Source organism: Erythrolamprus reginae, chromosome 3 (genome assembly GCF_031021105.1).
Source record: "Erythrolamprus reginae isolate rEryReg1 chromosome 3, rEryReg1.hap1, whole genome shotgun sequence".
NCBI lineage: Eukaryota > Metazoa > Chordata > Lepidosauria > Squamata > Dipsadidae > Erythrolamprus > Erythrolamprus reginae.
In genome coordinates, this window is record NC_091952.1 from 220,684,252 (window position 1) to 220,806,147 (window position 121,896).

General features: G+C 39.6%; 1 protein-coding gene across 2 annotated transcripts; it reads right to left on the minus strand.

Annotated features, from left to right (window-relative positions):
* Positions 1–46,315: 46,315 nt before the first annotated feature.
* Positions 46,316–120,095, minus strand: TPD52 (tumor protein D52). Of its 2 annotated transcripts, XM_070747969.1 has the most exons (7): positions 119,660–119,954; positions 105,439–105,548; positions 103,304–103,452; positions 102,383–102,484; positions 98,325–98,373; positions 89,019–89,197; positions 46,316–46,602 (listed from the first exon to the last, which is right to left on the minus strand). In XM_070747969.1, exons 1-7 carry the CDS (start codon positions 119,691–119,693, stop codon positions 46,452–46,454), a joined length of 774 nt encoding a protein of 257 aa, XP_070604070.1. In that variant the 5' UTR covers positions 119,694–119,954; the 3' UTR covers positions 46,316–46,451. The 2 variants fall into 2 exon arrangements, with proteins under 2 accessions (XP_070604070.1, XP_070604069.1); XM_070747968.1 differs by lacking the exons at positions 46,316–46,602; positions 89,019–89,197 and adding an exon at positions 96,066–97,463 and having other exon boundaries at positions 119,660–120,095.
* Positions 120,096–121,896: the final 1,801 nt, after the last annotated feature.

Genomic DNA, 121,896 nt, shown 5'->3' on the forward strand with positions numbered 1-121,896 from the left:
GGTGGCCAAGTATTGTTCAGCATTTAAGAAGATGAGATAAATAAGCACTGTCCAGTCAAGGAAGCATTCAAAAACTATAAATAATAGCTCCATTGACGTGGGATCCAGTGAGAAGAATATATGTGTGATGGACTCTGATCTTTTCTGTTGCTGTATATATGGGCACAAAGCCTCATCTCTGACTGGTTGTCTGTCACTGCTTGGATCTTAGCCACCAATTCCATCAACAGCTTTTATACCATAATGTCTTGACTAGGAATACTTGAGCTGATCCTGAGATATAACTTGCATAATAAACATCTACTACTTCAATAAAACAATTTTTGTTTATGAAAAGAATTGGTGTCAGCTATGTGATCAGCGCTGAATAAAGTGATGCTATTCTTACAACCCTTCGGAGAGGGGCAGCATACAAATCTAATAAATAATAATAATAATAATTATTATTATTATTATTATTATTATTATTATTATTATTAATCAGATTAAATGTTTGAAATGCACAGTATACCAAGGCTCTCCTAACCCATTTATGCTTACTGAAGCAAAGTAAAATAATTTATTTATTTATTTATTTTATTTATTCAATTTTTATGCCACCTTTCTTTTAAGACTCAGGGCGGCTTACAACATGTTAGCAATAGCACTTTTTAACAGAGCCAGCATATTGCCCCCACAATCCAGGTCCTCATTTTACCCGCTTCGGAAGGATGGAAGGATGAGTCAACCTTGAGCCCGTGATGAGATTTGAACCGCTGACCTACAGATCTACAGTCAGCTTCAGTGGCTTGCAGTACAGCTCTCTACCTGCTGCGCCACCTCGGCTCTATTATATATAATATATATTATATTTAATGATGATGAGATATGCACTCCAGTAGTGGGTTTCACTTACCTTTGCTACTGGTTTGGGAGCAGGAGTGGGCGGGTACTTTGTGCATGGGCAGAGCATTTTTGATAACCACTACTACTGGTTTGCCCGATTTGGGGCGAACCGGTAGCAACCCACCGCTGATGCACTCCCATTTTACATATAGAAGCCATACTAGTAATTTTTACTTAAATTTATTCTGTCTTATGATACACCTTTGCATCCCATATATCTTCCATTAAACATATAATTCGGCATTTTGACTAGGAAACTAAAATTTATCCTAGAAAGGGGACATTGAATTGCTGTGCAGATGGTATCTGTAAGGATTTTGCTATATTACTTCAATGTCTCTAGCTCTGCAGTCATAGTTGATGAAATTCTCAACTTAATTTAGTGTCTTAAATTTGATTAGAATTGGGACCTTGTAGGTCATTTAGTCCAACCCCTGTTCAAGCGGGAGTCCCTACACAATTTTGGACAAATGGCAGTCCAATCGCCCTTTGAAAGTCTGAAGTGTTGGAGCTCTCACAACCTCTGTAGCCAAGCTGTTCCGCTGGTTGATCGCTCCCACCGCCAGAAAGTTCCTCCTTATTTCCAGATTGAATCTCTCCTTGGTCAGCTTCCATCCATTATTCCTTGACTGGCCTCCTGGTGCTTTGGAAAACAGCCTGACCCCCCCTCCTCTCTGTGGTGGCCCCTCAGCTACTGGAGCACTGCAATCATGTCATCTCTGGTCCTTCTCTTCACCAAACTGGCCATGTCCAGTTCCTACAACCGCTCTTCGTATGTTTTAGTTTCCAGTCCCCTTATCATCCTGGTTGCTCTTTTCTGCACTTTCTCTAGAGTTTCAATGTCTCTTTTGTAATGTGGTGGCCAAAACTGGATGCAGTACTCTAGTTGTGGTCTAATTAGGGCTTTATAGAGTGGTATTAGTATCTCCTTAGTCCTAGATTGTATCCCTCTGTTAATGCAATTTAGGATTGCATTGGCTTTTTTGGCTGCCGCCACTGTTAGAAAAATTCAAACAAGGCCTGCTTGTTTGAAACAAAAGTTCACAAGTTTAGAAAGTGTTTTTATGTAGGCCCTATACTTTTCTAACAGCCACACATTGCCTGACTCATATTTAGTCTTAACACATGGGAAGATTCCTAAGGTCTTTCTGACAGTGATGTCTTTTGTATGATTTAGAATTATCAGATTATCTTATTCTTGAATAAAGTAAAAGCTGTTCATTCTGCCGCACGAATCCCAGCACCCGATAAGGTCCCACAGAGTTGGCCTTCTCCGGATCCCGTCGACCAAATAATGTTGTCTGGCAGGCCCCAGAGGAAGAGCCTTCTCTGTGGCGGTCCCGGGCCTCTGGAACCAACTCCCCCCAGAGATCAGAATTGCCCCCACCCTCCTTGCCTTTCGTAAATTGCTCAAGACACACCTATATCACCAGGCATGGGGAAATCGAGACATCTCCCCCGGGCTTATATAGTTTATGTATGGTATGTTTGTGTTGTATGATTTTTAAATGATGGGGGGTTTTTACATTGTATACTGTTATTATTATTGTTGTGAGCCGCCCCAAGTCTTCGGAGAGGGGCGGCATACAAATCTAATAAATTATTGTTGTTGTTGTTGTTGTTATTGTTATTATTATTATTATTATTATTATTATTCCGAGTTTGTCAATGCACACCCAGGCAAATTCATGTATAATGCAAAATTGATAATTTCTGATTGCAAACTAGTCAGGTAGCATCAAGCAGGAAACTTCAGCAGCACAGCAATTATGTGACTCAACCCACATGAAAATACAAAAATGTATGTACATAACATATTTGGGCTGTTATATTAAGCACACTTAAGTTAGCCCTAATGACCACAGCAAAACCTGATTTCTGTGCAAACATGGATAGAACTTCCTAGCTTATCCAGTTTAACAGATATTCACTTTTTCCTGTGAAACTTATAAAGAAGACCAAAAAAATTCTTAATACAGTTACCAACCCGTATAACATAGCATTCTTTAGAGAAGCTGTAGCATTTAAATGAGAATAAATATTTATAGGAATATAGCATACATGCAAGCTTTCATTCCTTCCCCTTCCTAACTCACAAGATTATAGGAAATTCCATTGTACAACTGATGAAAAATGTATTAGAGAAGACAAGATGGATAAAATGTCCCCCCTCTATTGGTCAAGTAGAGTTACTTTTCCCCCATCCTAACACTCACCCACATAATGCTTCTTTGCTTTACTCCAGGGGTCCCTAAACTTGGGAACTTTAAGACTTGTGGACTTCAACTCCCAGAATTCTCCAGCCAGCATGGAGAATTCTGGGAGTTGAAGTCCACAAGTCTTAAAGTTGCCAAGTTTGAAGACCTCTGCTTTACTCCCTCTAGTTTTTCACCAGATGGTTATTCACAGTGGGTTATTTTAAAAAACTCCTTCCATCACTCTCTTTGCAACACCTGGTCTAAGTTTTGTTCAGAAGATACATGATCTGGATTCAGCCAAGCAGTTGAAGGACACTCCTGGTTTCCCAAGGTCATAAACCTCCAGCTTTGATGGACAAGTGTGCACAAACTGACTAAGGAGCTCCATTTCAGGAGTATCTTTTTTTCTGCTTGTTGAAGAAACAAATAACTGACTTTGCTACATTTATAATATGGAGAAGTTAATCTCTCACTCCCATGCTGATTTCAAGCTCTTCAGTTGTCCCTCACATCAAAGACTTGAATTCACTACTTGATTTACACATTGCTATGTTCTAAATCAGTTGAGCTCTGGGCCACCTTATCCCTCTGACCTACAAGTCGTATGTAGATTAAAATGTCCTTCCATTATTTATTATGTGTGGGAATAAATTATATGTTCCTCTAAAGTGAATTTTGGTTCATTGAGGCACAAATATCTTTAAAAAGTTTAAGGTGGAGTTTAGATAAATATATGTTGCCTCATTCACATCTCTTTTTTTTCCTTGGATTTTAAAGTATATACATAGTACTCCTATTCCTTCCACATTTTTTTTAAATCTCACAACAGTTCTGGAAAATAATAAATACACAGCAATTTAATTGAGCAGGATTTGAACTTAAATTTCCAATAATCTGTGTCAAAAACTTTAAGCACACTAGTTTTGCTGACATTACTCAAATTTTAAAAAGTAATTTCTTTTTCAAGAATTTATTTCTCAAACAGTGGAAAGTAAATGGCACAATAATATATTTTGTATTGGTCCAGAATGAACAGTTAACAAAAGAGACTTTGTTATTTACATGCAAGAATAAATAAAACCGCTTAGTTGTTTCCCATAGTTTCTATTTCTTAAAATTCAAGATAAATAGTTCCAAACTATTATTTGTTTTAAAAAACCAGCAAATATCAAGCCCATTTTTATCATGGTAGACTGCTTGTCAAATGAAACAGATACAATTTAAATCAAACCAATCACTTCTAAAATATTTAACTCTATATAAAGTTCATTCGTGCATTTTAAATCTTAAATTTATAAATATGCTTCATTTTTTCATTAGTTTTTCAAACACTGTGTAACCCAGGGCTGTCAAACTCCCAGCCTATAGGCCAGATGTGTCATGTGCTGGCCATGCCCATGCTCGGTTTAGCAAAGAGGAGAAGTACCGATATGTCACGTGATGATGCTATGATGCTGTGAATTTGAGATCAGTGGTCTACCAGTTTAAATCTTATATCTAGCTTTATTATATCAGCCTTATGAGGTAGACCAGACAAAAAATATGGCCAGATGAACTAATTTTACTGTATTCTTAAGGTTATAATTACACAATCTTGCAACTCTGAAAATATATTTCTGTCCCCAACCCAATGATGGGCTCCCACGGGTACAGTCAGGTACGCAGAACCAGTAGAAAAATTTTGGACAAGCACGCAGAACTGGGAGAAAAAATTATTTCTCCCCCCTTGAGGTTGAATGTGCATTAGAAGAGCTCTCTCTCTCTCTGTGTGTGTACATACACATACAGTTTATATTATAGATCATGTATATTTTTGTGTGCCTGTCTGTAATATGTATGTACACATATGGCATATATACCGAGAATTAAATAGTATATTTTGGATGTTCAGTAATAGTAAATAGATAGGGAAATTGTGAGGCGAGGCGAGGCCAGGCATCCTAACCCTAATCAAAACCTTTGATGTGAGTGACATCAAATCGGCCACCTTTAAGCCAGTCACATGACCTTTAAGCCACCCTGGTCACATGATCGTCAAGTCACTCCCACCTGGTCACAAAGCCAGCAAGCCACACCCACAAAATAAGCCATGCCCAGTGTGGTAGTAAAAATTTTTGCAGCCCTTCACTGCCCCAGCCCCTATCCCCTTACACTCCAAAAACTAGGAAAGGGTCCCTTCTGAGCATCTTGCCTTGCCCACATTCCTGCTGTGGGCTAATCTGCCTTTTATCTGACTGTTCCCTTGACCTCATCTCATTGCCTTGTCTCCCAAAGTCATTCCCACAAGCTATTTTATGTGTGAATAATTTGGCCCGGAGATGTGTTGGTGGTGTTTACTACTGAAGTGAGCAGCAACACTACAAGGTTCTGGGATTACATCAGAGTCATGGGGAAGACGGTACCATGCAACCTGCAAAAAACTTTGAGCTTTCTTAGATGTACTCCTCCCTAGTTCCCATTCTTCACAAAAGCAGCATAAATGGCTACCCTTGTACTCTATAGTTCTATCCCTTCTCAAGCTGCATTTCCTGAATGTAAGCCTGACAGGGTGAAACTTACAAGAGATACGCTGTGAATCATCCTGGTAATATTTGTAAGTTGGGACAACGTGAGACAGGATGTTCTGGGATCAGCTGAATCGAAGAACAACCTTGCAAAATGTAAAGGAATAAAGGCAACAGTGTGAATAATATAACTGTGGAGTTTCCATTATTAATCAAGAATGAAAGCATCTGCATTTTTTAAAAAAAGGAGAGCACATAAGCTTGGGCCTGTTTCTATTGTTTTGAGCGAGAAACAAACAAAACCTTGAGCAAAGTTTAAGTTTCTTAAAACAGTGCAGCTAACTTCAACTTGAAATCACATTTGATAACAGTGGCTTATTTTCAAATAAAAGGGAAGGAAAGTGGGGTGGGGAAAAGAGGTTTTGCCAAGGCAATTGGAAGTCAAATAAAGAAGGATTGTCCTGAAAGTGGGTTGCATAATAAAAACAAACCCAATATTCTATTAACAAGGGTTTAGAGGTCAGGTTCTCATCCCTGCCCACAAAGACATGTGCAAACCCAGGAGATTAAGAGGACGGGAAAATGAACAGGAGGGAGACTGTTTCCTCCCCAGCCGCCCTGCCAAGCTCTTGCAGAATGACGCTGGGAGAGAAAAGGGGTCGCTTTTAAGGCGCCCGAGGTGCGATTGCACGAGAGAATGCCATGCATTTTATACTTCATCCTAAGCCAGCGTTTTTCTGTGCCAGACAAGGAAACAAATGTTGCCCTGCTGTCTCCTGGAAGTCCCGCTCTCATCCCTGCTGGGTGAACTCATTTCAGCGCCAAGTGACTTTTTGCCCTCCCCTAATCGAGCTTAAAAAGTTCCAGCTTTCTTCTGTCCTCTCCTCCAGCCTCCCCTCACCCCCTCACTGAGATCCCAGCCCTGAGACGCTGGCGCTTTGTTCCCCTTCGCGGTGTGTCGCCACAAAACACGAGGCGGAAAGAGAAAGACTAGGAAGGTGGGTTGAGTTGGGGGAGAGAAGCGGAAGCCTGGGTGGGCATGAAGGTTTTGGCTTTTTCCCTGCGGAAATCTAAAATATCAGATCTTCAAAGGTACGAAATCCCCTTTGGAGTCTGACCTTTACAGCTGCCTGGCCAAACAGCCTGAGCTTTTCCCTGCTGTTCCTAATGTTTTCACTCCTGCCAAGACGGGTTTTTTTCCCCCCTCTCTCTCCCTCTTTCCTTTCCCCCAGCTTGGAAACAAAGGTTTTATATGAAGCGTGCCCTGCCCTGTCTTCAGCCTGCCACCACAGAGCCTTTCAGTTGCAGAGAGCAAAGTCTCCCAAGACGGGCAACTATGATGCAACCAGGTCTGTAGTAATTAAGTTAGTTTTTGGCTTCCGCGAGCTGCTCTCAGTCCTTCACCCCAGCTGCCCGCCTCTGTCTCTCCCCCTCCACCCACCGCCTCCCTCCCTCCCCGGAGACTGTGTGTGTTTAGGAGGTGATGTTTCCCACAGCTCTGATCTAATTCAACTGTAATTCAATCTCCGTGTGACCAACACTCAGCCAGCGTTCTCCCACCCGTCGGCAGACTCCTCTCTCACAGGCTGTGTGTATTAGACATTGGCACTGTCAATCTGACAGACTCCCCTCAAACAACCTCTTTCTCTCTCTATAGATTTACACCATCAATCAGGCCAGGTAGGGCCCTGTCTGTAGCAATAACTTTCCACAGGGGCATCCTTCTTCCCCAAATCTTGTGCTGGCCCCTTATGACATATAGAAACATAGAAGACTGACGGCAGAAAAAGACCTCATGGTCCATCTAGTCTGCCCTTATGCTATTTCCTGTATTTTATCTTACAATGGATATATGTTTATCCCAGGCATGTTTAAATTCAGTTACTGTGGATTTACCAACCACGTCTGCTGGAAGTTGGTTCCAAGGATCTACTACTCTTTCAGTGAAATAATATTTTCTCACGTTGCTTTTGATCTTTCTCCCAACTAACTTCAGATTGTGTCCCCTTGTTCTTGTGTTCACTTTCCTATTAAAAACACTTCCCTCCTGAACCTTATTTAACCCTTTAACATATTTAAATGTTTTGATCATGTCCCCCCTTTTCCTTCTGTCCTCCAGACTATACAGATTGAGTTCATGAAGTCTTTCCTGATACGTTTTATGCTTAAGACCTTCCACCATTCTTGTAGCCCGTCTTTGGACCCGTTCAATTTTGTCAATATCTTTTTGCAGGTGAGGTCTCCAGAACTGAACACAGTATTCCAAATGTGGTCTCACCAGCGCTCTATATAAGGGGATCACAATCTCCCTCTTCCTGCTTGTTATACCTCTAGCTATGCAGCCAAGCATCCCACTTGCTTTCCCTACCACCTGACTGCACTGCTCACCCATTTTGAGACTGTCAGAAATCACTACCCCTAAATCGTTCTCTTCTGAAGTTTTTGCTAACACAGAACTGCCAATGCAATACTCAGACTGAGGATTCCTTTTCCCCAAGTGCATTATTTTACATTTGGAAACATTATCATGACAATATCATAGACTTCTCCAATCTGATCCTTTCCAGACAGGTCAACTTTCAACTCCCAGAATCCCCACAGTGTATCGAGGGATTCTGGGCATTGAAGGCCGACATGTGTTTTCAGGTTTATTTTTGTTTTTCTGTAGTGTTCCTGTTGGGATCGGATCTCTCTTGCACGATCAACTTTGGGCTGAAGCAGCACACTTGAAAAATATTACTGGGAGCCATACCCACAAAAATAGGTCAGGGGACAGAACTACTTGCGTGACAAATTTCATAGGTCATCCGCATGCAAAAACATGCAAAACAGAACAGTTTGTACTGGAATATTCTTTCTTTCCAGGAATGGGCAGGTCTGCACATTCTGAATATGATTCATAAGATGTTCCTGGAGATTTAGGAATTATTTTTGAAGTCTTGGAATAATTCATTCCAGGAAAAGAAATTCAAGAATGATCAGCTCTAATTCACCCTTGCCTAAGAAATATAAATCAACTTCCAGATTACTATCGATCTGAAAATCTAGCAATATAGATTCAAGCACTTCCACATGGTGCCACTTTCCTTTCTTATTCCATGTGGCCAAACGGTTTGAAGCCAGTTGTGAGTTTATTACCATCCCTGATAACTTCTCAGTACTAAAAGAAAGATTGCCATAAAAAAATTGGTCCTCTTCCAGGGTCAGGATATGATTAAAAACAGCTAAAATGACAGCCACGTTGGTGTGATTGGGGGGAAAGGAGAGGGGAAAATTAGGTTTTTAAAAAATAATGTGCTTCAATTCATACATTTGTGCCATAATCTTAACCTTTTTTCTCTGTACCCTGCAGACCTATCATGGCTTGGGTGATTCCCTCCAGTCCCCTAAATTGGATTAAGCTCCAGAGTTGGTTTGAAACAATAACAATAGCAATAGCACTTAGACTGTATACCACTTCATAGTACTTTACAGTCCTCTTTTAGTGTGTACAGAGTCAGCTTTCAGCATTATCATCATCGTGACAGATGAAAATGTCTTTCTGTATGATTTTTTAACATCATCATTGAGCATTCTATAATAATAAATTCCAGTCTTCCACATTAACATTTCTACCTACAAACTAGAAAAGAAATGTCAGGCCCAGGTATTTTCAACTCTCAAATATTATATTTCCACTAGAACCATCATTTTTTAAATAATGCTGTATTCATTAAGTACTATTTTTCAGCATGGAAGATTTGCCCTTTTGCTCCAAAATCTGGTAAGGGCAGCATGGCAGGGCAGCATTGATGAAATGTCTCCAAACCCTACATTGCTGCTTAAGAAATCTTAAGTCTTTCAAGGGCCATAGAGGAATGAAGTTCTTGGGGATTATTTGAATGGCTTTTATTTCCGTCCATAATGGCCAAGGAAATGCAACAGATGCCTCTGAACTGATCAAATGATTCAGAAAATGCTGCTCAAGTGCCATTTATTTAGTCATAAGCAATGATTAAACAATGATAATGTCAAGGGTTGCACTAGACTGAAAGACGTTCTACACATGAATCTCATTTGAAGTGACTCTTAATATTACCTGAAAGAATCAGGGTTGTATTTAGCCAAGAATAATCTTGGTAAGCAGCTAAAATTAATTTTGGGATAGTTTTATTGTTATTACTATGTTGAATTTGAGACATAATGTTAAAAGCTAGATCTTAACTGTCTTTTTACCATGAGAAGATAGACTAAGATGGTAATTAAAGGAAAATTATATTCTTTACAGTTTCTATGTTAAGAGAGTAAAGCATGTTTTTAATGTACCATTTTGTAGTGTAAATGAAAAAAACCGCCCCGAATGTAGTTTATATTAAACCTCTATATCAGAGATTGAATTTTAAGGGCTCAGCATTAACTGTTGGCCTTCTTCTCATAAAAGACTGTTAAATTCTGGAATTAGCTGATAGAATAGGCAGCACTTAGGGAACCTTGATACATTCATAGAGTACAAGTTTCTCCAAAAGATACTAAGCACAATGCCCATAATGACTAACAACTGTCCTGTAATCTGCCCTGATATTTCACAATCTGTAACCTGTTCTGATATTTGTTTGACCATTCAGATACATAATCTAGGTCATTTTGTAGGGTAGTAGAATTGTCTGTGGTGTTAAATAGTTTTACATTGTCGGCAAAGAGGACGCAGCTGCTTACAATAGGATCACAAAGATTGTTTATCTTCGGAGTCTTCGGAGAGGGGCGGCATACAAATCTAATAAATTATTATTATTATTATTATTATTATTATTATTATTATTATTTAGCAGAAAGAGTGTTGAATCTAGAAAAATGCCTTGGGGAACACCACTATTAGCTGATGTTGTGTTTGATATAACACTTCCAATTTTAATTATTTGTTGCCTGTTTGATAGGAATGCAGCTATCCATTTGTGCAAGGTATATGTGGTCTTCCTGGAGGCATCTAACTGGACATAGGATGCTGAATCAGAAGAACTCTTCTTACAGTCTTATGATAATTACCTTCCATTTGAAACATCATAATGAGTGTACAGTACTTACCAGTTTTAGAGCCTAAAGCCTGCACTAATCTTTAATAGCTTACCTTGGTTTATGAACTATGGGAGAATTCAGAATTCCAGGTAATTTTTATTTTTGTTCTTCAATGCTCAAGCTATAATGTATAAGAGGACCGGAACAGGAGTTTTCCAAATGATTCCCCTCTTCCAGCAAAGCTGAATAAAATAAGTGTGAGATAACACAACTCTTAATAATAAGATCCCTTGTCTTAATTACAGAATCTAGAGTTGAACTTATGTTGTACAGCACAGAATAAGAAACATATGGTGACTGTGAACTTTTCATGATGAGATTACTTCTACAAGCTATTGCGTTGCGTGTGGACAGCAGCTGACCTGAGACTGTTCCTCCCTCATACGCACAGATGGACAAAGCCATGGCTTTATCACTCTTGAATGCACACATAAGAGAGTAAATTAATAAAAATGCCAAGTTTTAGGACAGATTTGATGGACCTGGTACCTTCTTGTGTGTGTTTTAATTCCCACACCAAAATTCCATGCTAGATCTAGACTGTAACGCTCTCTACATGGGGCTACCTTTGAAAAGTGTTCGGAAACTTCAGATTGTGCAGAATGCAGCTGCGAGAGCAATCATGGGCTTCCCTAAGTATGCCCATGTTACACCAACACTCCGGAGTCTGCATTGGTTGCTGATCAATTTCCGGTCACAATTCAAAGTGTTGATTATGATCTATAAAGCCCTTCATGGCATCGGACCAGAATATCTCCGGGACCGCCTTCTGCCGCACGAATCCCAGTGACTGGTTAGGTCCCACAGAGTTGGCCTTCTCCGGGTCCCGTTGACTAAACAATGTCATTTGGCAGGACCCAAGAGAAGAGCCTTCTCTGTGGCGGCCCCGACCCTCTGGAATCAGCTCCCCCCGGAGATTAGAACTGCCCCCACCCTCCTTGCCTTTCGTAAAGTTCTTAAGACCCATCTCTGCCGTCAGGCATGGGGGAACTGAGATATCTCCCCCGGGCCTATATAGTTTATACATGGTATGTTTGTGTGTATGTTTGCTTTTAATAATGGGGTTTTTAGTGTTTTTTAAATTATTAGATTTGTTTTTACATTGTCTTTGTTGTTGTGAGCTGCCCCGAAGCTGCAGAGAGGGGCGGCATACAAATCTAATAAATAAATTAAAAAAATCCAAAGCATTGAAAGCTTCAGAGTGAGGAAAGCGATTCTAGTAATAGCATCCTTTCTCGCTCTGTCCCATTTAACTTTTGAGGCACACACACACACACACACGGGCCTATACAATTTATGTATGGTATGTTTGTGTGTATGTCTGTTTTAATAATGGGGTTTTTAAAAGTTTTTTAAATTTATTAGGTTTGTTATGAATTGTTTCATTGTATGCTGTGAGCCACCCTGAGTCTATGGAGAGGGGCGGCATACAAATCTAATAAATAAAATAAATAAATAAACTTCATTCTTCCTGTTACTTTTTTTTTCAAAACCAAAGGTCACAAGGAACTGTTCTGTCAAGTTCCTTTTAAATATATAAAACAGATTGTCTGCTTTATAATCACACTTGATTTCTGGCACAATGCATTTTCTTCCAAAATATACCTATCGTAGGATGGGACAACTTTCATCTCTACGTTTCTCTTCTTTACTACCTATACAGGTCACCTTATTTTTATTCTTTACTGTTTTCCCCCTAAAAAAAGCACAAATTGTTTTAATTGATATATATGAGGAAAATGATGCCCTTTGCACCTGAACCAGCCGGTTGCTCTTGCCCTTCTCTCTTCAGCTGCCACTGCTACCACTGTTCTGGGATGGGGAGGCAGAGAGCCTGCTACCGGCCAGGGAATGGTGGCTCCCACAGTGAGGAGCCCCAGCAAAGCCGTACATTAGGAGCTTCTACAGCCAGCGCTTCTGTGAAAATGGTGGCTCCCAGTGGGGAAGAGTCCAGGCCACAGGTATCTGTGCAGGTATCAAACCCCAAGCTGTGGGCAAAGTGAGCTTGCAACACTTCATTCTAACCACTGTGCCCCCAGGGCAAATGGGGTGGGATTGGAAGGAATGGGGTGGATGGGATAGATTAGTCGCTCATGCCATCATCACCTCGAGGTTCGATTACTGCAACGCTCTCTACACGGGGCTACCTTTGAAAAGTGTTCGGAAACTTCAGATCGTGCAGAATGCAGCCGCGAGAGCTATCGTGGGGCTTCCCAGATTCGCCCACGTTTCTACAACACTCCGTAGCCTGCACTGGCTGCCGATCAGTTTCCGGTCACAATTCAAAGTGTTGGTAATGACTTTTAAAGCCCTACATGGCATTGGACCAGAATACCTCCGGAACTGCCTTCTACCGCACAAATCCCAGCAGCCGATAAGGTCCCACAGAGTTAGCCTTCTCCGGGTCCCGTCGACCAAACAATGTCGTTTGGCAGGCACAGGGGAAGAGCCTTCTCTGTGGCAGCCCCGGCCCTCTGGAATCAACTCCCCCCGGAGATTAGAACGGCCCCCACCCTCCTTGTCTTTCACAAATTACTCAAGACCCATCTATATCGCCAGACATGGGGAACTGAGACACCTCCCCCAGGCTTTTATATTTTATGTTTCGTTTGTATGTGTTGTATGGTTTTAATTGCTGGGGTTTTATATACCTTTTTCTTTTAATATTAGATTTGTTTCACTGTTATATTGTCTTTTATTATTGTCATGAGCCACGCCAAGTCTTCGGAGAGGGGCGGCATACAAATCTAATAAATAATAATAATAATAATAATAATTATTATTATTATTATTATTATTATTATTATTATTATTATTATTATTATTATTATTATTATTATAGGATAACGGCAAACTACTTCCGTATTCCTGACAAGAAAACTACTTTTAAAATGTCTGTATAGATCCCAGGAATCAAGCTTGACTTAAATCAGGGGTAGGCAAAGTTGGCTCTTCTATGATATGTGGACTTCAACTCCCAGAATTCCTGAGCTAGCATGATTGGCTGAGGAATTCTGGGAGTTGAAGTCTACAAGTCATAGAAGAGCCAACTTTGCCTACCCCTGACTTAAATAGATAGTTCTATTATGAATTCATTTGTAAAAAGCAAAGGTAAAGGAAAATAAAATAAAATGGGGTATTTAGAAACGTTAAACTGGGTTTTATTGAACCTTTAAAAAAAAGTCTTCTCAAACCATATGAGTCAGCACACATACTCTCAACATCTCATTAAATCAGATGTGTCCTCAGGACATGATTGTAAAAGTCAAGATGGGGTCCACCATGATGAGATTGAAACTCCATCCATTTTAATGCATAACAATAATAACAATAATAATAATAATAATAATAATTATTATTATTATTATTATTATTTATTAGATTTGTATGCCGCCCCTCTCCGAAGACTCAGGGCGGCTCACAACAACGATAAAAACAGTATTATACAGGCACAAATCTAATATTTAAAAAACTAAAAACCCTATCATAATTAAAACCAAACAGCACATACATACCAAAACATAAATTATAATAAGCCTGGAGGAAAGATGTCTCAAATCCCCATGCCTGGCGGTATAGATGGGTCTTAAGTAGTTTACGGAAGACAAGGAGGATGGGAGCAGTTCTAATCTCCAGGGGGAGTTGATTCCAGAGGGCCGTGGCCGCCACAGAGAAGGCTCTTCCCCTGGGGCCCGCCAGACGACATTGTTTAGTCGACGGGACCCGGAGAAGGCCAACTCTGTGGGACCTTATCGGCCACTGGGATTCGTGCGGTAGCAGGCGGTTCCGGAGGTATTCTGGTCCAATGCCATGTAGGGCTTTAAAAGTCATAACCAACACTTTGAATTGTGACCGGAAACTGATCGGCAGCCAATACAAGCCACGGAGTGTTGTAGATACGTGGGCGAATCTGGGAAGCCCCACGATGGCTCTCGTGGCTGCGTTCTGCACGATCTGGAGTTTCCGAACACTTTTCAAAGGTAGCCCCATGTGTTGCAGTAATCAAACCTCGAGGTGATAAGGGCATGTGTGACTGTGAGCAATGACTCCCTGTCCAAATAGGGCCGCAACTGGTGCATCACTTTCACAAGTGTTGTGAAACTGAAACTAACTTCTTAATAAAAAAATATTTTAATAGATGGGTGAGGTTCCTGGCAGATATTCCCCATGGCTTACATCCACCATTTGGAGGAACTCAACCCGGACCTACGAGCAGCAGTTGTTTGTGTCCTATACACGAGCCCTACCATTGTGTCAATTAAACACAGCTGTGCTAGCAACAATGGAGGTACGCTCTTTCTGAAAAGAATTCTCAATTCCATAGGGTAGGTGGCACCATTTCAGAAGAGCACCTTTCAGCAAGCTGAGATCAGGAAGTTCACATTTAAGTCCTACTGTTTCTCATTCTCAGAATTGTTTCCCTCTGCCAGCAAGCTCTCCATTGTTTCCTAAGCATTATCTGGAATAATTCATGTCCTTCAGAAGCCATGTCCTGTTAAACAACTCATTGTTGCTGTTGTCTCGTCCCACCCGTCCCTGCGTTAGACTTGCAAGATTCACAGAAGCCAAGCAAGATTTGGTTGTGTGTTGCTTAAATGTTTCTTGATCGAGAAAGATGATGATTTTTACACAATGTCCCAAAGGTGCTTTTTCAAGAGGCAATTGGACTTTCTGGTTTTTTTAAATTTGAAAATGTTTCATTTCTCATCCAATAATCTTCTTCATCTCTCATTGGATGGTGAGGAATGGAAGGATGAAGAATGAAACTATCCAGACAGAGCTGAAGAAGCTTCTTTGATGAGAAGGAAAAAGTCTTCAAAGAAAGAAAAAACACCACAAAGTTCAGTTGCCTCTTGGAAAAAAGCACCTTTGGAACAACCATGACATGGATGACTGAGAATCTCCATAGACATTTTTTACACAATGTTCAGAAATACCGGTATGAAGCTATTCAGCTTTTACAGGAGTTGCTATTTTACATCTTCTCTTTTGCTTTTCTCTTACAGGTGGAAATCAGAAAGAGCTATCTTTTCATTTTATTAACTGCATGCCTCTAAATTTGCATTTTATTGTTCCTCAGAAATTATTTTGCGAGCAAAGGTTGAAACCTTCTACTTATTAAAATGTGAGTTAGAGAAAACACTTCCATGTAGTCTCTCCTATTGCCAACCTGCCTTCCATTGAGCACAAGTCAAAAAGAGGGCTGTGGAAATATTTACTGACCCCTCACATCCTGGACATAAATTGTTTCAACTCCTATTCTCAAAATGCTATAAAGCACTGCACACCAGAACAACTATACACAAAACAGTTCCTCCCCCCCCCCCCCCCAAATGCCATCACTCTGCTAAACAAATAATTTCCTCAACACTGTGAAACTATTCACTAAGGCTTCATTACTATTACTATTAGTCTTCTCATCCTTCCTATCACCCAACTCCTCCCACTTATGACTGCTTGAATGTAATTTGTTGCTTGTATCCTTATGATTTACATTAATATTGATTGTTTCCTGATTGCTTATTTGTACTCTATGACAATCATTGAGTGTAATACCTCATGATTGACAAATGTACTTTTTCTTTTATGTACACTGAGAACATAAGCACCAATGACAAACTCCTTGTGCCAATAAAGAATTCTATTTGTTCTGTTCTGTTCTGTTCTGTTCTGTTCTGTTCTATTCTATTCTATTCTATTCTATTCTATTCTATTCTACTCTACTCTACTCTATTCTATTCTATTCTATTCTATTCTAGTGAATTAATTATTGTAACTTCCTATTGGTGCAGATTGTTGGGCAATGAAAAGTCTTAAAAGTACATATGGTCCTTAACTTACAACAGTTCATTAAGTGACTGTTCAAAGTTACAACGGCATTGGAAAAAGGACTTATGACCATTTTTCGCACTATGGCCATTGCAGCATCCCCATGGTCATGTGATCAACATTGAGATGCTTGGCAACTGGCTCATATTTATAACGGTTGCAATGTCCCAGTGTGATGCAATCACCTTTTGAAACCTCCTGACAAACAAAGATAATAGGGAAGCCAGAATCACTTAACAATCGTATTACTAACTTATTAACTGCAGTGATTCATTTAACAATTGGGCAAGAAAGGTCACAAAATGGGACAAAATTCAATTAAAAACTGTCTTACTGAACAGAAATTTTGGGTTCAATTGTGGTCGTAACCTGACGACTACCTCTACATTACTCTGATATTCGGGTTGTGTTTTTTTTAAAAAAATCAGATATTAGAAATACACTTGTTTTTCCATTTCAATCAGGTTTTCCGGATAAAATGAACAATATAGTAGTTGCAAAAGTAGTACCATTCCAAGGGTATATGTTTTGTTTTGTTTGATATGCTTATTATGTGCATTGACCTCTAGATATGATGCACCAAAATGCCAGCATTCTTAGCTTGGAAGACCAGTTGGGTGAACTTCTGTCCAACCATATCTAGATGTCAACACTTTTGAGGAAACCTAACTTAGTGCATGCCACTAGATGTACATTACAGTTATGGCTAGAACATTTTAAGCCATAATTCTCAACTCATCCATACATAGGAACATTGAAGAAAACGTTGTGGGCAGCTAGACCAGGAAAAACTCAGGTTCAACTCCCCACTTACTTATAAAAGGTCAGTGGTTGACTTGGGGTGATTATTGATACTCATTCCATCCAATTCAGACAATTTAGTGCTGTTCACTAAATGGCAGCAAAGAGTTAAATTTTTTGGGTATCTTTTTGCTGCTATTTGGTGGTAATCTGGATTTTTGCAGACAAAATCTGATACAGTAGCTCTAAATAAAAGGAGGAAGATTCTCATGTATGTCCCTTAAATTCTTCAGAAGCAAGATAGATTGGAAATGAAAAAAAAATCATGACTGCATGACTACATTACTTAAATGTAATATATCAAACATCAGTCAAATCAAACTTGTCACATAAACTATTCTCCAAAAACTCTGCAAAGGAGCCCACATGTGTACCTTATTAAAGCCAAAATGCAAGAACTAAATTGGGATTTGTCTACTGACAAACTCAAACTCAACCCAGACAAGACGGAGTGGCTGTGGGTCTTGCCTCCCAAGGACAATTCCATCTGTTCGTCCATTACCCTGGGGGGAGAATCATTGACCCCCTCAGAGAGGGTTCGCAACTTGGGCGTCCTCTCGATCCACAGCTCACATTAGAGAAACATCTTTCAGCTGTGGAGAGGGGGGCGTTTGCCCAGGTTCGCCTGGTGTACCAGTTGCGACCCTATTTGGACCGGGAGTCACTGCTCACAGTCACTCATGCCCTCATCACCTCGAGGCTCGACTACTGTAATGCTCTCTACATGGGGCTACCTTTGAAAAGTGTTCGGAAACTTCAGATCGTGCAGAATGCACCTGCAAGAGCAATCATGGGCTTTCCCAAATATGCCCATGTTACACCAACACTCCACAGTCTGCATTGGTTGCCAATCAGTTTCCGGTCACAATTCAAAGTGTTGGTTATGACCTATAAAGCCCTTCATGGCACCGGACCATATTATCTCAGGTACCGCCTTCTGCTGCACGAATCCCAGTGACCAGTTAGGTCCCACAGAGTGGATCTTCTCTGGGTCCCGTCAACTAAACAATGCTGCTTGGCGGGACCCAGGGAAGAGCCTTCTCTGTGGCGGCCCCAGCCCTCTGGAACCAACTCCCCCCAAAGATTAGAATTGCCCCCACCCTCCTTGCCTTTCGTAAGCTGCTTAAAACCCACCTCTGCTGCCAGGCATGGGGGAATTGAGATACCCTTTCCCCCTAGGCCTTTATAATTTTATGCATGGTATGTCTGTATGTATGTTTGTTTTTTTATTATAATGGGTTTTAATTGTTTTTAGTATTTGGATTATTGTTATACGCTGTCTTATTATTGCTGTTAGCTGCCCTGAGTCTCCAGAGATGGGGCGGCATACAAATCCAATAAATAAATAAAATAATAAAATAAAGTCAGTGCAAAAGTCTTCAAATCGTTCTGGTACAGAGAGAGAGAGAGAGAGAAAAAAAGGCAGAGGCAGCAAACTTCTGCTTTTTCTTTTTCTTCTTCTTTTTTTTTTTGCCAAGTACCCTTTTCATAATTTATAGTCTGTCATTGTTTTTGTCACAGAAAACTGTCCCTCTTTTTCTCATTCTGCCGGCTCCTTTCCCACTGGACAGTCCATGCCAGCTGTCTAGGCAGCAGGGATGTCCTTCTTTTTCCCAAGCCCCGACCTGTGGGAAAATCTTCATTGGCCAGTAATTGATTCCACCCTGCCAGCTCCATTACTTTAGTCTACAGTCAAACTGCCAGCAATCTGGAGACAGGCAGCCTTGGCCCTCCCTTGCTCCTGCTATTGAAGTCTGCTTCTATGGGCACTGTAAGCTACTGGCTCTCAGAGTTGATGTGTCAGCCCTCCCTGCAATTAGCACTAATCTGAAAATTGGCCTCTGCTTGCAAAGCCAAGCACCTGACAGCTAATTGTTTATGTCAGATTGATGGGCATTTAATATGGAAAGGTTATTTATCAAGGGGTATTCGACCCCACCCTTTTTTCTTCCCCCCTGTTTTCATTGCTGGGCTTACTTTAGAGCAGGAAGGAGTCCGAGAGAGTTGACAAACCAACAGACCTCTATGTCACTTATGGTTAAGGACAGTGAAATAAAGGTCCACCCTTAAGCTTGAGCTAAGAGTGCATGCCTAAACCTTTTATGCGGGTCATCAAAAAATAAGTGGCCGCTTTTCAAAATTCAGAACAGTATCATGGAGAAAGACAGATAAATAAACTTTTATTGAAAGGTGGATTTAAATGGATGAACTTTCCAACACTTTTGCAGCATTATAAGGAGAATCTCAGTTTATGTGATCCAACCAATTAGAGTGGACATTGATCAGGTTCCCTGTTCTGTAACTCAATCAAAGTTGGGTTATCGCTTATCTCGTTGCCGGTTTACTTCCTCGTGTGCCACGCAGGCGCGTTGTATAGGCGCAGGGCAGTGAAAGACCACACTTACCTTTCTCTACTGGATCTGGCATCCCCACATCAGATTTTGCATAGGTGCATGCGTGGAAGCAAAGAAATGAGCAAAAATCGCCTAAATCTCATGGGAGGATACTCACATGTGCGAGATTTTGGCAGTTTTGGCCGATTTCTTTGCTTCCTCGCATGCACAGAAGCAAAGAAAGCCCAAAAATCGCCATAATCTCATGCGTACATATGTCCTTGCATGAGATTTTGGAAATTTTTGCTGACTTCTTTACTTCTGCGCATGCGCATATACAAAATCTCAAGTGGGGATGCGCAGGGCATGCGTGTGCATGGTGGGGAAGCGCAAAGGGGCACGCATTGCCATTTCCAATACCGGAACAGTGATCCCAAGTGTACCAGGGCAGTCCGCCCCTGGCGCAGGGGGAGCTTTGCACCCCCACATGTATATTCACAGTTCTAAAAACCCAGCTTCTGCACATGTGCAGAAGCAAAAAACACCTGCGCATTCGCAGAAGCAAAAACAAACAAACAAGAGAACCGGTTCCAGTGACCCAGGCCACCAAGTTACTACCGGTTCCATAAAACTGGTCCAAACCAGGAGGAACCTACCTCTGAACCCAATGTAAGATTTGGATGAGTGTATTATTATTGTTGTTGTTGTTGTTGTTGTTTGTTGTTATTTTTGTTATTGTTGTTGTTGTTGTTGTTGTTATTATTATTATTATTAATTAAATTTGTATGCTGTCCCTCTCTGAAAACATGGAGTGGCTCACAACAGGAATACAAAATACAAATCCAATGATTAAAAAAAGCAAAACAGTTAAAAACCCTTGATTTAAAAACACTCATACAACCCAAACAAACCATACATAAAATGGAGCGGCCGAGGGGAATCAATTTCCTCATGCCTGGTGGCAAAGGTGGGTTTTCAGGAGTTTGCGAAAGGCAAGGAGGGTGGGGGCAGTTCTAAACTCTGGGGGAGTTGAATCCAGGGGGTCGGGGCCGCCACAGAGAAGGCTCTTTCCCTGGGTCCCGCCAGACGGCATTGTTTTGTCGACGGGACCCAGAGAAGGCCAACTCTGTGGGACCCATGCATTTCATTACAAATGAAACCATTGCTCATCTAGTTTTGCAGTAATTCCAGTGAGGTATAACATCACCAGCTGACATATATCCTTTGATCCTATAGGTTTAATTGTCATTATCATCCGCTTGGATTCTTCTTTAAGAATTCTTCGTTAAGATTCTTATTTATTTATTTATTTATTTATTTATTTATTTATTTATTTATTTATTTATTTATTTATTACTTAGATTTGTATGCCGCCCCTCTCCGAAGACTCGGGGCGGCTCACAAACACGTGGAAACAAATCATAAATAATCTGACAATTTAAAATATTTAAAGATTTAAGAAAGACCCCATATACTAACAGACATACACACAAGCATACCATATATAAATTAAACATGCCCTTCTTTAAGACAATTCCAAGTCTAAGTTTCTTTCTTGCTCTTTAAGATCATTTTCTAATGGAGAGTTTAAGTGGAGAGATAAAAGGGGGGAAGCAACTCACCATCATCAGATGTCTCTTTGGTAGCACATGAGAACCAAAGCATATAAGGAATAAGTTATGCTTAAACCTGACTGAAACCAAAAGGATTTATATTATCCACAACTAAGACTGGCAAAAATGCACACATACCACTGAGGTTTGATTTGTTTAACAATAGTTCATTGGATAGCAGCTAGGTTTACCCAGCAAATAATCTTAGCAGTTGCAGCCCCAAGCTGACCTTGCCTGCAATCAGGTGAGAAGCAATCAGCTCTAGTTGACATCTGGACAGAAGGCTACCAAAGAACTCTAGTTGTTATTGTTATTTTCCAAACTATAGATTAATTTGGAAAATAACAAGAAACAGTTTCCCAAGATCCACAACAAAAAATTTATGAACTGCTGCCAACAAAACAATTGCAGGAATATCTCCATTACATTTGTCCCATTAACCTTTTGCTGCAATTTTATCTAACCTGATAATGAAGCTTCTGCAAGAAAATATCCAAACTCACAGAGCACCAAAAACACAATAATTCAGTCCTAAGATACATTTATTTTTTTCTAATGGATTATCTGCATTTAGTCACCACGGGTCAAACATGCCTTACATAATTTATATACATGGTTGTGCTCATAAGTTTATATACCTTGGCAGAATTTATGATTTCCTGGCCATTTTTCTGAGAATATGAATATTAACATGAAAACCTTTCCGTCACTCATTGATTCCATGAGTATTCTTTGACAAAGTGAGGGTCGACTGCAAGGTCTTGTTTATTCAGCTTGTATTTGGGGTTTGGATTCTTTTTGCCAATGTGTAGGACAGAACATTTGTTGGTTGAGATTTGGAGTTGCCCGTTGCTTGGCCATTCTGACACAAAGTCAAGGTCTTTTGGGAAGGTAGATGTGTTGTTGGTTTTGAAGAGTTTTACATCATCAGTGAAGAGAATGCAGTCACTTGTAATGTGATTGCAAAGTTCAATTATAGAGTATGGAGTGTTGGTCCTAGTACAGTGGTACCTCTAGATACGAGCTGCTCCACATGCGAGTATTCCAAGTTACGAGCCGCGACGCAAGCGAAAATTCTGTTTGACACCCGAGGCTCAAATTCGGGATACGAGCCGAGCTTCTGCTAGGTGGTGCAAGAATCTCCTTGCTTCCGGTTATCTCGGCGCGAAAAACAAAGTCTAAAGGCATTCGTTCGAGATGCGAGTTGATCGACTTACGAGCTTGGGTCTGGAACGAATTAAACTCGTATGTCAATGTACCACTGTACGCTGCCTTGGGGTACACCGCTGTTAACAGGAACGGGAGTAGATAGGGCGCTCCCTATTTTGACCACTTGTTGTCTCCTTATGACAAAGGAGTGCTTTTCTTTTTTTAAAAAGTCCATGGAGCAGACAGGATGGAGTAGAAAGTAATTCAGTCACATTCAGTTTCACCGTTTGCACTAGTTTCCATTCATTCTTAGAAGGTGATCCTAGGGCCTTGTTTTTACCAATTAAAAATAACATTGTCCATTGTGCTCAAATAGTTGAGTGGCCAAAAAGAATGTCAAAATCTCAAATACTGGAGTCCTGAAATGGAAGAATGGTATGACCATAATTTCTTGTGTTACTCTAAGCCAGGAGTGTCAAACTTTTGGCGTCACGGTGGTATCATGTGACATATCAAGACTTCCCTCCCTTCACTAAACCAGGGAGGGGAGGCAGCACCATCAATGACACAAATGGCCCATGGGCCATGTGTTTGACAACGCTGCTCTAAGCAAATCATTTAGATGGTCCCCCAAGAATTCTGGAGGTTCCCTCTAGGCCTAGAAACATAGTCCACTTGGATATGAGATCCTCCTATTCAAAGCCTTGGGAAATGCTGTACCTTTGCCACCACTATAGGGGTAATACCAGAAAAGTATTTATCATTTTAAATGAGTGGTTTATAAAAAACAACAACAGCCAGTTGTTCACCAGAGGGCCTGAGTAGCAGCGGTGAAACTGCTGTACCTATCCTTCTTTTCCCCACCTCTCAGCTATCTCTTCTATTTTCTGTCTTTCAAGCATGAAAGTTCATTCATTCATTCATTCATTCATTTAGTCCAATACACAATGAAGGTTAAAGAGAATAAACATATATCAAAGAAAGGATAGAAGAAAAGATATAAGAATAAAATACATCAATGAAGAATAGAGGAAAAGATAAATGAATGGAAGAAAAGATATAGGAGATATAAAATTGGAAAGGGGACGGAAGGCACACTAGTGCACTTATGTACACCCACTCAATCTGGTTTTTTACGGATTTTTTAAAACTTAATTTTTAAAAATTTTAAATTTCTTTATTTTTTATTTTTTTTACTACCGTAGTATACAAGTCTTCGGAGAGGGGTGGCATACAAATCTAATAAATAATAATAATAATAAGTGGTCTAGTTTGGGGTACAGTTGTTCTCCATCCAAAGTTTAGTGGCCCTCTGGTGTTCCTTGTGGATCGCTTTGATGGCAGCAGTGGTGGATTGCTGCCAGTTCGGAATGGTTCTTTGGAACTGGTAGCTCTGACTCCAAGATGAGAGCGAACGGTTCTCTTTGTCCATGAAAGTGGGTCCACCTGCCTGACCCTGGGTTATACTGACCTTTATCTCTGCTCCTGAAGCCCAGGTGATCAGGGGCAGGAGATTGAATTGCCGCTCTGCAGCTGTTTTCTATGCCCATTGCCTTATAACTTGGAAGGGGTTTTTTATTTAGTACTGAGCATGTATTTTGGGCCGAGACCCCCATAAAATATGCACTTCTGTCGCGATGTGAACCAGTGAGAAGATAAGTAGAACCCATCCCTGGCTGCCAGGAATATTGATGAGAAAATATATTTTAGTATTTTTGCAGATCAATATAAATTTAATGGTCTTGCTTTTGAAAGTATGTTCTTTAACCTTTTAAAATGCTGTTAGCCATTATGCAATGACAAACCTGAGTATAAAAGGAATAAATGAATGAATGAATATAGATATAGGTACGGAACTTTTCTTATTTCAAGATATTGCTTTTCTTCACAAGGACAAAATATTGCACTACTGGCACTTAGTGGGAACTTGAATAAATGCACACACACACACACACACACACTAAAATTATTTCTTAAAAAAAAATTAAAATGGCCACTTCTATTCCTAATTTATTTGTCAATGAAGCTGACAGATTTTCATAGCATTACCCTTTTCATTAGGAAAATACAAGGTAAATATGTGCTCATAATCATGCCTTTTAAACTATATTTAAAAAAAAACCAATTCATCAAATGCTGCACAGTTGGTTCTAAATTAATTTTTTTAATTTCCAAGTTTGCTTCTTTCTCCTACCTTCAGGCAGAAATGTGTCTACATAGATCCCCCATGAACATGTGCACACACACAACGCACAATTATAAAAGAACAAATTGTATATAACAACCTACCACTTTGGATATGTACTTCTGCAGCCCACAAAAATATTAAATGTTTCAGCATGATCCACTCCCTATTCAGTTCTATTTGAATGATAATAAGCATTTTCCAGTTAGAAAGCTTAATGAATATATATTATTCATGCAAAATATATAGAAATACACAATAAGTTCATTAATCTGCCATTGGCTTTAAAATATTGCAATGAACTTCTGTTTGAATTTCTAGAAAGTTTCAAGCTAGCAGATGGAAGTAAGAATGTTTCAGAAAAAGAGAGATAAATTTTGCTAAAATTAGGCAATAAAGTCCTAATAGCTAAGGAAAAACTCAATACAAATGTTTAGTTCCTATGTGAAACTATAGAAAAATCAATTATGTTGCCTAGCCCAGTTAATTTACAACTTCTTATTTCTTGAACATCAAAGAAAGGCAGCATGAACACACAAATCTTCAACAAACATCTTTTGTTCTAGTTGATGATCTGCCACATTAATTTTTAGATCATAAATCTGATTCAATTTGTGAGATTGCCAAACTTTCTCATAGATTTATAGTTCTGATTGGATCATTTGAAATTTTCAGGTTTAGTTCTTTGTATTCATTGTAAACATTTTTTTTTACCAGAGGGGGGGGAAAAGTAACATCTTTGAAGGAAAAGTGGTAGAATGGACACAATTTCTTAATTATTTGCTCTTGGTAGAATTGCTGGTTCTACTCCTGTCAGCACAAACTAGTAATTATCGTAAATACTATCAACTGGCAGTTGGATTCTGGTTCAGATGTCAAAGTCAAGTTTTACCATTTGCATGCAATAAATTATTCAGGATTGTGTCAGCTGTTCAGATGAGAATCGGTGTGTCTGTGGTTAAAGACTCGCCACATGGCTAATTTAAGATGTGCCCACTGGACCTTCTATAAGTGGTACAGACAACTCCCCATCTGCTTATATAATTTCAGTGGAAAATTATGGCTTTGTGGACAGGTGTTCAAATCAGTGTCCAGCTCTGTCTTCTCACCTAAGGGGACATTGAGAGGAAGAAAATACATAATCATGTGCCACAAACATACAGATTATAGAAAAGATTAGGGCATGTCACTGTTCTGTCGAGCTCTCTGGTAGAATCCTCCCGAAAATGCACAGATACAATTTCAGACACACACACACGTTTGAAAATTCAAAACAATGTTCTTTATACCGAAAATGCAAATAAACGAAGCCCTCTTTTTGTATAGCAAAGAGCACTTGTCTCCAAACAAACTGGTAATTTGTACAAGTCCCTTATTAGTTCTGTGATACTTAGCTTGCAGCTGTGAGGCAATTCACAGTCCTTCTTCTTTCACAAAGTGAAACACACTTTGCTCTGGGTTAGTTTCAAAGCAAAGAAAAATCAGCACACAAAAGGTCAAAGTCAGTAAAGCAGTCATGAAACACAACGATCAGATAATCCTCCACAATGGCCAAACCCACAGGCTGCTATTTATAGCAGCCTCACTAATTACCACAGCCCCACCCAACTACAGGTGGCCTCATTTTCTTTGATAATAATATCTCAGTTGTTGTTGCCTATGCATCGCTCTCCGCATGTGTGGCTGTATCATTACCTCTTGTTCTGAATCCAAGGAGGAGCTAGATAATTGATCTCCTTCTGAGCTGTCTGCCACACTCTCCTCCTCCCTGTCACTCATGTCTTCTTGGTCAGAGGAGCCTTCATCAGCAGATTCCACCGGGAGCAAAACAGGCTGCAGCATGTGGATGTCTTCCTCACATCCACAGTCCTTGAGGCAGGAGCTGGGCCAGAGCTAACCACAACATGTCACTATGCAAATTTCCTTATTATTCCTTGTGTTTAGAACAGAACAGAATAGAATTCTTTATTGGTCAAGTGTGATGGACACACAAGGAATTTGTCTTTGGTGCATATGCGCTGTGTACATAAAAAGACAAGATACATTCATCAAAAATCATAAGGTATAATACTTAATGATTGTCATATGGAACAAATAAGCAATCAGGAAACAATCCATATTAATATAAATTGTAAGGAGTCAAGCAGTACGTTACAGTCCTGCAGTTATAAGTGGGAGGAGATGGGTGAATAGTACCGTTTTCCCGAAAATCAGTCACCCCTGAAAGTAAGACGTAGGAGAGGTTCCGTTTCTCAGCATTCCCAAACAGAACATATAGAATAGAATAGAATAGAATAGAATAGAATAGAATAGAATTTTATTGGCCAAGTGTGATTGAATACACAAGGAATTTGTCTTGGTGCATATGCTCTCAGCATACATAAAAGAAAAGATACATTTGTCAAGAATAACACTGCTGTCAATAAATTGCATCCCAAAACGCTGCATCAATGAGATTTAAAACACATCCAACACATATCCAACATGCGGCTGCATGTTTGGATGCATTTTTTCTGCAGCGGGATACAGGATACAATTCATTGAAAAAAAACAAGACATCCCCTGAAAATAAGATATAGCACATCTTTGGGAGCAAAAATTAATATAAGACGCTGTCTTATTTTCGGGGAAACACGGTAATAGTAATGCATCCTTAGTGAATAGTTGGACAGTTTATGTGAGGAAGTGTACCAATTACTTTTTATTTTTACAGTTGTTTTTTAAAAAAATATTAAACAAAGATGTCTAGAAACATAGGGCTCAAGTCCACTGTGGTAGAACATCTACCATCGTTGTGGGAAAACTGAAGGAAGCTGTTTCCCATGTTTCTTTCAGCTCTAAAGAAGGTATATGCGAACTAAATCATTTTTGTGTTAATTGCCTGGAGCATGAGTCCAAGGCAGGAGGTGAGATGGTGAGAATCAATGAGCCTTATCTAGGAAATAAAGTGGAGATGTAAGACATCCCCAAAGAGGGTGAATGTGGCTTGCTAGTCAATGCATCAGTCTTACGTGATGCTCTTCTTTATCTGTGGGTTTGAGAATGGCAGAATATTGACTTCCTAGTGTGAAGATTGTCCTTGAACAAGAACCCAAGTGCACAAATGAGCAGTGCTTCAGAAATGAGAGATAGGTGCAGAATGAGTTAAAGCTTTGCCATTCCAGATCAAGCCACCAACAAAGTTCTTGCAGGTCAACAGAGCTACTTCCCAGACCTCTGTGTAAATATGCTACTATCTGACAGCATCCTATGATAGGTATGTTCATCTATGTACACAGAATGTGTATGGTAGATCTGCACTTAATGATGATGAGTAATGAGGTAGAGGAAGCTATTCATCTTAACTTGGCTGTATTGCATCACCATCAAATTATTGCTGTCCTGCAACTCATCAATTTAGCTAGAACAAATAATATTCAGGCCAATAGGTTACTGACGGGATTGCTCTAGGCATGTTTCTTCCGTGACAATGAACACATTGCAGAAAAAAATATCTGTTCAAGTTTCCTTTCTTGGACTTGTGCAATATAATTATTTATATTTATTCTACAGATGAATTAGGGCTATGACCATCATACTTTCCAGCATCACTGCAGATGGATGGAAGTGGTTAGCATTTTAGTTACCAAAATAATGCTTAGTATGAGAAGCTTTAATTCTGCCCCCACCACCACCACTTTTTCACTCTCCAACAAATGTTACTGACTTTTGCATTGAAGATAGCCCCAATTAATTCTTGTGCCTAGTGGTTAGTCTGGCATCACTTTAAGACTGAGCTTTAACTTTAACAAAGTATGATGTGTCAAGATAAGGGGGTGTTTATGCATATGTTTTGGGAATGCCCAGTAGTGCAGAACTTTTGGAAAGAAGTGCAAGAGGACACTAATAGGATGCTAAACCTGGGATCGACAAACCCAGGCGCCTGGTCGCCAGTGGCGCCTAGAAAATGTTGTCTGGCGCCTAGAAAATGTTGCCTGCTGTACTGTATGTATACAGCAGTGTTTTTCAACCGGTGCCGCGAGGTGGCTCCTGCAAGTGGGAGCTCCAGGGCTGAGGCTTCAGCCCTGGAGCTCCCACTTGCAGAAGCCGCCCACCGGCTATTGCCCGCCGCCGCCGCCGCTACTCGCGCACCCCAAAATACCCCCCCTGCGTGCCCTTTTCCATGGGCGCGCAGTCCCCATTCCCCTGCCTGCCTGGGGGGGGGGGGGCGGGGAAGCGCCGGCAGTAGAAGGCGCTGCCCCCGCCCGCCCGATCCGCTCCCTCTCCTCCTCTTCCGCTGAAAGAAACGCGCGGAAGCTGCCTGCTTGAGCCTCGCGTTGCTCCACCCCGTTTCGTCCTGCTTGTCATCCTCCGTTGCCAGGAAAGCCGGGTTTGTTTTCCGTGAAAGCAGCGCGCCTTTTAACACGCTGCTTTCCTGCACCAGCGACGTTTGGCTGCCGGGGGGGGGGGCGGGGAGGAGAAAATCCTCCCCCCCCCAGGAGCAGCAAAAGCCTAAGCGGCGGGGTGCGCCGTTTGCCTTCCGGCTCCGTCGCAGAGGCTTTTGCTGCTTGTGGAGGGGGGGGGTTGGCGGTGCCGATGCCAAATGCTTTCCCTCCGCGGTGGGGGGTGCAGGGCAGGCGCAGTCAGCCCCAGGAGACAAAGATGGAATGAGAGAAAGGAAAGAGAGAGAAAGGGAGGGAGAGAAAGAAAAAGTGAGAGATAGAAAGGAGAGAGAGAAAGGGAATGAGAGAAAGGAAAGAGAGAGAAAGAGAGGGGGAGAAGGAAAGAGTGAGAGATAGAAAGGATAGAGAGAAAGAGGGAATGGAAAGAGAGAGAAAGGGAGGGAGAGAAGGAAAGAGTGAGAGATAGAAAGGATAGAGAGAAAGAGGGAATGAGAGAAAGGAAAGAGAGAGAGAGAAAATAAGAGAGAGAGAGCAACAGAGAGAGAAAGAACAAGAGAGAGAAAGCATGAGAGAGAGAAAGAACAAGAGAGAGAGAGAGAAAATAAGAGAACAAGAGAGAGAAAAAGATAGCAAGAGAGAGAGAAAGCAAGACAGATAGGGAGAGGAAAGGAGAGTGAGAGAAATGAGAACAAAAAGGGGAGAAAAAAGGAGAAATGAGAAAATGATTGAGGCAGAGAATGAGAGGAGAGTGAAACAAAAGAGAGAGAGAGGTGATTCTTGAAGCATATGGTAAAAAGCATCCAAATAATAAGAAACCCCCCCCCCAGCCCACACCTGTTTTTGAAAAGGATAAAAGAGAAAAAAAAACCAGCCCTCAACTGGTTTTGGAAATGGTTGAAGTGTGTATACATACACACACATAAGGGGGGGAGAGAGACAGGGATGGAAAAAGAGGAGAAGTGAGAGGGAGAAGGAATGAGGGAAAAAGGGAGGCAGAGAGAGAAATGAGAAACATGAGAGAGAAAAGGGGGAAAGACAGGAGAAGTACCCAGAAATGAGACAGTGGTATAAATTTCAGGAGGGATGATTGATGATTGACTGTATTTATAAGGGGATGTTACATGGGATTGTATATATGAGGGGGTTATGTATGTATGTATGTATGTATGTATGTATGTATGTATGTATGTATGTATGTATGTATGTATTTATTTATTTATTATTTATTTATTTATTAGATTTGTGTCATTTTGGTTGGTGGTGTGCCCCAGGATTTTGTAAATGTAAAAAATGTGCCGCGGCTCAAAAAAGGTTGAAAATCACTGGTATACAGTATATTTTTCCCGCCTTGTGTTTACGCCCAGAAATGGTACATCTTGGCTTCCGTAGCTCCGCCCATCAACCTCGGAGCGAGCTGCTTTCCCAGCGTCCCCTGCGCTTGCGTGCGTCTCTCCCTCCCCCCCTTGCCTCCATTCCGCCTCCTACTCGAACCCCTTCACTCCCCCCCACCGCACACAGACGCTCCGATCTTGGCCGCTCACCCGCCTTCGGAGAGAAGCGGAAGCCCCTCCCCTCCCGGCGTGAGGTTTTGTTCATTCCTCCTCCGGCCGCGTGCGCGGTGACTTCCGACCAGTAACCCCTCCTCCCCCCTCCCCCCCTCACCCGCGTCCCCGGCCCGGTCTCCCTTTCCTTCTTCTCTGTTTCGGTTTCTGACTAACGGTCTCCCCTCGGATCCCGACGGGAGTACAGCAGAGCCGGCTCGGCGGAGCCAGGCCTGCGCCGGGGGGGAGGGGGTGAAAGCGATGTCAGGTGGAGACTCGGCAGCTGCCGCGGCCTCCCCTCAGCCGTTGCCCTTCTCGCTGCCCAAGCCTCCCCCCCTGATGCAACTGAACCCCGGCAAAGGCGTGCGTCCTGTGGGACCTCCCGGGCCGGAACAGTCGCCGAAAAGCGCTCGCATGGGTGGCCGGCCGGACTGGCCTGCCGGGAAACCCGTCAGTCTTCTGGCGCCTCTCCTTCCGCCGCGCGGGGAACCCGAACCGCTCCTTCCCTTCGGGCCAGTAATCTCAACCACACCGGACTACGGTGTGGTTGAGATTACTGCATTGGCTCATCATTTTCGTAAACAGCTATCTCCACCTGAAAGTGATGACCAATGCATTCACTCACTCCTCAATGAGTGGTATGAGTTTAAGGTCCTTGGAAAAGGAAAGAAACTGTGTGAGCTTCTGGATTTGGCACTCTCCAACACCGAGAGATTTCCAGTTCTGGGAAACCTGTTGTCGATTGTAGCGGTGCTCCCTGTCTCAACCTCATGTTGTGAAAGAGGATTTAGTTTGATGAACATGGTCAAAAATAAATTCAGATCAAGGATGCAAGAAGAAAGTTTAAGTGACTTGTTTATGATCACCATGAATGGGCCATCTGTGAAGGCGTTTGATCCTGCCAAGGCTGTGGACCACTGGTACTTCAGCTCTAAAATCACAAGGCATGTTCATGGCCACAAAACGCAAAGTGAAAAACACTAGAATGTTGCCTAAAATCTAAAATATCAAAATATAATATTTATTATCTTTAAAAGTAAAATGTTGTTTATAACGTTTGTAATGTTTTTTTTGTTAAATTAAAAACCAAGTTTGCTTAAAAAAAATTCTGGCTCCTAAATTTTTTGGCTGGCTCCTAGATTCTGAACAACTTTGTCGACCCCTGTAAACATACAATGGACAATTACAAAGGAAATGGCGGTATTAGTCAAAAGGAACGAGATGGGAGAATTTAGAGAAATAAAAGCAGTGATAGAAAGCGCTCGACGGTAATAGTACTAGGCTGGAAGGAAGAGACAAAATGGACAATACAAAATTGGTATCGGTACACAGTGGATCATATTCAATTTGAGATTATGGATAAAAGGATGAACTCGGCCAATGAAATGGATAGCCTAGAGAAAAGGAGGGCCAGAGCGGACATGATAGCAGTCTACAAGTATACGACGGGATGTCACAGAGAGGAGGGGATCACTTTATTCTTCAGGGCACTAGAGGGCTGGACGAGGAACAACGGATGGAAGCTGACCAAGGAGAGATTCAACATGGAGATAAGAGGAACTTCCTGACGGTCAGAGCGATCAACCAATGGAACAACCTACCAGCGGACGTTGTGAACTCCAACACTCTGGACATTTTTAAGAGAAGATTGAACTGCCACTTGACTGGTGTACTATAGGGTTCCTGCTTGGGCAGGGAGGTTGAACTCGATGGCCTTCATGGTCCCTTTCAACTCTAACAATAAATAAATAAATAAATGAATGAATGAATGAATGAATGAATGAATGAATGAATGAATGAATGAATAAACTGATCTGTGGGAACTGATCGGACGATGGGACATGGTAAGAGGATATGTGGTCAATAGAATTTGAGACCAAGCTATAAAGAATAAATTGGAATCACTTTATAATACAATGCTCAAAAAAGTAAAGGGAACACTCAAAGAACACATCCTAGATCTGAATAAATGAAATATTCTCACTGAATACTTTGTTCTGTACAAAGTTGAATGTGCTGACAACATGTAAAATTGATTGTCACTCGGTGTTGCTTCCTAAGTGGACAGTTTGATTTCACAGACGTTTGATTTACTTGGAGTTATATTGTGTTGTTTCAGTGTTCCCTTTATTTTTCTGAGCAGTATATATAAAAATAGATACTGTATATTGCTCTTGAGTTAAAACGGTACATACAAAATACGCCCCCGTTTTGGTGGAGGGGTGTGAATGTTGTTGGGTGTCGTGCATTTAGAACACTGGGCACGTTGTCATATGTTGTATGTATGTTTTATTGGTAAAAAAATCAATACAAATATATTTAAAAAAAAATAAACAAAGTATGATGTGCTCCCATTTGGTGAGATCCATCTAAGTCCTTAATATGGGCAGGTATTTGTTCTTTGAACAGGAACAAATACTGTAAGTGGAATTCTTGGTGTTCCGAGTTTGGTTATTTGCTTACCAGCATTTCGGTAGCATTATCAGTGCACGGATAATGCCATCTAGTTGAATGGATTCCACAATTCAACCCTGAACTCCATATATTCTCCTCTATGGTAACTATGAGAAATGTTGTAATTATTATTTGATGCCTTCAAGTAGGCGTTGACTCCTGGTGACTGGCTAGACAAGTCCCTGCAGTTTTCAAGGCAAGTGGTTTTCCACTGTCTGCTTCCTAGGGTTGAGAAAGAATGACTAGCCCAAGGTCACCCAACTGGCTTTGTGTCTAAGGCAACTCTAGAAATCAGTTTCTCAGTTTTAAGCCTGATGTTTTAACTATTACTGCAGTACCAAATGGACTCTCATAAATAGGATATCAAACGGATCTGAAACAATAAGTTTCTCTCCTGGAAGTATTGGGAATATACTATGTACAAAGCTATGTTGGGAAGGCTAGCTGAAATACATTCTATCAGAACTCCAAGGACTTTAAATTGTAGTTATGGTTTGTATGTGTTCTGGATTAATAGCTCAAAAGCAGAAGCCATACTGCCAGGGAAGGATAGATATCCAGGAAGGGATAGCTGGGCTTCTGGATCAACCAGTTTATTCACCCCTTCACTGGACACACATAGCTAGCAGTATACAAAACATATGTGTGAAGGGAAAAAAGAAGCAAGTCCATTTTAAATCAGGTTTATTCAAAATTAATATAGAATTTACACTTAGCGAATGTAAGGCCTTCTCTAAATTTATTGCTTTATATATTGGCTTATATATATATAATCTTAAATATATATTTAATTACCTTTAGCATGTAAAACATGCAGAGGGTTTCTCACATATTGCAATATTAATGTACATATATATTTCATTAGACTAAAAAACCCTCCCTTTTTATGACCCTGTGGTTTCTATTTGCGGTAGAGTTGGGGTGACTGCATGGAACTGAGTATTTACGGGACAGAAGCCCCTCCTGATGCATACCTGGAGTTCACAGATATTTTTTCTTTGCACCTCAAGAGAGAAATGTCTGCCATTACCTACGATGGAACCCTCAATCTTTCAAGTAGGAGGCAAGCATTTTCACCACTAGGCCACCATACCGATTGATTGTTTATTTATATATATGGTACCTCGGTATACTTAAGTTGGTTCTAGGAGGCGCAATGAGTACTACAGGATTATCAAACGAACTACATGACTGTTAGTGACTTTCTGTCCATTCTCTGCAACCATTCCTTTCTTCCTATTGCTGTGAGCTGAGTACCGAACAAATGAGTACCAGGATATTTTCGTGTCAAAATGCATCAAGTACCAAATTCAATAGGTTTCGAACCAGTCGACTACCAAGGTACACTGTATGTGTATGTGTGTAAGTACACCCCTGTCCCACACACAGTGGGATAGTTCTGAATAGAAGCGGGATTGTTGTTGTTGTTGTTGTGGTTATTATTATTATTACTACTATTATTATTATTATTAATTAGATTTGTATGCTGCCCTTCTCCGAAAACTGGCGGCGGCTCACAGAATAAATATAGAAACAAAACATACAAAACAAATCTAATACATTAAATAGGCGTTGATTGCTTACCTGAACGCCTCTTCTCGTACGGTGAGTGGGTACAGCAGTCACGTGGGTTGCTCCTGTCCAATCCGATGGGATTGAGCCTAGTATTAAAAAAGCCTGCTGGATCCGCCCCTTCCCCAGAATTCGCGAATCCGTAGACTAGGCTCAGTAGTGAAGCTCCATAATGTTCAACTCTCATGTGTTAGAAGAAAGGTAGGAATAGAAGTCATAGAAGACCACACAAAAGGGAGGGAAGTGACTGCTGTACCCACTCACCGTACTAGAAGAGGCATTCAGGTAAGCAATCAACGCCTATTCTCCGTACTGAAGGAGTGGGTCCAGCAGTCACGTGGGACATACCCAATAGATAGGTCCCTAGGGTGGGATTAGATTGCTATCGTGAGAGATAACGGATTGGAGTACCCTTCTGCCGAAGGCAGCGTCCGCTGAGGCGTAAGAATCGATTTTGTAGTGCCTTATGAAGGAATTTGGCGAGGCCCAAGTGGCTGCTTTACAGACTTCCTCCAACGGGGCTTGAGTCGCCCAAGCAGCAGATGTGGCAGCACTTCTGGTGGAGTGCGCTGTAATATTCTTTGGAATGGAGAGGGAAGCTGTCTCATAGGCCTTAGAGATGGTCCCTCTGATCCAACGGCCTATTACTGTTGAAGACACTTTGGATCCCATGGATCTGGGATGATAGGCCACGAAGAGTGCTTCAGACCTCCGAATGGGTCCTGTGCGTTGAATATAAATTTTTAGCGCTCTAGTAAGATCCAGAGTGTGCCATCTAATTGCCAGGGGGTGCTCCCGTTGGAGACAGAAGGAAGGTAAGACAATATCCTGGGATCTGTGGAACATGGAACTGACCTTGGGTAGAAAGGTGGGGTCCAGTCGCAGAACCACCTTGTCCTGATGGAACTGACAGAGGTCCTGTCTGATAGAGAGGGCTGCCAACTCAGATATGCGTCGGGCGGATGTAATCGCCACCAGGAATGCTACCTTAAAGGATAGGTACCTGAGGGACGCAGATTTCAGGGGTTCGTAGGGTGCCTGAGTAAGGGAATGGAGAACCCGTGGCAAGTCCCAGGAAGGATATCTGTGGATCTTAGCAGGCCTGAGGTTGGCCACTCCTCTGAGAAATTCTTGGATTTCCGGAAAGGAGCGGAGAGGCTGCCTGCGAGGCCCCGCCAAGACAGAAGAGATGGCTGCCAGGTGGCGACGGATGGTGCTGGTAGAGAGGCCTTGGTGGAAACCTTTCATGAGGAAGGAGATTATCCTGTGAATGGGAAGACACAGGGGAGATAGGCCCTCCTGCGAGCACCACTGATGGAATTTGGACCAGGTATGGTCGTATATCCGGTTGGTAGACCCTCTTCTAGACTTCAGGATGATTTCCACTGTGTCTGGGTCGTACCCTCTCAGCTCTAGGTCTCTCCGGATAATAGCCAGGCGGTGAGGTGGAACCACTCCGGATCCGGATGGAAGGAGGCCCCCTGCCGCAACATATCCTCCGAAACGGGGAGTCGCCAGGGGTCCTGGACGGACAGCTGTTGGAGGTCCGCGAACCAGGGCCTGCGAGGCCAGTGAGGGGCGATCAGAATTACTCGAGCCCTATCCAGGATGATCTTGTGAACCACGTCTGGCAGAATTGGAATTGGAGGGAAGGCATACAGAAGACCTGGAGGCCAAGGGATCCTGAGAGCATTGATTGCCTCTGCTCCCGGGGATGGAAACCTGGAGATGAAACGAGGGAGCTGGGCGTTGGCTTCGGTCGCAAACAGATCCAGCACTGGATGGCCGAACCTGAGGCAGATTTTGTGGAACAGTGCTTGATGGAGATTCCACTCTCCTGGATCTATGGTTGCTCGCGATAGCCAGTCCGCTTGGACGTTGAGGCTCCCCGAGATGTGATCGGCTAGGAACGACTGGAGATGTTTCTCCGCCCAAAGGCCTAACTTTAGGGCCTCCCTCATGAGGGCCTTGGATCTTGTGCCTCCCTGTCTGCAAATGTGGCTTTTGGTGGCTATGTTGTCGGTAAGAATCAGAACATTCTGGTTGGAGATGTGAGGCCTGAATTGCTTTAGAGCTAGAGACACGGCTCTTAATTCTAGCCAATTGATGGGCCTGGAAGCCTCCTCCGGTGACCACGTGCCCTGGGCTAGTAGACCCTAGGCATGGGCTCCCCAGCCCGAGAGGCTGGCATCTGTGGTGACAACAAACTGGTCTGGGCACCGGAAGGGAGATCCCTTGTCTAGGGCTGGAGAAGTCCACCACTTGAGGGATCTGCGAACTGTCGGTGGAATGGCGATGCGACGAGTCAAGTTGCTGTGGCCCGATCTCTGGAATGGTAACAGAAGCCACTGTAGTTCCCTGGCGTGAAGGCGGGCCCAGGGGACAATGCCAATACAAGACACCATCTTTCCCAGTAGGGAGGATAGGGTGACGATGGAGGCAGATTGTTGGGATAGGATGCGAGCGATGAGATCCAACATGCTGCGTTTTCTCTCAAGAGAGAGGAAAACCTGGGATATCTCAGAATTAATGACAGTTCCCAGATGTAGAATGGAAGTGGATGGCTTAAGGTGGCTCTTTTTGAAATTTATAGAGAAACCATGGTTCTGTAGAACCGACATGGTGGAGGAGAGATCTGCAGCCACTTCATTTTTTGAATTCCCTTGAATTAAAATGTCATCTAAATAACATAAAATATGAACGGGCGTGGCCCGGATATGAGCCGCCAGGGATCCCAAGAGCTTAGTGAAGACTCTGGGAGCTGAGGAGAGCCCAAATGGCATAGCCCTATACTGAAAATGCCTGCCTTGAAAGGCAAAACGCAGAAATTTTCTATGGCCTTTGGCAATGGGGATATGGAGGTAGGCTTCCGTAAGGTCCAGGGAGACCATAAAATCTCCCGGATGCAGGGCGGCCAGGATGGAGGATAAGGAATGCATTTTGAATTTCCTATATTTTATGAATTGGTTCAATTTTTTTAGATCTAAAATGGCTCTCCAACCTCCAGAGGTCTTAGGGACCATGAAGAGGATGGAGTAAAAGCCCAAGCCTCTCTGGAGAGAGGGGACCGGCTGGGTAGCTTTAATAGCTAACAAATGAGAAATAGCCTCCTCCATTCGGATACGAGATGTAGAGGAGCTGGGGGAAGGACAACAAATAAAACGGTTAGGGGGAAGAGAAATGAACTCTAAACGGAGACCCCTTTCCACACTATCAATGACCCAGGGGTCCTTACAAGAACGGTGCCAGGCGGAGGAGAAACAGGCCAGGCGACCGCCTATGGGAAAAGAGGGAGACTCGCCATCTGGATTTTTTGGAGGCTCTGGTAGAGGAGGATCCCCTCTGGTAGCGGGAACCTCTGCCCCCGGAGTTTCTAGATTGGGATCGAAATCGAGGGGAATACTGACCTGGATTCCTTTGAAAGGCGAACCCTTGATCCTGTTGACGCCCTGTGCGCCGAAAGGACTGCGGTTTAGAGGCCTTCTTGGTGGTAGGTCCTAAGACCTTTTTCTTGTCCGTGGTCTCTGTGAGGAGAGGGTCCAGAAGGTCTCCGAAGAGGAGATTGCGTTTCAGAGGACCCATGGCTAACTGCCACTTCTGCCTTACTCCCGCCTGCCAAGGGCGGAGCCATAGAAGTCTTCTGGCCGTTGTGGAGGCCGCTACTGACCTGGCTGCAAATCTGGAAGATTGGAGAGTAGCATCCGCTACATATTGGGCAGCTGCGAAGATTTTGTTGAAATCTTGTTGGCCTCGTAGATCATCTGGAGGTAGATGTTGTTGGAGCTGACAAAGCCACAAGAGCATGGCTCTGGAAAAGAAGGATGCTGCTGCAGCACTTTTAATGGCCCATGAGTCAGCGAAGAAACCTCTTTTGAGCATTTGCTCAAGACGCTTGTCTTCTGGACGGAGGACCTCCTCTGCTTCGCCAGGCATGGCAGCAGCCGAGTGAAGAGTCTTCACCGGATCATCTGGCCTGGGACAGGCTAGGAGTTCGTCATAGGAGGGAGAGGCATCCTTAAACAATTTGGGCATAGGAATTACCTCATTGTCTTCCTGTTCTTCCATGAAATAAGGAAGATTTTCCTCCGGAGGGTCTGTGGAAGGAGTAGCCTGCTTCTCTTGCGCGGCTAGCCCCGTGGATACTCTTGCCTTAAGAAGGAGAGATTTGAAGAGTTGAGGTGGAAAGATGGCAGCTGGGGCTGGAATCTTAATTTGAGAGTCCTCATCTTCCGACAGACGCTGAAAGGGGTCATCATCCTCTTCTGCATCCACGTCCTCATTCTCTTCCTGAGAGGAATCAGAGTCCTCCATGACTGGGGCTCTGTAGGAAGGAGAAGAACTCACGGGACGGGAGGAACGTGGAGGGGGATGAGACAAGGAAGGAACATTGATGGCCGAGAGTTTAGCATCAATTGTTTTAGTCAAAACAGACAAGATAGACTGAAACTCCGGAGGCAAGGAAGAAATATCAGCCAGAAAAATAGGAGGATCCCTGAAGGCCTGAGAAGGTTCTGGCTGGGAGGAATCCTCAGTAATATCTGGCTCCTCTGGACCTAAGCCCCATAGGTTAGGTTGGGGTGGATTTAGGTTTGGCTCATCCAGGGATAGCACAGGAACCCCAGAGAGAGGCAGGTTAGAGGCCTCTGGGGGGGTTGGATTCATATGCACTTGGGCCTGCACCTTTAAACGTTTGGCTGATTTATCATGTATTTTTTGTAGGGCTAGGTCCCTTCTCTTCTCAGCCCTGGTGGACTTAGCCAAGGAATGGGCCCCTGAAGAAGAGGAGGAAGAGGCCTGGGGGATATTAGTAGATGCATCACCAGTAGGCCTAACCTCTCTGGGACCTTTAGTAGTGCCTCTCTTGGGAAAGGAAGCCATAGTCTGAACAAATTACAGAAGACGAGGCTTGAGCCAAGAAATTTAGGGGGGAGAAGAATTTAATGAGCTTCCCAAGAGGAGAGGTGACCCTGCTCCTAGGCCCAGGAGCGGCTGCGACTTAGGGGCAATCCGGACAGTACCAAGAGTTCGTGTCCCTAAATGCAGCGTGGCAGGCCTCACAAAACTTAACTTAAGTAAACCAAGGCACACTGGTTGGAGGCCACTTCCATGGAGAATAGACCTGAGGGACTCACAGCTACTCCAGGGTCAAGCGGCGGATTGGAAGCACTGATGGCTGACCAAGAAGGGCAAAACCGAAAGTGCGAAGTTACTGGGCGCGAGGGCCTTCGCACCAAAAAAACCGCTCCATTTAATTTGCAACCAGAGGGAACTAAGTCCGGGAGACAATCAAGTCCCACACCGCAGGAGGTAAATAGCCCTTAAATCCTTATGTAAACAGTGGCTTGCCCCGGCAGGACCTCCAGGCCGAGAGGAATAAAGTTAAATTCCAGGCCTGCCGCAGTGACAGCACGGAGGGAAAATAAACCGCGAATGGCTGTGCTGTTCACTTCTCCCCCAAACTCGAAGCCCGATACAGCTGAGTAGATTTCACTGCCGGCAAGCTTTAATAATAGAATAATGTTACTGTTTTTAGAAGAGAAAGATCGAAGGGAAGGTGTTTTGAGAGGAACGAGCGTTCACACGACCGCAGGATAGCGGGACTGAGCGAATTCTGGGGAAGGGGCGGATCCAGCAGGCTTTTTTAATACTAGGCTCAGTCCCATCGGATTGGACAGGAGCAACCCACGTGACTGCTGGACCCACTCCTTCAGTACGGAGAAAAACTTCAGCTAAAAAACCTATATATTACTCAATCAGACAATCCAATCATACCATGCATCACATTTATTGGTCAGGGGGCAAGATCTAATTGGCGACATAGGTAAGTCTTAAGACTCTTGCGGAAGGCGAGGCAGGGCAATGTGAATCTCTGGGGGAAGCTGATTCCAGAGGGCTGGGGCCCCCACAGGTAAGGCTCTTCACCTAGGCCCCGTCAAATGACATTGTCTGATTGATGGGATCTGGAGAAGGCCCACTCTGTGGGACCTAACCGTCCGCTTGTTCCATAACAGTGAAACGGATTACAGAATGCATTAGGGTGTACTTCTCAAAAATATATGTATTATGCTATAAAAGCTCTGAATTTACAAAAATGATTTGAGACAACTTCTTTATTAATCAAACCACTAATACATAACTGGTTTACTATTGACAGCATTGGTTAGGCACTGATGAAACCTAACTCCAGGATGATTGTTAATTACTGCATTCTAGAACTGTGGAGCAATCTGGATTCAAAAGGGGGAAAATGATTTGGATCACATCTGGTTTGCATGCTACCCCCCCCCCCAAACCCCAAGAAGCCCTTCACGCATTTGATGAAAGGAAGCACTGACAAGCCTGAATGGTTTCCCTTTCAAACCTGGATCACTGCGTATCTTTATTACCTAATAAAGATACATAAAAGAACTTGAACTTGAATTTAAGGGAATTTTCTCCCAAAAGGAATAGTAGAAAAAAGAACCCCATCAACTCCCATTAGCACACATTCTGCAAATCTTAAAACAAATCTTAAAGGTAAATTTGGATGGATGAGTGGATGGGGAACTAACTTCCCTTCCAGGGAAATTCAATATGTAACTCACACCACAATTACATAGCCATGGGATTTACAGCACTGCCAGGGTTATCCACTTTGGTCTAATCAGTATTTCCACAGCTGTTCTATAATTATGGCTATTGTTCACTGATAAGTAATAAATTCAAAGTAATAAATTGGAACTGGCCCTAGACAGATCCTATATCTGGAGGTACCCTGAGCACCCTTCAGCTTTGTATTTTACATTAAATTACTGAGAAGTGCAACTTTCTGGGATTAGGTACCGTTTAGGCATCTACCCCACCCACCCACCCACCCATCTGTGCTATTTGTAAAATTTAGAATAACTTCCATGTGAGCTGTTAGGTTCACACGAGAGAAGGATCCCAAGATGGTGGCACAGGAGTTCTTTTCATGAAGGTTTAAAGTTCCATGACCCTCTCTAACAGGGCAACGAAGCAGCATAGAGGACAGCTCAGCATGCCGGCAACAGCTGTAGACTCTTGATCTAGAAAAGTCCTAAGAATAATGAGCTGGGAAACAGGTGCAGGCTAAGCCAGAGGCCTTTTCCTGGAAGCTTTTGCCCTTGGAAATGATTGGGATAGTGTCTTTAATCTCTCACCCTCATCCTTTCCATGTACACTCAATATAGAATGGAGGGAAATTAAAAAGTCAAGCTCCAGTGCTGTGCATTTTTACATTTGAATAATTTCTTGAATTATTACCAAATCCTGAAAAAAAGAATACAGTGTTCCCTTGATTTTCGCGGGTTCGAACTTCGCGGAACGTCTATACCACGGTTTTTCAAAAATAATTTAAAAATACTTTACGTTTCCCCCCCCATACCACGGTTTTTCCCGCCCGATGATGTCATATGTCATTGCCAAACTTTCATCTGCCTTTAAAAAACATTTTTTAATAAACGTTAATAAATAAACATGGTGAGTAATAATCTAAATGGTTGCTAAGGGAATGGGAAATTGTAAATTTAGGAGTTTAAAGTGTTAAGGGAAGGCTTGGGATACTGTTCATAGCCAAAAATAGTATATTTACTTCCGCATCTCTACTTCGCGGAAATTCAACTTTCGCGGGCGGTCTCGGAACGCATCTCCAGCGAAAATCGAGGGAACACTGTACTTTATTTTCTAAAGGTAGTTTGCAAAACAGTTACAAGAAAAACCCTATTTTAGATCTACTATTTTATACAATGTTTATAATTTTATAGATATTTTTGTAATAATTAGTTGTTAAATAAATTTTAAATCATCATTAAATGAAACATAAGCTGGGGGGTGGGGGTATAAATCAATTATTGAAAATGAATTAAACCTTGAAACTGAAAACAGAGCAAGAATAAATCAGTGGGCAATGCACCCAGCTTTCTATGTTTGTTGTTGCATTCTTCTGCATCCTACTGTAAATATACTGCTAAAACAAAAATAAACGGAACACTCAAATAACACATCCTAGATCTGAATGAATGAAATATTCTCACTGAATACTTTGTTCTGTACAATGTGCACAACAGCATGTGAAATTGATTGTCAATCAGTGTTGCTTCCTACGTTGACAGTTTGATTTACTTGAAGTTATATTCTGTTTTTTAAGTGTTCCCTTTATTTTTTTGAGCAGTGTTTATTCCCAACAAATACAGTAATGCCCCCTCCCTGCTTCCAAATAAAAGCCCCCAGAGAAATTGGTCCTTAAATTTTCAAGGCTCTTAATGAAAAGCACAACTAAATTTTCCAATTAAGCTGTTTGATAGGCAAGATGACATGTGCAAAAGAGGAGGGCAAACTGGAAGCTGCATTTTTTATCCAAATTTCTCATGACTACGGCGGCCTCTCTTCCCGCTAACAGCTGAAGAGTACACTTTCCCATGCCGTCAGGGGTGAGAAGGTTACAACTTAAGTATTGTGGCAGTTGTTTTTCACACAAGAATGCAGCTCCCTTGAAAGAATCCAGTGCTCTTGAAAGAGATGCACGCACACCCCCACCCAACCATGCTCATGTACGCACACCCACCCACCAGCTCTTTCCTCTCTTTTCATTGCACGCTACGCCCCCGCCACTTGAGTGGGCAGCTCAGTTTAACCCACCATTGATCTGGGCAACTTGCAACACTAATTGGGAACGGGGTTTTCTTTCTTTTTTCTTTTTCCAAAAGTTGCTCAGTCGGTAAATGAAACTTCAGCTCCCCTGTGATCCAACGTGTGCAGGGAAGCTGCAGACCAAAGGCCAAAGGGCACAGCAGAAAGCGATTCCAGGCAGCCGTTGCTCTTTCACAGCTCCTGTTTCCTTTGCCCCAAAGCAGGCAGCTTGCTTTGTCTGGTACAAGATGGAGAGACACAAACTTCCCACTTAAAAATAGATAGGGCTGCTCAGGTTTGTTTCTCCCCCCCCCCCCCTGCTAGGTTTTCTTACCATGGAAACAAGGCAGAGAAGAGAGATATACAAAATCAACAATAAACACATATTAATTTATTTACATTTATATTCCAATGTGTATACTAGCATCTCCATGAACCATACATTTCCACCCTAAAAGTTTGAATGAACTTGCAGATGTCTTCTGAAGAGGAATACAGAGCTGGATGAGCAGCTATACTCAACATGTGCATGTCAATGTTTCTGAGTGTCCCAAAAGTGCTTTTTAAAAGAGGCAACTGTATTTTTTTTTTTAGTGGCATGCTGCACAACTCCATATATTTTTCAACAGAGAGATATTATCAAGGGAGGCTAAAAAGTAAAAATGTGGGCATAATAATTGGATCATAGCCTTTGCCCCTGTGGGGCTTTTATCATACAGAGATGGTAATTATTAAATGTGTGATTGACACAAAAATAATAGGGAAAGCAAACAGGGCAATATCAAGGTTCAGGAGGGTATTGACAAGTTAGGAAAATTAAAAATAAGAATACAAGAGACTCAAATGCATATGTATGCAACTGAGAAGAATATAGCTAGGTGCCCTAGATTATAAACTAAACTAAAAAAAAGCAAATGCAGCCCTAAAGTGCATCAACCAAAGTACAGTATGAAATTCAAGATCATTCTTGTTCCTCTCTGTTCTGTATAGAGCAGAAAGTACCTCGAATATTAAGTCCAGTTCCAAGCACTGCATTTTAGAAAAGACATTGACTGAGGACAGCAATTTATTTTGGTGGTGTCAAGGCCGGATTGGAAGAAAATGGACAAGAAAAAAAGGAATGAAAGATAGACAATCCGAAGTGAACTAAAGGAAGATGACAAACAAGTCTCATGAAAATATATTCTGAAGATACGTAATCTCCCAACAGAATGAATAGAAAGTGGATATAAGAAAAGGATGTGCAAACTGCTTGGACTAGAACAACAAGATCATTAGAGTACCATAGGAACCTATTGCTCGCTCTATCTATCTATCTATCTATCTATCTATCTATCTATCTATCTATCTATCTATCTATCTATCAATCATAAGGTTTTCAAACTCATGGCTCATAAGCCAGTTGTATCATGCGCTGGCCACGTCCACTTCTGTTTTAGCAAAGGGGGGGAAAGTCATGATATGTCACATGATGACAATATGACATTGTAAATTTGACACGATTAAGAGAGAGAGAGAGAAAGGGAGAGGGAGGGAGGAAAACAGTTGTGAAAAATGTTTTCAAATAGAACAAGGCATGAAAAATGCAGAATGATGTTGACCAAAATAAAACATTGACTTGGAAGTGAATAAAAGAGGCTAAGCAAGCAAAATAAATGGATTATGCTAGCATCCTTGAAGAAGCTTAAAAGAATTATATAAAAGTAAGCAAGCTCATCCTTCCATTAAAAACAAGTTTCAAATTTTACTATTTTTTAATATAAAGCTGTTAACATACTATTTGTTAATATAAAGCTGTTAACTGTTTACTAATGTTTTGTTTGATATTTAAATGTACATTTTTAAAGTGATCCATTTCTGCCTAACCTTAACCACAATGAAATCACTAGTCATAAATATGGGGGGGCGTATTGGGCAAATTAATTTTATTATAAGTCAAAAAAGCAAATTTAGGAAACTTAACCAATAGGATTGAAGGGAGGATTATATGGTCTACATGCAATATTTTAGAGTTGAAACCAGGGAATCCAGGTTCTGATAGATTCTGGAGAGTCAGTAGTGGAAATTTTGAGTAGTTCGGGGAACTGGCAAATACCACCTCTGGCTGGCGTCCGAGTAGGGTGAGAATGGAGATTTTTCAGTATCCTTCCCCCAGAATTTGGGAGGGAATGGAGATTTTTCAGTATCCTTCCCCCAGAATTTGGAAGGGAATGGAGATTTTTCAGTATCCTTCCCCCAGAATTTGGGAGGGAATGGAGATTTTTCAGTATCCTTCCCCCAGAAGTTGGGGAGGGAATGGAGATTTTTCAGTATCCTTCCCCCAGAAGTTGGGGAGGGAATGGAGATTTTTCAGTATCCTTCCCCCAGAATTTGGGAGGGAATGGAGATTTTTCAGTATCCTTCCCCCAGAATTTGGGAGGGAATGGAGATTTTTCAGTATCCTTCCCCCAGAAGTTGGGGAGGGAATGGAGATTTTTCAGTATCCTTCCCCCAGAATTTGGGAGGGAATGAAGATTTTTCAGTATCCTTCCCCCAGAAGTTGGGGAGGGAATGGAGATTTTTCAGTATCCTTCCCCCAGAAGTTGGGGAGGGAATGGAGATTTTTCAGTATCCTTCCCCCAGAATTTGGGAGGGAATGGAGATTTTTCAGTATCCTTCCCCCAGAAGTTGGGGAGGGAATGGAGATTTTTCAGTATCCTTCCCCCAGAATTTGGGAGGGAATGGAGATTTTTCAGTATCCTTCCCCTGCCATACCCACCAAGCCACGCCCACAGAACTGGTAGTCAAAAAAATTGAATTTCACCACTGGTTGAAACTATAAAACATATTTTATTGAGGCTTACTGTTTGCACTTGAGGCTTAATTAGGTTTATTTCTGATTTTCGTATTCCAATCTGCTAACCAACAGAGAGAGAGAAAAAGAAGAGCAACTAAAAAACGAATGATTATGAAATAGGCTCAATCAACAACAAAAAAAGTCAGCATGATTTTGCTCATCTCTAAGATTTACTCTCACTTGAGTTAGAAAATCATAATTTCAATAAATGATGACCATAGTCATGTGGTATATTTTTCCTGCCAAAATTTGATGTAAATTGTAAGATAATGAAATCTGGAAAAATCTACCAAATTTCTCATTTTTAGTATGAATGTAATATTGCCAATAATAAATAATATACTGTACAAATGTTTATCTTTACATTTAAATTTATTTTAACCACAAAGAAATGATTGAGTTATTTCAATATTTTAATTCAAATGGAATATTCTGTACAAATAAGTATTTAGCGACAAGATAATTTTTTTAAAAAAGAACAAACATTTACTATTTAGTTTTACTTTCTTTTCCTTCCATTAGTCCCAAAAGCACAGCATCAGCTTCCAATAACATTGTATCATTTGTTGACCCCAAGAATTTGGAGGAGAGTTCTAGGTCAATAAGTTTCAGGCGGACTTTGGATCCAGTTTCATATTTCCTGGTGAAAAAAAGAAAAAAAAAGTGTAATGACATATTTTGAGGTGGCATTTTAAACTTGACTGTTGTGAGTCTACGTTGCAAAATTCCATTCATCACATATATCCTTTGTAATCTTCAACAAGATACAATACTTTAAACAATAAGCCATTTTTTCCTCTCACAATGTAAAGATAATTTTGTTTAGTCTAAAGTGGTTTGGCAAAACTAGCCTTATTTCAAGAGCTGTCAGAACCAATGAGTTACACCAGGGCTGTAGCAACGAGGAAAAAAGTTATGATACCTCACATGACGTCGTGAGTTTGATACCCCTCAATTATACTAACTCTGAAAAGTAAAAAGGAGGATGCTTGGCTGCATAGCTAGAGGTATAACAAGCAGGAAGAGGGAGATTATGATCCCGCTATATAGAATGCTGGTGAGACCACATTTGGAATACTGTGTTCAGTTCTGGAAACCTCACCTACAAAAAGATATTGACAAAATTGAACGGGTCCAAAGACGGGCTACAAGAATGGTGGAAGGTCTTAAGCATAAAACGTATCAAGAAAGACTTAATGAACTCAATCTGTATAGTCTGGAGGACAGAAGGAAAAGGGGGGACATGATCGAAACATTTAAATATGTTAAATGGTTAAATAAGGTCCAGGAGGGAAGTGTTTTTAATAGGAAAGTGAACACAAGAACAAGGGGACACAATCTGAAGTTAGTTGGGGGAAAGATCAAAAGCAACATGAGAAAATATTATTTTACTGAAAGAGTAGTAGATCCTTGGAACAAACTTCCAGCAGACGTGGTAGATAAATCCACAGTAACTGAATTTAAACAGGCCTGGGATAAACATATATCCATCCTAAGATAAAATACAGAAAATAGTATAAGGGCAGACTAGATGGACCATAAGGTCTTTTTCTGCCGTCAGACTTCTATGTTTCTATGTTTCTAAAACCATGGTTGACTGAACATGCCACAACAGCCTGATTTGCACATGAAGTGTTGTTGTTAGCTCTGGCCCAGCTCCTGCCCCAAGGACTGTGGATGTGGGGGAGACATCCACATGCTGCAGCCTGTTTTGCTTCCGGTGGAATCTGCTGATGAAGGCTCCTCTGACCAAGAAGACATGAGTGACAGGGAGGAGGAGAGTGTGGCAGACAACTCAGAAGGAGATAAATTATCTCTCTCCTCCATGGATTCAGAACAAGAGTTAATGATACAGCCACGCATGCGGAGAGCGATGCATAGGCAGCAACAACCAAGAGAGTATTATCAAAGAAAATGAGGCCACCTGTGGTTGGGTGGGGCTGTGGTAATTAGTGAGGCTGCTATAAAGAGCAGCATGTGGGTTTGGCCATTGTGGAGGATTATCTGATCATTGTGTTTCGTGCCTGCCTTGCTGACTTCGCCCTTGGTGTGTTGCTTTTTCCCCGCTTTGAAACTAAACCAGAGCAAAGGGTGTTTCCCTTTGTGAAAGAAGAAGGACTGTGAATTGCCTCACAGCTGCAAGCTAAGTATCTCAGAACTGATAAGGGACGTGTACCAATTACCAGTTTGTTTGGAGACGAGTGCTCTTTGCTATACAAAAAGAGGGCTTGGTTTAAGTGAATTTTCATTATAAAGAACATTATTTTGAATTTTCAAATGTTTGTGTGTCTGAAATTTGTAACTGTGAATTTTCAGGAGGAGTCTACCAGAGAGCACGACAGAACATGAAGTAGGTAGGTTCAGGCTATGCTAAAAACAAACGAATCATTTTTTATTAATGGAAAGGGAAAGAGACGATGACACAAATGATCAAATTTTAAAAAAAATCTAATTTTAACCAAAGCTGAGGCAATTTTCAGTAGAAATTATTCTGGTATTAAAATGCTTGGTTTGGTCACTGTCACCATTTGGAACCCAGAAATCCCCAAACAGTTACCAAAGAATGTGATATTTCATCTTTAAACCTGATTGGGAAGATATCACCCGTGCCCATGGCAGAATGTTAAAAGTTCAGTCCCTACCTCCCCATCCCAGATGCAGTTTTTTGTTCTTTCATACTTATTTCTATTTTTTTCCCCTGATTACTAGAGCTAAACAAATCCCAGCTCTTACCATTATGACTCTTTTTTTACTAGGTACCAAAAGGAGTCTGCTTGTCTGAACAGGACAGGAAGAGAGCAATTAAATTTGATTTTGCATTTCTGCATGAAGAGGTAATTTAAAAGCTTTTCCTTTGGACAGGTTTCTTGACATTTCCCCCTGCCCCAAGACATTCCTCAGCATGTGCCAATTCACTCCAGTAACTGCTCTCATCCCAAGAAAGAAGAATTCATGTCTTTGACACAATAAATACAAAGCACACTGAAATGAAGATATCCTTGTGGGGTATCACACTGAACAACACAAACCTTCCAAATAATCAGGGTCCCTGAAACATATGTTCACACAGAAACACTCCTTCTCTCCTAACATGTGAAGTGATTTAAAATTAATGTGCCATGCCATTAATGTGTCACAAAATTTATTTGTTTGTTTGTTTATCTATTTATTTATTTATCTATCTATCTATTTATCTATCTATCTATTTATTTATCTATTTATCTATCTATCTATTTATTTATCTATTTATTTATCTATTTATCTATCTATCTATCTATCTATCTATCTATTTATTTATCTATTTATCTATCTATCTATCTATCTATCTATCTATCTATCTATCTATCTATCTATCTATCTATTTATTGGATTTGTATGCCGCCCCTCTCCGCAGACTCGGGACGGCTAACAACAATGATAAAAAACAACATGTAACAATCCAATTTAATAAAACAACTAAAAGCCCTTATTATAAAAACCAAACATACACACAAACATACCATACATAACTTGTAATGGCCTACGGGAAGGAATATCCTAACTCCCCCATGCCTGGCGACAAAGGTGGGTCTTGAGTAATTTGCGAAAGACAAGGAGGGTGGGGGCCGTTCTAATCTCTGGGGGGAGTTGATTCCAGAGGGCCTAAACAAATTAGATTTGCTGTTATTGTCAATCACAAAGTCCAACCATCATTATGGAATCCCAATTCAAATTGGTATCTGTATCCATTCTCAATTCCTGAAATAAGTTTTTACTTAAATTCTTAAATGACATTTTCTACCTTGCTAAACATGTTTATTTGGAGCAATATTTTTTTCAATATATGTATCGTAAGTATTCTACCATGCTTATTGACCTCTTCTATAATTTTGTCTTCTAAGATTCTAATATTCTCAAATACTGTAGAGGTTGGAGAATCTAAGGTTCTTATTTAAGGTTCTCAAATAGAGGTCGCAACTCTCTCCACTCTGAGGAAGTTACAGATGGTCACTTTGATGGGGTTGCAAAAGGGGGGAGGGGACAGGTGTCCGGTAGAAGGCTAGAGTGCTAACCAAGTGGCTTGCCTTCACGTGACCAAGGAAGCTGGTCCAAGGAAAGGCGGCAGTAAAGTTCAGAGCAAGTTTTAACAGCAGCATTTCTTCCATGTTTTAGAAAGGGAGCAGATCAGTGCTTTGGCAAGTGAGCTAATGTTGAGGGAGGCAGCACAATGCCAACTTGGAGCACAGGTGGCCTATCTCTTGTCATAAGGCAAAAATAATGGTGATGCTGTGAACACTCTGGGGTGAACCTGAAGACGGGGGGGGGGGGGGGGGGGCACTGGAGAATAGAACTGCAGCAGCTCTGCCAGCTGTCCTATTCCTGACCCTTCATTCGTACATCACCACCTTGTTTAAGCTAGAGTGACGGAGGGTTGCTTTCAAAACTGCTAGGGCATCCTTGCTCAATGCCACCACCAACTGGAAATTCTCTGCACAAAACTTGTAGGGGTAGGAACAGAATCATTGGTTCACTGCAGTGCCAAACATGTGGCCAAATAGAAACTGAACATTTTAGTGTTTAGTTTAGTGTTTAGTTTTTCAGTGTTAGGCTTCTGGGCTTTATTTTCTTTCTTTCTTTCTTTCTTTCTCTCTCTCTCTCTCTTCTTTCTTTCTCTCTCCTCTTTCTTTCTTTCTTTCTTTCTTTCTGTTCTGCCGGGCTCTCTGGTAGGAGAGCCGAAAATTCAAGGGTACGAATTTCAGACACATACACACACACACACACACACACGTTTGAAAATTCAAAACAATGTTCTTTATCACAAAATTCAAAATAAACGAAGCACTCTTTTTGTATTGCAAAGAACACTCGTCCCAAAACAACCGGGCAGTCTGTACAATTTCCCTTAAGCAGTCATTAAGTACTTAGCTAGCAGCTGTGAAGAAACTTCACACCCCTTCTTCTTCCAACAAAGTGACACACACATACACACACACACACGCACACACACACGTTGCTTTGCTTTGGTTTCAAAGGCGTGAAAAATCAACAAACAAAGTCCAGAAAACAGCAACACAGGATTCCTGAAGAACTGCGATAAGATATTCTTTCACAATGGCCAAACCCACATGCTGCTATTTATAGCAGCAGCCCTAATTATTGGAGCCCCACCCAACCACAGGTGGCCTCATTTTCTCTTGTAATAATCCTTCAGTTGTTGTCTCCTATGCATCACTCTACACAAGCGTGGATGTGTCATTAATTCTTGTTCAGAATGCAATACAGATGATTGATCTCCTGGACTGTCTGCCAAACTCCCCTCTTCCCTGTTACTCATGTTCCTTGGTCAGAGGAGGCTTTGTCGGCAGATTCCATCGGGAGCAAAACAGGCCTGCGGCATGTGGATGTTTTTCCCACACTCACCTGCACATTCCTTGGGGCAGGAGCTGGCCACAATACTTACTTCTTTTCTTTCTTTCTTGAGCTTAAAAATTTACATTCACATGCAGACCTGAAACAAGCCATGTGACTATCTACCACTTGAAGTACATCTCCTATGTGTTTGAAGGTTCTGTTATTAGCCAGGCATGGGTGAAACAATTCACTGCCTGGTATTTCTCACTTCACTTACTGTTCGGAGCTTAACTATCTTCTGCCAAAGCAGAAACCGAAATCCAGCAACTCAGGAACAGTCTCTCTAGGCACCATCTTCAAGATGAACATTGCTTACCAGTCCTCTTCTCTCATCAGCCTGTTCTATATATAGAGAGATAGGGCGTGGTTAAATGTCCCATAGATCTAATCAACATCTAGAACCTCTGCTAGAGAGATATTCATTCCTGGCTCTTATTCTTCTGACCCTCGCATCTAAGAGAGGGTCCTCAAAGTCCCATCATCTTCTGACTCAGACAATACCCTAACTGGGGGTTCTACAGTCTCTGGTGCTCAATTCACCTTCCCCAGTTTTCAATTCAGATGGTAAGAACATTGGCCTGTGATGCCAGTATTCCTCAGTCTCCTGGTCCTTGAAATCGGTGACCAGCTGAGCTGGATGTGGACCACTCACAACAGCTTTTATATAGTTAGATTTGAGTTCCGTCAATTGCACTCGGGTCAGGCATGATGAAAATCCCATACCATACAAAAGCATTAAATAGCATCTATTTAATTCAAAAGCTGCTGAAAATAATCAATTTACTTATGATATTTCATATGTAATAACGCATTAACCTAAGTCGTTAGGATGCCCTTCCAAGACCAATTTGATAATTCAATTCAATTCATTAGATTTGTATGCCACCCCTCTCCGAAGACTCGGGGCGGCTCACAACAATAATAAAAACAATATAACAGTAAACAAATCTAATATTAGATATATAAGAAAAGATATATAAAACCCCAACAATTAAAACCATACAACACATACATACCAAACATAAAATATAAAAGCCTGGGGGAGGTGTCTCAGTTCCCCCATGCCTGGTGATATAGGTGGGTCTTGAGTAATTTGCGAAAGACAAGGAGGTTGGGAGCTGTTCTAATCTCCGGGGGGAGTTGATTCCAGAGGGCCGGGGCTGCCACAGAGAAGGCTCTTCCCCTGGGCCCCGCCAAATGACATTGTTTAGTCGATGGGACCCAGAGAAGGCCAACTCTGTGGCACCTTATTGGTCGCTGGGATTCGTGCGGTAGCAGGCGGTTCCGGAGGTACTCTGGTCCATTGCCATGTAGGGCTTTTTCTTTTTTATTAACTAATACTTCAATTAACCTATTTGGTAACTTGCATGTTAGATGTCCCATTCAGAAAAAGTGGCCAACAACCACACACCCCAAATACCTACTAACGTGGTTCTCACTGGGTGGGGGTGGGTGGGGGAGGATAATATGTTGTTATATACAGAACTGACAAAAGAAGTCAATACTTTCAGTGCACTTTAAGGCTTCTTGTAAAGCTGAAATTTCAGTTAATGAATAGATTTGTTCGTGAGCTTCCTTTGCACTTGAAATTCAACAGAATCAGGTCTCACACAAGGGAACATAATGACGACAAGCAGTTCTATGAAAGATACAGCTCAATTTCCTTTAGTTATTCAGGGTTAGAGCCATATTCATGCTCTTAAAGCAGGGGTAGGGAACGTTGGCTCTTCTATGACTTATGGACTTCAACTCCCAGAATTCCTGAGCCAATCATGCTAGCTCAGGACTTCTGGGAGTTGAAGTCCTCATGTCATAGAAGAGCCAACGTTCCCTACCCCTGTCTTAAAGGCTCAGTTTGCAAGATAAGTCAGGAATACTTTCCAGATACTGGAAGTACATAACGGCATTTCAGCATTTTTATTTTTTGTTGTCTCCTAGGTTTGAATCAAGAATCTGTTTTTGACTCACATTGCCTCTACTTTGCTGAGACTCAAACACAGTAGGTGACATTCAATGAAGGACATTTATTCCTGACTATCCCAAAAGTAAGAAATAGGAAAACATCCACAAGGAAGCCAAAGTGTCACATGAAGCATTCAGTGATTAACCATTTTTCAGAGATTTTACAATGAATTCAGCAGGGTGGTTTTTTCCAAAATTTCATAAATGGGGTGTGTGTGTTTATAAATAGTTTTTAAAGTATATTGTGACTCCTAAATGACTTTTGGGAATTGAGGCTACTTTTGTTTGGTTTTTAAAAGCAGGACTGAGGCTTGCAAGTACATAGATGGAAGATCACCACAGAATATAATGGATAGAGGTTTAACTAAGAATTTGAAATACACCACAGAAAGAAGCAATGGCAAACCACATCCATACAATTCCCAATAAATCTACACAGATGTATAAGATATTCAACTCAAAAATTGTACATGGAGAAACCTATCAAACACGTGAAATCATTTGTTTTGTAGTCAGCCAACTTTAATGAACCATTAACCATTTTAAACATTTCATATTTATGGCATCCTTTTCATCCATATCTTTGAGGGGCTACTATTTATAGGATTCATTTGAATTCCACTCTTCAGATTATCACACATATTTTCACAACAATCTTTAAATACTCCCTCCATCATTCTTTTCCTTCCCAAATGACTTCATCGTGTCCATTATAAATCCACTCTGCAGGAAGCTCCTTGTTTAATACTTTTCATCCTCCTACAACCATTATTATTTCCACCAAAATCATGCATTTATTGTCACTTTTAATCCTAACCATTTACATGTTCTGAGTAATTTCTTTGCAACTATCTTTTTCTCTTTAAAGAGATTACACAATCAACTAAAAGGAAATAGTGTTCCCTCGATTTTCGCGGGTTCGAACTTCGCGAAAAGTCTATACCACGGTATTTCAAATATATTAATTAAAAAATACTTTGCGGGGTTTTTCCCTATACCACGGTTTTCCCGCCTGATGATGTCATATGTCATTGTAAAACTTTCATCTGACTTTAATAAATATTTTTTTAAATAAACTTTAATAAATAAACATGGCGAATAATAATCTAAATGGTTGCTAAGGGAATGGGAAATTGCAATTTAGGGGCTTAAAGTGTTAAGGGAAGGCTTGTGACACTGTTCATAGCCAAATATAGTGTATTTACTTCCACATCTCTACTTCGCGGAAATTCGACTTTTGCGGGCGGTCTCAGAACACATCTGTGAAAATCGAGGGAACACTGTACTCCCTTTGAAAAAAATAAGATTACCCCTCCAGATTTATCTGCATGGAAACTGCAATTATAGTCTGACACTAAGATTATGTTCCAAGATGCTGCCCCCCCAAGATTTCGCAAGTGGCTATAAGAGAAAGGTTCCTTTAGGATGTCTTTCTCAGAAAAGATCACCTAGAACAGGTGTATCCTCTGGGTGCTTAGAGGCGGCCTGCAGGGCGCCGTGGAAACAGCAAAGGACCAACCTGTAATCCTCTGCTAGCTAAAATTGAGCTTGGGAGGGCCATGTGTGCCCCCCCCAAGCTCTGCTTTCAGGGGTCTGTCATAGCCGAAACAGAGCTTAGGAGCTAATTTTCACTGACAGAGAACTCAGGCCACCACAAGGCGCTCCCTACATGAGTGATGCTGCGCTGTCCCTGCCCACACTGACCCTGAGGTCAAAAACAACCGTAATGCAGTCCTCAATGAAATATAGTTTGACATTCCTGACCTAGAGCATACATTATGGTCATTGCTGTGAGGTGGTGTAGTATGTCGACTACCAGCAGTTTGATCCTGACTGGCTTGAAGTTGACTCAGCCTTCCATCCTTCCAAGGTTGGTAAAACAAGGCTGTATGCTGACTCTGTAAACCCGAGAGTTTTGAAAAGCATTGTGAAACAGTATTTCAATCTAAATGCCATTGTTATTGCAATTTAATACTGCCTTTAACTTTTTCTGATGTGTGCTATTATATTGTTGTTGGGTTAATCTTTAAATTTGTATTATTGGTAGGCTGTTTCTCTTGGGGGAGAAATATTTTCCTAAATATATGTTACAGTATTTTTCAAGAACATACTTAATTTCATTTTCCAAGTTGTTAAGTCTTGAGCTTAAAAATCTACATTCACATGCAGACCTGAAACAAGCCATGTGATTATCTACCATGTGAAGTACCTCTCCTATGTGTTTGAAGGTTAGGTTATTAGCCAGGCTTGGGTGAAACAATTCACTGCCCACAAAGCAAATCTACTGTCTACAAGGAATGGAGTGGGGGAAGGAGAAGGGACATAAAACTAAAACAATACATTATACTACATTCCCATCAGTGTAATAGTTCCCACCACAGGCAACACTTTGTCTTTAACAAAGCAGCTCACATTCTTTGCCTGTAAAATCCCTATACAGACTAGTACTGTGTGAATGCCAAAAGGAACATCTGTGTGTTCAGAACCATGGCAGTCCAACTTTTTAAAGTCCTCTTATGAACAATAGTCCATCAAAAAGCACGATGAGAAAGAATTCCTTCATTCCTTTCCTATTCACTGACATGTATTTTAAAATTTTAACGCATAGCATTCAACCACATGTACAATGATACCTTGTCTTACAAACTTAATTGGTTCCAGGACGAGGTTCTTGAGGTGAAGACGAAACAATGTTTCCCATAGGAATCAATGGAAAAGCGATTAATGCGTGCAAGCCCAAAATTCACCCCTTTTTCCAGCCGAAGCGCCCGTTTTTGCGCTGTTGGGATTCCCCTGAGGCTCCCCTCCATGGGAAACCCCACCTCTGGACTTCTGTTGCCAACGAAGCACCCGTTTTTGCACTGCTGGGATTCCCCTTCTGGGATTCCCCTGCAGCATCAAAAAAACATGAAAGTCCGGAGGTGGGGTACTGCATCATAATGCTTTATAGCCCCTTTTAAGCGTTTTACAGACTCTCAACATATTACTCCCACGAATCTTGGTCCTCATTTTACTGACTTCGGAAGGACGGAAGGCTGAATCAACCTTGAGCAGGTTAAGGTCGAATTACTGGCTGTGGGCAGAATTAGCCTGCAATACTGCATTCTAACACTGCGCTGCCAGGGTTCCTAATATATTTCTTCATATTATTCATTCATTTATTTAATAATTTGTGTTAAATTTAACTTCTACTGCTTTTGTTAATCTGAAATTATTTTTATATTGAATTATTCTAGATTAATTTTTTTGTTAAACAATTGCAAGAGAAATTAAGAAAACTCATTTCTAAATAGTAGAAGTATCAAAATGGAAACAAGTGTACAGTCTAATTCTAATGATAAGATATATTTTGAAAACAGAGGGCAAATCCAACAATTCAACGCTATTTAATGGGAAAAGCCAAATAAAATATACATTCAGATGATTATTAATTTATAGGACTTGAGTACTGATTTAATAAATGCATGCTAAATACAGTACAACACTGTTTTATTATGTACAGTGGTACCTCTACTTAAGAACGCCTCTACTTAAGAACTTTTCTAGATAAGAACCGGGTGTTCAAGATTTTTTTTGCCTCTTCTTAAGAACCATTTTCTACTTAGGAGCCCGAGCCCGAAAATATTTCCCAGGAAATTTGAGAGTGGCACGAAGACCTGGCCAGTTTCCTGCCATTCCCCCTTTAAGCTCGGCCATCTCGGGCTTTTCTGGGCTGCCAGAGGAGCCTTCCGGTGGTGCTTAAGGAGGCTATGGCAATCCAGAGCAAACGAAGCATTATCCTTTCTCTGGGTGCTTGGAGAGGGAATAAACCTCTACCAGTGCCCAGAGAAAAGAAATGCTCCCTTCGCTCTGGGCATCCGAGGAGTCACTGCAGCGAAGGAAAGGTGCCTGCTACAAAGTGAGCGAGTGAGAGGAGAGGGGAGCCCTTCAGCATGGGAAGGAAGAGGCAGCAGGTAACAGCGGCAGCAGCCAGTGTATGGGAGGCAGCCTCGCACCGGGTGTATTGGAGATGTATGCTCCTCTTCGCTGCCACAGAGTCCCTCTTTTTTTTTTAAGCCATAAAATTTTGGATTTTTTTGATTCCCCTCACCTCAATTTCTTCCTTTGGCAGCAACTCTCTTCTTCCTCTTCTTCCTTCTCCTAATCCCACCCAAATTCTGAGCTTTTTTTGCTTTTACATTGATTCCTATGAGAAAAATTGCTTCTTCTTAAGAATGTTTCTACTTAAGAACCTGGTCATGGAATGAATTAAATTCTTAAGTAGAGGTACCACTATATTTTATGGATGCTAATACTTTTTTTGCTATTTGGGTGCTTATTAGCCTTTAGCAAAAGTATTATTTTATAAAGGCAAACCAAACCAAACAAAACACACATACAGTATTTTTCAGATGTACTTCAATATTGTTATCTTCAGGAACTCTTAGTAGAATGTAAATACCCTACCCAATACACCTAGAAGGAGCCTACATGACTGCTATAACTCAGGAGAAAAATGGGTAGGTAGATTTGTTGAGTTATATCCCTGTCACTTAGGTCAGACTCCATTTCTCTATTTTAAAAAATAGTGAAAAGAATGGGTTTTTGAAGCACTACCAGAGGGGGGTTCCTCCTGGTTTGGACCGGTAGTGGTAGTGACCCACTGGTGACATCATGATGACATCACAGAACTGGTTTAGTCAGTGCCAGTCTGTGGACACCATGTTTTTTTAAAAAAACTGTAACATGTTTTTTCTTCTGAGCATGCACATAAGTCGAGTTTCCTGCACTCTGCACTCGGTCGCCATCTTATTTTTGGCTTTTTTTGGGGGGGGGGGGTGTTAGCAATTGAAAACTTGCGTCCATGAAATGCAGCCATGCACCTTGGGAGGAAGCAAACTAGCAGCAAGATAAGTTAAAAACCACCCGAGCACTACTGCTGTATAAATATTTTATGTTCTGGTGGCAGTGTAGAGTTTGTAAGCGGCGTAGAATTTAGTAGGAAAGAAAGAAAGAAAGAAAGAAAGAAAGAAAGAAAGAAAGAAAGACAGACGAGGGAGGGAGGAGAGAGAGAGAGAGAGAAAGAAAGGGAGAGAGAAGGAAAGGTATGTATGTATTGTATTGTATTAAAACAAGGGAAGTTTTTAGTCCAATTCTGAGAAAGATTCTGAAAGATGTATCCCAAATTTGAGGATCCATAGTCTAGTTGGAAAGAGCTAAAATATCAAGAAAAAGGCATTTATCATTTATACCCTGCATTTTAACAGACTGCATTTCTGTTTAATTTGTTGGTGTTTGTTATTTGCTAGCTAAAGGATGTAATGAAATTAAGATGAAATATATATTAGAACTTCCAAAGTTAGCTAGCTCATTCAGAAATTTCACTATTGGGCTCTTGGCAATTGTTCAAGTAAATAATAAACTCCTGAGGTTGAGGATGCAAAAGGAATCGCCAGCCTTAAATTGCAGATCACGGGCAATTGGTTAAGGCTGTTAAATTATCATTATCAGTTCATTACAAATTGCCTTTGCTTGCAAAAAGATCAGTCTTCTAGCAAAAAGAGAACAATAAATTCTGAACTGATAAATGGCATCAAATAAGCTTTCTCAGAATAAGCTCCTTAGAGTAAAAAAGAAAGATGAAGACAAACTGGTTCTGGAAAGAAAAGAATATACAGTTATTCAAAGAAAGTTTATTGATTTTAGCTATTTAGGCTTAGGAATTTTCTGGCCTAGGGCTTTGCTATGAGATATTGTTCTTTGCCACATTTTTCAGTCTCAAGAAATATGCAATACTTGTGTTATATATTATATATGTGTTATATATTAATTTCAAATGTATTAAATATATATGATTAATTTCCCTTCAGCTCAAAACAACTTATTCCACACTATTAGGATTTCAGCAAACACATCCATTTCTAGAAAAGTAACCAAAGTGACTGAATGGAAGAAAAAATATTTAAATATTTAAATATAAAAAGAGTGAACAAAAGGGATGTGCTGTTTAGATGCAAAGATGTATTATAAACAGCTGAGAGAAAACCCTGATGCTGTTTTCAATACAACTAGCTCTTGAGTTATAACTAGTGAAGGGCTACCAAAAATTTTATTACCACTGTGGGCGTGGCTTATGCAGGACGTCCTGCATTTTTTTTCAACATCTTTCAGTGCAAATTGGGTGCTCTGGGATGGAGCTCCATTTTGCTACCCCACCACGTTCCTCCACCTCCCACCCCCGTCCGGGCAGCAGCCCACCCCCGGTTATAACTATAGTGTAGTCATCCCCATCATGGTTGTAACTCATGCCATTTGTAAAGTGGGCCAGTCAGATGACCAATTTTACAAATTTTAAAACTTTTTGTGGCAGTCAACCTTTTAAGTGACTTGTCAAAGGTTGAGGATTGCCTGCACAAGATTAACCTTACATTACTTTAATCTTATTTCAAAAAAGAATTTGTTAATTCAGTTTAATATTTGAACTGTTTTGTTAAATGCCATGTTTGGCTAGGCAACTCAAAGTAAATCAAAACTGATTGTTGTGTATTCCCGGTAAAAACATTGATCATTTGAAATATATATATGTCAAATATTATATGTGTTCCACTAATTGTATATAGAACTATCAGCATATAAAGTAGTTGTCTATTATCACGAATTGTATAGGTCTTCCTTTAATTTCAACTCTGTCTTTTCACTGCACTAGATGGATTTGAAGATTAATTAGCTCCCATTATAAAGTCCTTCAATTACATATGACTGTCACTGAGAAATATTTGTTATATTTTAGATCTTAGTTACAAATTACACTACTGCATGCTAGGCTAGACTGACACTCCTCAATCATGTAATATAGTATTCTAGAAAATATGGGACCAGCACTAAATAGAGCAGGGCATAACATTATTTTTATTGGGTAATCATAGTCGTACAATTAATTTGGCATGTATTTGTAAAATCAGTTAATCTCCTGATTTAAATAAAGTAAGTAGCACTGTATCCATAAATTCTTTGTGTGTTATTGTGTGCATTCCATTTATTACAGCACCACCTATAGGCTCCAATTGGTTAAATTAGGATTTTTGCTCGACTATACAGTATACTGTTCAATATAGATGTTTGAAATCTAAACTGAAAATGACAATTAATATAAACTATTCATAATTATACTAAGTAAACTGATTATGGTTTTGCAAGCTCCTTAAAAATATCAAAACTTATGCATCAAGCAAAATTGAAATTTTGTGCTTGGAAAATTATTTGAAAGGTACACTGCTGGTTTGGTTTATTGTGCAGTTGACACATTCTACCAATATTATTATGTTTCAATATTTGATACAATTAAGAACTGGTTATTTTGCTAGTAGACAACTTGGTAGTGAGGTTTGGAATGCAATAAAGCTTTGGAATTCCCCAACCCTCCAGAATCTTTTCCTATTTTTTAAAAAAGCAGATTATAACTATGTTAAAAAAAACAATTCACAGAAAACTATCAAATTTCAATTTTCAGTGTCTTCCTGGAACACACAGTAAACTATCAATAAAAGGAAGGTCAGTCTATGAAAAATCACTTAATGAATTTAAAAGGTTATGTCATTTCAAATGTTTGATATAACTATTTTCTTATCATGTTTAGAGACCATCATTGCAGGAAGGGAGAAAAGGTGTATGGTTAGGCTTATCAGCATATACAACAAACCACACAATAATAGCTAAATCTAAGTGTGAGCAAGATTAATTGCATCTCAGTAGCTCTTTTATTTCACATCTTAGAACTGCTTTCAGCTTTCCCACAATATCAAATTGCGTCTGTGTACACACCAAACACCTAAGAGATAATTCATTTCACTTTCAACTACTTTTTCAAACAAACTTTTCGAAACAAAGGCATTTATCTACATTTAAGTGGCAGGTGAAATTCTAGCACACTCCTCAATAAAAAGAAAAAGAGGCTTTACTCCTTCACAAAAGATTTGAGGCATGTATTAGTGGTACTAGCAATCTAGAAATACCCTTGGGCCACAGAATTATTTTCTCACACTCTAACAAAAGAGGGGGAAAGTAGTCACATAAACTGATTTTATCCACTCATAGATTGGAGTCATCCAATCTCTTACTCTATGCACCTACAATTACTGTGTTTCCCCGAAAGTAAGACAGTGTCTTACTTTCTTTTTATCCCCAAAAGACCCACTATGTCTTACTTTCGGGGTATGTCTTATATTGGAAAAAAAATTGTCAAATTTTTTGTTTTAACCATAAAATTAACATTTATTAACAACCTGAACAGTATTGTATTCACCACAAAACAGCAGATGATAACCCAGTATGCCAGTGTGTATGTTTTACTGATGTATGATTAATACTGTGTGCATTACCGTATTATAAGCAGGAGGCGGCAGTGACAAGTGCAGAGGACGGCGCGGTGACGTATGGAGAGGGGGACGGCGCGGTGACGTATGGAGAGGGGGGCGGCGCGGAAGTTGGCAGGAGGCGGCGCTCATTAAGATCAGAGGGAGGTGGCAGACGCGGCGACGTATGGAGAGGGGGACGGTGCGGACGTGGGCAGGAGGCGGCGCGCAGCTAGATGAGAGGGAGGCGGCAATACCCCCGTGTTTCCCCAAAAGTAAGACATATGTCTTACTTTCGGGGTACGGCTTATATTAGCCGACCCCCTTGAAAGCCCCGATACGTCTTACAATCGGGGGTGTCTTACTATCGGGGAAACAGGGTATTTATATATATCACATGTTTTTGCTGAATTTTTAATATTAAGGTAGACTAGGATAGCGCTATTTTGGCCTTGTTCTGGCCTCATCAGCTAGCCATACCCTTACTGGGATTTGATCTGGCAGCTTCTGCCTTGTAAGGCAGAGAATTAACCTCTAGGCTACAGTATCCAATCCCTTCAGCTCTGCATCAGGGAAGGGTTACATATTTTTGTGTCGAATCACCCTGGTGTATTGAAGGAACATCACAGCTCCTTATTTGCCTCTCGGCCCAACCCAGGGCCATTTCCAAGGCAGTTAATTTTATTGATAGCCGACAATTCTATCTGTATGTGTCACATGTTTTTTTTGCTGAATTTGAAAATTAAGGGAGACTAGGATAGATCTATTTCGGCCTTATTTTGGCCTCATCAGCTAGCCATACCCACTGGGACTTGAACCTGCAACCTTTGCCTTGTAAGGCGGAGAATTATCCTCTAGGCTACAGTATCCAATCCCTTCAGCTTCATATATATATATATACACTTACACACACACACACACACACACACACACACCAGAAGTCCCCATTTCATGCCTCCAAATCAACACTGGACATCAAGATTTTTCACTGAAGCATTCAATGCACAACTTTCCCCATAAAGACCCAAATTTATCATTTGTAGCTTTTCTCATATCCTGTTAAGACTTTTATTTCTTACTTTCCTGTATATTGCAAAACATTTAAGCAATTGATAATAAATTATGATTATTAATATTTTCAACTGGCTCCTAAGCTCCTGTCTGAGAACCTCATTTAATAGCACCATAAATAATTAAAGTGAGCACATTTTTTCTCTTGTATCAAAATTTCAGTACGGTTTTACAGCTTTAAGGAAGAGTTCTTTCTGACTCATATCCACTTGTATTTTAAATAATTTAAGTTCATTTAGAACTTGGATGATAATTTATCAAAATTGTTTGAGGCAACCTTATCAGATGCTTTTTAGAATTGTAAAAAAATAGCATTATGATGATTTACTCCAATACATTAAATCAGTGCAAGGTTATAAAATAGACTTTCAATATCATGTTACTGAGCCACAGATATAAAGTTCTGTTAAGAGTTTAATTTTTGAAAATCAAACAAACACCTGGAATTATTGACATAATTAGAATAAAATAAGCAGAGTAATTTATAATCCAATATTTTAGCTTAATCCTAGCCCTCGTTTTGTGGCTTTATTATAATATTAAACACCCATAATTTGAGTCAAGGGGTACATTTACCTTGTTTTTTCTTTTACATACTTTATATATATTTAGTACAGTATTCATTTCCAGGTTCAATGCAGTTTAATACAGCTAGTCCTCAAGTTACTCCTGATTTTTGGGGGGCCAGAAGTTCCATTGCTAAGCAAGACAGTAGTTAAGTGAGACACACCTGATTTTCTGACCTTTTTTTGCCAGTGATTTAAGCGAATCACTGCAATTGTTAAGTGAATTTCTGACAGTCTCAAAATGGGTGAACAGCATGGTCAGGCGATAGGGAAAGCAAGTAGAATGCTTGGCTGCGTAGCTAGAGGTATAACAAGCAGGAAGAGGGAGATTGTGATCCCGCTGTATAAAGCGCTGGTAAGACCACATTTGGAATACGGTGTTCAGTTCTGGAGACCTCGTCTACAAAAAGATACTGATAAAATTGAACGAGTCCAAAGACGGAGGAAATGGTGGAAGGTCTTAAACATAAAACTTATCAGGAAAGACTTAATGAACTCAATCTGTATAGCCTGTAGGACAGAGGAGAAAGGGGGGACATGATCGAAACATTTAAATATGTCAAAGGGTTAAATAAGGTTCAGGAGGGAAGTGTTTTTAATAGGAAAGTGAACACAAGAACAAGGGGGCACAATCTGAGGTTAGTTGGGGGAAAGATCAGAAGCAATGTGAGAAAATATTATTTTACTGAAAGAGTAGTAGATGCTTGGAACAAACTTCCAGCAGACATACTGTAAATCCACAGTAACTGAATTTAAACATGCCTGGGATAAATATATATCCATCCTAAGATAAAATACAGGAAATAACTGTAGTATAAGGGCAGACTAGATGGTCTTTTTCTGTTGTCAATCTTCTATGTTTCTATACAACCATTAAGCGAATCTGGCTTCTCCTATTGATTTTGCTTGTGGGAAGGTCACAAATGTCAATCACATGATGCTGGGATATGTAAACTGTATATGCCAGTTGACAAGTGGCCAATGTTGATCGATTGTGGGGATTGTGCAACAGCTGTAAGTATTGTGACCAGTCATAAGTTACTTTTTTAAGTGTCTTTGCCATTTTAAATGGTCACTAAATGAATGATTGTTAAGTCAAGGATTAGTTATATACGGATTACATCCTCTCACCCATATTCATTGCTTCATATTCCACTATTTGTACAAAGCTCATTTTAAATTAAGCATATTTAGATTTTAAAATGATTTGCTAAACAGATAATTCCACTGCAGTCAATTTAAACTGTAGGTAACAGCTTCTTTCATCTTTGCCATCGATATGGAAGACCTCAGCAGTCACTATATTGTAATGTATTCTTATGTAAAGCATGAAATGACAAGGAATATATTTTACTTAAAGCACGCTTATGCTAGGAACTGATCTATAATTTTTAATCTTTGGAACAAATATTCAACATTATTTTTTTCTACTAAAGAGAAATATGAATTTATAAAGATAACAGGGTTATTTATACTGTAATCAAAGTAAAAACATTTAAATTGATAAAGTGAAAAATCAAATATCCTTAGATATTTATTCCAAAACCTTAATTGCAACATTCACCTTTTTAAAGGACCTTTTGAAGATCCTAGAGAAAATTACGAAGTAAAGATTTCCTCTTTTATAACAAAAGGCATTTTTCATGATACTTTTTCATGCTTTACTACTTACTTTTGAAAATATTCTTTACCCCAAAAGTTATTAAAATCTATAAGAAGCTCAAAAGTATAATGCATTCTGTCACTGAAGCCTCATCTGAACAATGAGAAGTATTATCATATAGGGAAAAAATGAATATAATAGTATATTAAATATCCTGTTGTGTTCTTGACCTCTCTCTAGATTCTCTGTTTTGAAGACAAATTCTGGAGTTCTTTGCAGTACAGTATTTCTCAAAAAAAGCTGAATGAAGTAACAAAGTCTAAAGAGGCTTAGTGATAAGCTTTGACCAATTACCACTGACAGAGTGGCTTTATGTTACACATCGTATTTTAAAGTTTTTCGTTAATCCCTCTTCTTTTTCTTTCCAAACCTTATGTTACTTGAGAATTTGACAGGAAGTTTCAAAAAGCCAAGGCTGTGCACATATTGGGAGCTGATGATCAGTTCAAATATTGAAAGAAGATTTAATTTAACTAAGAGTAAGCAAAGGAATGGTCAAACAAATGGAGAAGTACCAATACTCATTATACAAAACAGTTAACTCTTATTTATTTATTTACTTACGTACTTACGTACTTACTTACTTACTTACTTACTTACTTACTTACTTACTTACTTACTTACTTACTTACTTATTTACTTACTTTATTGGATTTGTATGCCGCCCCTCTCCGTAGACTCGGGGCGAATAACAACAATGATAAAAGCAGCATGTAACAATCCAATCCAATACAAAAATAACTAAAAAAAACCTTATTATAAAAACCAAACATACATACAGACATACCATGCGTAAATTGTAAAGGCCTAGGGGGGAAGAATATCTCAGTTCCCCCATGCCTGACGGCAGAGGTGGGTTTTAAGAAGTTTACGAAAGGCGAAGAGGGTGGGGGCAATTCTAATCTCTGGGAGGAGTTGGTTCCAAAGGGCCAGGGCTGCCACAGAGAAGGCTCTTTCCCTGGGTCCCGCCAAACAACATTGTTTAGTTGACGGGACCCGGAGAAGGTCCACTCTGTGGGACTTAACTGGTCGCTGGGATTCGTGCAGCAGAAGGCGGTCCCTGAGATAATCTTACAAGTATGCAGAACTGTCAAAACCTGTTTAGCATTCTATTAACTATTGGAAGCATTTATTATCTATGAATGAATTCTCAGATTCCAACAGTCAACGTAAGTAAATAAATACATGGCTTGAACTGATATTATAAAATCAAATATGGATATAGAGGAAAATTTGGTAGATACAGGAATAGTATTACTTTGAAAGAACTTCATACCGTCTTGTTTGCAACTTCTTAAAATAACCATATCAATAACATCAAAATAACATCTCTTTTTACTTTTAATTAACTGTACGTTCTAATTATAAACTGTTGGTGAGTTCACAAAACAAGTACAGTAAAACCACCTCCCCTTATTGACCATCTCCCTAAGTTGAACTAATTTTCATAGACCATACATATCCTATATGTACACAACAGAAAAAAACTCTCTATATTGCCCACCCCTCTAAGTTGTATCTTGATTGTGGGGATTGTGATGAGCCGAGGAGGTGCAGTGGTTACATTTGCTGATTGCCTGCAATTTGGCAGATTGAATATCACCAGGCTCAAGAGTGACTCAGTCTTCCATCCTTCCAAATCAGTAAAATGGGGACCCAGATTGTTGGAGGGCAATATATTGACACTGTAAACAGAGAGGGCTGAAAAAGCACTGTGAAGCGGTACATAAGTCTAATTGCTATTAGTATTGCTATCTTGACCACCTGGACCTTGATTCATGGTATAAATTTACTCTCTATAACATGACCAATTGAATCCAGTCTGCACCAAGGGCAAGGACTGGTAGCAATAGATTTCTTTCAAGAAGAATATCAAATGCAATAATTTCGACAGTAAGAGGTGATATTTTGAAATTACATAGATCTCAAACACTTGGAACAGCCTTAATTGGAGTCATGCTATTTCTAGAACATATGAAAATGCCCATTTTAAAATTGGCATGCTAAACCGAATTTTTATTATTGTTATATGTTTAAATAGGATTTACCTGTAAATTGTCTTTCAGTTGATCTGAAAGGAGAACATTACCACTTTATACAGAAGGCAACAGATCTAAACTTTGAAATCTTCTTTCAAAGCCTTATACTTAAAATGAAATTGAATGCTAAATAGTGGAAAGAGATTAAGCTAAACCTATTTCTCCATCAATTTTTATTCACAGATTTTAAAATTATTAAGTCTCAATTATAAAACATCAGAGTCATTGACATATACTTGTATGATAACAAAGTAATTTGACCAATGGGTGGATAGGAAACAATATTTGATTTGATTTGACTAGTAGTAGTGTCACCCTACTTTCAAATACAATCTCCTTAAGAGTTTTCAATAATTTTTATTTATAATTATACAAAATACAAATGCTCCAGTTTTTTTAACACCCCAACATCATTTATGATTCTTCAGAAGAATCAAATATTTCCTAATTTAACATTACTCCATTTTGCCCATATGTAAGCAATTGATCACTGTACACTTTAGAGGCAACAGAATACTTTGAGTTTCTCTACAATGTTTGCCTTCTTTCCTGAATATTCAAGACAGAATGAGACAATAAACTGTTCAAATCTAAAACCACTATCCACATCCAAGCAACTAAATGTATATCTTGCTCTAGTTCATGTTAATCTACAATAAACTTCCTACCAGTAATTAACTTTCATGGACAAACAGTATTGTGTATACCAGGCAGAGGTTGAGATTTGTATAGCTTTGAAAAAAGCACATAGCATAAATAATAATTTGCCACTGAGAACTGACATCATACTGCACTGAGAAGAGTCAAGGCAGGAAGCCCTAATCCTCGATCCCCAGAACAACTGGCACCGATTACAATTTTCAGAACCAAGTTATTCAATACACCAACATATTCCCAAACAGATTCCTCTATACCAGGCCTTTTTCCCAAACAGTACTTCAGAGTTTTCACCCATCTAGGGTAACAATATTACTATGGATCAAAATCTGGATCAATGATAAAATTCCTGATTCAGGAATTCAATTCTGCTTCTCACTAGCAAAGACCTGACTACTGTATACCCATTTTTGTGTTTACTAATCTTGGAATGATTCATAAGACTACAGGGAAGATATCACCATATAATTGGTGCTCACATTGCTTTTTCGAAATTACACTAGATCCTCTATCTTTTAAATTTCAACAGGTCTAATTCAATTTCATTAGAAACCATAAACTTGGTATCAAACTGCAGTGACTGAATCATGCAGCTGCCAGCATAGACAACCTAGTTATAGCCCTAAGGTTTCTCTGACCTCACAGTAGAGCCTGAGAATCTGTCAGAAAGGTGCTCTCACAGTGCAAGATATCAAGGAACAGCTGCATAGGTTAAGCATATTACGTTCGTTTTTCCTTTGTTTTCAATATTGCTCTGTCTGCATGTCATGCTTAATAGCACACTGGCATACACAAGTGCACATTGAGGAGCAGATGTCATCAAGTATCTCATAATTCTATTAGTTTTTCTTTTGGTTCAGAAATAAATCAAGAGAAATTGCATTCATCCGTTTCTAATGAAGTTCTCCATTTTGTGAATGGTTCTCTCCTCACAGCAAACATTTATTTTCTTTCTTTTTAATCAAGGAGTTTGATGAAGTGAACTAATGTCCATGAGATTTGATTAATTAAGATTCTACCTGTATCACCATGGCTTTTCGTGTACATTACTAAGTAATAATTTGTTCATTAAGTAACATGCAGTTTTTGTGTAGACCAGGGGGAGGCAAAGCTGGCTTTTGTATGACATGGGGACCTCAACTCCCAGAATTCCTGAACTAGCATGATTAGGCTCAGGAATTCTGGGAGATGAAGTCCATAAGCCATAGAAGAGCCAACTTTGCCTACCCTGGTGTATACGATCTTGAGTTTAATAAAATATGGAAAGCCTTATGAATCAATGCCTTTCTACTTCTGCACTTTGTGTCCAGCACTGACCAATTATAAGCATTGGGTCATCAAGTAATATGTGATTTTAATGAAACTATGTTAAACTATCACAGCAAAACCAACCCCCAAAAGCTTGAATCAAGAGACTCAGTCAGGTGGGAAGGTACTTATAGATAAATATTAGCAGAGATGCTACAACAGAAAGGACTTACTGACAACAAATATTACAAATTTCTTCTATTGCTTTAAGAACCATCCATTTTACAATTGATGGCTTACTGCCAAAATCTGTTGGTATTCTTTAGACTACAAAAGCATGAAAGTTATTTATTCCAAAGGGCATTACAAACACTTCAAGGAAGTTTAAAGCAACATGTTATTCTTTAGATATGGCATCCAGAGCAAAATGATTTAGTTTCATGTAGCGTCGTGCCAAGGTAAATCTGCTGTTTGAGTTATAGGAACAGGGGGGAAAGCAGACTATGCTAATGAAATTACAGCAGGCCTAGATATTTTATAGGTAGTCCTCGACTTACAAATATTTGCTTAGTTCAAAGTTACCATGTCATTGAAAAAAAGGACTTATGACCATTGTTTCATATGTATGACCGTTATAGTAACCCCATGAATAATGACTAAAACTCAGATGCTTGGAACATTCACAACTTCTGAAGGCAAACCATTCCACTGATTGTGTTAACTGCCAGGAATTTTCTCCTTAGTTCTAAGTTACTTCTCAATTTGATTAGTTTCCACCCATTGATTCTTGTCCTACCCTCAGGTGCTTTGGAGAATAGCCTGACTTCCTCTTCTTTATGGCAACCTCTGAGATTGGAACACTGCTATCATGTCTCCCCTAGTCCTTTTTGTTAAACTAGACATATCCAGTTCCTGCAACTATTCTTTATACGTTTTAGCCTTCAGTTCCCTAATCATCTTTGTTGCTCTTCTCTGCACTCTTTCTAGAGACTCAACATCCTTTTTACATCGTGGCGACCAAAACTGAATGCAGTATCCCAAGTGTGGCTTTACCAAGGTGTTACAAATATAGTGGTATTAACACTTCACGTGATCTTGATTCTATCCCTCTGTTAATGCAGCCCAGAACTGTGTTGCCTTTTTTGGCAGCTGCTGTACACTGCTGGCTCATATTTAAATGGCTGTCCACTAGGACTCCAAGATACCTCTCACAGTTACTAATGTTGAGCAAGGTACCACATATACTGTACCTGTGTATTTTGTTTTTGTTGCCTAAATGTAGAACTTACTTTTTTCACCATTGAATTTCATTTTGTTTGATTGTGCCCAATGTTTGTTAAGATCCTTGTGTATCTTGAGTCTATCTTCTGGAGAGTTGGCAATTTCTGACAGTTTGGTGTCATCTGCAAATTTGATGAGTTTCCCATCTATCCCTTTGTCCAAGTTATTGATGAAGATATTGAAGAGTGCTGGGCCTAAAATAGAGCCTTGGGGTACTCCACTGCATACTTCCCTCCATGTAGATGCAGTTCTACTAAGCACTAAGCGTTGAGTTAGCCAGTTTTGAATCCATCTGGTGGTGTTGCTGCCTAATCCACATTTTTAAACTTTATCTAATAATAGGTTAAGTTCTACTTTATCAAATGCCTTACTGAAGGCCAAGTAAATTAAATTGACAGCATTTCTCCGGTCTACTCATTTTGTCACTTTGTCAAAGAATGCTATAAGATTAGTCTGGCATGATCTGTTTTTGACAAACCCAGGTTTGGCTCTTGGTTATTACTTTGTTTGCTTCTAAGCGTTCATTGATTCATACTTGATTATCTTTTCTAGAATCTTCCCTGGTATTGAAGTCAGCCGGATAGGTCTATAGTCTTGAAAGCACCCAAAAAATTTTATGAGAAGACTCATCATCTACCTCTACGATTCAATCTATCTGATGTATTGAATATTGTATTTGTGATATCTTTTTATTATAAAATCCATCAGGTTGCTATAAAAAGAAAGCTGACCAACAATCATATGGAATTTCTGTCTGTAATTATTTAAACCAGGGGTCTGCAACCCTAAAAACTCAGAGCCATTTGGATCAGTTTCCCACAGAAAGCACTGGGAGCCACAAAACCTGGGCGGGCGCATCCAACGACATAACTCACTTCTACCAGTCACATGATCTTCTATCTATGCCTACCCAGCTGGTCATTAGGGCAGAATACTAATTGTTAAAAAATGCCAGGAACCACAAAACCCTTTTAACCTCCCCCTCCCTCCTTCCTCCCCTCTCCCATTGTATATTTGGAGTCTTCAGAGAGGGGCGGCATACAAATCTAATAAATTATTATTATTAAATTATTATTATTATTATTATTATTATTATTATTATTATTATTATTATTATTATTATTATTATTACCGTGTTTCCCCGAAAGTAAGACAGTGTCTTACTTTCTTTTTACCCCCAAAAGCCCCACTACGTCTTACTTTCGGGGTATGTCTTACATTGGAAAAAAATTGAAAGGGTCGCGTTCCCGAAGGCATCTCCCCAGAGTCCAGAAGGGCAGCCGTGGGACAGGAGCCTCGTGAGCCCTTTTCCAAGTTCAACCTCAGGGCTCCAAGCGGCGTGCACGCGTGGAGCCACAGACGCGTGTCGGGGAAGAGTGTGTCTGGAGGGGAGGAGCCGCTCTGCGCAGTTGGGCAGCCCCACCTGCCTGCCGGAAAGGAGGCGGGCGAAGGAGGGCGCAGCTCCGGCCGCTCGCCTCGGAGCCGGTCGGCCTCGCTGGCCGCTTGCAGCCGAGCCTCGGCAGGGGAAGAGGCGGTGGCGCCGCGGCGAGGCGAAGGGTGCGCGGGGAGCTTGGAAGCGACGTCATCGGGCTCCCCCCCGGCAATACCCCCGTGTTTCCCCGAAAGTAAGACATATGTCTTACTTTCGGGGTACGGCTTATATTAGCCGACCCCCCTGAAACCCCCGATACATCTTACAATCGGGGGTGTCTTACTATCGGGGAAACAGGGTATTATTATCTCTCTATGTCTCTCTCTCTGTGTATCTCTATGTCTCTACCTTGGCTGTTTCTCCATCCTGTCACCCTTACCTTCTCAGGCCAGGTGAGGAGTGACTGGGAGGGGAGGACGAGGCCAGCCATTGGTGGGATCACCTGACAGGGAGCCATAGCAGTGGGCCCGAAGAGCCACATGTGGCTCCGAAGCCACAGGTTGCTGATCTCCGATTTAGACCATTATTAAACGTGCTTGTAAGCCTAAATATCTGCAGCCTTATTTTCCAAATGCAAGTCTCTTTCATGCTGAAATTCTTTATACTGTACAATTAGGTCCTAATGAAAAACTGCTGCTTTTTAAAATAGTTGTCTTTGTTTCCTAAGAATAGGCAGGAAATACTACTTGGTATCAGAGAAGGATTTTCAATTGGTGCAACGGGTGTCAACCTTACATTACCCTGAAAGGCAAGCAATCATATAATTTATTGCCAAAAATGTCATTACTACCCAGCATACTTGCTTCTTAAAGAACTGAAGCCTACACATAATACAGTGATCCCCCGATTATCGCGAGGGTTCCGTTCCAAGACCCCTCGCGATAATCGATTTTTCGGGATGTAGTGGTGCGGAAGTAAAAGCACCATCTGCGCATGCGCGCCCCTTTTTCCATGGTCGCGCATGCGCAGATGGTGTTTTTACTTCCGCACCTGGGAAGACCCAGCAGCTGAGGAGCCGCCTGCCTGCCCGCTTGTCCGCCGCTTTTCCGCTTGTCCCCCGCTTGTCCGCTTGTCCGGCCGCCGCTTGTCCGCCTGCCGCTTGTCCGCCCGCCGCTTTTCTTGTCCGGCCGCCGCTTGTCCGCCGCTTGTCCGCCCGCTGCTTGTCCGCCGCTCTGGGAGTTGAAGACCCAGGAAAGGTTTCTTCAGCCGCCCACCAGCTGATCTGCTCGGCAGCGCAGTAGCAGCGAGGAGCCGAAGATGGGGTTTCCCCGTTGCCCACGCAAAGGGGAAACCCCATCTTCGGCTCCTCGCTGCTACTGCGCTGCCGAGCAGATCAGCTGGTGGGCGGCTGAAGGAACCTTCCCTGGGTGCCGCCCGCCGCTCGAGAGCAAGAGGGGGAGAGATAGAGAGAGAGAAGGAAAGAAAGAGATGAGAGAGGGAGGGAGGAAGAGAGTGTGAGAGAGGAAGAAGCAAAATAGAGAGAGAGAGAAAGAAAGATGAGAAAGGAAGGGAGTGACGTCATCGGGTGGAAAAATCGCGATATAGCGTTTCACAAAGATCGAGATCGCAAAACTCGGGGGATCACTGTATTGCTTTAAGTATTTAGCTTCTAGGAACTTAATATAGAGGGAAGGTATTTACACATATGTGGGCCACATCAATAGCCGCCCCAAGTCCACAGAGAGGGGCGGCATACAAATCCAACCTATCTATCAATCAATCAATCAATCAATCAATAATGTTAGTTATGTGAATAGAAATATGAAAACAGGTGGGAAAATAGATTATAAGTTTTGCTTCCCCAATTCAACTCCTAATAGTTAATAATTTAACTTTTATTAAAGAAAAATCACTAAAAAGCAAGAGTAAGGTAACATGAATGAACACAAAAGTATCTACCTTGTTGACCTGTCCTATCATATTAATTCATTGTCTCTTTATATTTCATATCATTAAAGTCAAACTTTAAGAGCCTAGACATGGCAGAGAAAACCACATATTTTCCCCCCTTTGGGAGGTAACCAGATGTCAATAGCTGCAGCTGTGACTACATAATTACCTGTTTGCATTAACATAGACCACAGTTTAGATTTAATAGGTCAGATGACAATGCAGCAAAATGCATTTACCCTATGATTACCCCTTTTCAAACATTCTCTCACTCGCAACTTCGACCCTGGGAACATTGCAGGCACAGACTTGGGTCAATAAGAAACATTGGCCGGCACAATAGGCCTTGCCTCAAACAGCGCTGTTGACAGACACCAGCACAAAGGAAGTGAATAGAGTCCCCCTCAGTTCTCACACAGAGCGAAGAATGACTCAGTGTACTGCTGCTTTGGTGCACTGTTTGTACAGTGTATACAGCTTTTGTCCTCAGCCACTGTTCCTGGCTCAATGCAGGCTAAAGAGCCTAGGAAATGAAGGAGGAAGAATAGCTCTGCACTCTTTCCTGCAGCCAACAGAATATCCATATGCACATGACAAGGTCAATGAAAAGCCTAAAGTTACCAGTTGACTCTCTCCCACTTTAATTGCTCCCACAGTACCCCTGGACTTATATTGAAGCTCTAGCTGTACTACTGAGAACAATTTTGCCTATTAAAATATTAGCTTGAGGTTCCTTTTCTCTTGAAAATGTTACTCCTGTTAGTTCTGGTATATCACTCATTGGGACATCTGAGAATTGAAAATAAGAGAAGGGTACCAGAATTCTGAACACATATTTAAAGAACTGTCAGTAGAAAATGGGGGGAAATGAATTAGATATAGTCAGTTAGTACAAAAACAACTGGCAAGCATAATACTTAAAAAAACAACACTCAAAATGTATCTGAGAGATATTAGTTGCTGCAGTTAAGAAAGCCATTCTCAAGTAGAGTTTCTTGAATTAGTAAAAATTAAAGCAAAGAGATCATTTCACATGCTAGTAAAGTTATGCTTAAAATCCTATAAGCTAGGCTCCAGCAGAATGTGGACTGAGAACTACCAGAAGTACAGTATAGGCATGATTTTGAAAAGGCAGAGGAACTAGAAATCAAATTGCCAAAATATGCTGGATCATGGAGAAAGTTAGGGAGTTCCAGAAAAATATCTACTTCTGCTTCATTGAGTATACTAAAGTCTTTGATTGTGTGGATCACAACAAATTGTGGCAAGTTCTTAAAGGGAGTACCAGAACATCATATTTGTCTGTTGAGAAATCTATATATGGGTCAAGAAGCAACACTGAGAACTGGACATGGAACCACAGGTTGTTCAAAACTGGGGAAGGACTCCAGCAAGGCTGTATAATGTCACCCTACCTATTTAACTTATATACACAGCACATTATGAGAAAGGCAGGCCTAGATGAATCAAAAGGTGGAATTAAGATTGCAGGGAGAAATATCAACAACCTCAGATATGCAGATGATACCACTCTAATGGCAGAAAGTGAAGAGAAACTAAAGTGAAGGAGGAGGGTGCAAAAGTTGGCTTGAAACTCAACATTAAGAAAACAAAGATCATGGCACCCAGCCCTCTCAACTCCTAGCAAATAGATGAGGAAATTGAGATAGTGACAGTGCGTCGTCCCCCCTCCCAAGGCTACAAAATCACCGCAGATGGGGACTGCAGGCAAGAAATTAAAAGATACTTGCTCCTGGAGAAGAAAGCTATCAGAAATCTAGACAGTGTAATAAAAAGCAGAGACATCGCCCTGCCAAAAAAGATGCATATAGTTAAGGCTATGGTTTTCCCAGTTACAATGTATGGCTGTGAACGTTGGACCATAAGAAAGGCTAAACATCAAAGAATTGAGGCCTTTGAACTATGATGCCGGAGAAAACTCCTGAGAGTCCCTTGGACTGCAAGGCGATCAAACTGGTCAGTCCTAAAGATCAATCCTGACTGCTCTTTAGAGGGTCAGATCCTGAAGGTGAAACTCAAATACTTTGGCCACCAAATAAGAAGGACTCACTGCAGAAGAGCCTAATGCTGGGAAAGATTGTGGGCAAAAGAAGATGTGGACGACAGAAAATGAGGTGGCTGGATGGAGTCACTGAAGCAGCAGGCGTGAGTTTAAATGGACTCCAGAGGATGGCAGAGAACAGGAAGACCTGGAGGAATGTTGTCCATGGGGTCACAATGAGCTGGACATAACTTTCCAACTAACAACAACAAAGAGTAAAGCGGACTAGATGGCTGCCTCCACTCTCTTTGTGAGTGTCCTATGGACACTCAGATGGTCTTTGTGCTGGATAAACTATATAGAATAGAATAGAATAGAATAGAATAGAATAGAATTTTATTGGCCAAGTGTGATTGGACACACAAGGAATTTGTCTTGGTGCATATGCTCTCAACGTACATAAAATAAAATATACATTTGTCAAGAATCATGTGGTATGACACTTAATGATTGTCACAGGGGTCAAATAAGCAATGAAGAAGCAATATTAATAAAAATCTTAGGATATAAGCAAAAAAGTTACAGTCATATAGTCAACATGGGAGGAAATGGGTGATAGGAATGATGAGAAAAACTAGTAGAATAGAAGTGCAGATTTAGTAGAAAGTCTGACAGTATTGAGGGAATTATTTGTTTAATAGAGTGATGGCATTCGGGAAAAAACTATTCTTGTGTCTAGTTGTCTTGGTGTGCAGTGCTCTGTAGCGACAGGTCCTCAATGGAAGGCAGATTGGCAGCAATTGCTTTTTCTACAGTTCTGATTGTCCTCTGAAGTCTGTGTCGGTCCTGTTGGGTTGCAGCACCAAACCAGACAGTTATAGAGGTGCAGATGACAGACTCAATGATATTTTAATTCTACCAAGAATAATAGAATACACCTTTAACTATTTCAAGAAAACAACATGCTTGCATTGAAATGTTGCCCACATCCACAACAAAATATTGAAATGGTTTTAAATGGGCTGTACTGTGTGTTCACCAAAGGTTTTAGACCCGATGTTGCTTAAAACCCCCACAAATTTTCAGTAAGTATAATCAGTGGAAAAACTGCTCTACAATCATTTTTGTTGAGCACAAGAACAAAATGAATGTGTGCAAGTTATAATACATAATAGGCAGGGGGTGGGCTGCTGCCCAGATGGGGGGGGGGGGAAACGCAGTGGGGTAGCGAAAATGGAGCTCCACCCCAGAGCACCCAATTTGCACTGAAATATGTTGAAAGAAAATGCATAAGCCACGCTGACAGTGTGGTAGTAAAAATTTTGGTAACCCTTCACTTATAATACGTATGTAATTAATAAAGAAAACAAGTAGTCATATCTAAAAATACCGTTATTCTAAATAAATTGGTCTCTCCTGTTCCACAATTTTATTCTTTAGTAGCTATGTCACCTGCTTATTATATCAATTACAGGTGCAGACCTGACATTGCTGAGTATTCCCCATTTATAACAGTAGTATTCTTGTTCAAAACATCAGGCAACTCTAAGAGTAGCCTTCCTCAGAGCTCCCAGATTACATAGCTGCCTGAATAAAGAAGGAGGGAAAGAGTTTATTTCTGATATCAACACAGACCAGAATCCAAAAGGCTGCTTATATCAAATCTGAGTATATTTTTGCATTTCACTGATAGACTGGATACTGTTTTGAAGGGAAAGAGAGGAAAGAGAGAGAAAGTTAGGAAGAGAAGCACAAAGAACACTCTTCCTGTATTTGCTTTAAGGTTTAACACACAAATATAAAATGAGTTGTGGGGGAGATAAGAATAATTCTACACAAGGGAAAAATTGGATGATTTTCTAAACTCTCAATATTTATTATATGAAGTATCTCCACTTTGTCCAGGATTCTTAAAACAAGGCTACCGAATTTATTTATTTATTTATTTATTACTTAGATTTGTATGCCGCCCCTCTCCGAAGACTCGGGGCGGCTCACAACACGTGGAAACAAATCATAAATAATCTGACAATTTAATTTTCAGCCCAAGCAGTTCAATCTCCCAGGATAACCTGCATATTCCATCTATAGTTGGATCATTCATAATTCTCTATTGACATACATACTGTACATACTTCCAAAATCTCATTCTTATCCTCTCTGGACAGAAATCACCCTTTAAAAAAAAGACTTTTAGTGTAAAATGCTTTTGATGTCAACTTACCATTACTAAAAATTTTACAAATATGAATCTGCATTCTACATTTGTTATGACCTTAAAATGTATATACAGTGGTACCTCTACCTAAGAACGCCTCTACTTAAGAACATTTTTGGATAAGAATCTGATGTTCAAGATTCTTTTGTCTCTTTTTAAGAACCATTTTCTACTTAAGAACCCGAGCCCGGAAAAATTTCCCAGGAAACTTGAGAGAGGCACAAAGGCCTGACCAGTTTCCTGTCATTCCCCCTAGGTTTCTCTCTCTGCTGCAGTGTATGGGAGGCAGCCTCGCTCCAAGTGTATTGGAGACGCGTGCTCCTCTTCGCAGCCTCAGAGTCCCTCTTTTTTTAAGCCTTAAAGTTTTGGATTTTTTTGATTCTCCTCACCTCACTTTCTTCCTTCGGCAGCAGCTGTCCTCCTCCTCTTCTTCCTCCTCCTCCCCTCATCCAAATTCTGAGCTTTTATTTCTTTCCTAATGGGTTTGCACGCATTATTTGCTTTTACATTGATTCCTATGGGAAAAATTGCTTCTACTTACAAGCTTTTCTACTTAAGAATCTGGTCATGGAACAAATTAAGTTCTTAAGTAGAGGTGCCAAGGTATGTGATTTGCAACACAATTGGGTATAATAAACTACCTATACTGAACTTGCTAACCAACCATGCCTCATTCCCCCATGTTGCTCCATTTCACCTCACTGAATTGTCACTTTTATTCCTAATCCAAAATAATATTGCAATGAAATAATGCAGAGGCAGGCTCAAGACTTAGTCTCTCTGCATATCAGCCAGGTAACTGTTCCTTGAAACCTCTCTAACAAGAAGCAAATTTGGTGAAAAGTGGGGTGGAGGGCAGGACAGAAGACTGCAAAAGAAAGATTCAAACAAAGGTTGTAGAGTAAACCATCCTAGAAAAAACAATATGCCAATGAAACCTTATGAGATACATGATTGGGCTGTGGCTTGAAGCCCTACCAGCATTTCAATTCTAAGCCCTCTTCATATGATCCAGAACAAAAATTATTGTAATGAATTCGAGAAGGCAACTTCTGCATGCTTTTCCTAATCTAGAAAAAGTGTTTTTTTTAACTGACACTATTCTATGAATATAAAGCTTTTGGATAGTTTTAATATTCTTAAACTGGCTCAAATTTCCTAAGCCCAATCACATTTTTGTTTTTTTTTTAAATATTCCAACTGACTATATATCTTGATAAAACATATTACTTTTTAAATCTCAAGAGTGATTAACTTTGCAGCATTGAATTAGAATTTACTTTTTATGTAAATGTACCATTTGTAACTATTGGTTAAAAGTTTAGTAGAATTTCATAATTGTGCAATTTCTTGCAAGAAGCACACTCATAAATAAAAGATACATCTGCATCATAGTTTGTTTAGGTGTTTAAATCTACATCTAGTGCAATAAAACAGTACTAAAGTCTTTAGCCTTTTTTATGTATTTGCTACCCCTGTATGCTACCCTATCACATGCAATTGTACTTTTTAAGGAAAATTGAATTATTTCTTAATTATAATGTTTATTCTAGGAAGGTAATTTATAGTGACTTGCATTTTGTCTCGAGGTGAGACTTCTGCTAGCTGTCTACACTATTAGAAAAGAAAAAGTCCAAAAATATTTACAGATTTATGATTTCACCCATTCCAACATCATCATCATCTTTGTGAAATACTGAACCGCAAAAAGCAGCACCTCAGTTTGAGGCTGAAAATAACTACTGCAGAATAACATAGTGGGTGGCAAACAAAAAGTGCACTGTAAGGCATTTAAACAAATAAGATGAAGTCCACAAGAGATAAAAAGTTATAATTTCCTAAGTGTACATTACTATAAATAATCCTGGGAGCTATTTGCTGAAAAATGCATAGATTCAGTCTGCAATCACATAGCTAGTCTGTAAAAAAATGCACTCTAGTGTTTGACAGTAGACACAGAGGCACCACATGCATTGTTTGGGCAAAGAGTTACTGTGAATAACCCTGTAAAAGCAGCTTTTTAAAAGCCACCTTCTTGAATCTAACCTTCTCTAAACATAAATAGTTGCTATTTCTTCCTACCATTTCTGTAATCCGTGAAAATAGCACAAGGAGAACAATCTTACCAAAGATCTGAGACTTTTAGTGGACTTATGACTAAGAACAAATAAAACAAACCATTTTTATCAGACAACAAAAATTACTAAAAGTCACTGTGTCAGACCTACCACCACTTAAACCTCTAAGTAGAAATTATCCTTGTCTCCATTTCTTGAGAAATGTTTATATTAGAAAATGTACTGCACTACATAATACACTCGACTTCTAATAAAACTATGCCCTTCTCAACCAAATGGAACCAAGGATCGTTTCTACTTAGAGGTTTAAGTGGTGGCAGCTCCAACACAACTGAAAATCACAAGTAATAAAAGCCAAAGTGCTCCAACACTGGAAGTATTAAAGAAGATGTTGGACAACCATTTGGTGTAGGGTTTCCTGTCCAAGCAGCGGGTTAGACTAGAAGACCTCTAAGGCTTAGGCAGGTTCCACTTATCTTTACCACTGGTTCGCATCATGTTTCATGTGTGTCTCCATGAGCAATTTCACTTCCACGTGTGCTCAGACCGTGGATTCAGCCCAAAACACAGCTGAGGAGCTGATCAGCTGTGCTTTGGGTGAAGAAATAAAGGTCAGTATTAACCCGGGAGTGGGTGGGAGGGTTTATTTCAAAACACAGATCAAGCAGAAGCCATCAAAACACAGGAAAGTCAGCCAAACATTCAGAAAAAAAGAGCACGGATCTGCACAGACAGAACCAAACCCATGACACCAAAATTACGTCACTAGCAGGACGCTAACAATTTGGGTGACCTGATCTGAACCGGGATGATCCCACACCTGCTCCAATGTCCCTTCTAATACTACTATTCTATTCTATTCTATTCTATCTAAAGCAATGCTGTTTCTCTTTTTTAAAAAAGGGGGAGAGGTAAGTTAAAGGAAAATTTAGAAAAGAACTAGATGGTGGCAAAGTGAACTCCAAATAGATGCATAAGAGATGAAGAATATAGTGGAGAATATAAGAAAAATTAAGAATATAAGAGAAATGAAGAGAAAAAGTTTACATAAGTGGTATCATACACCTGTACAACTTGTGCATATTTATCGGAATGTTAAGGGTGCCTGTTGGCATGGATGTCAGGAGAGATGGGTGTTCATGCATATGTTTTGGGAGTGTTTGGGAATGCAGAAATTCTTGAAAGAGGTGCAAGACAAAATTAATAGGATGTTAAATATAAAAAGGAGATGGCAGTATTAGTAATAAGGAGTGATATGGATGAATTCAGAGAAATTAAGGAGCAGCTATAGAAAGTGCCCAAGCGGTAAAACTTTAGTTAGAAGGATGCAACAAAATGGATAATACAAAATTGGTACCATTACATGGTGGAACACATTCAGTTTGAAATTATGGATACCAAAATGAATACGATTAATGAAAATAAAATGAAAAAACTGATGGGAAGATGGGACAGGGTTAGAGGTTTTATGGCTAATAGAATTCGAGATCGAGTTATAAAGAATAAACTGGAATCACTCTATAATTTGTAAACATCTTAGTAACGTTCTTGGTTTAAAATAATATAAATCAGTACACCCTCATTTCAGTGGAGGGGTTTGAACGAATGATGTTGGGTGGTGGGAGTCTTTTGTGTAGTGTGTATCTGTTCTTATTATCATTAAAAACTAATATATATTTTTTTAAAGGAAAATTTAGAAAAGCATTCTTGTCAGGAAATGTAACAATTTTTAAGTTGAAAGAGTCAGGAGCAAACAGGCAGAACCACAAGCAAACAAGCAGAGCAAACAAGTGAATATTTCAATTACCTGATTCATTGCTCTAGAATAGAATAGAATAGAATAGAATAGCTTTATTGGCCAAGTGTGATTGGATACACAAGGAATTTGTCTTGGTGTATATGCTCTCAGTGTACATAGAAGAAAAAGATACATTTGTCAAGAATCATGTGGTACAAACACTTAATGATTGTCATGGGTTCAAATAAGCAATGAAGAAACAATCAATATTAATAAAAATCTTAAGGATACAAGCAACAAGTTATAGTCATACAGTCCTAAGTGGGAGGAAAAGGATGATAGGAATGAGAAAAAAACTAGTAGAAATAGAAGTTGAGGGAATTATTTGTTTAGCAGAGTGATGATGTTCGGTGAAAAACTGTTCTTATGTCAAGTTGTTGTGGTGTGCTGTGCTCTGTAGCGACGTTTTTAGGGTAGGAGTTGAAACGGTTTGTGTCCAGGATGCGAGGGGTCAGTAAATATTTTCACCGCCCTCTTTTTGACTCGTGCAGTATACAGGTCTAGTTGAGCTTATACATAGGAATATTTTCAGCATGACACTTTGGACTTAAGTGTGATTAGATAAAGTTCAAGAGGGGTTTGACTTCGCTCTCTGGTGCCCACGTAGGGATTCCAGATTAATTTTCCATTTTACCCCTTGGCTTGGCCAGTCTTTCCCCCCACAAAAAGGGCAGTATCACCTATGTGAAATATCTATTTCAGAGAAAATTACATTTTTCGCATTCATATTTGATACTGACCCCATTTGATGTTCAAATGCTGCTGTAAGAAAACATGAACTACATCTACTTACATGGCCCCTTTGCTCTTGTTGCAGTGAAACAAATAAAGAAGCCATAAATACCCATCATTTCTTGATATATAGGAAATTAGGACACATAACAAATTTAGTACATAGCTTCATCTTGACACATTTGTCTTGTTCTTTTGGAGTTTATATTACACTAATTGTTGTGTAATATAATGCCTTTAATATTTATTTAATCTTGTATTATTATTATTATTATTATTATTATTATTATTATTATTACTATTACTATTATTATTTAGATTTGTATGCCGCCCCTCTCCATAGACTTGCCTTTGCATCTTATTTATTTTTCCCATTCTCATTTTGTGGCTGTAGTTAGCTTATGCCAATTTTTATATTGTATTTGTTTCATTTATTTTGTACCGTGTTATTATAAGACAGTTAATATAACAACATCTATAACATATAAATCTAGATTTCTTCACTCACCTGAATTTACATCCTGATCACCCACTGGCTTATGTAGCATTTTAAACATATGAGACAGTCTTTGGAGATTTGTCCAGAATGCGATAGTCAGAAAAGTACCAGTTTTGAGATTACTGCAATTCTGAGGTCCAATTCAAAGTACCAGCTACTTCTTTTAAAAATCCTTTATGTCACAATACTGGGCTATATGAAGCATTGCCTTGCCAAAGTTGACTTGTAATTATCATCAGAGAATCCCTCCTGTGAAGTTCAAGGACTAGAAGCAGCCGCAAACTTCTCTCTAGTGATCCCTGTAAAATGTTTGTGGGTGTGCATTTTTACATATATTTTTCTAGACAGAATTTATTTCCTTTGTTGATTTTACTGTTTTTAAATGATTGTACATCAGTCAGAGACACATGATTGTTGTGATAAATAAATAAAACACATAGTGCACACACACATACAACTTACAGAGCTAGAACATGACCATTTAAAGATGGCTACTATTGATAATTATAACTCCTTTTAAATGAATATACAATATGAAAAAATAACAGAAGATTCAGGAATCATGAAAACTTTATACTACAAATTTGGATACAGTGCAGTGGGTCTTCAGCAATTTTACTGTTGTTTCTTTTAAGCCAAGCTATGATTTCAGGGAAAAGCTATCAGGAGAACATTTCTCTTGGAATGTTCTCTGATAGCTTTCCTCTGAAATCATAGCTTGGCTTATTTAAAAAGCTATTACGTCCAGATCAAATTGCTGAGGCCATTTAGGTTAGTCCTCATAGGTGCAGGTCTAATGCCCTTCAAATACTTTAATCAAGTATATCTCACTAAAGTGGAATTTATTTTCCACCTTCTCTCTTTCTTTTAATTAGTTTTATTCTTTATATCTGAATGGAATACAGGAAATAAATTGAGTAAGGGGGTTCAAACCTCTGTCCGTCCTATTCAACAGCAGACTGCTCTCAGAAAATGCTCTGAACAAAACAGGACTAAATTAGGTAAAGCTAGAGCAACCAGCAAAAGAAAGATCAAGTTTGAAAATGGTTGAAATCTAGATGATCCCCCAGGGCCGTCCTATGGAGCGGCGTTTGGGCAGTTGTTCAAAAGGCTGTTAATACAAGGATCCCCCAGAAAGTAATGCACCACATTTTTTTCTCAGCCTACAGTAATGGTATGAATGAGAAACTTTAGATATACATTATTTGAATTGTCAGGAGTGCATGTGTAAATTTTATTATTATTATTATTATTATTTATTATTTATTGGATTTGTATGCCGCCCCTCTCTGGAGACTCGGAGCGGCTAACAGCAATAATAAGACAGTATACAATAATAATCCAATACTAAAAACAATTAAAAACCCATTATTATAAAAACCAAACATACATACAGACATACCATGCATAAAATTGTAACGGCTAGGGGGAAAGAGTATCTCAGTCCCCCCATGCCTGGCGGCAGAGGTGGGTTTTAAGTAGCTTACGAAAGGCAAGGAGGGTGGGAACAATTCTAATCTCTGGGGGGAGTTGGTTCCAGAGGGCCGGGGCCGCCACAGAGAAGGCTCTTCCCCTGGGTCCCGCCAAGCGGCATTGTTTAGTTGACGGGACCCAGAGAAGACCCACTCTGTGGGACCTAATTGGTCGCTGGGATTCATGCAGCAGAATTTTGCGTTTCTTGAGACAGCGTAGCTACAGCAATGTTTCGAAATGGCTTCTGTAAGTGATGTACTTTACAAGTAGCGTGTCATCATTGAATTTCTCACTGTGGAGAAAGAAACTGTTGGGAACATTCAAAACACAAGCTCCCTTGTGTAGGGAGTGTATAAGAAACATCATTCTTTCTTGTATGTAAGTTTCATTGTATTAAATAAATAATTGTTGAAGGAAAAAAAATAGATGCATTACTTTCGGGGTGACCCTCGTAGCTCCATTCTATACCCTCCTGGTCTCATGGCCCAGAGTATACATGCTTCCTAGTGCATGCATCCAACAAACCACAAAAAGCAACACAAACCATGAGACAAAGAAACACAAATATAGATCTGCTACTACAGTATACAGTGGTACCTCGAGATACGAGTTTAATTCGTTCCGGACCTGGGCTCTTAAGTCGAGCAGCTCTTATCTCGAACGACTTTTCCCCATAGGAATTAATGTAAATAATTTTAATTGGTTCCAGCCCTCAAAAAACTCACAAAGTTAGTCTAAATTATGCAGAAAGACATGTTTTTAATGAAGAAATGTACATGTACATATAAATGAATAATGAAGTTTCTTTCACTTAACTTGTAAACTTTCTTAAACTTTTAAATTTACATATGTTCAACTTCTCTGCCACCCAATCCTGTAGGACAGAGGTCCCCAACCCTTTTTGCACCAGGGACCGGCTTTAAGCGATCAAGAGAGGAATGGGTGAATGAATGGACAGAGGGTGGGAAGGAAGGAAGGAAAGAGGGAAGGGACAGGAACAGAGGAAGGAAGCAAGGAAACTTATGAAAGGGGAGAGTAAGAGAGGAATGAGTGAAGGGAGGGAGGGAGGGAAGAAGGTGGGAAGGAGAAAGAAAAGAAGAAATAGAGGAAGGGAAGGTAAAAGAGAGAAAGAAAAAGAGCAAGAAAGAAAGAAAGAAAGAAAGAAAGAAAGAAAGAAAGAAAGGGGGAAGGGACAGGAACAGAGGAAGGAAGCAAGGAAACTTATGAAAGGGGAGAGTAAGAGAGGAATGAGTGAAGGGAGGGAGGGAGGGAAGAAGGTGGGAAGGAGAAAGAAAAGAAGAAATAGAGGAAGGGAAGGTAAAAGAGAGAAAGAAAAAGAGCAAGAAAGAAAGCTGCAAGCACCCCCCCGAGCCTCCCAGGCCGGCTGCAACCTTTTAAAACACGCACGCCGCTTCGCAGCTGTCTCCTGAAGCCGAACGCGGAAGTTAGCGTTTGGCTTCAGGAGACAGCTCCTTGGCGCTTGTATCTCGAATTTGGGCTTGTAAGTAGAACAAAAATATCTCTCCCCTCCCAGCTCTTATCTCGAGTTGCTCTTAAGTAGAGCAGCTCTTATGTCGGGGTTCCACTGTATGTCTATATTACTACATGTTACACAAAAGAAAATGTAGATACTTCTTAAAGCCACTGTGTGAACAGATGTTGAAAAGAATTTAAGAACTCATAACCTAAATGTTTTCCCCAATTTATTTTTTCTTTGAATTTCTGTTGTCTGCATAATAGCTACGAAGCTGTAAAAGTTTATACCCACACTGGGTGTTGTGGAAAAGAGCCCACTTATTCCAATTCAACTAGAAGAAAAGTGCCCCAAAATGTATTAGTAACATGAGCAGCTCTTATTTTTGCATCTTCTCCGCAAAGTTTCCAGTACAGCTAAGTGTGAAGGCTATGATGATAACTGCAATTCACAGTAGGAGTAAGAGCATAATTATTTGGGAGGGAGCAATTGTGGAGAGCCAAAGAAATGACCTTGGGGAAACTATGCAGCAACAGTTACAAAATATATAAGCCTGGGAAAGGCATTTAAGCATTACAGCATTTAAAACATTGGGGGGAGGGACTTCAAACTGACTCTGCCTCAACACTCTGGAGCAGTGTTTGTCAAACTTGGCAACTTGAAGAAGTGTACACGTTAAACCCAGGATGTTGGAATTGAAGTTCATACATCTTCAAGTTGCTAAGATTAAGAACACAGCTCCATACATAAGGAGGGGAAAGAAAATCCTGAGGCTTGGGCTTACCTAGGTATGCCCATGGGCTTACCTAGGTATGCCCATGTTTCACCATCACTCCGCAGTCTGCATTGGCTGCCGATCAGTTTCCGGTCACAATTCAAAGTGTTGGTTATGACCTTTAAAGCCCTTCATGGCATTGGACCAGAATATCTCCGAGACCGCCTCCTGCCGCACGAATCCCAGCGACCGATTAGGTCCCACAGAGTGGGCCTTCTCCGGGTCCCGTCAACTAAACAATGTCGGTTGGCGGGCCCCAGGGGAAGAGCCTTCTCTGTGGCGGCACCGGCCCTCTGGAACCAACTGCCCCCGGAGATTAGAACTGCCCCTACTCTTCCTGCCTTCCGTAAACTCCTTAAAACTCACCTTTGCCGTCAGGCATGGGGGAACTGAAACATCTTCCCCTGGGCATGTCTAATTTATGTATGGTATGCTTGTGTGTATGTCTGTTAGTATATGGGGTCTTTTTTAAATCTTTAATATTTTTAAATTGTCAGATTATTTATGATTTGTTTCCACGTGTTGTGAGCCACCCCGAGTCTTCGGAGAGGGGCGGCATACAAATCTAAGTAATAAAGAAATAATACTATAGGCTAGCTCAATAAAGGTCGGACTTAAGGGTCAACCTGGTCTATCTCAAAGAAGAAGAGTAATATCATCAAATTTTGGCAGTCTTTTCACTTAGGAGGCAAACCATAAATTGATAGGCTCCAACTTGAACAAGGAACTAATAAATGGCTCTTATTTATGGACTCTTCCTCCTCTGTTTCCGTTCTTTACTTCTGCTTCCTTAAAGATAGCTCTGGAATCCTTTTCTCCCTTCCCCTGCAAAATATTTTTTCTTCTTCTCTCACGCTTGATCTTCTCAGCCATCATTTTCTGTTTCCTGAGGCTCTTTCTGGAGAACTGCCTCATACCTTTCTCTCCCTTTAAAATGCAAAATTTGGCCAGGGTTAGGCAAAACGCTAAAAGATGCTTGCTCCTGGGAAGAAAGCTAAGGCAAATCTAGACAGCGCACTAAAAAGCAGAGGCATTGCCCAGCCAACAAAGGTGTGTACAGTGGTCCCTTGACTTTTATACATGGTAGGCTTGTTTGTATGATTGGTCTCTTAAATTGGGGTTTTTAAATTACTTTTTAATATTAGATTTGTTACATTGTTTTCTTTATTGTTGTTAGCCGCCCCAAGTCTTCGGAGAGGGGCGGCATACAAATCTAAATAAACTAAACTAAACTTTTGCGGGGGATACGTTCCAAGACCGACCACAAAAGTCAAATTTCTGCGAAGTAGAGATGCTCCCTTCCTTCCTCCCCCTGCCTCCTCTATTCCTGGTTTTACTTACCTCCAGAACCCGCAGGGGCAATGGGGTGGCAAGCTGGGGGCTTTGCTGTGCTTGCTGCGGCAGCAGCAGGAGGGAGTAAGGCTTGGCTTCAAGTGGAGCATACCAGCGCTCTAAGAATTAAAGGGGAGGGATCGGGAGGCTGGGGCAGAAGCGGAGCTTTTATTTAAAGAAGCAAGATGGCTGGGGTGGGGAAGGGAGGATGAGAATTAAAACGCCCAGTATTGTACATCAGGCGGCTCCTTGGCGTGAAAAAAAAAACCATCACAGAGTATTCTTTTAATAATAATTTTTTAAAAACTGTGGTATAGACTTTTAGCGAATGTCGGACCCGCGAAAGTCAAGGGAACACTGTATAGTCAACGCTATGATTTTCCCAGTTGCAATGTATGGCTGTGAAAGTTGGATCATAAGGAAGGCTGAGCACCAAAGAATTGAGGCCTCTGAACAATATGGAGATGACTCCTGCAAGTCCCTTGGACTGCAAGGCAATCAAACACGTCAGTCCTAGAGGAGATAAACCCTGACTGCTCTTTAGAGGGCCAGATCCTGAAGATGAAACTCAAATACTTTGGTCACCTAATGAGAAGGAAGGACTCACTGGAGAAGAGCCTAATGCTGGGAAAGATTGAGGGCAAAAGAAGAATGGGACAACAGAGAATGAGGTGGCTGGATGGAGTCACTGATGCAGTAGGCGTGATATTAAATGGACTCTGGGGGATGATAGAGAACAGGAAGGCCTGGAGAAATGTTATCCTTGGGGTTGCGATGGGTCAGACACAACTTCACAACAACCACAAGGGCAAAATGCAAAAACTAAATGCAGCAATCTTGAATATCAACTTGATGTTCTGTTCTTCTAGATGCCAATTAATCAGGAAAATGACATTCTGTATAAATGTTGCCATATTTAAGAGGCAGAAATACGTAAAAGATCCTTTTTGCCATTGAAGCCTTGCACATACATGATCTCTTAAGCTCATTACTCTTTGTAAGGAAAATGCTTAGTCAGATTTTTAAAAAATGAAATCAGAAATTTGAAGAAGATATATTATTTAACAATATCATAAAATAGTTCACTATAATACATACTATTTAGATTTGTGCATAGTAAATATCTATAGTATGACTATACTTACTTGCCATCTTCTGGTTGCTTGCAAACACAATGAAATTTGCCACCAAAATCAATGTATAGATCATCTTCTAATATGTTAAATATTTTTCCTGTGACAATTTTGTCTTTGGCTGGTCCCATCTGAATTAAAGGACAGGACCTCAACATTGATGCAAAGGATTCCACATTCTTGGAAGGCACCTAGAAAAAGCAGTCATTTTAATTTAGGAAATTATCAGATTTGATTTATTAACTTTCAATGTAATTTTTACAGATACATTTTTATTTTATAGAAGAATTAAGGGTATCAAGAAAAAGTAGCAAGAATCATATGAATAATCTCAAACATTCATTCATTCATTCATTCATTTATAGATGGAGATGTTGGTAGTGTTACACTTATATATTCCCAGATAAACAGTTGAAGTGGCTAAGAATGTTCTTCCTATCTCAGTGTTAAGGATGGTGATCTATTGTAACCTATCTACTTTCAGGATCATGCATACTTGGTTCTAATCATTATTTACTATCTTTATAATGTACCTTTCCCTTATGTGCTCAAGGTAACACGTAACGCAGTATGTTCCATTTCATAATAGTTAAAAAACACCGGGCAGTGTAAAATACAGCTGTGGAACACCTTAAATGCTAGACAATGTGATATCACACTAATTTTGTGCCTGTTGTGTGAGCATGTACACACATCTGAGGACAAGGGCATTTTACACAGTGGGCATGCAAGTTTAAGATATATATATAAGGCTGCTTTAAAAAAAATTAAAAATATTTTATATCACTTTTGCATTTTAAACATTTCTAGTGAGGATCTGCCTAGTCCTACAATGAAAGAACAGGGTTTTTCAGAATCTCTCCCCAGAGCTTCACATGGCCTTTCTATCATAGTATTAAGAGTTATATGCTGTGAATTTTAATCATTGTTTAAAATAACTGTATAGTGATTTCTACTTTGAAAAATAAATTTAGAATAGTGGGGTCCTTGGTGCCCTCTGAACTTGGCTGTTTTCTTGCAGACATTTCATTACCAAATTAGATAGGATCATCAGATTTGCTTAGTTAGGTAATGAAATGTCTGTAAGAAAACAATCAAGCTTAGAAAGCACCAAGGAACCCCATCGTTCAATCCTGAACTACAAATATTCCCTTCTAAATTTAGGATGGCCTAATGTATATAGTGGAATTTACTTTCAAGTAAAAATAAATGGCCTTAAATGCTTGTCTTGTAACCTAAACCTCAGAGTTCTTAAAGAGTCAAACAAATGTAAATCTGCAGCCTAAATTTGCAATCAGGTATGCCGAAACTATTTACTTCATTGAATGCTGTAGGACTGCCAGAGATGATCAGGCTACAGGGCTTATTTTAACTGCCAACATTCAGCCTCAGATGCATGAAACAATGCAGTAGATCATAGGATGTTAAAAAATAAATATGACTGAATATTTTAGGAATAAATTAGGCTGAGCACACACAATTTTAAATTATACAATATCTAGAGCCAGGGGTGTCAAATGGGCGGCCTGCAGATCAGATATATCATGTACAGGCCACACCTACTCTAACTCCATGAATGGGAAAAACATCATGGCAATGTGATGCATGATCTTAGGGCAGGGATAGGTAAACTTGGCTCTTCTATGACATCTGGACTTCAACTCCCAGAATTCCTGAACTAGCATGATTCGCTCAGGAATTCTGGGAGTTGAAGTCCACAAGTCATAGTAGAGCCAACTTTGCCTACCCCTGATTTAGGGTATGAGACCCAAATGGAATGAAGTGGCAATAACACTAAAAATGCACTACTAATTATATGCTCAGCTACGACACAATAAATAACAGATCATTTTCTACCAAATTGTTGCATAAGTGTATGAGCCAACTATAAAAACAATTTCAGAAGGTATACTGAAAATCTTTATGGAATAGCTCTATGTGTGTCAACAGACATGGAACAAATCTCTGTGGGCCTGGAAATGAGAAGGTGTACTTAAGATATTCTTAAGCTAACAAGAGAAAATTGTTAAAATATTTTGTTTACTAAAAAGAATAGTGCCATATGTGGATACAGATAAATCAAATGAACAGACAAGGAAAGGGTGAAAGACATAAAACCAGATAGTTAACACTGAATGAATAATGGAGAGTGAGCAATATACTTCAAAAATGAAGATTCCTTTTTGATTATTGCTTTCAAAAAAAGCCTTTGATTGTATAGATTATGCCAGAAAATTACATACCGTGTTTTCCTGAAAATAAAACCCTGCCTTATATATTTTTTAAAAACCCTGAAATAAGCGCTTGGTTTTATTGCCATGCACTCAAAAACCTGATTGGGCTTATTATCAGGAGATATCTTATTTTGGGGAAAACCGGGTATGTACATACTGTATTGGACTAATGAGTATAATTATATCTAATTATATCTACAGAGAGGGGCAGCATACAAATCTAATAAATAAATTAAATAAATAAATAAATATATTTCTATGAACCTCTAAAATGACCAATTTGGAAACCAAAAGAAAGATTCAGAAGTAAAAATGGAAAATAAAACATATGCATTATATGTCAACGTGTCAAGCCATATGCCCTGTAAAGTCACTACTGTTGACAATCAAGAAAACGGTTTTGTTTTCTGAGGTTAAGGATAGATGGACAGTGTACTAGAGAGGTAAAGAGATGAATAGAATAGGAATATCCTACTATCCTTGAGTGTCTTGACATACAGCATTCTTACATAGTATGGGAACAGGTCTGTATCAGATTAAAAAAGCTCTACAGAGAATCATTAAAACTGTCCAGAATATCATTGGGCTCCAGCTACCAGTCCTGGATGATATCTTTGCATCTCACTGTTCTAGGAAGGTGTACAACGTTCTGAGACTCTTCTCATCCTGCTTACAACCTTTTTGGACTGTTGCTTTCTGGCAGAAGATGCAGAACATTTAAAACTCGGACCAAACTTTTTCTGAATATTTTTTATCCCAGAGTTATACTTGCACTTAACAATGAACTAAAGGGTCACATCAGTGAGCTATTGGACAGTATTGCTTATTCCGTTGTGTAGATGTTTGGGTGGTTCAGGGTGAGGAATTTGTGGGTGAATAGGGGATGTTTTGGGGGATTGTTACGTGTGTTGGTACTGATCTTTAGGGCGTCAGTATTTATTTATTTAATAGGAATAGAACAAGCTGGAAGGGACCTTGAAGGTCTTCTAATCCAGCCCCCTGCTCAAGTAGAAGATGGGTCCCAAGGGAAAAAAAATACAACAGCAAACTTATATAAAATAATAAGAGGAGGATGTTCTTATGATAACAAAGATCACAACAGTTAAAGCCGGGAAAAAGAAGTTTGCAAAGGGTGCCCAGCATTATAAAGTTTTTATTCGAGCCTAGACAAGATGGAAAACATTTCTCCGTACAGGTTTCTGGTACCGAATTATTTTATTTTTATTTGTTTGTCAAACATGTATAGGATAATAGTAGGTTGTATAAACATAAGTAAAAAGTAACAATAAAAGAGGACAATAGGACAGGGACGGTAGGCACAGTTGCGCGCTCATGCACTCTCCTTACAGACCTCTTAGAAACGGGGAAAGGTCAACTGTAGACAATCTAATTTATTAAATTAATAAAATAAAATAAAAATAAGGTTAAATAAGGTTAATTTAGGGTCAGTCTCAGGCCGTCCCCGGGCAAAGCATTTAGGCGGGAGAAGCTCGAGAGTTTAAAGGACTCGTTAAGGCGGCACTTCTTCTCCAGCTCCGGAAGAAAGTACAGTACTGTACTGTATACGCGAAAAGAAAGCCAGGGGAAGAGTAAGAGAGGATGCACACAGTCCTACCTTACTTCCGCCGCCAACTTCCCCTCCTTTTGAAGAAGCCTCCCGACGACAGCCAAGCGTCACCCCAGGACTGGCGCAGGAGACGCGTCTTCCTACCGAAGCAGCTCCCCGATGTACAGTTCGCCCAACAGCAGCGGCAGCTAAGAGACCGGCGACTACCATGATTGAAGCCGAGCGCGGCTGGCCAAGAAGCTCCGCCCACACCGGAAGCGGCAAGCCTCCAATCCATCTCAACACAACAGAGATCCTGAGTAGGAGGAGTTTCTTAAACTGTATCTGGAATTGAGCGGAAGTTCACCAAATGTCATAGGAGGAAACTTTCGGGTTGAACAGAACCCGATTCCTTCGTTCCGCTGCGGCGCGGAGTTTATGACGCTCGGCTGTTTTTCTTCATGAAGTTGCTATGTTGTCGCCAGTGTTTGTGCCATGTACGTTTGGGAACTCACCTACGCTTGTTTCTCTAGGGCGACATTGCAAATCCAAGAATTAGGAGGGAAGAGTGGGAACCCCAGGTGGGACAGAGAATTCTCAAATCTTTTGTTTGCATATTTTTATTATTTTTACAAATAACTTCCAAGACTGTGAACATACCCATCAAACCTTCCTTCCTATGTGACCCAGTCACCCAGCCGGTTTACATGGTTAATGCAGAACATGTACTCGCTTTCCAGCTTTTTAACCCTGTGCCTTAATTGTTAGGCAAGTCACGATCTTAAAAGTGTCCACTTCAATAGTAAGTGTTTTAATAAATAAACCAGTGCTATTTATTTCATCATCAGTGGATCACTTAGGGCAGGGGTAGGCAAAGTTGGCTCTTCTATGACATGTGGACTTCAACTCCCAGAATTCCTGAACTAGCATGCTTGGCTCAGGAATTCTGGGAGTTGAAGTCCACAAGTCATAGAAGAGCCAACTTTGCCTACCCAACTTAGGGCATTGTAAGTGAATTTCAGGCACCACCACCACCCAAAAAAATTCCATGCCTTCTGCCTCCACCTGTTTCTCCATTTCTCAAATATCAATTAGGTGTCAGTCTTTCACTCAATTTTTTAACATGTTCATGAAGTTTTCTAAGAAATATCCAGAATTAAGCTATGGTTTTTCAGTACTGTAAAATTGAAAGCTCAAAATAACTGCACATGTATGAACAGCCCTATTGCTTAGTAATTCAGAGTAACCAAATCAATTGTGTCTAAGTTTCCTCATTGCTTATTTGACCCCTATCATAATCATTAAGTGTTGTACCTCATGATTCTTGACAAATGTATCTTTTCTTGTATGTATACTGAGAGCATATGCACCAAAGACAAATTCCTTGTGTGTCCAATCACACGGCCAATAAAGAATTCTATTCTATTAAAAACACACACTGTTTGTTCTATCAAGAAATTCAGTCTTTATTTTTGTTCAACTACTGCCGCCTTGTGGTTTTCACTTGGAAGTAATAATTGTTTTTCTAAAATCTAAAATAGTTGTTTTATTCCTGACAAACTGAACCACTAACTGGCCTAGTGGGTTCAAAAGTCCAGCTTGTAATGTGTGTTGAGCAATTCAATCAATTGGGTGAGGTAAATCTTAAACATAGTTAAGCATGTTAGAGTAGCATACTACCGAATGTTATCATCTAGAATACCCTGGAAGATAAATAAACTTCAAAGGGGACATTCTAGATTTAATAAACCACAATTCAAGCTGTCAATAAATTGGCAAAAGGACAAAGTGTAATACTTATCTGCAAATCCATTCTTAGAATATCAAATGTTTGGTGTTATTTATCTATATTAATTATGGGGGTAACTGAACGCTTGTACATATTTCGGGAATAATGATTTCCTAAAACAAATATATTTTCATTTATTCTCATATCTTGTATGTTGTACCTTATGATGTCTCAGTATCAGGCTACATCAAAATGTATCTCTATTTGTAAGGAAAACTAAAATTTATCTGTAATAGTTATTTACCACTTGTGTATTGTGTATTGGAGACTCACCCATGGTTATGCCCACATGCATACATACTGCCCAAGATTATAAAAGACTTTACAATCTTATAATCCTACTTTGCTTCTTTAGGGTATCTTTATATGGCACTTTTCATCTTGTTTTCCACTGTCTAAGCTCTAACATACCAGTTGGAAGCCAATTATTTATTTTACAGAAGTTCTAACAGCAACTGCAGTGCAGAATTTGTGTGTGTACATATGAGTTCAAAGCACAGCAAGACTTCAGTACATATAAATAGGAAAAAATTCAACTGAACAAGGTTGTTATAAACAAAAGCAAAATCATACTACAGTGATCCCCCGATTATCGCGAGGGTTCCGTTCCAAGACCCCGCGCGATAATCGTAAACTCGCGATGTAGCGGCACGGAAGTAAAAACACCATCTGCGCATGCGCGTCCTGTTTTCCATGGCCGCACATGCGCAGATGGTGGAGTTTGCGTGTGGGCGGCGGGGAAGACCCCTTCGGCCGCCCAACAGCTGATCTGCTCCGCAGCGCGGCAGCAGCGAGGAGCCAAAGATGGGGTTTCCCCGTTGCCCAGGCAACGGGGAAACCCCAAGATCGCTTGCCGCTTGCCCGTTCGCCCGCCCGCCCGGCTCCTCGCTGCTGCGGCGCTGCAAGCAAGCAGCCGGGCGGGCGGGCAAACGGGCAAGCGATCTTGGGGTTTCCCCTTTGCCTGGGCAAAGGGGAAACCCCAAGATCGCTTGCCGCTTGCCCGTTCACCCGCCCGCCCGGCTGCTCGCTTGCAGCGCCGCAGCAGCCAGGAGCCGAAGATGGGGTTTCCCCATCGCTGGAGAGCAAGAGGGGGAGAGATAGAGAAAGAGAGAGAAGGAAAGAAAGAGATGAGAGAGGGAGGAAGAGAGTGTGAGAGAGGAAGAAGCAAGATAGAGAAAGAGAGAGAGAAAGAAAGATGAGAAAGGAAGGGAGTGACGTCATCGGGTGGAAAAATCGCGATATAGCGATTCGCAATGATCGGGATCGCAAAACTCGGGGGATCACTGTATATGGAATTGACTGGAACAGTTAAGAAGGGATTCTCTTGTAAAAAAGACTTTATACCCAGCACAACTTAGTTCTGAGGGAGCTGTTAAGAATTATAGCTAAGTATTTTAAAGGTAACTAATATGCAATTGAATTCGAAGTAAATATGCATACAACTGAACTGTATGAAATATAGAACCATGTTTGAAAACATTCAAGTAGCCTTTTGTTTTTGACAAATACAATGCATTTTATTTGTATATGTAATCAAGTATTCAGATTAAATCTGAAATGCTACAGAAAGCTGTCAAATACAGCTTAAGTTGACTTATATGATGTGTAACCTTTTTGGTGCAGCTATAAAGACAAAGCCCAAGTTACGTTGCATCTTAAGGATGTGTTCTAGTTCAGTTTAAGCTTGGTGATTAAAAGTAGCAAAAACATATGCAAAACATATTTTATAAGGTGCCAAAAAATAAACATATAAAGGTGGACTACATTTTGCTTCTGCAAAATCAAATCTTTTGAGAGCAACAAATTAACATTTTATATATGAAATTGACCTATGTTTGCAATATTTAAATATATCCTCAAGCTTCAACATGGGTTTTCAATTTAGATAGGCTCCTATTTCACTGAAGGCCTTTTCTTTCAGATGCAAACTCCTAGAATTTACGTACATAAGTTACAAACTGCCCAAAGCTTCAACCAATTATAATTGAGAGGCGGATGGACTATACTGTCCCATGATTTTAAATTCACGAGAGAGGAATAAACATAACACTTTTAATATCATGGAATGATTTGAAAGCACTACTATGCTGTATTGGGCTTTTACATTTATCATCTGCTTCATACCTGTAAGCTCATTTTACTTCTGCAACTTTCAGTAGACAAGGCAAAAACTGAATCAAGTCCACCTGTAACCTCCCAGGAAAAAATGTATCTCAGGCTAGGATCTGTCAAAAGAAATATTTTCTGGAGAACTTCAGTAAATCACAGATGACATACTTGGAAGCTACCCTTCTTCAGCTTTGAAAGCTGCAAAAAATGTGGTACAGTAGCCACTTCAAAACCCAACCAATTCATTTGGCCAAAGAATATTAGTAAGAGTATCAATTAAGAGTATCTACATAATGGCTAGACAAAGACTTTCAAGGTGTGTTTGTGAAAGCAGACATGAGGTGATGGCTTAAAATGTAGATGTCACATGTACATAATGTTCCAGCTCTCTTTTTAATTTTTTGTAATGCAGTAAAACTTAGTGATTACCTAGACTGGAATTAAGCCTAATTCTCAAAATACATAAAAATTCCTGTCCTGCAGATTAACAAAGGCAAGTGTATTTTCCTATTCCAAAAGTACTCTGAACCTCGAGAAACTATTAAATATTTGGAAAGCTAAGTGCTAAACAGAAGAACATACTGGAGGAGTCAACAGCAGAGGTGATGCACTTGAGCAATTGCTTGCAGCATCTGGCAGTGGACAGTACAAAGGTGAGGCAATCATTGAGTCTCCTCTTCAATCTGCTTTGGAGTAGCTTCTGTGGCACTGGCGTTGGCAGCAGAATTCAAGACATCTCCAAAGTCAGCTCCAGCAGGCTTATTTCCTCCAACTTTAGACTAAAAGGGCAATTTAAAACTTTTATGAGGATAATCCCTGGATACTGTAAATAATTTATGTGATGACTTATATATTTAGCAGACATTTACCAATTTAAAGCAGCACACCAACTTAAAAAGGGTTTCCACGCAACTATAAAACTTCCCCTTCCTATCCAAAATACCCTTTTAGTATTTTTCTGGGAAATATGACATTTTAATAGCTTTGCTGTTAATTTGCTGTGATTTGTGGAAAAATACCGGAGGATTTTAAAAAAGACCTCTAATACTGAAGACTCTAATGCCAAAGAGAGAAATGTTTCCACTGGAATATATTTACACACTATTTTATGTTAGAACACTTTTTTTTATTTGCACAATTCTTTGAATGGAAACTATTACACCTAGGAACTTTCTCATCTTGGCTTGCTAAGAATGTCAACTCAAAACCTTTTACCCAAAAGCAATTCTAAAAGAAAAATCCAGTTCTTCAGATCTGCTACAAATAGATAGCCAGAATTCCAAGCAGCATGGCTTTAGTTGGTTTCATGGGTAAAAGTATATAATACTACTGAGTGGATCCATAATTTCCAGAATGTTTATATCATATTATGTACTAATAAAGCTAAAAAGTCCTGAAGTGGAACATAAGCACTTTCCACTACAGTACAATATTTCCAAAGGTATTCATACTGAATCTATTTGTTCTACTTTAAAGCAAAAAAGTGTTTCTCTATTCTATCTTGAAGTTGCAATAGTGCTAAATGTAAAATTCATTCCATAGTTGGGAGAAATGTGTTATACTACCAATATATTGGTAAATCAATTCCTTGATAACCAATTCCTTCTACTTTAACAACACATTTTATTGTTAACATTTACCTTTATGTTTTCCACTTTTTCTTCAAATGACTTGAATGTTGGAGAATTTCTAATTAAAAACAGAAAAAAATTATTTTAAAGTTAGAAATATATATGCAATCTGAGACAAAAATAGGGGAGCGCACAAACCTAATTAAATAGTATTGCATAATATTTAAGATATAACTTCTGATACTTTAAATTTAGTAAGCACTCTTCTTCATCATCAAAATCTGGTTAGCAATGAGGATTGTACTAATTTTTACAATTTATTTACTAAATTCTATAGTTACATGAATTTTATTCTGAATTAAGTTCAAAGCTGTACCTTTATAAATAGGTTTCCACACACCCCCACACCCCGCTAAACAAACTATTGATTACATTTTCAGTGTATCTCTTACTTTAAATACAGATGAGTGGCCAAGCAGCTTTATATATAAATCTGATACTATATTTAATATCCTTGTAAGAAAAACCTATAGAGGATTAGGGCCTAAATATATTGTGTACCATATATTTTAGATAGAAAAGTGAACTTTTAAACTTTGGCATACATAACCAGTTAGGAAATTGCATAAGACAGAGAAAAACATCAATCCTGCTGTAGCAACCAAAATGAGAGCCATTCTTATTCGCGTATAACAAGTTTGGGCACTCTAGCAAACCACACATACTTTACCTCATAGCAGGCATACTAATTGAATGCTGTAGACAGCGTATACTAAATGGCAGCATTAAAAGAAAGGAAAATCTGGTTATAAAAACTGATAAGAATGTCCCTGAAGAGAATTGATATTTTTGACAGTACCGTAATGATAGAATTTGTAAAAGAGCACAGGAGTTTCATGTGCCTTTATATAACGATTTATACTTTCTCCAAACCTTTTAGACATCCCATTTGAAAGAATAAATGCCTACACACTGTAGGATAATAAGCAACATTTAGAAATAATATGATTATATTATTATTATTATTATTATTATTATTATTATTATTATTATATAATATTATTATATTATTAATATGATATTATTAATATGAATATACTATCTAAATACTTTTTTTCAAATTATTGTAAATATGCAGATATCTGAAGATTTCAAGAAAATAGTGTCACAACAGATTATTCTTTGCATTAAAATAAAATAGAGTGGTTTGTTTTATTTGTGTTGGTAGATCAACCATATGATTCCACCTTTAATTTGACATATACATTTTGCTTTATCTAATATTCAAGTTTTATTAATAACTCTCCTGCCTTCAACCTGCATATGTATATACAGTATAGCCTAATGCTAAGGAATAGAAATTAGAGCTATAGTCTATATAATATCAGTTTGCTAGGATACATAAAAATCTTGCATTCTGGTGAAGAAGCATTTTTCTGTAAACCTTCATCAACTATACAATAATTCAAAACCATATTAACAATTTAATTCTAAGTAAGAGTGATTGGGAGTTTTCAAAGTTCATACAGGGAATTTCATAACATTCATAACATGCTAATGCTGAGAAAACCTCTTACAATACTAGACAACACAGTATCAACAGCAGAGACCTTCAGATTTCTAGGTTCTATCATATCTCAAGACCTAAAATGGTCACCTAACATCAAAAACGTCATCAAAAAGACACAACAAAGAATGTTCTTTCTGTGCCAACTCAGGAAGCTCAAACTGGCCAAGGAGCTGCTGATACTAGTTCTGCAGATGAATTATTAAGTCTGTCATCTGCAACTCTATAACTGTCTGGTTCAGATGATAATCAGAACTGCAGAAAAAAACAATTGCTGCCAACCTGCCTTCCATTTACTGCACAAGTCAAAAAGAGGGCAGTGAAAATATTTTCTGACCCCTCACATCCTAGACATAAATTGCTTCAACTCCTATCGTCAAAACGACACTATAGAGCACTGCACACCAAGAGAACTAGACACAAGAAGGGTTCCTTTTGCCCAAGTGCATTATTTTACATTTAGAAACATTAAACTGCAGTTTCCATTGCTTTGACCATTTATCTAGTAAAGATAAATCATTTACCATATTACAGACGCCTCCAAGAATATCAACCCTATTGCACACTTTAGAGTCATCGGCAAATAGGCAAACCTTCCCTACCAAACCTTCCCCTATGTCACTCACAAACATATTAAAAAGAATAGGACCCAGAACAGATCCTTGTGGCACACCACTTGTAACCTGTCTCTGCTCAGAATACTCGCCATTAACAATAACTCTCTGATGTCTACGCTTCAGCCAGCTGCAAATCCACTGAACTATCCAGGGATTAAGTCCAATCTTCACTAATTTATCTATCAGCTCTTTATGTGGAACCGTATCAAAGGCTTTGGTGAAGTCCAGATAGGCAATATCCACGGCACCACCTTCATCCAACACCTTTTTGAAATAGTCAAAGAAATAAATGAGATTAGTCTGACATGATTTGCCTTCAGTAAAGCCATGCTGATTTCGGTCCAATAAGTTATTGTTTTTAAGGTGCTGATTTATCCTCTTTTTGAGTAAAGTCTCCATCATTTTAACTACAACTGACATCAAGCTAACTGGCCTATAGTTACCAGCTTCTTCTTTACTGCCCTTCTTGTGGATAAGCACAACACTGGCCATTCTCCAATCCTCAGGCACATCTCCTGTTAACAGGGGTTGGTTAAATAAATCAGTCAGGGGGGTAGCAATGACAAATCTGAGTTCTTTAAGAACTCTGGGGTGGATGCCATCTGGACCCATTGCCTTATTTATCTTTAATCGTTCAAGTTCTTCTAAGACATCGGCTGGATCACTAGAGCTGAATCCATACAGCTGGAAGAAATGCTATATTCATCTATAGTATTATATTGTAAGGTGTATTTTGAGAAAACTGAACAGAAGTAGCTACTGAAATGGTCAGCGACCTCCTTATTCCCATCAATGCATGTATTATTCCCGGTACTAAGCTTTGTGATGCTGCAGTTTTTCTTCTTCCTATCACTAATATATCTGAAGAAGGTTTTATCCCCCTTCTTTACAGATTTGGCAATTTCTTCCTCTTTTGAGACTTTAGCAGCATGTATTATCTGTTTCGCCTCCTGCTGTCTCATTTTATACACCTCTCTATCAGCTATACTTCCAGACTCTTTATACCTCCTATAGGCCGCCTTTTTTTCATTGACTATAGCCCTTACATCATTGCTAAACCATAGTGGTTTCCTCTTCCTTTTACCTTTAGTTATTTGCCTCACATACAGTCCAGTGGCTTTTAAGGTGGCCTTTTTTAATACAGTCCACTGGGTGCTCGCTCCTGCCATTTGATCCCTCCCCTTTAATTCATTATTTAAATATTCCCCCATTGCATTAAAAATTGTTTTTCTGAAATCCAATACTTTGGTTGCAGCATAGGATTGCTCACAATCAGATTTTACATCAAACCACAAACATAGATGGTCACTGCAACCTAAATTTTCTCCCACCTTAACCTCTGAAACCCAATTCCCATTCGTAAAAACTAAATCTAGAATATTCTCCCCTCTAGTCGGTGTCTTAACCGGCTGTGCCAGAGCAGTGTAAACTCAGTGTAAATTGCAAAATTCTCAACTAATTATGTACAAAAAAGTTCTAATAAAAAACCAATACTACTTGGTGGTTTTTTGTATTAGAATCAACATTATATCTATAGCAATCAAAATTACTTGAATCAACATTATATCTCTAATAAAAGCAAAATCTCTATGTCCCTTTGATGTCTTTCCATCATTGTTTTTTGTTTATTATGCTTCACATCTATACAGAAACTGAAATTCTTTTGAGTGTATTACAACATCTAAATCAGTTTTTTAATTGCAAGTAATAACACAGGAAAAGCGTTGAGAAGCTGTTATACTGATGTCACCACTTGAGCTCTGTTGTCTGTCTGTTGGTGATAGTCTGTTGAATCATTTCAAAATGACAACTAGGAAAGAAAGTGTTTGTATTCTATAATCTAGAGAGATTCTGCAGCACAGATTGTATTGGGCTTTAAAAAAAATTCTGATAAATTAAGCTCCATTACAACATAAATAACTGGGGGTAGAAATAAAACATACTTCACATCTTCCAGCTTCTTTGTGATAGCAGAACCCACTGTTGAGAAAGCAGCAGACGCCTTCTGTCCAGCCTGAGATAACGTTTCTGATGTCTTCTTATACCTAGATTGGAAAGTCAGTCAATTTATGTTACCACGGTTTTCTAGCCCCTGAACCTTAAAGATTCAGGATGTAAATATTCAAATATTTCTCTTTCAGGACATTTAAAATTAAGATGTAATGTACACCCCCCCCTGAAAAACATAATAAAGCCTTTTAATGAACTATAATTTCCAATTGAATGTCAGCTTTAGACTGAATTCTAAATGAAGCTTTCGTTTCATCTAATAAGATAAATTAAGGTTACTAATATGTTGCCAGAGTTTGTTATTGTATTTGCAACTATATACAAAAAAGTCAGATCTCTTTCATCTTAGACAATGATTGGCCTTCAGCTACATTTTAAAAAACTGATGTCTTTATGTAGTTGTTGATATACTTGTTAGGAGAATTCTGAATATTACCTGCCTCAAAATCATCTGCCATTCTACTTTAACTAATAAAATTGCCATGACATAGATAGTACATACATGTTAAACATTTTAAAGCTCTACTAATGGAAGAAATACCCACAAACAACTGTATTCACATGCCCTGCTAAGCCATCATGTGTTTTGTTTTGTTTTGTCTACCTGTAATGTCTGAACCCTAGTTTTACAATTATAAAACATGACCATGTTTGTATGCCAGAAAAAAGCAATAATCAGATATCCATGCAGAGAATTCAACTTTCCAGTCCAGTAGATCCTATTTTTTTAAAAAAGAAACCTTCCTCCTTAGATTTCAAATTACGATATAGGTTTTTCTGGACAATATCCGAAGAACTCAACTAATTAAATTCAAGTACTTTCACATCACTCTCAAATAGCAAGAGAAACATACGCATTTGTTGAAGTTACATCTTGCCATCCTTTGGAAATATTTTGTTTCAGTTCCTGCAGTGAAGTGATGCCTAGTTTCCTTTTTATTTCAGCTAGATGCTTCTCTTTGGCAGCTAACACCTGTGACAAAGTCTGGATTTCCTCTTCTACCTATGGGGCAGAATAGCAATGAAAAGAACATTACTAATAAGGAAAAACTCTATTTCACACAATTATTAGCATTTCTTTCAGAAGATTTGTGTGTATGTTTTGCTACATATTTCAACATACACACGAGATAGAATGGAATCAAATACATTAGACCAGATCAATAAGTATCTAGTATTCAACTTCTGTATTCTAGTTCACAAGCACTACCCTATGTTTCATAAATGTAAACAAAAAGAATAACTTTTACTTGCGTAAGTACTTTAACAAATCTCAACTTTATTATGAATCTAATACGGCACTATATATTTATTTAATTAATTTATATAACTTCTATGTCAACAAGTGGCTGGGGGAAGAGAACAGTTTCAAGGGAAAAAATAACTGCACCACAAATACAAAAAATTAAAATGCATAGCAGCCAAGGAAAATATAATCAGCAACTTAACACAGCAAGTTTTTTTATTTTTATTTATTTATTTTGTCCAATACATAATACACATTGAAGAGAATAGATATGTAATAATATAAATAAAGAAAAGAATAGAAGAAAAGATATAAAAGTATAGGTGAACATATTTGAAAGGAAAAAAAGATAAATGAGATAAGGAGAGACAATTGGACAGGGGACAGAAGGCACACTGGTGCACTTATGCACGCCCCTTACTGACCTCTAAGGAACCTGGAGAGGTCAATCGTGGATAGTCTAAGGGAAAAATGTTGGGGTTAGGGGTTGACACTACTGAGTCAGGTAATGAGTTCCATGCTTCGACAACTTGGTTGCTGAAGTCATATTTTTTACACTCAAGTTTGGAGCGGTTAATATTAAGTTTGAATCTGTTGCGTGCTCTTGTGTTGTTGCGATTGAAGCTGAAGTAGTCATTGATAGGTAGAACGTTGCAGCATATGATCTTGTGGGCAATACTTAGATCGTATTTTAGGCAACGTAGTTCTAAGCTTTCTAGTTGGTGGGTCCTTTCACATTAAGGGGTCCATGCCCTGAAACTGTTCTTTAGGACCTCACAAAAGGCTAGCAAGCTTTGGGCCATCTTAATCTCCAGCAGGAGAATTTTCCATAAGATCGGCATAATGGCAGAAAAAACACATCTTCTAGGCTCCAACCATGGACATTTCTTAACCAATAGGATCCAAAGCATGTCCATCCTGCTCATCCAATTCGGAAGGGTAGACAAAATAGGCAAGAGATGGTCCCTAATATGATCGATAACTATTTAGATAGAGATCACAAAATGACCTTTAATTACCGTATGAGATTTTTGACGGAAGAGCAGTCTGAGCAGGAAGTATAGCTTGGGATGTCATCATTAGACAGATGGCTTTGTTTAAGTTCATAGGGAAGTGTTAGGGGAAGACTTAGATTAATTTAAAGAGATGAAATGGGTGCCTTGAGCCAAGCAGGAGTTTATGGCATTCATTTGCTTTGTTGCTCCACCAAATGAGAAATCAGCTTAATTTTTAAATTTCTGTTGATTATGAAAGTTGAAATATGTACCTATCACCCAAAACGTAAAAGAGAGGTTTAACATTTTAGCTCCCCTGCTTTGACTTTGCTAAAGGATACATCATACCATTCAGATCTTGAAAAACCAAGCTTATTTTATTCACAGCAACATCAGAAAAAGGACACATTGACAATACATACATTATTGTCAATAATAATATGTTCACAGTCAACATGTAGGCATCTGTATTTGTAGTGCAGAACCTCCAATAGAATTAACTGAGGTTAAATTTTAGATTCTCCCATTCTGATGACATCTCTAGGCATAATCCTTGCAGCCCTTCAGAAGGACAGAAAGCAGAAGTGTGGCTTACAGATTACCATGATTTCTTAAATCATAGCTAATACAACATGGCTTTGTGCAATATGTTAATCATTTTATCTTTGCCAAATACAGGTGTATAAGTAAATGTTCCTAACTAGAATTAAAGATTGCACAAAAAGTTACCATTCCAAATTAAATTTACCTTAGCAAGCTCTTTTCTAAGCTCTTCTTGTTCTTCTTCAGAGAGAGCTTCTACATTAATTGCGGCAACCACATCCTCTCCTTCAGGAATGGCTTCATTTTTCAGCAGACCTTTAAAAAGCAGATCAAAATTTGTCAACCTGGCATCACGCCACAAAGACAGTCCACAGTGAGGTAGAAGGGAAGCCAATAGGACAGGCTAGATATGAAAAAAGGACTGATGCACTGCAAGATGTGAAAAAGCTAAGTATCAAATGTGAAGTTCAACTGACAAAAGCTCATTTTAAAGAAATTATAAAAAATATAAGTCGAGGGCAAAGAAACAGGTTGTTGTTGGGGTTTGGGATTTGTTTGGGGTAGGTTTTTTTTTCTTTTTTTGGTAATTTAAATGCCAAGTCAAGAATCAATTCCGATCAAAACCCAGGCAGACAACTTAGTTTCAAGTAGCACATTTCATCAAAAATAGCTGCGAGGGCTAGAGCACACTATTGATGGTTGCTGCTTCCCCCGCCCTATCTAAGAGTAAGCCATGCCAAAGCAATTTTACTTAGCCACCCTTTCTCATCCACATGACGTCAATGACCTGTTCTCATTTAAAGTGAAAATTGAAGTATGGCTGGACAGAACTTCCTAGCCTCACTCTAATTTTTGATTATAATCTGTAAACACTGTAATTTTTTATTATGATCTGCATTGGACCACAAGTGGATGCGTTACTGTGGGCTCCCTATATCCACGAGCCAATCCTATAAAGGAACCTGAACCAGTAATTTTATAACTATTACCAATTATTATATTGCAAAGCAATTACAACAGCAATATCTCCAAACGTAACCCTTCTTTTAGGTCAAGGATAAACAACTCTTGTATTGGTCTAACTATGATTCGTGATGTCCTGATTTGCCAGCAGGCTATAATAGTTGTCACTCCTCTCCCCCCACTAACTTGATCATATTTTAAGTGGATGCCAACGTCCATTTTCCATTCTCAGTTATTTTTGATCTTATAGTCACTCCATAGAAATTTGACAATTCAGTCTTGGGGTGTTATAAAGCTGTAAATGAGGTGGCAAAATCCTACATGCATATAATCTCCACCCACTGCTAGTAAATGTATTTATTTATAAAAGGTGGGGTGGGGAGCAGCAGAAGTATGAATTCCTGTTGGGGACAATTACTTCTGATGAAAAACCAAGATGCCTTATAGTTTAATAAAGGCTGAAGAAAGCTCAGCCATATTTAATAATGATCAGTTAAACATTCCTAATAGTGACCTGCTTTGTTTAAGACAAAAAAAATAAGTGACTTGTGATATTTAGATTTTGGTTCTATTGTGTGGCTTCCGTCTCCAGTCTTAACTGTCCTCGGAAGATTTTTCATTTCAGACTTTCAAAACACTAGCCCCCTTGGCCTTAAAAGTAGCCATTGAATTTAAGAAGCAAAACTTGGACTGCGTATTGCAGTCACTGTCAACCATGAGCACATGCTTATCTCCAGAAACAAGATACTGCAAAGAGCATGCCCATCCTATTCCTCTCCCATTATATAGTCACAGAAATTTCTTTCTACTGCTCTCATTTTAGAGGAATGGCATTTAATGTTACAAACAATGAAAGAGTGATACACCAAAACTATTAAGTTTCCAGACCTGAAGAAATTAATACATTGCAATTTGTTAGTGTCCCTGTGATTTGAAATGTCAGAAGTTACCTGTGTGGCATGCTACCCATTTGCACTAGTATTGAGTTTATGACCAAAGTGAATCCTAGAGTATAGTTACACTGAACGAACAAACAAACAAACAAACATGAAATAATTACAGGGTGGGAGAAAAGATGCTTTTACAGAAGGTGATCTACAATTCCAGTCTTTTTCCCCCCTCATCAAGCCCCTCCCTTCTCAGTGCCACCAAATATTCTTCAAAGAGATCCACGAATTCCCTGGAATCCTCAGAAACCATAGAAGAAAATACTTAAATATTAACAAAGAGTATCAAAACAACATGATTCCATGATTCATAATAGAACATTACAACAGTAGCCATTTCAAGTTTTTCTAGCCATGGATTAAGCAGGTAATTGATCCAGAAAATCTGTTCTTCCATGCCAAAAAGAACTATGAAAAGATCATAAAGATAATACCACAAAAATAGCACACTGTTTATTCCATTATAAGGATACATAATCAAAATGTCTAAAGGTGACATACACGGGATTAAAAACATTAGGTCATTTTGCAATAGGTTAGAGCAGTGGTTCTCAACCTTTCTAATGCTGCGACCCCTTAATACAGTTCCTCATGTTGTGGTGACCCCCAACCATAAGTCTAGCACCAATTCTCCCAACAGAGCTTTAAGCTGATTGGCAGAAAGGTCAGAAGGACACCTCCAATGTAAATGCTTGATTGGTCAGATTGTAAAAATATGTTCCAAAGCGCCAGAATAGAAGCTTTAGTTCCTAGCGCCATGGGAAATTTGTCTTTTCTCATGGTCTTAGGCGACCCCTGTGAAACAGTCGTTCGATCCCCAAAGGGGTCCCGACCCACAGGTTGAGAACCACTGGGTTAGAGGTATGCATGTGCATGGTTCCCTATGAAATCTTAAATCAGTTTTCACTACATAGCAGACAAGATTGAGAAAATATTCTGAGGATGCTACACCAAACTGAAAGCTTAAATTGAATGGAAAGTATATAGATTTTTTTTCAATAACTGAAAAATAATGGCGTACTATTTATTACGGGTAATATGCAAACTGTTTGTCATATGTAGCTGAAAAAAGTTATAGAATTTTCCAATCATAAATCCCTTTTCACCATGAAGAGTAGGAAGACAAAATATTTGTCAACTTAACATGCTAATTTACTGCAAAAGTTGTCTGGAATATGGTTTTTATAATTATTATTGAATTACTAAATTTGTTTGCTGCCCATCTGATTGCCAGATGACTCTGGGACGCTTAAAACAATATTTGCAAACTCCTGCAAATTGATAATGAGCATTTTTCAATATTTAGAATTAAGATGCCTACAAGTAGTAAGGATAGATAAAATGTGGGGTGCTCCAGGGGTTGCTGAATTACTGCTCTGAGCATTCTACACCATGGACCACGGTGTCTGAGACTATTTAAGCACTGCCACTGGGCAATATTAGAATGTTTGCTCCTGGTTTAGAAATTGCTAATTAATGTTTATTTAACACTATTTATAAATGCTCCTATTGTATAATACTTGGAAGTACCCAAAGCACAATACAGACCATTGTGAAGATTTAGGGGCAGGAGGCAGATGAAACAAACAACAAACAACAAAACAACAACTGAGTTTTGTCATGAACTAAGGATACATCAAATCTACAACTTCCTGCTCTGAAGCCAAATTATACCTCTAGGCTGCCAGCTACTTTGAAGTTGTTGCAATCTGATAGGAAAATCAAATTATATACCAATCAGAAAATTACTTGTTAATGAAATAGAGGCAAAAATCGCAAAATACAATGAACGATGCCTGAACACTTTTATTAGCCAAACATCTAGAATAACTATGCAAGTTGTTATTTATATCTAAATTTATATCTATGTTATGAATTTCCTAAACAGATGCATCCATCATCTAAGATGAGTTTTATTTAATCTCTAAAAGAGAATTTAAATCTAATACATTTGGAATGCTAATTTTCAATAATTACATTTTGGGTATACAGTCATTTCTATTTTTCATGTATTAGAAACCAACTGTTCTAACAACCCGAAAAGACTCAAGACAGGTTTAAAAATTGCATGGCAATATCAAATATCAAGATGCCATTTCATTTATTTGTGTTCTAAACTAGGCTTTCAATAGTTCCTATCTAAACAGTAATATTCCTGCACACACTAAGATTACAGTACAAAAAGGGCTTGTTTCTAAATATTGAGAATCTTTTTACAGTATGACTGTTTTCAGAACCTTATTAAACATTAAAAGCAAGCTGAGCTGTTATCTCCTCTTACAACAGTACTCATTTTTAGAACATTACAGATATTAAAAAACAAGAGAGTTACCAGAATTCTTCAGTACAGGAGATTCAGGAGGGGAGAAAGTCATGCTGGGCAATAAATAAAGGTAGTTTTTATTAACTCCGGTGTCAAAATCAAAAGGAGATTTGTAATCTTCATAGAGATCCATATCTCGCCAGTCCATCACAGAGATCTTAGAATGCACGAGCATTTGTTCGTTCCTGTACCTGGTGACACATCCATATTTCTTATTCGCTTTGCACCACTGTGCCTTTGCCCTGAAGAATGTCTGAAGCTGATCTGATCATAAGATTTAGGCTGCCAGATTGAAATGTCACTGCAGAAGTACTTCTTTATTGTATGGACTAATGCAGGCAGCAAACCAGGAAATATGTGGTTTACGCCCCCTCAATACACCAGAATGGTCTTTAGACATTAAATACCTATGATCCTGAAAAGCCTTAGCCCTTGCTGGATTATACCAAGAATTTTTAGGTGTTTTTTTTTTAATGTCAGCTGACTGCTGTTGCACCAGAATATCTTTAATCTTCTAGGACACAAAAGGATTACTAGACATAATCTATTCTATCAGCCATCTGTGTAAGACTTCATGCTTGATTAATGGAATAGATTTTTTTTTCTCCCAAAAATACAAGCAGAATTTTGCAGCCATTATCGCTGCAAAAAAATAAAATAGTTACATCTATTTCTTGCATTGTAGGAATGCATATTTAGCAATTATACAAAAGAGAACTGTATTCTGTTTCCTGGTATCTCATATAAGCTTTGAAAATATTTCTTATCTTAGAATAAAAAAGAAAACACCTTTCTTAATTCACACCCTTACAAATTCTAGCATTAACTGGATATGAAGCTATTGCATGTTCTACGTTTTAATAAATAGACTGAGATGATCCAAGGCCTCAGATGAAACTATCCAATGTGTTATCTCAGATTTAGTCATGCATTATCTTAAAAATTACAATTTGGCTACAAAATCAGAAATATTTCATCCAAGACCTGGCAAATGGCTTCTATGCACCGATGTAAGATTCTCCTCATTTAAACTCTAAAGTAAAGTCATGGATTATTGAATGTTGAATATACTGTACATGCAAGCATGAATTAGTAAACATCTGCATACAAATCTAGCTTGTTTCTCAAATCAGAAGAGCAGGACTTGCTTCAAATTCCTGTTCTGCTTTTCAGTTGAATGCTTCGTCGCCCCGAGTCTTCAGAGAGGGACAGCATACAAATCTAATAAATTATTATTAATTATTATTATTGATCAATTTGTTTTATATCTTGGTCATTCTCGATATCTTATGAATGCTTTTATTTCCCCATATTCATTCAATGAAACATCTTTTCTAAGGGATTTTTCTGAATATGGTAACTTTTACTGGGAATCAGAGTAGTTTTTTCTCAAGTTTGTAATTCTAGCTCTCTGTCCAAAGAGACACTATTTTATCACTAAAATCTATTAATCAACTGCTGTTATTATGCAAATCTTACTTGTTAAAAAATATCATATTTGGGGGAGGCAAAGTTTTAAAAAATTAATAATCCTTTTCAAGATTCATAACTATTAAAAGTTGGTTTTGTTCACTTTACTTGAAGTTACTGTGGGAAACCCCCTCCCTACCCTCAGAAGAATAAAATATTTTGGGAAATATTAAAAAAGGCAGAATGGTAGGTTTAGAAAGCAGCCCCTAATCCAAGATCCAACGCAGTCATTAGCCACAGTAGGAATTGCCCAACACTGTTTCAGAACACAAGCCCCCTCACTGCACAACCCCAGAACAATTCAAATTTCACATGGAAAACCTATAAAGATCCATCCACTCATCCAACCAACCAGTTGTTCAGCTGACCCAGAACTACAAGCTATCATTGTGGTTCTGTTCAATGAACTTTCTTTTCAATCAGCCTCCGTGTTGTTTCCAGCATCTTTCTCCCAGCTTGGAACTGAACCAGATAGATTTTCTTTCAAACATTATTAAAGTCAATTACAGTGGTACCTCTACCTAAGAACGCCTCTACTTTTGAACTTTTCTAGATAAGAACTGGGTGTTCAATATTTTTTTGCTTCTTCTCAAGAATCATTTTTCACTTAAAAACCTGAGCCTCCGAAACTGTAGCCGGAAAAGGCAGGGAGAAGCCTCCGTTGGGCCCCTCTAGGAATCTCCTGGGAGGAAACAGGGCCGGAAAAGGCAGGGAGAAGTCTCCGTGGGGCCTCTCTAGGAATTTCCTGGGAGGAAACAGGGCCTCCACCCTCCATGTGGTTTCCCCATTATTTGCTTTTACATTGATTCTTATGGGAAAAATTGCTTCTTCTTACAAACTTTTCTACTTAAGAACCTGGTCACGGAACGAATTAAGTAAGTAAAGGTACCACTGTATTATAGTTTGTGTATTGAGTCAAATGTTATTAGCCACCGGTCGCATCTTGAGTTCATTAGATGTTATTTCTTACAATCTATATATAGGGATACCAAATCTAGTCTTCTAAAATCCAGACATTTGCTAAGTGGCAAAAGATTAAGGGAGAACTAGAACTCCTGTTTCTAGCCTGGTGCTTCAATCACTAGACCAAATTGGTTCTCTATAGGCACATTACAGTATCAATATATTTTCCATGACCTCCATAGCTGCTCTTTTTTGACTACAGGTAGTCCTTGACTTAAAACCACAATTGGGCCCAAAATTTCCATTGCTAAGCAGATAGTTGTTAAGTGAATTTTGTCCCCTTTTGCGACTTTTCTTACCAAAGTTAAGTGAATAGCTGCAGTTGTTAAAGTTAGTAACATGATTGTTAAGTGAATCTGGTTTCCCTATCGATTTTGCTTATCAGAAGATCACAAAAGATGATCATATGGAGTGAAGATTTGAAAAAATCTGAAAGTACTCAATTGAGATGTGTTATCAATGCAGATAAAATTATAATCCCAATGCTTTACACATTTGTTCACCTGCAGCAATGTCTTTCATTGATATTATAGATGGTCACAGTCAAGTGTTTAGAAGGGTGTTTGCATTTTATCCATCTATAGAGTCCTTCCCAAGAAAATTGAAGATCACGCAAAGTGTTAATACCACTTTATAATGCCTTGGTAAGGCCACACTTGGAATACTGCATTCAGTTTTTGTATTTTCCCTTTCTGTACTTTTTAAAAAATTATGTATACTTTAAAAATGAAATATTAGAAAATATTTTTCAATTGATTTGTTCATTTTTATTAAATTATACAAAATCACTGCAGAAATTAATATTAAATCATAATCTGGGGCAATTTGCCATTTTGATTAACTGATAAGAAATATATGTATTTATACGTACAGACTTGCTATTTAATCCAGTCAAATCAAATTCTTCTTTAATTTATCAACAATATTACTCTAATTTATCAATACAGAAATTGTTTGCCACTGCCTCTTTTGAGGATTGTTTTGATCTTGGCTTTTCTTATATATCTCAGTTAAAATATTAACCAAAGCCGACCGTGCCAATTTTTTAAATAAACAAATTAAACTAAACATTGACACTTATTATGATATTTCCAAGTGAATGTATTGACCAGCCTGTTGCGAAGGCCAGATTCATATAACACTCTAAATAAAACCCAATTATTCCTCAAGTAACCAAGCAAATAATGTTACGTTTTAACCTTATACATTGAGCTAAGCCACTACTATACGCACTGGTATTCATAACATTTTGGAATATGCTTTAATAAAAGGTAATCGATTTACTGGCATCTATTTTACTATTTTGCCAGATAAAGAGCTCCTCCGTGTGTAAAACTTTGCTTGGGATGGAAAAAGAATGGAACACCTTTCTGTCAATTATTTTAGAGTACATATTTCACATCATAATACAGGTAGTTTTCAACTTATGACCACAATTGAGCCCAAAAAGTTTTTCTAAGTGAGATATCAAGTCAATTTTGCTCCATTTTACAACCTTTTTTTTGTCACAGTAGTTAAGTGAATCACTACAATTGTTTGGTAACATGGTTGTTAAATGAATCTGGCTTCCCCATTGACTTTTTACTTGTTAGAAGGTCTCAAAAGGTATATATAACCCCAGGAAACTGCAGCCATTATAAATATATGCCAATAGTCAAGCACCTGAATTTTGATCATGGGGAATGCTGCAATGGTTGTAAGTGTGGAAAGTAGTCATAAATCATTTTTTCAGCGTTGTTGTAACTTCGAACTATCACTAAACAAAGTGTTGTAAATGGAGGACTACCTCTGTAAGTATATTGTCTCAAGTCATTATCCACTGCAAAATAGATATCAGAAATAACAAATAGTTCTTATCCATTGTCTAAGAATCATTTAAAAGAGTTTATTAAGTAAAACCGGCAGGAAACCATGGCCAGCACCAATACAGTCCTTCTCCTTCAGGTGTATTAAAACCAAACCCAGCTATAATGGCTATAATTTCTATTAATGATCCAAACAAATTTGGAGGGTACATTTGGTAAGATAGCCAACCTTAGCCAACATCTTTGTTTACTTTAAATGCTATGTCCATATATTTTTGCAAATGAGGCAATGCCAATCTTCTATGCCTGTGATGGTGAACCTATAGCACGAGTGCCATAGGTGGCATGTGGAGGCATATCTGCCGGCACACAAGCTGTTGCCCTAGCTCAGCTCCAGCAAACCTGAGTGCACCAGTCAGCTGATTTTCGGCTTGCACATAGGCTCTTAGGAGGGCATTTTTGGCTTTCGGAAGGCCTCTGAGGGGTTGGCGTTTTTGCCTTCTCCAGACTCCAGACAAGCCTCTGAAATCTGCGGAGGGTGAAAAACGGACCTACCGGGCCCACCAGAAGTTGGGAAACGGGCTGTTTTTGGCCTCCAGAGGGCCTCGGGGGGGGGAGCAGGGGAGGCTATTTTTGCCCTCCCCAAGCATTGAATTATGGGTGTGGGCACTCATACAAGTGTAATAGTGTGTATGCACGCGCTTTTGGCACCCAAGGGAAAAAAGGTTTGCCATCGCTGTTCTATGCCATTCATCTATTTTGGAGCTTTGACTATCAGTCCCGGCAAGCATGGCTAATAAACATCTCAGGTTATAGTCCAAAATTTTATGAAAGCTACATTTTTGCATACTTGTGGTCCCGTCCATAAGCAAACAAAAATTCAGTGCAAGTATAAGTGGGAAATGCTATGTAATAATCATTCTTAGCTGGACAAATGTAACAGGAAGTTTTAATCTGGGCTGTTAAGCAAGCTAATGAAATGCGACTTGCCTCATCTATTGCCAAATTCTGTTCCAAAATAAAAAATGCACATAAACTCTGTGTTTGTCTAGCAAAACTTCTTCAACTATTTCTTAAAAAGCTTTTCACTTATAGCAGTAGCACTTAGACTTATATACTGCTTCACAACGCTGTACCAAGCAGTTTAGAGTCAGCATAATGCCCCCAATAATCTGGGTTCTCATTTTACTGACCTTGGAAGCATGGAAGGCTGAAGCAACCATGAGACAAAATGACTCGAACTGCCGAATTGCTGGCAGCAGAGAGTCAGCAAAAGTAGCCTGCAATACTGCATTCTAACCACTGTGCTACCATTTATACTATTCTCAATACAGTTGTACCTCTACTTACAAACTTAATTCGTTCCATGACCAGGTTCTTAAGTAGAAAAGTTTGTAAGAAGTAGCAATTTTTCCCATAGGAATCAATGTAAAAGCAAATAATGTGTGAGATTGGGAAAACCACAGGGAGGGTGGAGGCCCTGTTTCTCCCAGGAGATTCCTAGAGAGGGCCCACAGAGGCTTCTCCCTGCCTTTTCCAGCCCTGTTTCCTCCCAGGAGATTCCTAGAGAAGCCGTATGGAGACTTCTCTCTGCCTTTTCTGGTTACAGTTTCTTAAGTAGAAAAGTTTGTAAGAAGAAGTCATTTTTCCCATAGGAATCAATGTAAAAGCAAATAATGCATGCGATTGGGGAAACCACAGGGAGGGTGGAGGCCCTGTTTCCTCCCAGGAGATTCCTAGAGAGGCCCCATGGAGGCTTCTCCTCACCTTTTCCGGCCCTGTTTCCTCCCGGGAAATTCTAGGGAGGCCTCACGGAGGCTTCTCCCTGCCTTTTCCGGTTACAGTTTCGGAGGCTCGGGTTTGTAAGTGGGAAATGGTTCTTGAGAAGAGGGAAAAAAATATTGATCACCCAGTTCTTATCTAGAAAAGTCCGTAAGTAGAGGCATTCTTAAGTAGAGATACCACTGTACTTTATATTAACTTTTGGAAAAGATAATCTTCTGAAAAACTATTTTGAAGGACAAGATTTGCCCTACTGTAAATTTGGAAAAATTTAGGGCTTAGTAACAAAAAAGTTTTTAAAAAACATTAAAAACATTAGAAAAAGGAATAGAAGGAACTGCTTTCCTTTTTGCATGTAAAATACTGAAAAATGTTCTTTTAAAAAGCTGTTTTTTGTAGATTGCACAAATATTGAAATGACTCAATGTTGGGCATAGTGGTTACTATTCAGCCCCATTGTGTAATGGACATTATACATTTACACAATGGCTTTTTCATGTTTCTTTTTCTCTTCCAGTCTACTCTTCTACTGTGTCATCATTAATGTAGGGTCAATTTCCTTTGAAGTAAATATGGTATATTAAAACAACATAGAAGACAAAGACTTGAGAAAGCATTCCATGTTGAGGATTCTGTTAATAATAATAGCCTTCAAGTTATTAGTACAGTACATATTATGAGAAGTTGCAGATCAGCTAATTACTAAAGTGAAATTTTCAAGTTGGCTTGTGCCATTTTCTTGGCATCAAAACATATAAGGTTTGTCAATCAATATTTATTACTTTCTCATTAAACCAAACCAATATCTTCAAACTAGATTTGAGATGCTATTCAGATTGTCCTCAACTTGTGACCGTAATGGAACCTGCCCATTATGATCATAAGTCATGATACTCATAAAGTGAGTCATCACATAACCAACCAATTTTTACTTTGGCAGCGATCATTTAGCAACTCTGTGACTCTGAGAACCTACAACTTCCTGAAGCGTGCCAAAAACCAGAAGTAAAACCTAGTTTTTGGGAAAAAAACATTGCAAATCGTGGTTACGTGAACACATACTGCTGCAAATGGCCATAAATGTGAGGTGGATATCAAGTACCTGAAATGCAGTAATGTGACCATGGGGGCCCCATCAGGACCAGGTTATAAGTACTTTCGGGTGTGTGGAGAGATCCATCCTAAATTCAAATGATTATAAATTCAAATGGTCAGTAAGCCACCAGACATTAGTGAAGAACTACTTATGTAGGGTATACATAAGAGAATTTCATCCATTTTAGCATTTTACCCATTAATATATATAAATTGGGGGGAGGGTAGATCACATCAACGTGTTGATGAAGATTCTCAGTTATCCATATAGTTGCCTGAAAATTCTGCTCTAAAAAAAGAAGTCCAGTTGCCAGGTAGAACACATCAATTTAAAAACCAGGAGATGATAAGTCTTATTGGGTTACCTTGGGCCAGTGATTTTCTCTCAGCCCCAAGGAAGGAAGCAATGGCAAATCACTACTAAAAAACTTTGCCAAGAAAACCACAGGGACTAGTCCACAGAATTGCCATTGAATAAAAAATTGACTTGAAGGCACATAGAAATCTAACAATAAATTAGTTATTAAAACAGCTACCACACATGCTGGTAAAAAAGTCCATGTATGAACAACCAACCACTATCATTTTGCAGCACACACAAAGCCATAAATCAACTACATTTGAGGTTAGCCTGCTGTGCAAATCCAATATGTGCAGTTAGTTCATCATGCAAATTGTGGGTTATTCCAAGCCTTAAACAATAAACCATTATTTCCTTTCAGAATCCAAAGACCTAGTAGATCAGCTGCATTTTCAGCTGCACTTTCATACAGAGCTTCCGATATTCTGAAATCGAATTGATTCTATAGAATACTAGTATTAAATGATGGATAAATTTTATGTAGTTTCAATTTATCCACTTAGAGAACGTGAGCATGGCAGTCTGTCTTATCCATACAAAGTGAACCTTTATCCATTTTCTGCACTATATATGACAAAAAGTAAGATACTTTATTTACTTACAAGATTTAAATGGCTGCCTATGTCACTTGAAAACTTTACAATGGCAATCAAAAGCCACAGCAAGTACTCAATCTGAATGCAACATTTACATATTATTGTTGCTTTTCATAAATGCTATCTTACAATTTCCATAATTTCCTGGAGGGTGTATCTGGACTATTGCACAAATTCATTCAATATCCTTAGGTTATGATTGAGAACAATCAGAATTCACTAAATTATGACAATGGTTTTAATATGTGATCCTTAGAATTTTTTTTTCAAATGTATGTTTTAGTTAATATTAAAAGATGGCTTAAAGGTTCACTGTGTATGTAAAAATGCACACCCATACACCTAATAATGTTCCAAGTAGAAGAAACAACTTCTATGGTGTCCTGGTCGAAGTATTCCTGCATTCTCTTCGTCTTTAAAAAAATCTTACAAATAAAAGCATTAATGTTTATCTTCATGTAGTATACTGCTTCTGGAGCTGCTTTAAGTAGCAAGAAGTTCAGCTGCCTAATTTTATTAGTTTGTCATTCATATAGGCAGCACTCTCTTTGGGAGAAACAGGACTGTGGGTTTCCCCACCCAAATTCAATCTAAGTCAGCCTGTTAATCAGCTGACTGGCAAGTTTTCCAAGATCAGTTCAGATGAGAGAAAGGGGCAGAAGCAGTTAGCAATCTCCACTTCTTGCAAGTTGTTCATGCCGGTCTTTGGTCCCACCACTGAAAGATTCAAGTCTGCTACAATCTGAAATTTGGTGGAAGCAAAGACCAACCCACAGTATCAGAGTAGGCTTTACCTATCTTTGCAGTTCCAGAAAGCAACACTGCATGTGTATCCCTAGGCACAAAGGGATGTCATCGAAAAATGGAAGCAGGGTGAAATCCATTTTTTTCTTTTACTACGGGTTCTGTGGGCCTGGTGTGGCTTGGTGGGTGTGGCAGGGGAAAGATACTGCAAAATCTCCATTCCTACCCCATTCTGCAGCCAGCCAGAGGTGGCATTTGAGTAGTTCTCTGAACTACTCAACATTTCCACTACTGGTTCTCTACAACCTGTCAGAACCTGCTGGATTTCACTCCTGAATGGAAAGGCTTCTGTACTATTACTATTATTTGTATGCCCCCCCAAGTCTGCAGAGAGAGGCGGCATACAAATCTTATTAATAATATTAATATTAATATTAATAATAATAATAATAATAATAATAATAATAATAATAATAATAATAATAATAATAACCATACGCCATATGTACCAAAAGCTGAGGAAAGCCTCAGCAAAGATACCCTAATAACAAACAGGAGGAAAGATCTACTCCATTGTACTATGTCCTGGTCCTTTGTAGGGCTGTAGCGGTAGCCACACCTCTGGCAATGTCCTCACCCCTGTAGTAAGACAGGAAGACAGCTGTTCCTGTTCTGCCCCTGGAGCCTAAAGCTTTCCAGGGTGCCATTTCTAAAATTCGGGCGGGTGTTTTTTTTCCGCTTTTTTTCTCTTTTTTTGAGGGGAGCGTCTCCAAAGTTTTGGAAATCGCTCCCCACCCAGTCAACATCCCCGAGTCCAAGTTCGGGTAGCACCTCGTGAAAAAACCGGGCAGTTCCCACTTCCTGGAGGCAACAAGCGCCACTGCAAGAGGAAGAGGAGGTGCGGGAGCGAACCAAGGCGCACGGAGAGAGAGCAAAGCCAAGCAAACACACCGCCGCTGGTCTCTAGCCAAAACTCCCAGTCCCGAACTGCTGCCTCGTGCCGAGCAGTTCCTCGGACTGCGGTCACAACGGCTTCAGTTCACCCTAAGGGCGGGCCAGCCTTAAGGCCCTCGGGCGAAAGGGGCACCCAAGGCGCGTCACGCCTCTCGCTTCGGAGCCCAAGGCCGGGGTCGCAGCGTGAGGGGGAGAGAGAGCAGGCGGCGGCGGCGGCGGCAGCTTTCCGAGCTGCATGGTGGGAGCGGCGCTTCCTCCCGCCGAGGCGGACCCTGCTTCCCCAAGTGTCACGCGGAGCGGCTCCCCCAAACCTTTCCAAGGCGTGCGGTCGCTTTCCCACGAAAGACCCTCCGCGGGTTTGAACGCAAAGGAACGGCGACCAAGCGGGAAAATTTTTGAAAAAAATACCCCCGCTCCCCTTACCTTGCTCGCCGCCGGCGTTCATCTCCCCGGCCATCCCTCCCCACCCCCGTCGGCCTCTCGCGGACTCTTCTTCCCTCCGGTAGCGGCCAGAACGGAGCGCGGCGACGTCGAGGCACCACCAACTGCAGCCTCCCGCCCCGGGAGCCGCCCGCCAACACGCCCCACAGCGCCGCTCTCGCCTTTCGCTTCGCCGCGCGCGGACCGCCCGCGCCTGTTAATAGGGCGGATTCCCGTTGGCCTCCACGTCAGCCGGGGGGAGGCGGAAGAGCTACCTACTAGCCCCGCCTGAGTTCGCGGCGGCAGGTGAGGAAGCGGGAGAGCCCAGGTTAAATTCTTAAGGGGGGGGAAAAGTAGGCCGCGGACATTGGTGATATCCGCTTCAAGAGAGGCCTGGCTCCTCACAGGGCTTTTTCCTAGCAGGAGCGATTAAAAGTGGCGAAAGGCGGCGGCTTGGGGAGGACTCCGCCCGATCAACAATACTAGAAGTAAAGGTGCACGGGAAAAAATGAAAGTGTGCAACCGCTTTTCAGTGCAAAGTTGAAAAAAATTGCAAAATTGTTTCAATTCCTACCCTCAAAACGTCACTACAGAGCACTGCACACCAAGACAACTAGACAAAAGAACCGTTTTTTCATGAATGCCATCACTGCTAAACAAATAATTCCCTCAACACTGTTAAACTATTCAGTATTTCTATTAGTTTTTTCTCATCATTCCTATCACCCATTTCCTCCCACTTAGGACTGTATGGCTGTAACTTGTTGCTTGTATCCCAAGATTTTTATTAATATTGTTTCTTCTTGCTTATTTGTACCCTATGACAATCATTAAGTGTTGTATCACATGATTCTTGACAAATCTATATTTTCTTTTATGTACGCTGAGGGCATGTGCACCATGACAAATTCCTTGTGTGTCCAATCACACTTGACCAATAAAGAATTATATTTCAAAAAACCTACATTGCTTCCCACTTATTGAAGATTGGAGCTAAGAGTTCCAGCATAAAACTGAATCTGGCCATCACTGCTTTAAGTTTAGAAAGTAAACTGGATTATTTCCAACCATATACTAGGCTTGCCCAGAAAGTAATGCACCACATTTCTTTTTCTCAGCCTACAGTAATGGTACAAATGCAAAACTTTAAGTATACATTATTTGAATTGTCAGGAGTGCATGTGTAAATTTTGCATTTCTTCAGACAGCGTAGCTGCAGCAGTGTTTCGAAATGGTGTCTGTAAGTGATGTGCATTACAAGCAGTGTGGCGTCATTGAATTTCTCACTGTGGAGAAAGAAACTGTTGAGAACATTCGCAAATGTTTGTGTACAGTTTATGGAGAATCTGCAGTGGACAGAAGTACGGTTAGTTGCTGGGCACAGAGGGTGAGGCCATTAGAAGACGGTGCACAGTGCAGAAAGGGCTTTGTGACCAGAACAAGGAGTGGTACCGACAGGGCATACAATCCCTTGTGTCTCGCTAGAGGAAGACCGTAGAAAGGGACAGATATTAGGTGGAAAAATAGGGAGTGTAGAAGAAACATCATTCTTGCATGTAAGTTTCATTGTGTTCAATAAATAATTGTTGAAGAAAAAAAATGTGCATTACTTTCTGGGTGACCCTCGAGACTTTTCCAGACAGCTGCCAAGAGTCAAGGACAGATTGGAAGGGAGCAAAATGAACCCAAAGTGAAAAAAAAAAGATATTTTCAATGTATATTATATACATTTTAATGCATGCATAAAAAGACTTGCCTGGAGTGAAGTATTCCACTGTTTTTAATTACACTGAATGAATTGTAAGTACTGTAGAACTTTTTACATCCAATCTAACTCTTTATAGTATTACATTTCATAATCCATTTCTCCAAGGAATTTTAAACTGAATGCTGGATTTGCATTAAGTCTGCTGTACCTCCAGGGCTAGATAACAGTGGAATTTAGAGTGATTCAGCTCTAGGAAGTCTGAGGCCCCATTTTCTTTTATTTCTTTTATTTATTTTGTCAAGCACATGTTGAATAACAATTGTTTGATTCCCAAACCTTTTTTTTTGCAGCCCCATTACCTACCCAATGAAAATCAGCAGTATCATTCTAAAAAAAAATTAAGATGGAAAAAATGATAAATATGTAAGATCTAAAGCAAGCATGTCCTCATAAAAACTATTTTAAAAAATCAAGCCATCTATCTGCATGATTTAATTCTAAATGATTAAATCATGCATGATTTAAAGCATAA

Bases quoted from the DNA above. Each gene is read 5' to 3' on its own strand.
- TPD52 (XM_070747969.1), bottom strand. From the start codon at position 119,693: ATGGCCGGGGAGATGAACGCCGGCGGCGAGCAAG. The intron at 102,485-103,303 runs GTATGTTTCTCT...TTTCCAATCTAG, and splicing joins GATGTAACTTCAACAAATGC to GTATAAGAAGACATCAGAAA. The intron at 98,374-102,382 runs GTATGTTTTATT...GTTTTTAATTAG, and splicing joins AAGAAGCTGGAAGATGTGAA to AAATTCTCCAACATTCAAGT.